This window comes from Thermobia domestica, chromosome 4 (assembly GCF_964235325.1).
Source record: "Thermobia domestica chromosome 4, izTheDome1.hap1.1, whole genome shotgun sequence".
NCBI lineage: Eukaryota > Metazoa > Arthropoda > Insecta > Zygentoma > Lepismatidae > Thermobia > Thermobia domestica.
This window is the reverse complement of record NC_137457.1, coordinates 18,409,925-18,554,103: the sequence shown is the minus strand read 5'-3', so window position 1 is coordinate 18,554,103 and position 144,179 is coordinate 18,409,925. Positions and strand designations below refer to the sequence as shown.

The 144,179-nt window shown below is 34.9% G+C and overlaps 2 protein-coding genes across 10 annotated transcripts; both read left to right on the top strand.

The window, feature by feature from the left end:
* The first annotated feature begins 17,671 nt into the window (after nt 1-17,671).
* Nucleotides 17,672-43,859, top strand: LOC145683754 (uncharacterized). 4 transcript variants are annotated; one of them, XM_081755306.1, is made up of 3 exons: nt 17,672-17,710; nt 32,531-33,051; nt 42,045-43,859. In XM_081755306.1, the coding sequence occupies exons 2-3, from the start codon at nt 32,624-32,626 to the stop codon at nt 43,465-43,467; spliced, it is 1,851 nt and encodes a 616-aa protein (XP_081611432.1). In that variant the 5' UTR covers nt 17,672-17,710; nt 32,531-32,623; the 3' UTR covers nt 43,468-43,859. The 4 variants fall into 4 exon arrangements, with proteins under 4 accessions (XP_081611432.1, XP_081611431.1, XP_081611433.1 ...); XM_081755305.1 differs by lacking the exon at nt 17,672-17,710 and adding an exon at nt 17,720-17,854; XM_081755307.1 differs by lacking the exon at nt 17,672-17,710 and adding an exon at nt 17,896-18,026.
* A 10,247-nt stretch (nt 43,860-54,106) lies between these two features.
* LOC145683753 (uncharacterized) lies at nt 54,107-116,906 on the top strand. Of its 6 annotated transcripts, none has more exons than XM_081755299.1 (3): nt 54,107-54,325; nt 102,024-102,593; nt 115,900-116,906. In XM_081755299.1, the coding sequence occupies exons 2-3, from the start codon at nt 102,103-102,105 to the stop codon at nt 116,831-116,833; spliced, it is 1,425 nt and encodes a 474-aa protein (XP_081611425.1). In that variant the 5' UTR covers nt 54,107-54,325; nt 102,024-102,102; the 3' UTR covers nt 116,834-116,906. The 6 variants fall into 6 exon arrangements, with proteins under 6 accessions (XP_081611425.1, XP_081611424.1, XP_081611429.1 ...); XM_081755298.1 differs by lacking the exon at nt 54,107-54,325 and adding an exon at nt 91,031-91,180; XM_081755303.1 differs by lacking the exon at nt 54,107-54,325 and adding an exon at nt 91,303-91,801.
* Nucleotides 116,907-144,179: the final 27,273 nt, after the last annotated feature.

The following is a 144,179-nucleotide window of genomic DNA, read 5'->3' as shown; positions in this document are numbered from 1 at the left end:
TGCTGCACTAAGAAGTACTAATGATGCACTTACGATTGCACTAAAAGAGATCATTAGTGTTTTTGAATTTGGCGGAAATTTGACGCAATGAAAAATTCAACATACATTTCTTATCTGTGTTTTCTGACATGTAATTGGACATAAATACACTAACAGTGAAGCACTAACGAAATTGTTAGTGTTTCATACAACCACTAAAGATGCAATAAGGAATGGTACTAATATTTTCGTTAGTACTTGAAGTGGGGGCGCCAAGTTCACGCACGGCCTATACTAACGAAACACTAACATTAGGTGTTGGTGCACAAAGAAGAACTAAAAATGCATTAACGATTTCCTTAGAAGAGATTATTAGTGCATATGAATTTGGCGGGAATCAATGCAATGAAAAATTCCCCATACATTTCTTATGTGAATTTCGTGACATGTAATTGGCTATAACTAAACTAATAGTCCAACAATATTGCAACTCTTAGTTTTTTGAAGCACTAACGATGTACTAACGAATGCCCTCATTTTTAGTTAGTACTTGAAGTGGAACAACTAACTTCACCCTAACGTTCAAACTCATTTTATTTGTAGCACCTATACTAATAAAGCATTAACTTAAGTTGTTGGTGCACTACGAAGCACTTACGAAATCACTAACAATTGCACTATTAAAGGTAATTAGTGCTTTCGAATGTGATAGGATTTGGAACAATAAAATATCCCCATGTATTTCATATGGGAGATTCATGACATATAACTCAGCACCTCCAGATAAGCAATAAAGGAAATATTAGTGCGGTTTTAGCAGTTTGTGTAATAGCACTGATTTCGTAAACTATGCCAAAAATTAGTGCTGAATTAGTGCTGACGATACCGCATAGAAAGAAAATTAGTGCTATGTATAGTATGATAAAAATGAGGATCGATTGTTTTCTTTGATGATGCCGCCATATTAGATTTCTGAATATATTTGTCCTACTGATAATGGCACTAATTTTCTTTTTATGCGGTATCGACAGCACTAATTTAACACTAACATTGTGCATAGGTTTCATCTCAATCGGTTGCGTAGGTGGGGCCAGGTTCACCCTAGCCCCACCCACATATTCTTGGTTTTTTGACGTTTGTGTAACAGCACTAATTTTGAGAACTATGCCAAAAATTAGTGCTAAATTAGTGCTGACGATACTGCATAGAAAGAAAATTAGTGCTATGTATAGTATGATAAAAATGAGGGATCTTTTGTTTTCTTTGATGATGCCGACATTGAATATTTTCCAATATGTTTTGGCCTTTTGATAATAGCACTAATTTTCTTTTCATGCGGTATCAACAGCACTAATTTAACTCTAACTTTGGGTATAGGTTTCATCTCGTTCGGTTGAGTGGGTGGGGCTAGCGTGAACCTAGCCTTACCCAGAATCTTTTTTGTTTTTTGAAGTCTGTGTAACTGCACAATTTTTTTAACGTTACAGGTCGTCAGCACTAATTGGGCACTAATTTTTGGCATATGTTTTAAAATTAGTGCTGATGTGGGTGGGGCCAGGTTCATGGACATCCATTTTATCCCCTTTGATGAGGCTGTATTACATTATATGGTTATATGGTCGTATAAACGGGTTCATTTCCTATCATGGGACATGGGTATATTGATGTACCCCTTTAGATTTTTGGGAGAGGTACTTTGGCCTACCTCTTAAATTTTGGAAATTCTCCAATTTATGCATTTGGTATTATAGTACAGGACCTCAATATGTATCATAATAAATTTGGATGGGCCACCTCGTACTCTTTCATGGGTAAAAGATTGTCGAAAATTAGTACGACTATGTGTTAGCTTTTGACCTAAATTATTTCATTTGATGAGATCCTATTATCTTATATGATTATATGGGTATGTACAGGGGTCAATTGTCTTACATAAGGCATAGGTATTCAGTGCACCCTTTTAAAATTTGGGAGGGGACCTTGGCCCATCCCTTAAATTTTGGAAATTCTTTAATATAAGCATTTGGTATTATACTATAGGATATTAATATGTATCATGATAAATTTGGGTGATCCACCACGTTCCCTTTCATGGGTAAAGAAATACCAAAAATCAAATTTCGGAGATTATTGTCCCACTTTATTTCATTTGATGAGGTCTTATTTCATTATATAATTATATGGGCATTTATAGGGGTCTATTCTATTTTTTAAGATATAGATACATTGGTGCATCCGTTGAAAAAATTGACAAGTATATTGCCTCCCCAACTTTGAATTTTGAAAACTGCCAAATGTAAACATTTAATATTGTACTATAGAACCCTAATATGTATTACTATAAATTTGGGTGGTCAATTTTTGTTCCCATCTATGGATAAAAAAATGTTAAAAAATCAAATTTCGGTGGTTTTTTACCCCCTTTGATGCGCTTTTATTACCTTATATAAACATATGAATGTGTTCAGGGGTTTATTCTTCTTTATAAGGCATGAGAACATCAATGCTTTCATCTTAAAATTTTGTAGAGGTACATTGGCTCGCCCTTCAAGTTAGGAAATTGCCCACTGTGGTATAATAATATAGGTTCTTATAAATTTCGTTCCCTTTCATGGGTAAAAATTACCAGAAATTAGTATGACCACGTGTTCGATTATTGTCTCAATTTATTTCCTTTGAAAAAGATTTAGCACGTTATGTGGGTATATACAGAGGTTTATTATATTTACATTTTTATGTTCCCTTTTAAATTTTGTTAGGGTACATAGAACCATTCCTTAAATTTTGGAATTATCAAATAACAAAATTGGGTAAACGTTCTCTAGGACCCTTTGGAAAATGTTGGTGTCCCTCGTATGTCCAAATATTCAAATTTCGAAGGTAATTGACCTATTTTATCTTCTTTGATACGGCTTTATCATTGAATGAGTACAGGATTTATTATTTTTTCATAAGACACCGTTGTATTTGAGTACCAATCTTAAATTTTGGGATGGGTACATTTCTTATTTTTAAATCAATAATTGGTAGTTGTTCTTAGAATTGGGTGGTTTCTCATTCTTTGGGTAAATCATTGTCAAATAATAGTATGGCCACATGGTCAGTTATTGACCTACGATGGGATTAGGAGTCCAGGACATTGGTACATTGAAACTTTGTAGGATAATTTGAGAATTGTCAAAATGAAATTACGTCATTAGTGTTGATTATTCCCACCTAAGGACCAAATATAAACGTAAGCAATATGATGCACCCCGTGATTGACCTTGATGAAGTAAATGCATCACTTTACAATAACTTTGCGAGTGTTAGGTTACATCACCTTGTGACTAAATTTCAGTGCTGTTGCATGTATTGTATTTAGACTAAGAGTCATAAGATTCAATAAGATTAGCTATCAGATTTTTAAAGCTGAAGGGCAAATCAATCACCACCAATGATCTTAGACTATGAGCTGTGTCTAAAGTTCAAAGTATTGTTTCATTTTTCGCGTTATGTTAAAATTCTGTTTATGACAATTCCCGAATATAAAGAATACCTCTCTCGATATACCTGTCTTTAAATTAACCATATCATTATATGTTCAATGAGGTCAATCATGTCCGTCAATTGTTTACCTTAGTAGAACCAACTGCTTTCTAGAAGTGTGTACTCATACTTAAAAAGTACCACAACAAAGGAAATAAATCCCTGTATGATACTTCATCAAGGTCAATCACGGGGTGCATCATATTGCTTACGTTTATATTTGGTCCATAGGTGGGAATAATCAAGTACCACAACAAACGGTTTAGGGTTGTCAATGGCTGGAGTGACTTTTCTCACAGTCCATTCAGTATGGAGCCGAACGGAGAAGTAGGGAGCCGAACCGGGAAGTAGGACTACCTTGACAATGTCTTATCTACGAGAAGAGGGAAAGCGAGCAGCCGCTGATTTGTTAAAAGATGTGTTGCAAGATTCGCCTCCGAGACCTATAAAAATCAGAAGAGCATACAAACAAAGCATGGGTAGTTCAACCAAAGTGACTCAATACACAGATGACCAAGTCCTGGAATTGGTGATGGATGGTAAGTTGTCAAAGCATAGCTACATCACAATACGAAAATCGGCCATAGAACATTATTTGAAAAAATTTTACCCTCCGTTCAACAAAATAGTTGAAGCAAAAAATCGCTGCTATCCGTACGGGGATTGAAGTGAGTCTAGAAGGAGTCAGAAGTCCTATTCAAAAGTTGTTAGATCACACAGCCGCAAGGCTTATAAAAATGACAGACTGGACAACAGTGGAAGAGCTCCCACATTTAGAATTAAAGAAAGGCTTTTTAACTGTAAAATATGGCTGCGACGGTAGCTCAGGACCTCCAGGATACATGTATGTACTTCCAGGAAATGTACATTTTAATGAACTCCCAGACTATAAGGGCGAACCTCTGGCAGCTGACACGATGGGGCAAAAGGAGAAAGAAAAAGGAAGGAGAAAACGACCACATGCAGCAGAAGAAACACTGGAAATCGACGATCAACATGAAGAAAGTGACTCTAAAACTTCAAGTCTGCAAAGTCGAAATCTATTTTTATTTTCTATGGCCCTTTAAAACTTGAGGGTACTTGAAGTAATGAAGAAAAGCAGGTCATCTGGATCAATGATACGCAATCGTCAAGAAAGTTGTGCCGTCCTATAAAATTTATATATGTTAACGAAACTGCCGAAGTGATTAAAAACCAAGTGAATCAAATTAAAGCAGAAGTAAATGATTTGGTTCCTTTTCAAGTCAAGGTAGAGTTCCAAAATAATCCAATTTTTGTTAAATATGAGGTCCTTTTCACTATGATAGACGGAAAAATTATAAATGCATTGAAAAACACTGCGAGTCAAATATGTTATATTTGTAAATGCACACCGAAAGAGATCAATGATTTACAAAATAAAAAAAAAAAAGTTTAATATTAATCCTGAAACCTAAGTATGGTTTATCTCCTCTTCACAGTTGGATTAAACTTTTAGATTTAGCGTTAAAAGTTTCGTATTTAAAAAAAAAAAAACTTAAAAGCTCGGATAATAACAGGAGCTATTGGAACTCAGCGACAGGAAATGAAGATGATCAAAAAAGAAATTCAGACCTGATTCCGCAATGAAGCAGGCCTACACATAGATAAGGTGCTAGCAGGAAAAGTCGGGACTTCTAATACCGGCAAATTTGCTCGACGTTTTTTTCATAATGCATAACAGTCTTCAGATATAACACGATTTGATGAAGACTTGATTAGAAGATTTGGAAACATAATGATTGCTTTTTTTTGATTGATTGATTTTGAGTTTTACGTCCCGTTCAGCAGCGAGGCTATATGAGACGTGGACCTACTGATTAACGTGGAATCCGAACCACATGAGCTCCCGCCGGGAATCGAACCCGGGTCTCCCACGCTAAAGGCGCGTACGCTAACCGCTTAGCCACGGAGGAGCTCCATAATGATTGCAATTTCAAGTGGAGAGGTTATCAATCGATAAGCCTTCGCTAAATACAAAGGAAACTGCAAGGAGATTTGTCAGTCTATATGGGTGGTACAGAATGCCTGTTAGCGTTCACAAGATTTTAATGCACGGAGCAGAAGTTATTAAAAGCGCCATCTTTCCGATAGGTATGTTATCAGAAGAACCTCAGGAATCTTGCAATAAAAAAACAAACAGTTTTGTATGCATCATACTCGAAAAGATTCATGCATGCATACCACGACAGATTTAGTTCATCAGTTACTCGTGGATTCGGATCCAGTAAAAACCACCATTAGGAGAGCAACAAGAAATAAGCGTACAACTCTACCGGAGGACGTAAAACCTCTGCTATTGATCCCGAAATAATCAGAAACGAGAACCGAAGGAGATAGCAGTGAGGGTGAAGAACTACGAACAATCCGAAGATGAAGAAAATATTTTGGACGGCTGAATACACGATGATTTATGTAATATAATTTTTCTTAGTTAAAATTATTTAGTGATCTTTATTATCTCATTTTAGAATAAATTATCTTACTTGAAATTGTTTGTTTACTTTCTGAAACTTATTGATGTAGTTTCCAGTAACATTTACTTATTTTCAGTATCCATAACTCGTATTCAAGGAACCATATAGTTAATTTTACGAATATGTCCGCCATCTTGGATCTGTCATTTTGAATTTTAAACAAAAAACTGTTATCAGATTTAAAATCACCAACCCCGAAAACCCCCGGCACTCACTCTTGAGCGAGAGAAAGAAATGTTTCAATTGTCCGCCATCTTGATTTTTTAACAAAACTTTATCAGATTTGAAATCAGCGACCCTGAAAACCCCTCTGTAGCAATTTATAGCCACCAGCTATTTGAAATGAATTTTGGCCACCTAGAATTTGATTCTTGACCAGTGTGCAGTATTCGGCTGTCTACAATGGAGCTCGAAAGGGAACATTTTCGGGCAATGATCCTTTACGATTTCAAAAGTAGTTTTAACGAGACACAAAGCCTTGACCGTTGTAGGGGGCATTTGGAGACCTTGCTCCCTCCCATGCTACGATTTTTTCGGTGGTTTGGGGAATTCAAAAGAGGCCGGACATCGCTTAAAGATGAAGAGAGAGTTGGACGTACGGCAACAGCTGTGTCAGATGAAAACATTGCCACTGTGAAACAAATGATTCGAGAAAATCGTCGAACAACTTTCAAAGACATTGAATCTACAGTGAACATTGGATCGCCAGCAGTAACAAAAATTCTTCACGATCATCTTCGGCTCAGGAAGGTTTCATCTCGTTGGGTGCCTCACACTTTGACTGAACAGCAGAAGCACATGCGTGTGGAATAGTATAAAGAAATGCTTGCAAGATTTGATGGAGGCAATTCTCGAAGCGTCTCTGACAGTTACTGGCGATGAGACTTTTAACTATTAATTTGACCCGGAAAATAAACGCGAGTCTATAGTTTGGATCTTTCCAGACGAAAATCCACCCACGAAAGTGAAGCGACCACGAAGTGCGGGGAAGAAGATGGTCGCAACTTTCTTCTCCAAATCTGGCCATGTTGCAACTGTTCCACTTGAAGAACAAATGACTGTTACCGCTCAGTGGTACACCACTGTTTGCCTAACAAAAGTGATTCAGAAGCTTTGAGAACGGCGTCCAAGAACTGGATTGCTTGGGATCCTGCTTCATCATGAAAACGCTTTCGCACACACGGCCAACATCAATATTTAGTCTTTAGAATCTACGGAGGTCAAACTTATGACTCATCCGCCGTATAGACTTGACCTGGCCCCGTGTGATTTTTTTCTGTTCCCAGGATCAAAGATCGTATGCATGGGAAGAGATTTAGCAGCCCTGAAGAAGCTGTAGTGGCTTACGAGAATAAATTTTCAATACTTGAAGAAAAAGACTGGCAACATGCTTCCAAAGGTGGTTTTCATGGATGCAAAAGTATGTACAGTGTAATACTTGTATGGTATACGAGTATTCAAAGCTGTATTTTCCATTTGCAAAATGATCATTCAACACATTTGGTATACATTCATTATCAACTACGGTATTTCCTATTTTCAATTGTATACAATCTATATCATTATTTATCTTATTAGTTTATTATTTCTTTAACAACACCCCAAAATTTCCTACTGTCAGACAAAGATTCTTGTATTTTTTTGTGATAATACTCGCTCTTCAGTTGCCGTATTGACTTTGTTACCATATTTCTAATTTTTCTATGCTCATTACATATGTCTATATTATCTGGGATTTTTTTTAACTAAAGAGTAATATTTATCTCTCATTTTTACTAAACTTAACAATTCTTCGTTTATCCAAGGACACTTAGGTTTATATCCTTTTCTACAGACCTTACGCGTACTTTTATATTTAGATATTCCAATCCCTTCTGACATACACTTTATCAATGTACCGTATTGTTAATCAATACAATTAGTAGTTAAAGAAAGTTTTGTATTCCTAAATTTATTATTTAGTTTATTATAATTTATTTTAGGTAAACGTGAATGCTCCATATTGTTTACATAATATTGTACTCGTTTAAATATGATGTTACATATTAATATATTATGGTCATTTATATCAGCTAATACCGGTATATCATCAACAGAAACTCATTCACTTAAATCGTTTACTAATACATGATCTATCGGGGTTCTGCTGTTATCAGTCAGCTTGGTCGGGTATTTAATATTTGCCTGAAAAAGGCCATAATTTTCACAAAATTGTACATATTTCAAAGTTTCAGTTGTATCTCTGTTTAATGTGTCAATATTAAAGTCCACTACCATTAGAATGGATGAATTTTTACAACTAGTTAACACAATCTCCATGTCTAACAGTTCATTAACCATATTTTTGTTTGGATTATATATACTAAAAAGCATTAAATTTTTCGACATAAATTTGATCTGTATTCCTAGTATACTGTACGCTTTATTTATAATATATAATTGTCTACATATTAATTCATTACTGATATAAACACGATTATAGTCCCTACACACATAGGACTTATTATAGTTATTAATATTATAGTATTCAATTTCCCCAGAATACAACCACGTCTCAACAATAATTATAAATTTACAATATGTATTCTATGTAACAGTAGTTCTAATTCATTAATTTTACTTCGTATACTTCTAGCATTTAAATATAAAATTGAAAAGGTTTCCCTATTGTTTGAATCAATACAGTTTTTAGAATACTGTTCTATATTGTCAAAACTATATTCATACAGATTGATACGTAAGTCTATGTGTTCATCCATATTTAACTTTCTTTACGATTACCAGTGTCTGTCTTCCCGAATTTTGCTTTGTTTGTCTTGTTTTCTTAGATGATCTTAATTTGAAGTTTAAAAATTAGTTCTAAGTAATACTTATCCATAGTCAATTCGGGATACTTCTCTTTCATACATTTTGTATGTTAGGCATTCCTTCTCGTTGGAAGCCGTACATTTTTCTTTCTTTTTTGGTAAGGTATAACAACTTTGGGTTTACCTTTTTCCGAACAATCTTTTGTTCATGATTTTTTGTCCACAAATTTTACAAGTTGATTTGTCATCCTTGCAGAACCCATGTCCCAAATCAAGATAACAAGGGCATCTAGGAGCTTATACGAAATCTTTGATTTTTAAGGCTTCGTATAGATGATATACCCTATTTGGATGAAGTAGTTACTTATAGATTTCACTGGGTGCTTTAATTAGCAAATGGCACCTGGTGTCATTCTTTGGGCCTGTTCTGAATTTCAGCTTTAGTTCTTTCTTTGCCAATTCCACATCGTTATCTTCAGGTTTTGTTCAATAATTGTAGACACAATATCTGTCTCTTTCATTTCTGCAATGACTAGTCTAGTCTTAAGTTCCTCGTTTTCGTCCTTTAGTTTTAGATTTTCTTCCTTAATATGATCAATGATTCTCTCCATCCTGGATTGATAGATGAGCAATTTTGTTAGTTCTTCTTTAACTGCATCTATTTTGGATTTACCATTTTTTTTACGTCGATTGTATTATTAATAAACTTGACTGCTTCTTGATAATTACTAATACCTATAGAGCAACTGTGAACCTCACTCTGAAAACCTGAGTTTTCTTGTTCTTGTTCACCTTCTTCTCATGATGTTCGGGGGGGGGGAATTGACACTTCTTCTCTTTTGTTTGCTGCTCGAGGGTGTCGATTTTAGTTGGCCATAATCATCTCTTCATAATTACTAAAACTATTCTTGGGTCTTCTTTCGTCCGACTGACTCATGTTAATCTTGTAGTGGAGACTCCCAAACTATTAGGACGGATTCTAAGAGTTGGGTCACTGGTTGTTACAAGTTAATCAAATATTGATACTAGTTTGTATTTCATAGTTACACTATACCTACTATAATGTTCTTTACGTAATCCCCGCCTTAAGAGAGTTTTTATTAATACCATGCATGTGTTTTTTACTATGATGTTTACTATAGTCTGTTAAAGTGTGCTGATAACAGGATTAGGTTCTACTTACGTGTCTCCAATGACAACGTCTTTATATGTCCAGCTCTTTCACAGACACACAAACAGATAGTTAGCAAGATCATTACACTCACAGTTTCCGCTCTTTTAACTAGTCAGCAGTTTTTACTTTTCAAGAGATTCTTCCTTTCTTCATTCTTTGATTATAAAGTTAAATTTACTGGTTGGAAGTTAGAAGATCCACCCTGAATTCATAAGAATATCATAGCTGTCGTTAACTAGAGCAACATGAAATTCTGAGTAAATAACGCCACCACCCTTACCCGTAATCCGTGAAAGCGGCCAAGTTCAGCACCACAGTAGACCCGGGTTTTACAGGGATTTACACGGAGCGCAATTTCCACACATCCGCACGCAACGGCTCTTCTCTCTCCCGGAACGGCTCATCATAATTAATATTTGATGCTGCACGTAACTTGATATCTTCTAAAGTCATAATAAATTAGGTTTAAAAAGAAAGCCTATATATATATATATATATATATATATATATATATATATATATATATATATATATATATATAAATTCTTACTGCACACAGCAGGTTTTGACCGTATTAATTTGCAAATGTCAGCTTTTGTATTCTTCCATATTACTGATATTAATCTGAAATTTAGATATGTTTCAGATTCCTTCTATGTTTCAAAATGGAATAAAAAGCACTAATTTGTATAGTGAAACTTTTAATGTGTCAACATAAAACTCAAAAGAATAACTGACAAACGAGAAAACATTATGTTTATTTGTAAGGGAAATTTTTACGAAAACATCTTCTGTCTTCATCTTCAATAAATGAACACAGAGCAATCAGATCATCATATTTAAATTTGGTAATCGGTATAGGTTCATGGTAGAGCTTTTTAGACATAGTAGTGGCACAACTGGTAACGGATCGCCTCTGGGGCAGATTTTCTCCGTTATCAGAATGGTGAAGCTTGAACTGAATTTATCCGGAAGGGAGATATAACAGGCTACTGATGTCATTAGCTGTAGAATCTCCGGCTTTACGACCGGGTCTGAGGGAACTCAGGCAGTTTTTCTCTTCATAATTGTTGAAAAAGTCAAACGACAATACTTTTTTGTTGAACTTCCTACTTTCTACTGGAGCCACATGCATTCTTGCAATGTTATCAGATGGGGAGTAAATCGGTGATTTAAAAACTCTTCCTAAGGAAGAATGCACTCTGTCAACTTTCATGTATGTGTGGCCTCTTTCTAGTATTAACTGTTCTGTGATAATGTTCTTCTTTACAGCCAGATTTGAAAGCATGCTCGCCAAGAATCTGTTTCTGTTTTGGTACTACAACCGTCTGAAATGATTACGATGTACTTAAAGTTATCTGGAACTGGTGATATATAATTGTCAGTGCATGAAGTGAAGTCAATGCTCGTTATTACGCCATTTGCTTCATGTCACATATAGAGAGTAACTTCCTTGATGTTGGGCGAATATACTATGAAGTTATGAACTTGCAGTTTTTGTTTGTAATAATGAGAACTAACTTCAATCTTCGGGTTCGAATAGAGTGCTCTGCAAGTCAATTTCAATCACAAGTTTTTCCTTACTCGCAGAAGCTTTGGCGCTGTTTCTAGCATCTTCAGCTTCTTATTTTCTTGCACGGTGTTGATCGTACTCTTCCTCGCTTAAACTCAAACTAGTATAAACTGCACACTTATCACATTAATATTTCCGCGTCTTAAAGATGGAAATATTTCTCTTTTTCAAGTGAGAATGAAATGAACGAATCAACGAATGCAAACGTGAAATCTCTTTGCCCCAATTGAGAAATACACGATACATATGTGCCTCACTGAAGAACATATTTTCCATATAAACTCTACTTGAGGATGCATGCTAATAATGGCTGGGAACTTCGGGCAGTAATCCTAACCAGTCATCTATAACATTTGTCTTTACAGCAGCATTTTTATGTCTCTCTGACCTTTTGCTAACAGCTTTCACCTGCGGTGCAGCCTTTGCCCCTGAAGTTTCTTCACTTTTGATCCCTTCTTCTTCACAATCATTTTCCATCAACTCGTTTTCGACCACATCATATGAGTGTAATCTCTTATTTCGTACCCATCGCATAAAAGAGTCCCTGTTTATCCAGATCGTACAAAGAAAAAACTGGCGACAAACAAGAACTTTTGAACCGGCTGCATTTTTTAGATAACAGTCATGACTTTCATGTTTCGTAATTTCGCTTGGCTTCCCTTGAAGACGTCTAATTGGTTCTCTTGTGTCAGTCATGGACTTTACAAATTCGCGCTTAGATTCCCAGCTGTTCAGCTTCCAGAAATCGGAGAATATTTCTTCTTTTTAAATCAGTTATGGTTGCACAAAGGAAACTACGATCCGATTTTGTCTTCGCCATCTTGCGGTTACCTCGTGGGCCCAACTTTCTGCTTGAATCTTCACATTCCAGCTTATAATTCCGCGATTTTGTTTTACGAAATCCAGTGTACGCTTCCACTTTTTAAACGCTTCTCCTGGTTTCCCCTTTTCATACTGCCCTTCTTCCGCTTTCTTGCAACTTGTGCTTGTGGAGGATGTGAATACCTATTAGAACCTTCAGCACTTAAATCAACAGACGCTATGCATGATAATGAGCTCCGTGAGACATTACCGTCTGGAAATGTCTTCCCTTCTGCTACCTGAATTACTCGTCACGTAGCCCTATATCTTCAACATATCGGCCTAATATGAAAATTTTTAAACTCCTCTGGACACAATTATCTCTCTCTTCACTTGTTTCTTGTATGTTGATAACTGGTAAAGTAATGGTGCAACTTGTAACTCTCCTTCTTCAACAATATTATCGGTTTCATCAAGAAGCTCGGCAAGGATTTCCTGTTCCGTGATTGATTCGAGTAATGACATTCTGAATTAATTAGAATAACGAAACATAAAACACTATCAATATTTTATGCAATAACATGAAACACTTCCTTCTTTGTTTAACAGTAGAAATAAGGCTTCCTCTCTTCGTCACATTTCATCGAGAACTAACACGAAAACTGTGTATTTCCCACCAAAATTGCGCGGTAATTTCAGAAGCAAAAGCTGCCATGTGCAGAAATTTTGTGAATAACAAACTCACACGTGGATTTAAATCTGCTAAGTGACTATGCAGATTTTGAATGCCGACGTTCACATAACAGCAATTGTTTTTCTGCATTTAATCATTCTAGCATTGAAATGTTGCATTAAACAGTTTTTTTTACATCAAAAAGTCTAAAAGCTGCACCAGATAGTACTATTATCTCAAAATGGCCGAAAATGTCACATAGTAGGTTTTGAATTGCCGCCGACGATATATTATAATAGAATATGTCATAATTTCCAGGGTAGGCCCTATTTGCTTGTAGGCATATTATCAATCTGTACCTAATTATTTGTTATTATCAGAAATCAATAACATTACAAAACGTCTTAGTAAAGAAAGAAAGGTCGGATATATTTTTTTATTGGGTGAACTCTTCTTTCATAATCTATACTCAATAAACTTGTATTTTATTTTCTCAAATTAATATTTATTGCTTCCAAATTTAACAATAGTATCGGGCATGCAAATACTCTAATTGCATAATGCATACCTTGAATATCTGATAATTATGAAGAATAATAATAGATAGGTATTTATTCAACAATCACCGCTCAGTCTAACGATACCTTCATAGTTGTTTTGTATTTTCCTGCAATCAACTAGGGCGCAGATTACCTTTTGAATGCTCTTGAGTTAGATAGCTAAGAACAGGACCGAAGTGAAATCTTTTGAATGAACAAACTATTGAATTCATGGCAAAAATGATGCTATTGTAGATGTCTTTTTAATCAAATTCTCTTGCATGCGCTTGACCAAGAGTCTTGTTCAAGCTTTCTTTGATCGTCTATAGTCCTCAATAATTTTTCACGAATCATATATTTCCCTTACATAATTTTTCTTCCCTTCTTTGATGCTTTTCACTTCATCTTATCCCAATATCATCTCCCATCAGTTTTGTTGTTAGCAAAGTAAATTGCCTATAGATCTTGTTAAAGACAGTGATTTACACTAATTAATTTTTTTTAACCCTTAGTTGGTATTATCCGTCTCCCAGGCGGATACACGATATTTTTTTGTTCAGAGTTGGTACGCATATTCACGGTTTGATCTGATAGTTCACCTATGCTTTAGTTGTGGGTTGACTATGATGTTTTGTGCCGGTGGTCGCGTGTCTAGCTCATCGTTGCAAACTTCGAAGTGTATAAAGTTACTCTACGCCCTCTCGCAAGCGGATATTACTGTAAAGGTAATATATTTTGTCCGTCTAAGTGACGGATATTACTTTATACTGACAACTATTAATAATTGTGTTTTTTTTTTTTCGTTTCGAAAATCAATATTTTAAGATGTCAGTTAGAAAAGATATACCAGAAAGGACTAGGGCTTTACTACAAATGGCTATAGAACAATTGCAGATGGCTGTAATCAGAAACTGATTATGATTACAGATCCATGATTCGTATGTTCCTGAACAAGATCATTTATCCACAACAGGTCATGTCAGCAATCCAGAAATAGAATTTAATTACGTCACGCTAAGATTTTTAATTCAGTGCTTGAAAACTTGGTGTCACCTTTTTCAATTGACTGCATTGGACTTCATGCTTTTCGTGCAACTATCTCTGAAAAGATGTAAAGTTTTGCTGGAGGCTCTTAGGTTTGATGGTACAGCTACTCGTGAACGAAGGGAAAGGAAGAATTCTCCAGCAGCAGTGTGTGTGTTTTTAATAAGATCATTTCTAATTGTCAGAAGGCATATTCTATTGAGATACAAATATGTGTTGATAAAGTTCTACAAGATATATGCTTAGAAATAGATTCTCAGAGGTGACGCATGTTGTATTGAACTCATGGGTACATACACAAGTGAGTTAAGACGTGCTTCATTATTCAGTTAATGAATTTTGTTACGTAAAATGAATTTTCTGGGTGTAAATAAACCTTATTGGAAACTGACTTACACCACATTGGCTTCAAACGTCTCAATTGTGTGTGTCCGTCTCTAAGGCGGATATTACTTTTATACAGGGTTGATATGTTTAAAACAAAATGATTAAAACAAGTGTTTAAAACATGTTTAAAACGAGGGCTGTTGTTTTATTCAGTTTGTTTTAAACGTTTTAACAAAATGTTTTAAACGTGTTTTTTTTTTCGATGGTGGTTGAACATGTTTAAAACAACTAAAATATCAGATTGAGTAAGTTAATTTAATTTTCTAACAAACAACCCATCCTCCGCAGGATTTGTGCATGGAGTAAATTACAAGCAGAGTTATATTCTTATTATAACAGCAATCACTGAACGAAATTCTGCACATCAATGTGCGTATAACTAAACCAACAGAAATTCAAATTAAGTATTTCAGCATTTCTTAATTTCCAAGAATAACGGAGGTTAAACACACTATACACTATTCTAAGATCCAAATTCACAAATTCAAAACTTGCGTATTTTTTAACACTATCATTTGCATAATAATGAAGAGTTCTCACATCATATGCTAGAAGAAATGCTCTGACAAATACAATACAACTCATAGAAAAGAGCAGTGACTAGCCTATAAGGAGCAAATGACATATTTTAACTAAACAGTTTTCAAGATACATCTCTATCTGCAGCATGGGTAGCTAATAATGATTAATGTCTACGGCATAACAACACAATTAACTCTAGATACCCGCCAGGGATTTTAACAAAATGGTAGAATCTCACGTTCGGGGCTCTGGTGACCTCCCTAATTATCACAGATTCATGAGTTATACACCATTGGAAAGCTTATAGATCACAAATTCCAACGAGGTAACATTCATGAAATTCCCGCCGTATTCGTAGAAAAATAACAGACATAAAAAATCATTAAAACTATGAAAATATTGACTTTGCGGGGCCCTGGCAACCCTTGCAGCTACCCTACGCTGACAAAACGATGAATGTGTAGACCACATACTTGTGACAATAATGTAAGAAATGGTAGCCATTGCTGCTATTGCGTAATGAATTCGTTTTATGTAGAAAATATTTTTTTAAAAAAAATATGCGCCGAAAACATTCATTGAATTAGACATTCTCTCCCCTCCCCCACTAGTACCACGTCCATAGGCAAATCATTTTTGCTGCATACATCATGTATACGAACAAGAATTATGCTTCTAGACCACTTCAGTGAAATATATCTTGTGTTATATGGGACCGTCCCGAAAAGAAATGTAAATTAACCAAATTTGACCCCCTCTTCCTCTATAAACAACAAGTACACATACAGGTTACTATCATGTAGGGGTCTACCTCAGTGCTTCACATACCAATTTTTATGGATATACCACAAAGGGGAGAGGAATACCCGCCAAAACCTGATAAAAAATATTTGATGAAAAATTAAAAAACGAATTTCATCCTCCCATTCTCGGCCGTACATACGTGCCCCCTATATACATAAAATGCAACTGACGGAAAGCTTCATCCCTCAAAAATACTTTGGTACCAAATCATCTTTCTAGCTTAATTAGAGGCTGAGCTATTGATGTTTGTTGTAAAAATAAATGTAATTTACGTCAAAAAACTTAAACTCCAAAAATTGGCTAACTTTGACCCCTCCCTTTACCCCCATATAAGCAAGAAGTACAAATACACGATATTACCATGTAGTGGCCTACTTCATTGCTTCACGTAACAATTTTTATGAATCTATCCCCCAAGAGGGGAAATGCCCCCCAAAAGAACTTGAAAAAAAAAAACACGATATTTACCCTCCTCCCATATACATAAAATGCACACCAGCAAAGCTGCATCTTTCAGGAATAAATTGGTACCAAAACCATCTTCCAGCCTTAATTTGAGGTTTAAGACTGAGCCATTGAGGTTTAAAGCCCTGATACAGCAGTTGCGTCAATGGGCGTTTAAAGATTAAGAATGCAGACGACCAATAGAACGTAACACAAAGAAACTAAATTTCATATTCCGTGAACGGAGATCGGGAAAATCCCGATTTCTTTCTCCGGAATTGAACATTTGGGCGGATCGAGATTAGGGAAGTTCCCGAAATTTGATCTAGCGGTTGAATATAGATGGCAAGCAATACCTAAGAATGTAAAAATGTAATATATATGCGTATTTAGATTATTGTTTTAAACAAAATAAACATTTTAAACATGTTTTTTTCTGTTTAAAACAAAGCACTTTGTTTTAAACGTTTGAAACGTTTTAAACAAAAAAACATGTTTTAAACATAAAAAACGTTCGTTTTGTTTTTTTTAAAAAACATGTTTTTTTCTCAACCTTGCTTTTATAACTTATTTTTTGGATGTTACCAACTAATGGGGCGTTTACACTTAGTCGATTTGTGTTCGATTCAGTTGAATTGACGTCACTTTCAACTTAATCGACCGTGTAAACAAGACTTCAACTTAATCGCTTGTTGATCGAAGGAGACTAATCGACTGGCAACTGAATTGATAGCTATACGTTCTATTTTCTGTGGTTGAAATAATTGAACACATCCATCGATCTGATTCGGCCTAGTTGCTTCGATTTAGTGGCAAATGCAGCTAGTCGATTTAGTCGTGCGACTAAATCGACCAAATTTAAACGCCCCATAAGGGTTAATATATGTTTGAAGAAGAAGAAGAAGAAGAAAAGTTTTTATCTGGTTTCAACATAATTCTGGTAAGTTACTTACAGTAATCATCATGTTTCATGAACAGCCAAATATAAGTTAATTACGATGGCATTAATATAATTTTAGTAACATCGTTTACTAATGGATATTATCAATGTGGACTTTCCTTTCGAACAGTTCCATTTAATATGGTACAAATTGCAGTTTTATTTTTATTTTTATTTTTTTTTTTTAATTGTTCACTTTCAAATAGTCACATATACTAATGTTTTTCTAATTTAATTTGACATTATATTTTGGCATCTTCATAGAAGTTACGTTAAGTGAAGTTACTCATCAATGAAGGGTTAATTGTTTTCACCGGTACATTGTACAACAAACAAATACTTTCTTATTCTTAATTCGTAGCTTGTGTTTTTCTTCCTTTCTGCTTTACTTTTTGGCGATTTCCCTTGTGTAATGTCTTTAATGAATTGGCAGTGACTTGTATTCTTTTTAAGCATGGATACCAAGTACCGAAGTCTAGTTTACAACGGTTCTATCTTCCTAGGTATTTTCGTGTACATCCGAAGTAAAGCCAAAATCAACTGATGAACCAAAAATTATTAAATTTTTTGGCTGGCCTTGTCTTTTGCAAATAACTTTGTGGCTAAGATAAATCAGGTTTCACATTAATATTAGCAAGTCAAAATATACATCTCAAATAATTTTCTGTAATACTTTCTAAAATGCTTCGCAAGAAGTATCTGGGATTAAGTTTAGAGTTAACTCTCCAGTTTCAAATCTAGAAAACAGCAGTAAAAACGGTAAAACGCGCAGTGTTACTATACGCATCCGTAGTATAAGTAGTAGTAGTAACGGGTTAGAAGCCCCACAATGTTTCGTTCGGTTCTTTTCTCGAAATAAAATGGACATGTTGCTTAATCGTTGAACATACCATTTCATAACATACTCTATTTACTACATGAGTACAAAACTTATTCTTTTCTATAACACTGTTCTACAAAAAAATAAATAAAAAAAATAAAGAAGTTCTATAACTGTGTAACAAAGTAGTGATTCTGAAAGGATTTTCACTCCTGAATTCAAATCTGATTTTAGTTGTCTTAATCAGGGATAGTTTTGGAGTAATCTCCACGTAATGTTTGTGTTTGTAAAGCATTACTATATATTGTTGACACTATATATTACATAGAATTGTAGTTATACGAAACACCTGCCGACCGTATATAATGGTTTACTTTTTTCTTTTGTACTGAGTGTCTCTCTTGTCTCTAATGATACACCAGCATTAGTCTACCAGCATGATGAGCATCCACTTCCCTTCATAGCGTTTTTCAATGGTGGATATATCTTTATGAAATCTTTCTCCATGTTCGTCGAATGTGACAGCAATTACTGAGGAAGTAATCCAGATGTGAGGTCATGATATGCACCTTCCAGGACATTTTGCACCCTAAATCCTGATAAGCTGCAAGCATTTCATCCACAATCCTTGTATTTAGGGTCCCGTCATCTGCCAAGGAAGTTTTGGGTTACTTTCGTCAAACTCATCCATACGCGCTTTTCTTTCTCTGTGAGGCACGCCTTAGAACCTTTATCTTTCTGCAGTTCTCGTATGTTCGGACCTACAAACACGCCTTCTCTTATTTTTCCTTTTGACAGTCGAGGAAATTTGTCACCAAGATATGCAAAAGCTGGCCCATTGAGATCCATTGCCTTCACAAGTCTAAGTTTTATATGTAAGGGTGGAACAAGAACATGTCTAGGATCTACAAGACTGTCCCGTTGCACATTCTTTTCACCAACTGTCAAATTGTGTTTAGGCCATTCCTTTTCCACATAGTGGGAAGTTCTTTCCCTACTATCCCATTCACTCAAAAAGCATGCATACTTCGTGTAATCTTGTTGCATCCCTAATAATAACGCTGTTACCTTGAAGTCACAACACAACTTCCACTTATGTTCACTGTACCTAATTAAGGTCGATATCTTTCTGAAAATTTCATAACTCTTTTTGGTAAAAAGTATATGCAACTGGGATTGAAGGCAGTTTATTCCCGATATGCAGCAATACACCTTTTAAGCTATTCTCGAAGCATCCAAAAATAATCTCCATTCATCTGGTTCGTATGTTATGTGCAAGGCTGGCATTAATCCATGAACATCATTGCAGAATGTCACGGAACTATCACTGGCAAAATAAGGCACGAAAGCACGTTCTCTGTTCCTGAAGGTTATTTTAGTTGTTTTGTGGAGAAGGTAATATTCCTGTATCCTGGAGCCTAACAATTTTGCTTTCTGTTTACTGAACCCTAAACCTCGCACTAAATCATTTAAATCATCCTGCTGTAATGCACGTGGCGTGGGCGTATTCGTGCCATGATACGGGGTATCCCTTCTTTTTTCCAGAGAAGATGCAAGTTCTGTAGTGCTACTTTCTTAACTATCACTTACCTCTTCTATATCTGTGGGCTTTGAAGGAACTGGTAAAGCTTCAGAATGTGGCACAGATCGTCTTGCTGACAGCAGATCCGGATAAACAATATGCTTTTTTGATTTGCTGTTCGTGAATCCCTGAATTTTGGTTAATCAGAAATAGCAGTTGTCAAATGGTACCTTGTTTCCCTCCAAACCATCGGTACAGCAAATAATGAAACATTTTTTCCTTGCCATCACTTAATTAATTTATAATAACATGTAGCACAACACATATTAGGTGACTACTTCTTATCAATATCACCAGCTGCGACGCCAAAGTACTGCTTATATGCTCTCTTGATGATGGGTGTGATTTTCTTCCTGTTCCTCATGAAGGTGAACTCGCCACAAACATAACAGAAGTTTTAGCTGAGTACTTACAACCACGAGTGCGAGGCATTTTTTACTTCACTAGTACACAAAATGAATCCATAGCATTCAGTTTACATACAGTAAGTAGTAATAACGCCGGATAAAATGCCAGATTCACACGCTCAGTTTAACTCACAAACTACTCCAAACATCACATTGCAACAACAAAACACTGTCGGGCAAGTTTTGTCAACCTCTGAAAAATTAAAGCAGTCAATGTTGCAAGGTCATACTTTCCAAATTCCTTTTGTCACCATATACTGTGTTTGGCATGTATATGAATATATGTAGTACATGAATACTTGAATTACTCGTAAACTATCCCTCACGGATCAAATCGGATGTCCCATTTGAACTTCCATGTCACATTCATTTCATAGTACAAAATTTCATTTCAGAAATACAACCCTTGTAAAACAGTGTAATCAAAAATAATGTTGGTATGTCCCTAGTTGTCAGTTATAAAAAATATCTCATTAGCCTATTTGAAACGTAGTCCAAATTTTGATCTGTTATTACAACGAAACATTTTTCAAAATTGAAGATCCACAGACTTTTCCGGCGTTTCAAATTAAAGATTAAAATAATATGTAAATGATGCCTTTCATTTTCACAATTCACTTAATTAAGTTATCATACACGAATATTGCATATATTTACTTCTTTCTGTCGAAATAATCTAATGTAATACTACTTCTGTTAAAAAATCTCTTTAACTTTCCATTCTACTACCGTCATTGAAGAGATTGCTTAAATATTATCACTTTGACCTATTCAGAATAAAGCGTGGGCAACTAAAGTATCTTTTTTCCATCTATTTAAAGGAAATAACTCCATATTGAATTTTTGTTTTGAGCACATGAAACATTCTTTTTTTTTTTTATGAAAAGATGTTGATAGCTTTGGCTAGATCCGCGTGTCTAATTTTTAGTGTGCCGTAATATGTGGCGACCCCAGTTATAGAAAAGTTTTAAAATATTCGGGCAGTTTGTTTATTAGGAGACCAATACACATTAGTTATAATTTCGCTTTACTTTGTTCAGAAGTTATCTCCTACATTAAAATCGCGTACTTCATTATCCGGTTCGCATTTTTGCTTGATGCGACTTCTCCGATGGATTTTCCTTATTATGCAAACCTCAATTAAGAAGTCGAAGAGTGCACATACAGAAAGAAACAGCGAGTTTTATGAGTGATTGTTATGATCCAGTGGTACGTAAAACAGCTAACACTTAACCACTCAGTGATCATCTATTTTGCAGAATTATGTTCCGAAGATTTTTCTTTGATAATAAAAATCAATGCAGATGTGTTTTTTCATTACTAAAATTCTAACCAGTTGTTAAATCAACGCCCTAAAAGAATAAAGTGTGATCTAGTGCAGGGTGGTTCTCCGTGTGACGACTTCTATCATGAAGGAAATCTAATTTCAAAAAAGTCTTTTGTTCTGTATGAGGAGTAGAGAATAAATGCCAATTGCATGTACTGCTGCTTCGCCTCCATTGAGGACGCATAAACCCAGTTGAAGAGGATAGAGGAAAGTAACAGTGGATTCGTAAATTCTGCAACATATAACTTTTGCGTATATCCTTCTTAACATGTTGTGCCCACTGCGATTGGTCGAATTCCACTCCTCATCTCATTAAGTGCAACAAATGACGCTCCAACAAAGTTGGTCTTACTTCTTGAGGTACATTACGCGAAATGATTAAGTTAAGTAATTCATCATTCATTGTAGTTAATCTTTCCTTTGAATCTGGTCCCTAATGTAAGAACAAATCTTTAAGAATCGGAGGACGACGACGGGCAGTACTTCCAACGGATACGTATGAGAAGGATTTTTTAGCATATCGTAATTCAGAAACTAAAACTCTTCGTATATTAGGCTGGTTTCTTGAAAGGTTTAGTAAAGAAAATGTGTCTGAATGTGGAATATATTATCTCCTTAACTGTTTCTATGACAGAGTCGTTATTTCTGGCGATGATATCATCATAAATTAATAATATCACAGCATCTGTTCTGTCTATATAGTTGAGTTTGTATTAAACACTTTTGGTGTTAAAGAATATTGGGTCAGAAGAATGTTGAGGTATATATATAGTAGTAATCGCGTCACTATAGGAAACTTTTTGGCCCCTGGGTCCCTGCCTCAGGACCCATGGTCCCTGGCCTGGGTCAATGACCTAGGGGTACATAGGACCACCCCCTCTAAATTTTGGCAGGGGTACCTTGGCCCACCCCCTAAATTTTGGCAGGGGTACATAGGACCACCCCCCTTAAATTTTGGAAATTGCCAAATCTAAAAATTTGGTATGGTAGCCTAGGACCATAGTATGTACCTCTATTAGTATTGGGTGTCTATGTCGTTCCCTTTCATGAGTAAAAAATTGCCAAAAATTCAAATTTCGGAGGTTTTTGACCTAATTTATCCCCTTTGATGAGGTGTTATTACCCTATATAGTTATATGGGCGTATACAGGGGTCCATTACCTTTCATAAGACATGGGTATATTAATGCACCCCTTTAAATTTTTGGGAGGGGTACCTTGGCCCACCCCTTCAATTTTGGAAATTGCCCAATTTCAACATTGGGTATTATAGTATAGGACCCTAATATGTACTATGATAAATTTGGGTGGTCCACCTCATTCCCTTTTAGGGGTACATAGGACCACCCCCCTTAAATTTTGGAAATTGCCAAATTTAAAAATTTGGTGTGGTAGCCTAGGACCATAGTATGTACCTCTATCAGTATTGGGTGTCTATGTCGTTCCCTTTCATGGGTAAAAAATTGCCAAAAATTTAAATTTCGGGGTTTTTTGACCTAATTTATCCCCTTTGATGAGGTATTATTACCCTATATAGTTATATGGACGTATACAGGGGTCCATTACTTTTCATAACATATGGGTATATTAATGCACCCCTTGAAAAATTTGGGAGGGGTACCTTGGCCCACCCCTTAAATTTTGGAAATTGACCAATTTAAACATTGGGTATAATAGTACAGGACCCTAATATGTATCATGATAAATTTGGGCGGTCCACCTCGTTTCCTTCCAGGGGCACAAAATTGCCAAAATATAAACGTAAGCAATACGTTATACCACGTGTTTGATTTTTGGTCGATTTTATCCCCTTTGATGAGATGTTATTACCTTATATGGTTATATGGTCATGTATAGGGGTCCATTACCTTTCATAAGACATAGGTACATTTGTGCACTCTTTAAATTTTTTTTGGGAGGGGTACTTTGGCCCACCCCTTAAATTTTGGAAATTGCTCATTTTATATATTTGGTATTATAGTACCGGACCTTAACATGTATTATTATGATAAATTTGGGTGTTCCACCTCGTTCTCTTTTAGGGGTACGAAATTGCCAAATTTTAGTACAACCACGTGTTTGGTTTTTTGGCCCAATTTATCCTCTTGGATGAGGTCCTATTACCTTATATGGTTATGTGGTCATGTATAGGGGTCCATTCCCTATCATAAGACATAGGTACATTTGTGCACTCTTTAAATTTTTTTTGGGAGGGGTACTTTGGCCCACCCCTTAAATTTTGGAAATTGCTCATTTTATATATTTGGTATTATAGTACCGGACCTTAACATGTATTATTATGATAAATTTGGGTGTTCCACCTCGTTCTCTTTTAGGGGTACGAAATTGCCAAATTTTAGTACAACCACGTGTTTGGTTTTTTGGCCCAATTTATCCTCTTGGATGAGGTCCTATTACCTTATATGGTTATATGGTCATGTATAGGGGTCCAATACCTATCATAAGACATAGGTACATTTGTGCACTCTTTAAATTTTTTTTGGGAGGGGTACTTTGGCCCACCCCTTAAATTTTGGAAATTGCTCATTTTATATATTTGGTATTATAGTACTGGACCCTAACATGTATTATGATAAATTTGGGTAGTTCACCTTGTTCCCTTTCATGCGTAAAAAAAATTGCCAAATTTTACTACAACCACGTGTTTGGTATTTTGGTTCAATTTATCCCCTTGGATGAGGTCCTATTACCTTATATGATTATATGGTTATGTATATTGGTCCATTCCCTATTATAAGACATGGGTATATTGATGCACCCTTTAAAAAATTTGGGAGGGGTATCTTGACTCATCCACTCAGTTTTAGAAATTGATTAATATAAGCATTTGGTATCTTCGTACAGGTCTTCAATATGTACCACTATAAATTTGGATGGTCCACATCGTTCCCTTTCATGGGTAAAGAACTACCAAAAATCAAATTTCGGATGTTATTGACCCCTATTTAATACGTTATATGGTTTATTACCTCTATATGTTTATGTTCTCTTTTAAATTTGGGAATTATCAAATAACAAAATTCGGTAAACGTTTTCTAGGACCCATTGGTATTCCTCTTATGGCCAAATATTCAAAATTTAAAGGTTATTGACCGGCTTTATTATTGAATAAGTACAGGATTTATTACTTTTTCATAAGACACAGGTGTATTTGTGTACCAATCTTAAATTTTGGGAGGGGTACATTTCTTATTGTCATATCAATAATTGGTAATTGTTCTTTGGGTAAATCATTGTGAAATATGAGTATGATCACGTGATCAGTTATTGACCAATGATGGGATTAGGAGTCCAGGACATTGGTACATTTAAACTTTGTAGGATAATTTGAGAATGCGTCATTGGTATTGATTATTCCCCGCCAAATATAAACGTAAGCAATACGATGTACCACGTGATTGACCTTGATGAGGTAGTGTACAGGGATACATAGCTATCCTTATTGAATCTTATGACTCATAGTCTTAAGGGAATACATGCTACAACACTGGCAAAGTTATTGTTAATGCAATTTCATTGGTTGATCACTATCTTTCGTGCAATCTGATTGGTTGATCACTATCTTTCGTGCAATCTGATTGGTTGCTGATTTTCAAATCTTTGCTGTATTCAGTTTTAAGTTTTGTTTAACATTTAAAAATCTTGGTTTCGTTCAACATTTTGCACTCACTGATAAATATGATCAAAACCGTTTATTTGTTAATCAAATAGTTAAAAACCGGATAAAGTTTGACGGTTAACCGTGAAACGTAAAATTTTTTAGTTTGAAAATTTTTTGTTTGAAAGTTTTTGTTTGAAAACTCTTGTTTCAAATTTGTGTTTGAATTTTTTGTTTCAGAATTTTGTTTGAAATTTATGTTTCAAAATTTTTTGTTTGAAAATTTTTTTGTTTGAAATTTTTTTGTTGCAAAATTTTGTTTGAAAATTTTTTGTTCGAAATTTTTTGTTTTGAAATTTTTCGTGTTCTGACGTGTACTATTGCACCATGTTCTGACGTGTACTATTGCACCACAATGTTGCCAGAGGTTTTTGTTCTAACAGTTCCGGTTCTTTACTAATGAGTGCACAAACTTTTTAAAATGTCAAACCAAACTTTGAAACAAAAAATTTCAAACAAAACTTTCGAAACAAAAAAATTTAAACAAAAAAATTTGGAAACGAAAAATTTCGAAACAAATTTTCAAAGAAAAAAATTCAAACCAAATTTTCTTCTAAGCAGTTCCGGTTCTTCACTAATGAGTGCATTAACTTAAAAATTTGAAACAAAAATTTCGAAACAAAAATGTTCAAACAAAAAATTTTAAACAGAAAAAAATTCGAACATTTTTTAAACTAAAATTTCAAACAAATATTTTTTTAGTTTTGAAACGAAAAAAAATTTCAAACAAAATTTTGAAACAAATTTCAAAACAAAATTCTGAAACAAAAATTTCAAACAAAAATTTTTTTAAACAAAACTAGAAACAAAATTTTCAAACTAAAAATTTCAAACGAAAAAATTTCAAACCAAAGTTTCAAACAAAAAATTTCGAAACAAAAAAAATTCAAACAACAAAACTTAAAACTGAATACAGCAAAGATTTGAAAATCAGCAACCAATCAGATTGCACGAAAGATAGTGATCAACCAATCAGATTGCACGAAAGATAGTGATCAACCAATGAAATTGCATTAACAATAACTTTGCCAGTGTTGTAGCATGTATTCCCTTAAGACTATGAGTCATAAGATTCAATAAGAATAGCTATGTATCCCTGTACACTACCTCATCAAGGTCAATCACGTGGTACATCGTATTGCTTACATTTATATTTGGCGGGGAATAATCAATACCAATGACGCATTCTCAAATTATCCTACAAAGTTTAAATGTACCAATGTCCTGGACTCCTAATCCCATCATTGGTCAATAACTGATCACGTGATCATACTCATATTTCACAATGATTTACTCAAAGAACAATTACCAATTATTGATATGACAATAAGAAATGTACCCCTCCCAAAATTTAAGATTGGTACACAAATACACCTGTGTCTTATGAAAAAGTAATAAATCCTGTACTTATTCAATAATAAAGCCGGTCAATAACCTTTAAATTTTGAATATTTGGCCATAAGAGGAATACCAATGGCTCCTAGAAAACGTTTACCGAATTTTGTTATTTGACAATTCCCAAATTTAAAAGAGAACATAAACATATAGAGGTAATAAACCATATAACGTATTAAATAGGGGTCAACAACATCCGAAATTTGATTTTTGGTAGTTCTTTACCCATGAAAGGGAACGATGTGGACCATCCAAATTTATAGTGGTACATATTGAAGACCTGTACGAAGATACCAAATGCTTATATTAATCAATTTCTAAAACTGAGTGGATGAGTCAAGATACCCCTCCCAAATTTTTTAAAGGGTGCATCAATATACCCATGTCTTATAATAGGGAATGGACCAATATACATAACCATATAATCATATAAGGTAATAGGACCTCATCCAAGGGGATAAATTGAACCAAAATACCAAACACGTGGTTGTAGTAAAATTTGGCAATTTTTTTTACGCATGAAAGGGAACAAGGTGAACTACCCAAATTTATCATAATACATGTTAGGGTCCAGTGCTATAATACCAAATATATAAAATGAGCAATTTCCAAAATTTAAGGGGTGGGCCAAAGTACCCCTCCCAAAAAAAATTTAAAGAGTGCACAAATGTACCTATGTCTTATGATAGGTATTGGACCCCTATACATGACCATATAACCATATAAGGTAATAGGACCTCATCCAAGAGGATAAATTGGGCCAAAAGACCAAACACGTGGTTGTACTAAAATTTGGCAATTTCGTACCCCTAAAAGGGAACGAGGTGGAACACCCAAATTTATCATAATAATACATGTTAAGGTCCGGTACTATAATACCAAATATATAAAATGAGCAATTTCCAAAATTTAAGGGGTGGGCCAAAGTACCCCTCCCAAAAATTTTAAAGGAGTGCACAAATGTACCTATCTCTTATGATAGGGAATAGACCCCTATACATAACCATATAACCATATAAGGTAATAGAATCTCATCCAAGAGGATAAATTGGGCCAAAAGACCAAACACGTGGTACAACGTATTGCTTACGTTTATATTTTGACAATTTTGTACCCCTAAATGGGAACGAGGTGGAACACCCAAATTTATCATAATAATACATGTTAAGGTCCGGTACTATAATACCAAATGTTTAAATTGGGCAATTTCCAAAATTTAAGGGGTGGGCCAAAGTACCCCTCCCAATTTTTTAAAGGAGTGCACAAATGTACCTATGTCTTATGATAGGTAATAGTCCCCTATACATAACTATCTAACCATATAAGGTAATAGAACCTCATTATAGAGGATAAATTGGGCCAAAAGACCAAACACGTGGTACAACGTATTGCTTACGTTTATATTTTGACAATTTTGTACCCCTAAAAGGGAACGAGGTGGAACACCCAAATTTATCATAATACATGTTAAGGTCCGGTACTATAATACCAAATGTTTAAATTGGGCAATTTCCAAAATTTAAGGGGTGGGCCAAAGTACCCCTCCCAAATTTTTAAAGGAGTGTACAAATATACCGATATCTTATGAAAGGTAATGGACCCCTATACATGACCATATAACCATATAAGGTAATAACATCTCATCAAAGGGGATAAAATCGACTAAAAATCAAACACGTGGTATAACGTATTGCTTACGTTTATATTTTGGCAATTTTGTGCCCCTGGAAGGAAACGAGGTGGACCGCCCAAATTTATCATGATACATATTAGGGTCCTGTACTATAATACCCAATGTTTAAATTGGTCAATTTCCAAAATTTAAGAGGTGGGCCAAGGTACCCCTCCCAAATTTTTCAAGGGGTGCATTAATATACCCATATGTTATGAAAAGTAATGGACCCCTGTATACGCCCATATAACTATATAGGGTAATAACACCTCATCAAAGGGGATAAATTAGGTCAAAAACCTCCGAAATTTGAATTTTTGGCAATTTTTTACTCATGAAAGGGAACGACATAGACACCCAATACTAATAGAGGTACATACTATGGTCCTAGGCTACCATACCAAATTTTTAGATTTGGCAATTTCCAAAATTTAAGGGGGGTGGTCCTATGTACCCCTGCCAAAATTTAGGTGGTGGGCCAAGGTACCCCTGCCAAAATTTAGAGGGGGTGGTCCTATGTACCCCTGGGTCATTGACCCCGGCCAGGGACCATGGGTCCTGAGGCAGGGACCCAGGGGCCAAAAAGTTTCCTATAGTGACGCGATTACTACTTATATATATTGTATAACGATGGAGTAATGAACTTCGTGAGGGTAATTCCATTTGCAAACTGCATGACCCAGGTCGTTTTATTTGCACTGATTGTAACGGAACATTGAAGGTGCATAAGGAAATAGTTCCATCCATACTTCTAGGCCGTTGTTCTTTACAATTCGACGGATAACATCATAAAGAGAGGTAGCTACAGATAACCGATCACCTTTTGGGATTCTTTAGTAAAGATACAGAAGGTTTTAAATTGACTGTTAGATTGCAAAACTTGGAATCTGATGTTTTTTGTTCTGAATTTCATATTCAATTCAATTTTTACGAAGAAAAATTATAATCAGAGTTGGTATACAAGAGTTATATTTCTGTGGAAAGTTTGACGACTTTTGCAAATGTGGATTAGAAGCCCTCTTTGGTCCGCCAGTTATCTTTCACAATGTCATTACGATACATATTTTTTACCGTAAGAAAAATTAACTGATTCTTCGTTGTTAATAACTGATACGCTTCCGCCTGTGCCGATCAAGCACCACGTTACACAGAAGCAGTCCTGAATTGTTACATATCCAAATATACAATTCGAAAACGGAATATATACCATCGAATGAAAGAAAATCCCAGAGCAGACATGTACACTCAGAGTTTTCAACTAGCCCGTTGGTATATAATTCGTTGGAGCTACATTTTACTGCTGTATATTATATGAAAATGCAATCTTTTCGAAATATTTTTCGGTGGTTTTCTGAAGTGTTCAATTTTACTGTATTAACATATTTGTATCCTGGGACAAATATGTAAATGTTTTCTTGAATTTATTCTAACATGAACAGTACACTCAGTGCCGAGTTTTTAGGTTCTTGACAACGAAACTAAATACTTGATATATATCTATGAACACAGATACTGGAAGGGATGAAGTTGGTTTTCTACTTTGTAGAAAAATACATATCATTTTAAGTGTATGAAATTGACGACGGAATTGTGTAAATCAAAATATTTCTCGAAGGAACTCTATTTCATTCTAGCAAAGGGTGGATCCAGAGAGACCACAACGCTTTTAGTCGCATTTTTCGTATAGACTCTGCCTCCTGTTTGCAGGTTATCCAACAGATAGAGTGGACACAATTTTGTATGTTTCGTTACCGTTTGGAAGATGTTCCCTCTTAGGAGTTTCTGTCGTGACGTATCCTTCCATGAAAATACCCATTTCTTTTAGTAAGTCATTTCAATGTGCTACTAACTTAGTTTCTTATTTGTTACGTTTGCTTCAATGATTTCTGTGAACAAAAAGCGGTATAGCTGATAATGTGTCATCTTTCTTATAAATGGTTATCTGAAACCAACTAGGTCTCCAAGTTGCTTCATCACCAGTCATAGAATAAATAGTATTTTTTCATGACCACATAATACTCATCGTAACCGTAATTACGGTATTCGTTTCATATGTATTAGCTTTTTCGACGTAGTACCAACCAACTTACATCTTAATAGATATTTGTTAACTGATCTCTGTGGTTAACTTTATAATGTTTCAAACAAATATTCTTCGGAATTTTGTCCCTTGTTATTTTTCATTAAAATTATTTACAACAGAAAATCTTCGGTGTGTCGTCCTATGACACGCACAAACAACTGATATATTTAATAATAATGAAACAGCTGTTAGAATAATAATAAGCTGGGGAAGTGAGCCTTTCCAGACAATACCCACATCTATATTTATATATTTCTTTGAACTAGTTTAGTTGCTATCTAAAACTGTACTTAAGTTCCAATAGCTTAAAATGCTGTTTGAGTATTCATTTCTCTTTGGAATACATCTCCGCTCAACAGCTCTCGTTTAGAAAACTGAATAAATATCCACACCTAGATAAATAACTACAGTTAGTTTCTCTTTATTGTCATTAAGTTAGGCTAGCAACGCTTGAGAGTAAATTTACTCTGATAACTCCAATGCATAGCACCTTCCGTACACATTGTTTGTATAACTAATTGAATACGTAGCTTCAACCACAAATATCAACTTAGCATCCACTGCTCACATCCTGTACAAAACGGATACATTGTACTTGGCTATGTTTCGTGACCCATCATAACAAAAAAGAAGACACTTGTCGGTACTCATATAAATTCTCTTCAGATTGCATTTCAGCAGAAACTTATAAACCACGATTATTTGGTACTATATCTATATCTATATATATCTATCAATATATAGTGTTATTCACGTGGTATTGTATACAAATAATACTTTACGCTTGTGTGTGCAAATACCACCACATGGTTTTACGTAGAGATACTACGCACCGGATGAATTTACTACAACCAGCAGACGACGAACATCAGGCACCTCCTACAAACCACATGATGTCATCGGAGCAGTAGCTCCACCGCCACTAGCACGCGTATACAATAGGACGCAACCAGCAGTTCTAAATCAGTTCTGTGGTCTCCCTCCTACTGTTTGCCACGGAACATTAGGAGTAACCTAACCCCAAGCCTTTAGTTTGCTACAGGGCTCTCTTGAGAATCCTACCCCCAGTTGCTTAGCCTGTTTCGGTGCTCTGTTACTTCTAACGTAGTAACTGCTTGCCACGAAGCATTGGTGATTCTTTCGCCACTCTGCTTAGCCTGCCACTAGGTTCTGTGGACATCCTGTCGTCCGCCTAACGGTCAAGGACTACATAATTTCTGAGGTAACAGATTTAGAAAAGAATAATTATGTAGTATTTCTATAAATACTGTTATTTAGTGAATTTTATAATAAAAACAGGTAAAAGGAGTTGATTCCGGACACTTATTTTATTTACTTTGCTCTACCTAACACCTACATGGGCCAGTTTTGCAATATATATATATATATATATATATATATATATATATATATATATATATATCCAGAGAGAGAAAGAGAGAGAAAGAAATACCTTTGTACTTTTAATAAACGAGGCAAATTTTTAATGCAGTAAGTATGTACTAAAACCGACATCTTGTTACATTTGTTCATTTCCTTTTTGATTTCAAACACTATAGTTTCGCGCTTTACAACTTTTGAACTGCAAATTTCTTAAGCGCTCTGTAACAGAACAGCAGGAACTGTAATCTTTTTAGACTGCTCCTTAATTACAAGATGTGAGAACGGAAGAGATAACTTACATGTGAACAAAAGTACACTAGTGCATATTAGGCAGTTAATTATGCCATCAGCTGGTAACATTGATTTCTTATCTGTATTTTTATACTGGTTTTCTTTAAGTATCTAACATTTCGTAGAATGTAATGAATAAAATATATGTTTTCGTGATTAATATATATATTTTGTACTTTCAGAATAGCTAATTTGTTTCAAACAACCTTCAACGTAAGCCTATGATAAGAAAATAACCCTTGATTGCCTTTAAATTTGCTTCAACCAAAGACGAAATGGAATCAGAATATGAACCTAATGAAGATTGCAATTTTGACTTAAGCAATGTTGATACCAATGAATTGGAACTTAAAGACCCTCTTTTAATATCTTGTAATTTAAGTGTTGAATGTAAGCAAGAAACAGAAAACAGAAGGAACGAAGATGAGGATGATAAGCTACTTATGCAAGGAGAAAATTTGGGTTCTAGGGTGAGAAGTGAACATGGTGGAATAGAAGATTTGAATCTAAATGCAAAACCAGTAACGTTGATCAGAGTTATATCACTGTCTGATTTACTTGTAAATGACAAGAGTAACATGAATCCAGAAAATGAGAATTTTACAAGCACTATAAGTGAATCAAGCAATCATATCCCAATCAGGATGGTGAAACAGAGCAAAGAAAATAATCAGAAAATAAGTAGCAGTACTCAGGAACAGAGGTAGGTTTATATGTGACAATTTCTTCAGAGATACGTTGCATAAACTTTCATCGATATTTTTGGCATCTTTTCGAATCGATATTTTTGGCATTCACTAGCTAGTTAAATCTTAGTTAAATAAGTAAGAGGATACCACCTACTTCAGAGTCCGTTCTACTCGTCGATTGTTGTTAAGTTTTGGGTAAAACATGATACATATTAGAAAAAAAGTAGTTTTTAATAATAAATCTCACACAAATTTAGTTTTTTTTAAAGGACCTCGACTGATATAAATTGGTTCCTCACAAAACGCCAGAAGCACAACTTCTTATTTAAAACGAGAAACATTTTTTTTATTTGTTATATCAGTTTTAAATAAGTATGTATTGTTAAACATTTGTGTTGCTGTGACAAAGTCAGGTAATATGTAAAGGTACTATTTCATTTTCTCTAAGAAACTATGTAATTTCGCCTCAACTCCTAGGGATGAATTAGGGAGAATGCAGGTGCTGTGCTTGAGACATCCATACTTGTAGATTGCGTAGAAATAAAGTAGATTGGAATGATCTTTCAAAGTTAAAGGTAAATTATGGAATCAAAACGTTTGGCTACCACCTATTATAAATTCTTTACATTATGTTTCAAAATATTCGTATAGGACTCTCTGTTCCAACTATATTTTTAGAAAACTAAATTCTTTTTATATGTGTTTAACAAATGGTTTATTTACTCTATCTTAGCACTAGAGTACATCGATCAATAATTTTGAATTTAGTTCCAACAATGCCAGCAATCCGAAAGAGTAAATAGATGGTTTCTTCCGAACCTCTACAGTAACTGTTAATTCTGTTTTCAATTAGTACATGTCGCTGGTTCCTCACAAAATATTTTATTCTTAATTGAGCCTCCACACGATAAGGTACTTCACGTTGTAAATTAATAAATGTCTTTGATCATATAACAATAACATATTTCAATATTACGTAATGTATATAACGCAATATAAAAGCACGAAAGAGAATTTTGTCAATCACGGAAAATATTTTTACCTTCAAGCATATTTACAGTAATATCTAATTTACTCTTTAGTAGTATAGTCTTTGGCGTGGGAGGCCCGGGTTCGATTCCCGGCGGGAGCTCATGTGGTTCGGACTCCACGTTAATCAGTAGGTCCACGTCTCATATAGCCTCGCTGCTGAACGGGACGCTAAACTAAAATCACCTCACCTCACCACTCTTTTACTTGCAAGATCTCCATTTTCGTTTTTAATCTTTTTTTAATGAAACGGACTTACAATTTGGCTTTTGAGATGCAGGCTCTGAAATTTTCAAACCTAATTACTGGAAAAAATATTTTTGAACCACCTGTAATATGTGAAATAATATATAAAAAATTGAAAATAACTATATCTGCGTGTTTATCACGGTAAAATTTCAAAGTCAAATAACATGACTATTAGTATATAGTTAGGTCGCAAACCCAACTGGGAAGTTATCATTCGCGTGTCACTTTCATTATAATACTAAAGGACAGAGTGGCTGTCAGGATTTTAGCGAAAAATTGATTATCTCCCAATCCGTTACACTTAATGAGCTGAAATTGTGTGTGTAAACTCTTACTAAAGTAAACATGTCACCATCTTTTAAAAATTTCTATAGTAGAGTGCTGGAAATACGTCCACCTAAGGAAAAACTGGTCATGACTGAAAAACTATTTGAATGAGAATCTATTGGTTAGAGTACGATATACCTCGATCCCTCATCAGATTACAAGGTTTTACATTTTAAGTATCATATTACATAACATTTTTTTGAAAAGAAAATACAAACGGCGCATCTGCCCCCCTGCATGGGGATAATACGCCCATTAAAAAAATAAATTGTAAAGATATGAGTTGATGTAAGTCTACATATTTCATATTTATTTGTTGTCCGAATTACAAGAAAATATAAAGGTAAGATAATTTTTAAAATAAAAGTAAACTGTAGACCCAAATATCGTCCGCACAGAAACAATGCCGCCCATCTGATAATTCTCAAGTTTTACAGTACCGGAAGAAAAAGATATAAGATGTTCCTTACCAACACGCAGACAACTAAATTTGAAAATAATGTTATATTAATTTTTATTTCTAGTCAACGTTTATTTGTGTGGGTGTTTGTAATAAACACCTAAAAAATCTTTGTCCCGTAAAAATTGAGAATTGAGGAATTTCATATAATAAGGGCATACGCGAGTTAACACACTTTTTGCTTCAAAGGCATAAATGGCTTTTACTATGCTTATGTACCTCACTGTCAACATTTTAACTCAATATCGGAATAAAATGCTGCATATTATATATATATATATATATATATATATATATATATATATTTGTAAGAAAAACCACTTCTTAAATTTTCAACATCGTTTAATCCAATGCATATTTCGAACTTACTCCGTTATTGCATCAAACTCCTCACTTCTCAGCGAGTCAATATTGTTTCTTCACAGACAATATAAAACAAATACATAAAAGTGATCAGTAACGGAAAGTATGTTAGGAAAAATGGCACGCTACAGCAGAACAAAAGCAAGCACCTGTATGTATATCTACATATTGCTTTTAAGATCCAGTACTCCCATACGTTTAACACACAAAGCAAACGCTTCAATTATTACATTCTGCAATAGTCACAACTATGTATCTTTTTCTGCTCCATCAAGCAGAATGAGGCCATTAGTACCACACCATATCTCCAACTTGTTAAATGGTGGTTGTACCACAACAGGCCCTAATCGCATGTGATTCTCAAACTGGTAGAACCCCTATAACTACAAAGAAAAACTCAAGCATGTTAGAATTATAAGATTTGTGATACACTAAGGGAGTTACTTTGGATCTTCTGAAAAAAAAATAATGACACCTAGAGGAAGTATATTTTTGACACAACGAACACGACTTCCTCTGCACTTCTTTTTCTCTGTCACTAAAATTCCTTGTTCTCCGCTACTTGATAGTACTATCCACGTGTTCCTGTCATTCAACGTTTAATCGCTACTAAGTTGGGCGAATTTGACAGACTGGGCGGGAATCCCCCACTCTGCCCTATCTACTGAAAATTGGTAGTGGGTTGATTTGTGAAAATAATCGAAAACGATCGATATTAGTTGAGAAATACATTGAGAAACAAGAACTGCAATACCTCACATTTTACATCTACTGCTCTCTATTATAATAATTGCTGAAGTTTTGTTTAATACATAGAGCGTTCAGAACATAATATAATCAAGCCATAAAGTTATGAGAAAAATATACAAAATTTATATTGTAATCTTAATTACATAAGATTTTTATAAGGGATGCTTAATTATATTTAATATTTTAACTTTTTTCTTTTACCTTGGTCTACTTTACCTTCATTTAAGAGTTTCGTATACGAGATGCTTCATTAGATGGAATATTTTAGCATTTTTTTCACTTTACGTTCTTCTAATTTACCTTGATTTGAGACTTTCAAATTCCATCCTATTTTCTACTGAAAAGTGTCTGTAAGGCAACAGGTTAATAATTTTTTATAAATTCTAAATTCATCATAATTTGCAAGACGACAAACATTTTATCATTGTATATGTTAAGGTCAAATCCACCGAGTTGAAATTGATTTTGACATCCCTTTACGCAGCGAGGCTATATGAGACAACCTACTGATTAACGTGGAATTCAAACCACATTAGCTCCCGCCGGGAATCGAACCAGGGGCACCCACCCTACAAGCGCGTATGCTATATATCTACCGATATTCTAAAAGAGTAGTGCTTCAGCGATTGGACGTAGAAACTCAAACTCCGATGAGTAATAATTTCGGAATCTTATTTTCTTACAAGTGACGTTTTAGTCAGTAGAGATGTGTATGTGGATCACGGGTCAGAGTTGATGACGATGACTTTTGGTTGGTCGGAGTTGGTCACAATGGGTCAGAGTGGGTCACGGTGGGTAGTGAGTCATGGTCGGTCAATGGGTCAAGATAGAGTGGGGTCGGTCAGTGTGTCGTTGATCAACTTTTTATTGACACGCCATCTGCGTTTAAAATTGTAATAAAGAGGAGAGGCCCCGGAGTTGTACGTCGGGATTATGCTCAAATTTTGCACATAGAAAGTACCTGAACAGAAAGCAATAAATATGAAGCACGGTTCTACCTTATAGAACGCGAGATACGGGTGTTTGTCTGATTGCCTAAATTATGACCTCAATGATTTATTATTCTACAAGTGAGGTCTTATTCATCTTTTCCGTCGCGAAATCGAAAAAAAAAGGCCCGTAGTAATTATAAGGTTTATGGTTCAATCCAAACCTTGTGTACATTTTTTTTAGTTTTTCCTAGGTTCTCCTAAATGTAAACAAATCACACATATAGGCGATTTAACATGGAGGATTATTTTTGTGGTTCATTGGGTTTTCGTCTCGTCTCTGTCGCTGGGGGTATAATTTTCAAAACGGAATTAGGGTCACCGTAGACCGTCGCTGCAGGGCCGTCAGGGTTGAGTTTCGAATCGAGTCGAGTTTGATAAAGGCTCGCTCGTTTACTTCGTTTAACTCTCTTGATGTCATGGCCTGACTAGAACTCAAAGCGACACCCATGACAAATGTAAGCAGTAATAATGACAAAGTAATTTAGTGATACACACATAAAATACAAATTGATAAAGCGGCCGAATTTCACCAGAGATTACCACACCACAGAGATACCAAAGATTAAATTAACTGCGTGCCCACAAATAGATTTGCAATTAATTAGTTTCTCGATGCCAAAATCATCAAAGAAACAAGTGATAATTCGTTTGTTTTCTTTTTTGCCACTTCTTGTCCGTAAGGTTAACATTTTGTAATTTTTGCTTAGGTTTTAATTTGCTGTAATGCAGTTTATTTATTTCCTTCCTGTCTACAAAAGATGTTCCATATACGATTAAACACAAATGCTCTGTCTCTTCAGTCAACATCAAGGGAAGTTATTTTCATGTGTTATTACATACTAAATCCTTAAATATATGTCTTTTAAACAAAATCTCACAACAAAATCATACTAACGTTCCATTTCGTAATGGGACATTCCATCACAGCTCAGGTTCATTCAATAGTAAATCTTGTGCTTCCTGATAACTTACGATTCTGTTCACAAATGATTTGATAGTTGGATTAGGAAATTATAAGCAACAACTCTCAGTTTTGGAGTTCCTTTTCCAGCGTTTGAGAAAATATGACTTTAGAGCCAGTCCGGAGAAAATTCAATTATTACATAGCGGGTTAGACGTGGTTCGCTTCAGAATGTTTGAGAAAAGCTGAAATTTCACCGAAAATTCCAAGTAAAATTAGACAGTTTCAGAGACATAGTACAAAAGGACCTTGCAAAGACTTTTGGGCCTATGTTTACAATTGACATCCCGTATTAAATACTTCAAGGAAAATATAAAGCCGTTTATGTTTCTCTTAGAAAACAATTGGAAAGTCAAGGGGTAATCTGAACGTAAACAACTGTTTGATCAAACTCAAATGGGGTATTATCAATTCATTATTGCTTCAACACTTTGACCAAGCTTGGAAATTCACACACATGCACATGCGTCCACCATTGCGATTAGAGGCTTTCTGATCTGTTATAATGCTAAAGTCAAAGAAGAAAATTCTGATTTTAGCTATCGGTTCACTAAGACTGAACGTAAAGCTTCAACTTGGCAGAGTGAGTTATATGTATTTATGTATGTCCTACGAAAATGTCACTATTTTCTCTTAAACAGAAAATTCAAAGTATTCGTAGAAGCAAAATGTTTTACGCCAGTGAACATTCAACTACAAAGCAGAGAGAAATTTACAAGATCCAAAATATGTTTATGCTATTATAGCTTTGAAATTAGCGGCATTAACTCTGTACAACATCCAAGCGATGTCTCCAGCCGTCTTCAAGAGAAAGTGTGCAACAAAAAGCAGCAGACGGAGCAGACAACTTTTGCGATACAGAGAATGCTAAAATATTTGTCTCTATTTATTAGACCGTGCTACACCCCAAATTGAACAATGTACGCCATTACGTAAATTTGCCAGTAAAGCAAATGATTGACGCCTCATTTTCTGGTATTCTTTCTGTTTAGAGGGCAAAAAACCAAATAACATATGACTATTTTCAGCAAGATACTTTCGCTTTGAAGATTGCTTCTTACTACCGTACTCACACGCACCCAAATACATTACCAGTCCCTCTTCTTCGCATACAGAAACCATCCTTACGTCAGTGGTTCGACACCATACATAATCCCTACAGTGCCGCACTTTGGATTCACTAAATGTTATCAATCACCATTATGCAAATATGACTTTCCTAAAATGAAAGCATATTTGGTTCATTAAATTAAGATATACAGCAATTGTCAAAATTTTGGAAATTACTGACAAAACCCCATGGGGAACTACTTCGTCACCCCGGACCACCTATAGTTTCCATATAGTAGTTCAATATAGTGAGGAAATTTTCAGTCAATTGCGGCCAGTTAAAAATGCGTTTGTTGGTGTAGAAATATCAACACGGTGTTAAGTCTGCAAGGTCATCAATTGTATTACTGCCCAAGCTATTGAAAAGTTTCTCCTTGAAGATATTATCTTGCGTAATTATGATTTTTAATATGTATATTTGATACACCCCTTTTCCATAACACAAAGAGACTTCAAAAGTTAGCCAAACTTTAGGATTTCGGACTTAAATTTTGTCCTGCATAGAACCACAGAGATCTTACGATCGTGGAAATCTTCAAATCTATGATATAAAATTTACTTTTATTCTTTGTACAGGACTACCATGCGATATGACCATATTTAGTTCCAAATAAAAAAAAATCAATAAATTCTTTTATTGATATCGGCTCTAAGTATATTATATCCTTTCTTCTTCATGGGTATGAACCCAAAAGTATATCTGATGCAGCGTTTAAGTCAGTACCTAGTTTTCACATCAATAGAGAACATAAATAAAATAGGAGCGATTGTAAAGGGAACTCGTCTAAGATGCACCAAATCTGAAGAATTATTATGATTCCAAACATATGTAAAGTAAGTTTCCTCCCGGAAAAAAAAATGGTTGTCAATCCTTTTCTTAAGATTTCATCACCTGACATGAAATCGTCATCATATATTGCATTATTATTATCAAACTAAATCCCAATTTTTATTAAGTTCGTTTACCAGATACCTTCCGAAGTTCGATTCGAAATGTTTTAGCCGAAAGAATTAAGCCTTATTATGAAGGTTTACATTAAAACTAACATATGGATCTCGCTTTTTCAACCACATGGCAAGAATATTAAATTACTTTTTTAAAAATAATAAATAAAGCGCAAGAGAGCAGAAAAAGAAAGTAGAGTTCAGGATGCAGAATCGGACTTCATCGCCTTTTAGACAGAGCTCATATTTCCACTGTTTATATTCTTTTAATGGCCAGATCGAAAAAGAGTGAGAAAATAAAATTATCGAAATTACTCAAATAATGGATTCTTCCCAGCATCAACAATTTTAATCATTAACACTTTTATATGCTTTAAAATAGACACTTTATTCACCATTAGTAGAAACGTGCAGACACTCTAGAATTGATAAATTGCTTGTCGTTGACAAACTCATACTTCCTACTGTCTGTTCTTTCGTACTCAATATTTTTCATTCACTGAAGGAAAAACGCAAATCTTGCATTTATTGTATCTACAAATGAAAAGGCTAACGATCTGAATAAAAACATCAATAATAATTTTTAATTTCCTTGATGTTTTTTTTTTTTTTAATAGTTCCGTAATTTTCACTGACATTATGCCACTTAAACACTGAATGTTAAGGAAATCACGATCAGCATTACTATAAATAGGATATCTCCAGAAATGAGTCATTAAATGTCAATTAGCATTGGGCACCTTTATTTAAATATGTAATTTGTGCAACTGCTTTGGGCACAGTATATATTATACAAGTTGTGCAAAAAAAGACATCGTTTGGATCACAAACTTTTCCAGTATGGGCATTCTCATAATAGTAGTGACTATCATCACATTTCTAGTGCTTGTCCTTTTTTTTTTTTTTTTTTTTTTTTTACATTATGTGTGCCATATCCTCGCCCTTGCTTGACGCCACGAATCACGAAGGGGCCAATAATCGATAAATTCTAATACACTAGATACTTTTAAGGACAACACTGCTCATGATGGGAGCACCGTACCACTCTCTAAATCACAGCTTACCATCAGTGAGTTGGTGTATGTATAATATTAGTTTTCACCAAAGCTTAAATCAGCGTTTCCCTGAGGGAAATATGTTCTTTACGTATCCTGCTTGTGCAAAAGTATTAAATGTTTAGCTTTTTACCCTATCATTATTCCAGTGCTCCAAGTGTGATTTTTAGCGCTTTTTGCTTTTAGTGCTTTTTCAAATTATATGTTCTTTAGAGTCTCTCGCCATATTTTATAAACTTCCTAGATGTGTAATATCTTGTGTGGTTCTGTTTGCAAACACCCAATATGTGCTTCTATTTACAAAAATCAAATATGTACGTCTTACTAGGAATTACCGTAGTGCAAACGACAGAAGTAACAGCGACATTACTGGTAATATCACGATAAGGGAACAGCAAAGTAGTGCATTTCAGGATATATTGGAATATATCTGCTTTTGGACTTTTAATGTTTACTAAATATCGGTGATTTTTAACAAATACATAGCATCCGTTGTTTAAGTTTAGAAAATGGAATAGCGTTTCTCAAGGAGACATCTACACTGTTTATATACGTTAATGAAAGTAAACTACAGTAAATTGTTTCTTCTAAGTTTGAAAGACAAGTAATGATATCGGTTGATAACTTTCATTGTCTTTAACTTGTAAATTGTTCTTCAAACCAACTGTCTTTTTTCCATCGTACAGGTAACTATTTCTATTCTGTAATATTTGTTTACTACTCTGTATTTCAATATTTAGTTTAATGTTTTATTTATTGGTTGTAGATTTTATATTCGTGCATTTTCCACAAGGAGGAATATTCTTACTTCAGGGAGGCAAATGCTTTATAATTCAGGCAAGCTGTTTTGTACTTCGATAGCGTGTGGCGAAACGTTTATTCGAAGCTCACAAATGCCAAATCACACTCTAACACACAGTAATGAGGAATATTGTACATACGATGTTCATGAAAAGAGAGTGGAAGTTCAGCCTATTTCCACAAACCAAACATTAAAACATACGGATAAGATATCTCACCGGCGTCAAGACTGTGAAATGAAATTTTGTGGAAAATCACGTTTGCAAAGACATGTGCTGAAGCATACACATTATGAAACTCATACTCGTAAAGAGTGTGAGGAAAACGATAATTTAAACACGTCTTTTTTAACGCAGATATTATTAGATGAAGATGAAAAAAGTCAGATAAGTGACAAGCGTGAAAAGGAATTTAGTGAAAGATCAAATTTTGCAGATCACATGCTAGCACATACTGCTGAGAAGTCTCCTAAATGTAGTAAGGGATTATGTGGAAAATCACATCTAACAATGCAAACGGTATTGCATACAGATATGAGACCTTATACATGTGAACACTGTGGTAAAGGTTTTAAACAAATTTCAACCTTGAGAGGTCATATGTTAGTACATACAGGTGAGAGAAATCATTCGTGTAAAGTGTGTGGGAAAGCCTTTGGTCGAAGATCATATTTAGCAGTACATATGTTAGTTCATACGGTTCAGAAAGCTCATACCTGTGAACAGTGTGGTAAAAGATTTAAGCATAATTCAAGCTTGAGAAGTCACATATTAGTACATACAGGTGAGAGAAATCATACGTGTGAAAAGTGTGGGAAAAGATTTAGTCACAATTCAACGTTGAAAAGCCATATGTTAGTACATACAGCAGAAAGAAGTCATTTTTGTGAAATTTGTGGAAAAGGGTTTACAGGAAAATCAAACTTGAAAGAACATATGTTAATACATATTGATGAAAGATCTCATACCTGTAGGATATGTGGTAAAGGATTTAATCGAAGTTATGTCTTGAGGAAGCATATGATAGTTCATACGGGTGAGAAAAGTCATACATGTATGAAATGTGGAAAGAAATTTAGTAAAAGTTCAAATCTGAAAAACCATGTCTTAATACATACAGGTGAAAAACCTTATCCTTGTAAACAGTGTGGTAAAAGATTTCGGGCAAGATGGAGCATGAAAAAGCATATGTTGGTAGTTCATACAGGTGAAAGAAATCATACTTGTGTGAACTGCGGGAAAAAATTTAGTGAAATTTCAAGCTTGAAAACCCATATATTAGTACATACTGGTGAGAAACCTCATGCTTGTAAACAGTGTGATAGACGATTTAGGGCCCGATCAACCTTGAGAAGGCATATGTTAGTACATACACGTGAGAAAAATTAGGTATGTGAGAAGTGTGGAAAACGATTTACTCAGAGTTCAAGCGTAAAACATCATATGTTAGTATGTACAAGAGAGGAAAGCCATACACCTTAGATTTGTATGAAAAGATTTACTGAGGGTTTAATCTTGAGAAGTCAGATGTGGCTAAATACTGCTGAGAATACTCATTCATTTAAGTTTGTAGAAAAGAACTGAGTTATTTTAAGACTTTGAAAAGCCATATGTTCTTACATACTCGTAAGGCACTCATTAATGTGAACAACGCATTTAAGTATGTAATCATATTTCAACCTTGTCATGGCATATATTATTGCATCCAAGTTTAAGACTGCAGATGTGTAAACAATCTGGTAGAGGATTTTGACTTTTTTTTTTTTTTTTTTTTTTTTTTTTGCTTGAAAAAGAATGCGGAGCTTGCTAAACGTTGTAATCAACAGTTATGTTTCGCAAAGCACATGCTAATGTATACAGCTAAGATATACGTTCGACAATATGGGAAAAGATTTTTTCGGTAATTAGCAAGAAGCATTTCAGTACATGCAGCTTAAAAAGATCATCCGTGTAGAAATCTTGTAAAGGATTTAGTGTATTGTCGTTTTGCAAAGCATGTGTTTGAAATTACCTTCTAACAAAGATGATTGTGGTAAGAAATGTAGTCGAAGTTTAGGTATGACAATTGTTATATTAGTAGATAGATGTTGAGGAATTCATGCGCAGGTGACATTACAAAGTTTCTTATAATTATCTACTTCAAAGCACATCCTTAATTCATACTGGTGACAAAAATCACTCGCGTGAAGTACAGTGGAGGATTTGTTCGCCTATCATCATCTACGAAACGTGTACTTGTTTGCTTGCAATAACCATCATATGCGTAACTACTGAGGTAAAATTTAATGTAAAATAATTCTAAGCCAAACGCTACTACAATGTGCTTTTAAATAAATTCGCCACCTTATCTTTTATACAAAACATACTTTAAGCATTCATGTTCTTTACTTTAAATAAACAATTCAACTGCGTGAAAATGTGTATAGCGATATATCCCGTTTAGGAAAGTACATAGTTACAATCTGGGTTTTTGGAATCTTTCACAATACTCATAGGTTAATGTAGGGTTTTATATAGACCACATTTTGAAATAGTTGATACGCTATTAGATTTATTTCTGTGTAAGAATACAAATGGCATACTATGATGTATTAGATGACTTTGCACAATGAAATCAATGAAACGATCAAAAAAAGTTTGTGCCACTAGTACAGTATGTTCAATAACGGTTCGAATTTTGAGTAACCTAGAAAGAATCGGGTAACTGGAACGAAATTTGTAGGACTCATAGCTCTTTCGTGTACGATTGAAACGCAAAAGAAAGTAAGATCTTCTATTCACACGAGAGCCAATGACAGCACGCACTTCAATTGTTTAAATTAGATAAAACCTTCCAAAATTATCTCTCTACCACTCTGGGAACGGAAATAACTTTGAACTTTCTACGTTTGTGTGCAGGAAACTGATAAGACATATTCCGGCATAAATATTATGTGGATCGGTTCTTGTGTCTACAATAGAATTTTAGCGAATGGAGCAAAATTTATAGATTTATAAATATTTGCGCTACGATTAGAACCGAAGATAAATAATATTGTTCTCTTAAGACGCAAAGGAAAGAGGGCCTTATTCCTTAAAAATTGTCCTAGTAGGAGAAATCCCTCTAAATTTAGTCTATCAAATTATGCAATTTGGTATACGGAAAAAAGTAGTCTGAAGTTGCAATAGGAAGTTCTACTGTGTGAGCTTTTACGTTGTGAATTTCCTGGGAAAAGGTTTGGAGACGGCATTATTTTTTTTTCAAAAAAAAAAAAAATCCTTAAAATAAGTGTAGCAATTTACGGTACAAAGAAAGGCCTACGAAAACAAGTTACTTCTGATTACAGTGCAGCAAGGAAGACGGGGTGACTCAGTGGTAGAGAGTTTATCTTCGATGCTTGGGGTCCTTGGTTCGATCCCAGGTCGCGCCGTGTGGACTTTGTGGTGGACAAACACCGTGCTCGTGGGTTTTCTGGGAGTTTTCCCGTCTCTTCCCACTTTCTTCATTCCACCATTTCATTCATCTCTTATCATCACCGTCTCCTTTAGCCTAACCGTCATAATCGTGGGACATAAATCAAATATTTCAGTTCATTTTTTTACAGTGCAGCAAAAGAAGTATTTAGTAGGTAGTGAATTAAAGTATATTATATTATTTTCGTAGAGTAAATAACCTCAAAACCGAGCAGCTAAAATTATGTTTGGCTACCTCGCAATTTTATTGTCTCATAGCATTTACAGAATATTATGAATATTAAAGTTTTGTAGGCATGTAAATTTAATAGACGTTCACTGGACTAATAAATGCAATTAAAACCTCTTTTGCTGACAATGCCGAGGTATATACTACATTTACACGTTCTACATACTAGCTCTGTTCTGGCATAGCCTTAATCATTCACATATAATACAGTGTTGGTGTGATTTTTGCGCTATAAACGCCGTCCTCCTTTGAATTTGCATTTTCAATCCAAATCCGAGAAAATTGTCATTTGCTAAGATAACCCTTTGTTCACCGAAAACACTATGAAATTTCATGCTTGGAAGATCCTACACTCTATATTTTTTGCTTAAATTAAGAAGTGTCAGAGCTTAACAGACTCCTCTCCATAGCGTCTATTACTGTCTATCCTTGATAGACTTCTGTTGTTACTTTATACTTACGTGAAGCAGTGCTGAGTTTTCCAGAATACGAATTTTCATGATCAACAATGTTATCACCTAGAAAAAAACATTTATTGTAAATTTTTAAAGAAATACATGAAGTATAAAACAAGGATATACCCAGAGTGATTATAGTATAGTGGGTACAGATTCTGCACTACAAGGAGTACAAAGATAAATTATATATATTAATTCAAGTCTGCGTTTCTTATTCATATCCAAGTATCTATTTGTTCCTTCAACGGCTGAATGAGTTTAAGAGAATAGGTTAAAATAGCTTAATGAAAATTTCTAATTACATTCTCTGATATCAGGGACAAAGTGTAACCAAAATATTACATGCTGCATTTCTGCCTCAGAAAAATAAATAACGCGTACCAGAAGTATATGAGGTATTATTAAATAACAACCATTGACCTTGGATAAATAATTTATTTATTCCTGACAAACTTGTATCTCTTTGTAAAACGTTTTCTCTAAAATTTAAAATTACATTGGAGTTATGAGAGACAGACGTATCTGGAAGAACGTGATTTCATTAATGTATTTAATTACATATACGTCATTTTCATCCTCATAATAAATGTTCTACCATTATTGGCAGGTCACTTGCCGGGACTGACAAACTTCCAAGCTTCTCGTTCCTCAGCTAAACTCTTCGTCTCCATTAGCGCATTTTCTGTTTTCATAAGGCCCATTAACTGTAGGCTCCTAAGAATCCTCCCTCTCTTTCTGGTCACAAAGGTCTCCAGCAGATCATCCCTAGTGGTAGAGTTCTTTCTTTACCCAATGTCCCAATTAGTTTCTCCTTGTGTTTTATTGATATCTAAAATTGTGCTTTCATCACTCAGCATATCTAACACCCTCGCTTTCACTTTCCGCTCAACCTAGCTAATTTTATCTACTCTTCCTTCATTCCCACATTTACAAAGCTTCCAGTCGTTCTCATTATATTTGCATATTACTCATGTTTATGTACCATACAATACAAGATTCCCCACGAATCATTTTATAAGTCTCTCAATTCTATATTCAAAGTGCTTCGAACTAGACTTCTTTTCTACTAAATTTTTCTTATTTTCCCATGTTTTCTTATTTTCCTTTCATCCTTTGCTTGTGTCTAGGTATTCACAGTATTTACTTCTTCTGTCTGTGTGTGTGAAGTAAATACTTTTTGAGTATTTCCTTTATGTTAGTAGTTGATGTCAAATCTTTAGCTGTTGTCTACCAATGTTTTAATTGCATGGCAAAATCAAACGTAAATAATTGGAGATGAGTTGATATCGCTTCTTCATCTGTGTAGCAACTCGGCAAGCAACTACTTGATTATACCGTATGATAATATTTTCCTGATTCATTGATGAATATTTTCTTTATTTCAATAGGATATTCTTTGTTGTCTGTAATTCGAATATTTTGATATAATAAATATCTTGTATTCCTTTAAATACTATTTCATTTTGAGTACTCTTTACAAAATAAATTTCTTCTCACATATCAATCAAAGTATGCATTCTCTACGCGCCAAACACATTATTCTTAGTGGTTCGGTTAAAGCTATAGATATAATTTACTGACCGTTTGTTGTATTCTTAAATAATGACTCCCTTTTCACGGAATCCTAAAGAACTAGACGAAAGCTTTCAATGCTAATTTGGGTTCATCAATATACAACAGAGACAAAAGAAAAATGAAATGAAATCTTTAAGTTTAACGTCCCACGGATATGCCGGTTAGGCTAAAGGAGACGGTGATAATGAGAAATGAGTGAAATGGTGGAATGAAGAAAGTGGGAGGAAACGGGAGAACCCCGAGAAAACCCACGAGCACGGTGTTTGTCCACCACAAAGTCCACACGGCGCGAGCTGGGATCGAACCAGGGACCCCAAGCACCGGAGGTGAACGCTCTACCACTGAGCCACCGCGCCCCCAGAGACAAAAGAAAAAAGATTTACAAAATTGTTTGATATGTATAAAATAATGTACTATGTAAGTCTGATATAACACATTCACAATTTTCTTATAAGTATACTCTTTGAAATAGAATGGAGGTTGTTTGTTAAAAAAGAAAAATAAACTTCGTCCTGAGCAAGATTCAAATCCATGCTAAAATGTGATTCTGCACCCAACTTCATTATTCTAATTCTACATTACGAAGACTTCCCTCAGAACTTGTCTATCTTTGTGTATAATTTTCTCAGTTATTTGCGCCTCGTATAGGAATGAATTCTATACGATCCAGTAATTCAGATTTTGATTTCATTTCATGGTTATGTTTATGATCCTTTTGTACATGGCAATTACATATTTATTTGACCGCAACATCCAGATACTCAATATCTGTGCTTCAAACGATGATGCTACTCTTTGGCAAAGTGGATCAAAAATATATTTCTCCTATAACTGCAGATCTGATGGACGTAAGGTACTAGGATATTTTATTTTCAACTTCAGTTCTTTTTCGCGACCTATTTTCCAAAGGCAGAATTGTACATATATCATAATAAGATGTCTGGGAAGAAAATTCTTTATTTTCGACCACGAATATATCAATAAGGGTAGTGTCGGACATACTCCTCAAAATCTCCAAATAAGAAAGTATTGAACCAAAAATATTTTTTTTTTAATTTCACTACACAAAACTGTTTAAAGATCTTAGAACCATCATTAAGAAAACATATAAATAGCATATTTTCTTCATTACTACAAATTAAATGTGTTTTTACAGTATCACAAAAGATTAAATTTTGCATGCGTTTACCTCAATAATATTGCAAAGAAAAGTGATGAGACAAACCACGTCCAAATTACCTCTCTGAAGTACTAAAATCGTCTTTTGTCATGTTTAACATAATTAGTGTTTAAATTTGTCAGTATTTGACTTATATAAATTTTGCAAACTTATTGCAAGGAATTTCTTGAACTTTAGGGTGAGTTCGAATGCTTAAAACCGCATGAAAAAGTGTTTGAATTATAAATGGCTCATCCCTGAAACATTAATATGTGTCATTTCCGTGCAAACCTTAGCAGTTGTCTGCTACCATCGTTTGACAGTAGAGGCCTTCTTCTGGATTGTTTGATTGTGAGAGAATATAAAGTGTGTACATTGCTATCATGTGAGACATTAAACCCGTGAATTGTCTCAAATTGTTAGAGGTGAAATTGTAAGGTGTTTAATATGGAAACGTATTTCAAGTCAAGGATATGGAATTCGTGAATATGGTATATACCACTAAAATTCACAAATACAATGGAGATAACGTAGAAATGCGTGAAAGTACGCTGTATAGGAATAGTGAATTTAAAAGACGGACCGTGGAACGTCCAGTATTACAAGATTTTCATCCCAACAGCAACTAACTTTTTTAAGTTAAAGTCAGCAGCTGAACATTTAGAGTCATATTGCTCCGTTCGTCATACATAAGGATATAGAAGATCGTAGTAATCGACAGAAGGCCGAATAGTTTGTGGAGAAAGTAAAAAATACGTAACATGCGACAGCGCGGTGAAGGAAAATGTTTGAAATACTGACAAAAATCAATTTAATTATGAAATATCTTCATTGTTGAGTGAAAGTCATACAGGAGAGAAAACAATAAATGGTGGGTTACAGTCTATTCATAATTCTCTACACATCTATAAAATTGCTGTAACGTTTTCAATAAGTGCTAAACTAGTTAACAAACTCAGTATGTGTTTCCTAGAGCCACATTGCACTTTTTGCCCAAGTGTTTGAAAGACACTTGCATTAACATGTCTACGAAAGATTGGTGTGGAAGCAAGTGAAGGCGGCAAAATGACAAAAGTGCATATGAAAAATTTTCTTTCGCCTTGGTGAACATGTATGTAATGATAAGAGAAGACTATTGGTGTGTGATTCCTGGTCAGGCCATGAAGATCGTACACGTTTCGATGAAAGCTTTACGAAGAAGGTTGATACAAGCAACAAATTCACACCGAAGACTGCAAAATATTACCAACCTGTTGATGTTTACTCTCAACTCTTTAGGCAACATAATATTAATTTCAGTAGACAATTGATTTTGTAAAACAACAAAGTGAATAAACACGTGTTAAGTTACATGATCATTATCGTGGATAACATCGTTCTCTTGGGATTTCTCAGGGCACTCCTGTTTCCTCCCACTTTTCATTCTACCGATTCTTTCATCATCATTCACTTGTTTCAATCATTGTCTCTCTTAGGTTAACAGCCATAATTATGGAACGTTTAACTCAAAGATGTTATTTCAATTCATTGCATCATCAGACTTCATTCTTTGCTTAAAAAAACTCATTTTTTTGCACCGAATTGCAAGACCATGTTACGATATGCATCACAAAATGAAAGGTTGTGATATTGATGACCAATATCTTCGTTCGAAAATATAAGTATGGCGTTTGACATTGGACTGCCTGAATACTGAACTGCTGCCGAACGTAAAGAAATGGCTTTAGATTGATGTCCATTTTGTTCGGTTCCACTTCCTTTGTTAACCCGTTGAAATGTCGCATTTTAAGGACTGTATACCTGGGAAACATATCAAGCCAGTGGAAACATTTGTTGTAATTATGTTTTGTGACGCCGGGTCTAAAAATATGGTTACATTGCTCTTTATTGAAGGAATTGAAAAGGTTATTTTGGATTAATATTAGAGATGCAAGGGATCGAAAAAAAAAACAGCTTTTTTGGAAAAAACTCGGTTTTTTCTGCTTCGCTTTTTTGCTTGGGAAATTTTGGGCTGCTTTGAAAATTTTGCTTTAAACTGATAAAGAAGACTTTGTTTCGCTTCTGTACAACAAAAAACTTATTTAATTAGTGGTTGATGCAGGTAATAATATGGAACCTCTAAAATAAACCATGAATTTCAAAAAGATTTTTTTAAAATTTTTAACATATTTACATTCCAAAGGATTAACCAATGTATGTAATAATATTTTAACCTCTTATATACAATAAATACTTTAAAAAATGACACACAAATAACTAGCAAAATTGTATGTAGTAATTTTACTTCAAAATATCACACACCCTCTTTTTGAAGCAAAATAAAGAAGAACATGAGAGAAATCTGCTCATCAAGAGCCTCGTTTCGGGTGGTTCTGTACATTCTTGAAATTGTTTAGTTAAGTTTTAACTTTCATATACATTGTATGAATATTTCGAACAAACTTTTCACTGATTAATCACATACGTAATAATCTGTTACCACTTATCAGGTGCTTAGGATCTGCAAAATCGGTAAAGCTCCAAATTCCTTAATGCACCAACTGTTCCTTAAGCTTGTTCAAAATCGGGAAAGTATCGAATTTTCTGTTCATGGATCATATACGTAATAGACGGTTCATCTGAGCGTATGGTTTCCTAGGCTGTAGAATATATAACCACTATCACGGTTTACCCAGTCCTGAAGGTTTCTGAATTTTTTAACAAGAAAATTCAACATATCGTTACGAAACTTTTTTTTTTACAAAAAAGAAAAAATATGGAATACATTAAAAAAGAGTGGGAGAATCAATCACTGTTCCAATTCACAACAAAGACGACAAAATTGATTGTAATAATTATCGAGGCATTTCTCTTCACATTCTATTAATAAGATTGATTCCATACGCAGATAAAATTATTGGAGATTATCAGTGTGGATTTAGTCGAAGTCGGGGCCGCGGTGGCTCAGTGGTAGAGCGGTCACCCCTGGTGCTTGGGGACCCTTGTTCGATCCTAGCCCCCGCCAAGTGAACTTTGAGTTTTACGTCCCACGTTATGCCTCTGCCGCAAAGTTTTCATTTTTCATTTCATTTAGTCGAAATCGACCAGATATTAACCATTCGACAAATACTCGAAAAGAAATGGGAATATATTACCCAGTACATCAAGTGTTAATTGATTTTAGAAAGGCTTACAACTCAGTTAGGAGGGAGACATTGTACAACATTCTTACAGAATTTGGAATACCGAAAAAATTAGATTTATTAAGTGTTTAAAAGAATCCCAGAGTAAAGTCCGAGTAGAAAAATGCGAGCTTCCACGTCCAGATTGACCTGAAACAAGGATATGCGTTATCGCCGTTATTATTTATTTTTGTTCCGGAGTACGCTATAAGAAAAATCAAAGATAGGAACCAGCTCCTAGAGTTGAATGGTATTCACCATGTTATTGTGTATGCTGATGATATAAATCTGATAGGAGAAAAATCGAAAGAAATGCAGAGGCCTTATTAAACGCTTGCAGGGACATGAGTAAATGCAGAGAAATCTAAATACAAGGAAGTTCACAAGAATCGTAATACGGCAAAATATGAATGCGTTAAAATATCAATTAATACTTTCGACACAGTTGATACTTTCAAATATCTTGGATCAGTATTACCAGACCAAAATAATATCCAAAAGAAATTAAATGTCGACTAAAATCAGAAAATTCTTGTTATTATTCAGTTCAAAATATTTTGTCGTCGCGAATTCTGTCAAGGAATTTAAAGCTTAAAATATATGAAGTGATGATCAAGCCTGTTATGCTTTATGGTTGTGAAATATGGTCGCTTACGCTGAGCGAAGAACGCAGACTGAAATTATTTGAGAAAATTCTGAGACGAATATTTGGACCCAAGAGGAACGGGAATGGGTAATGGCGGAAACTTCATACGGAAGAAGTGCATAATTTATACGGTTTACCAAACATCGGTAGTCATCAAGTCTAGGAGGCTCAGGTGGGCAGGTCATGTAGCCAGAATGGAAGAAAGTAGGAACGCTTTCAAAGTTTTAACTGGAAATCCAATCGGCAAACGTCCTTAATAGGATAAGGGCAGAAGTCAATGAAGAGCTTTTGTGGTCATAGAGAAAGAGAGAGAGAATACATTTAAGTTAAGCACAACAAACATCAGTGAGTGGTTAGCTTTCGCGCTTCTATCGTGAAGTCCGGGATTCAACACCGCATTCAACCATTTTGACAAAAGTTTTTCTTAATTCCATCTGTAAATATAGAGATAGTGCGTGTACTGTGAGTCCTGGCCGGCTTCCTTTCAAATCGTTTTTAAATCTTTGTTATTACTAATTACCAGCAGTGATGGATTTGCGAAGGAGGTTAGGATGGGGATATCTTTCGGATTGAAGCCTCTACCCCGAAATTTCTAAAACAAATTAAATATTAGTTTTGCCTTTACTCGTAAACTTCAAGATGTTCTCAAATAAAAAAATTAGGAATCTTTAGAAAAACTAAGCATTAATAAGAAAAGCCCCTCCCAAAATACTTTTATAAATCTGCCACTGATTATCAGTATAAAATGGTTTTCAAGGTTGTATCTGAAAGATTATAGCTGAATATACAAACGAAACGAAATATTTGTTATTCCTGTACTCATAAACTTAATTCAGAAAAACCCATCCAAATATTTTTCTAAATCCGATACTGATTATTTCTATCAAATGGTATTCAAAGTTATGTCCGGAAGATTATTGTTAAATTATTGCACAGCTACAGCACAGGTACAGTAGAACGGAAATGTGGAAGTACGCTCTGACAGATATATTGAAAAACGTACGCTCTGATGGATATATTGAAAAACGTAGGTTTAATTATGTGCTAGAAGCTAGAGTACTAACCTCTAAGAAATTAAACACTACAAAGAAATGATCTACAGAAGAAAAAAATGTCGATAATTCAAAAGTTAAATCACTTCTAAAATTGCCCTCAAGTACTACGTACTTTATGTTTACTTTAATTCGTAAACCATATGCTCCATCCATCATGATGGTGAATTCCAGATGGAAACATGGCATTTAGGTCATGCAATCTTATTTAACTTTAGAGTATACTGTAAGAAAGCTATTTAAAAAGAAAAATGATGAAAATGAAAAAAAGCCAAAATTTCCAAAATTCTCGTTTTTTTTACTTTTTACTTTTCACTTTTTATGTTCAAAAAACCATTGTTCACGCCGTCCACGTGTGTACATGTGTGTCATGCCATGTATCCTGGGTGTGGTAGTTGGACCAATCAGAATGCAAAAGAGCAATAGGTTTCCATATTTAGGGATCTTACGCAAAAGGATGAACTGACAGAAGCGTCGTCAAAGTTCCTAAAAGTTACAGGAATACTACTGCAAGGTATGTATGAGCACTTATTGCATCAGTAATTTCAATATTAGAGATGTCATGCAGTACTTTAAAATGTTCTGTCTACCCACAGTAAAACTTTCAAGATAAAGAACTGTCGTCGCATATTTGCATTTTGTCATACGTCTCCAATAACGTAATTACCTGAATATTTTATCTGTTAAATCAATCGATACTAAACTGTCAACTATAGAATACACTATACAATAATATAACTTACTCTTGTTGAATTACTCAAATAATAGGTTGTTGTATATTACCATTCTAAGCATGTAATAAACTTAAATATTTTAGAAATTGTTATTCCTTTAGATTAATCCACTTTTCCCATGAAAATCATGGTGCAATTTACTTATAATTCTTTTGTGACAACCGCTAAATTATAGCGTGAGCAGTTCTCTATATTATGTTTAATTCAACGAGCTAAGTAAACAGAAAGAGACCTGCACCTTCGCCACAAACGGGGGCTCGTCCTTAACGGTGTGGCTCGTCCTACGTCACAAATGCGGGCGCGTCCTTAAAGGTGTGGCTAGTCCTACGTCACAAATGGGGGCTCGTCCTATTCTCTTTTTCCTTTTCGATTTTTCCGGACGAAAAGTTTTTTGGTGCTGCTATGACATCTCTACTTTTTACTTTCATAGTTTCATATTTTATGCTTTATATTTTTGTGTAATGTTCATTGTGCATGTTAATTTAAGTTAATTATTAAGTTGTGAATTTTTATGGCAATTAGTGGTTTAATTATATTGTTCATAGTGAAATACCCCTTCCCCATAATATTTTGATGAGCAAGAACAAAATTTAATGAAGTAATTCGAGATGTCTTTCCATTGGTTCCCATTTTTCAAAGCTAAGAAATCTCCACCAAAGTTTCATGATAGGAATATTGCAAAATCGGGTGAAGCGTGTTGCAAATATTGTAGGAAATCTCTTGCTCAGAAAGTCGCGCTCACGAAGGCTTTGCGCTCTGAATTGTGTCCCATGGCAAAAGAAGCAACAAATTTGCTAGCAACAAACCAGTTTACTAGTAGCCATTTCTCCTACTTCACTTGAACCGCGGATAAACCACTCACAGCAGTATAGTTTACCAGATCCTGTGGATAGGCAACTGATAACGCAAACGCAGCGTTATAAAGAAAATCTACCGAATTTTGATGAAACTTGCAATAAAATGCCATCTTTGACTCCTTTAGATAATACACAGTATAAGCCGCGAAACGTACAATTTTCCTTAAGCCAGAAAAATTGACTCACCCCTCTAATGAAGGTGAAGTTAGTTCCTCCGAATAGTCTCCTAGCCTTTTGACGAGTGATTTTGAGTTTGACCCCAAGTTAGCGTCAACACCTTTAAACAAGGAAGAACAGCAGCATATTATTGATTCAGAAGAGGTCGAGCATGAGCAAGTTTATTTTCCATTCGGTATACATCCTCAAGTGGAAAAACCCTTGGATGGTAAACTCCCAGAAATTTCGCCACCTGAATCAAGTAAATATGATTCTGATGAAGAAATTAAACTATTGGCATAGAAGGACCCCTATCAGGAAAAGACTGCCCGTGAAGTACTAACTCCAAGTTCTCTTTCATATGACTCAGGCGAAGAACTCAAGGTGATTATAAATGAAGAATCTTGTATTGAAAATGTAAGTTTTCCTAATTATTCACAAGTTGCTTCTCACCCTCCTCAAGTGCAATATTCCCCCACTCCTGATAATGCACTTGCACTATTGTTATATAAGAATATTAGACAAAAAATTTTAGATAATCACGAAGTGAAGACTCCCTCAGAGGATTCATTAAATTTGGACGAGAATAAGTTAATAGAAGTTAATTCACCCCCTTCGAAAGAACCTCGGGTAGAAAATAGGTAAAATCTTGATGAATGAAGTGCAAATTAAGAAACTGGAAATCGAGTAGCCAGTGTACCGTTAACGAAATTGCTCAATTTTAAAGGAAATACTAAAGAATCTGTTACTAGATTCCTTGATGAATATCAAATCATAGCTCGTGCTCTCAACTGGCTCGACCAGGAGCAATGTATTTATTTGGCAGCTTGTCACGAAAGTGCGGCTCTTGACTGGTTCTTGTGTTGTAAGGATGCCATTCAACAGTTGCAGTTTCGGGAATTACAGCAAATGATTTCTCAAGCGTTTCCTGACAATTTTTATAAAGCTCCCCTTGAACAAAAACTAAAGATGAAACGACTACCTCCTCGTTTTCCACCTGATAACTTCGCGTATACGTTAACAAGAGATTGGCAATTCGTAAGACCAGAAATTGGAGAGAGAGAGTTGTTACACTTACTATATAAGACGTTGCCTTCAAACTGCGTCCAGGCCTTAGTATTAAAAGAAGTATCAACAATAGATCAAGCTATCTATGTGTTACGACTATTGTATTTAGCTGACATTTATACTGAATCTCGTGGGGAAACTAAGAGAAAAAGTAGAATATCCAAATGACTCCATCATTCAAAACCTTATATGGGCGTTAAAAACGATTTGTTTGTTAAAAGAATGTGGACGTATATACGTGAAATCGGGAGAGATGGTAGGCCAATCGAAGTGAAAAGAGCTCGAACGAATTTATGTGATCAAAGATTACCCACAATTCCCATTCGGATTTTTAGTAGAAAGGTCGATGCATTAGACACTGGTTCGCAGATCTCTGTATTGGCTGAAGAAATGATTCCTCAATATTTTCCAAATGTTAAGCGAATGCGTGCTACAATTCGTTTGCGCACATTAGGGGTAAGTTAACACAATCACTCCCTGTGGTTCGGTTAAGTTTCCAAGTTGGGACCTATGGTCGAAGATCTCGTTGACTATGGTTAAATGTAGCATTAGTCAAACAGTCTCAATTAGACGAGAAAATGGTTCTAGGAATAGATTTCATTCAGCGTTATACGTACGGCATAGGGTTACAGTCTATTATTATTATTAAAGACAATCAAAGACAGCAAAACATGAAGTTTAATGTTCAGTATTTGCCAAGAAGCAAAGAACAAACAGTACTAAATTTGTCACATGTTCAGTTTTACAACAAAAAAGGTAACCCTAGAAAAAATAGAAATGTCAGCTCAACATCGGTACCGTGTACGAAAGCTGAAGTGACTCTAAATAGTTTAGAACTCAATGATTCAGGTTCCTCTTCTGAAGACGCTCTTCGTGATTCACAACCGGAAAATGAATGTCCTATCTTGAAGATCAATTGTATTGAAACTCAATCATCGCGTAATTTAATCAAAACTGCCGAGTGCATGCAAATAGCTGCTGGAAAAGTTGCTTTAGTAAAGGTTAAGTCAAGTTATCCTATAGTTGGAGATTATTATGTGGAACCGAATGACGTTTTACATCGATTTTACTCATGTTTAGTACCACCCACAAGTTATGTGGAAGAAACTGGGTTTGCTAAATTGCTTGTGTTCAATATGAGTAAACGGTATCTGACTATACCAGACTCTCAAATCGTAGGACATCTAGAGGAATGTGTTCCTACACCAGAGGTAAGAGTGAACATGGTTGAAGCCAGCTCACTCTCCGCTGAGAAAGTTGAGGCATCGAACTCTAAACTACAGCATTATATTGCCAGGGAAATCGATATTTCTCAGACCTTTTCCCTGATGATCGTAAAAGGGTAATAGAACTATTAACTGAATTTCAAGATATCATGGCATGGACCATAGAAGATATGACCGTAACACACGAATACGAGCATAAGATAGAATTAATTTCAAATATTCCTGTATCTTCACCTCCCTATAGAGAGACCTAAGAGACTAAGAAAGCCATGAAGAAAGAAATAGAGAGATTGCTCAAACAAAACAACATTTCTCCTTGTAGATCCCCATATGCGTCTCCAGTCCTTTTCGTCAATAAAAAAGATAATTCTAAGAGACTAGTCGTAGATTACAGGAAATTGAATTCTATCATACCTCCTGACTGCTACGCACTTCCATTAATCAACTACTTAATAGATTTGTTCACTAACATTCAATTTGGAAGCTCAATGGACTTCAGATCTGGTGTTCTTCAAATCCCCTTAAGGGAAGACGATAAACTAAAAACTGCATTCACCTGTAGTGCTCGTTTTTTTAATGTCCTACAAGGTCTTTCCACTTCCCCAGCAGCATTTCAAAGAATGATCGATAAAGTGTTTGCCGGGTTGAAATTTGATATTATGGCATACTACATGGATGACTTGATTGTATTTGGAAAATCTATAGATGAAAAGTTAGAGAGACTTAGGAAAGTATTCACTCGCTTTCGGGAAGCCAATCTAAAATTAAATCCATCAAAATCTCATTTCATGTATTCCGAACTACCAGTTCTAGGATTCGTCCTAGGACGCGACGGCGTTAAGATAGATACAAGACGAATCGAGTCTATCACTAACTTTCCCGAACCAAAAACGGTTCGTGATGTACGTAGCTTCGTTGGAATAGCTAGTTATAATCGAACGTTTACTAAGAACTTTTCAGCTATCGCGAAACCTTTAATATATTTTACTAAGTCTGATGTATTCTTTCACTTTGGAGATAAAAAGTGTCAAGCCTTTAATACTTTAAAGGAGAAGCTAGTTGCTGACCTTGTATTAGCCATCTTTGATCCGGAAGCAGATGCTACCGAGTTCTACGTAGATGCATTGAGTACGGAATTGGCGCAGTACTAATGCCGATTAAAAAGGGAGAAAAAGGACCGATTGCTTATTTTAGCAGAAAAAACTCAGACCGTGAAGCTGTCTTTCACGGTCCCAGAAAAAGAGACCATGGCACTAGTACAAACTGTTATTTTTCCATGAATATCTAATAGAAGTGCCGTAGTTCACTGCATTCACGGATAGTTGTTGTCTTTGCTATTTGAGAAACATGAAAAAATTAAAAGGAAAATATCTTCGTTGGTTAATTAGGCTCCAATCTTAACACTTTTCCATTAAAGCGATAAGAGGCAACCATTCTTATCGGTATAGTGATTGCATGTCCATGTGTCGCACGCAGACCCTAAGTGAGGAAGAAAACGCAAATCGAGGACATTGTATGAGTACAATGAAAATTGACGCGACTGATGTAATCAAGGCACAGAAAAAAGACGAATAATTTGGTAGAATACGCGAGTTAGTAAAGTCTGATCCTACTAATAATGAAGCTCGTTCTTACGTATTAGTAGGCGAGGTATTATATCGTAAGTCTAATTACGATTTAAAACAATGTTTTGCAGGATGTATGGTCCCTGAAGTTTTATATGCTACACCTACTTCATGTCTAGAAGTTGGACATCTTGGAGAGCGTAAAGTGTTTTCTCGTTTCAATGAGTGATTTTATTGGCCTCGGATGGGATCTGATATCAAAAAGTATATTAAGACTTGCCGCGAATATCAAGAACTCAAAGACCCAACCACTAAACCATTAGGGTTGCATGAACCAATTAAGCCAATAGTTCCCTTTCATACCTTAAATTTGGACGTGTTCGCCCCACTGCCCTCCTCTAATGGTTATAAGTATGTCATCACCGCTGTCGATATGTTTTCAAACTATGTAGTGGCACGACCGTTAAAAATCATAACAGCCAAGAATGTTGCAAAGTTTTTATTAGACGATATCATTTGTTACTTTGGTCCACCCCGCAATATATTGTCAGACCTCCGTTCTAATTTTTGCGCCCAAGTAACTCGCGAAGTTACGGCCGTACTAGGTATAAATTAAAAGTTTAGTACCGCCTATCATCCTAGGAAAATTCACCAGTGGAGATATACAATCATACGTTGGCAAACTATTTGAGTAAATATGTGTCTACTTCTCAAAAGGACTCGTTTCTATTTATTAAAACTGCTTGTTACGCTTATGATACTGCGTGACACGAACCCCACCCTTATTCTCCTTTTGAATTGGTGTTTGGTAGAAAGGCTGTATCATTTATCGAATTCGAGACATCATGTCGAACCCCGTATGGAAAACTCGTGAAAAAGAATCTTTGTCGAATAAGAAAACTTGCTCAAAACGCCTTAATTAGGCAGCAGCAAAAACAAAAAGTCAAAATTGATAAACATAGGAAGGCCTATACGTTTAAAGAAAACGATTTAGTCCTCATAAGAAATTTGGCAACTAAGCCGGGGTTATCTCCCAAATTAGTAAGAGCTCGATATGTAGGCCCCTATAGAATTGTACGCGTATATCCGAAAAATGTATGTGAAGTGCAGCATGTGAATGGGAAAGATCAGCCAAAGAAAGTTAATGTTGCACGAATGAAGTTGTATTATCGAAGTTCTCTGGTTCTGAACCGGATCGATTTTGTTCAATCATCTCACACCGTAAAGTGTAATTAAAATATTTTATTTAGTAAGTTATCGCGATAGGCGCAAGAACTACTAACGTGAAATTGAATTAGAAAGCAGGCTTTCTGAAAGAAATGAAGTACAAAAAAGTAAGCAAGTAAGTAGTTAAAATTACATATATATATATATAAGAAATAAATAGACAACGTTGTCATGACAAATATAAGTTTAGGTTTTAAAATTCATTAATGGTCGGAAACCGTGCTATAGAAACAATAGGATACTTTAAATACAGTTAAGGAAGTTAATTACTTACCTTACGAAGGTATTGTTATTCCTGGTGTTCACAAACAAACCGATGGCCAGACAGACAGACAAAACATAACATCAAGTAAAAAAAAGGGGGAATAGAGAACAAAAATTTAAAGGGATTATACTCCATCCGTTAGAGAGATTAAAACGATGTTTATGAAATATAAACAACGATAAAAGAATACAATGAAAGAACACACTTAAGATAGCATACGCCTTTCGTATTTTGTAGGTCCAGATAGGGTCAATATTAAGAGCCGGCTACACCAATACGGATGTCAAAGAAGGATTCGTCATTTGTTCGAAGTCCAGTCAGGATGAGAAGTAAATGTGGTAACAAATGTGTAGAAACTCAATTTCCTTCTAGTTCTCCCGTGAAAGAAAACGCAATAAAACAAAAATAGAAACATCCAGAAATGGCAAGTATTACTGTAAATAATAAACTACCTACCATCACAATTCCTCCCTTTTAGGAAAATTAAATGAGGACATATCTCAATTTCTTGACGCGTACAAGACTTGCGCAATTTTATATTCCTGGAGTGACCAAGAGCAACGAAAGTATTTGCCTGCATATTTGCAAGCGAGTGCCGCTGACTGGTATCATATGAAAAAAGAATCATTAGCGTCTTTCGCAAAATTGGAAGATTTAGAAAGTCAGCTAAGATAGGCCTTCGCAGCCTCAACTTAGCTTGGTGAACCCTTCGCATTATTGGTGTTGGGTGAAAAGTGTTAGCTAATACGGGAGTGGCCGGTACGTTGTTAGGGAAGTTTTATGTGAAAATAATATAGATGATTATGTCGTGAGTTTTGAGGTAAGTTTTGGATACGAATGATATTAAGAATTGTAGTATAGTAAACTTGAGATTTAGTTGTGGAATTACGAATATGATTTGTGTTGTTTAAATAGGGACAAAGAAAGATGTGCAATAAGGGACTAGGGGCAAAGAAAGATGTGCAATAATTATAGGAGGAGTCCAAGTTCTGTGGTCTGTCGAGTACAGAGAAAATGTAAACCAGTTAAGTGGAGTGTAACCATATGTAATAAAACATTTTGCTTTTACATATTGGCGCAGTCGGTAGGATATTATTATAACAAACTAGAAAATTTTACGCAGCATAATGGTCATATTGAAACCGGTAACAATTCTTTTACGATGTGAAAACCATGATATTAAATTTTTTCCAGACACCGGAGCGGTTGTTTCTGCGATCAGTAGTACGCAGAAAGAAAAATGGTTTCCATTAAAACCAGTAAGGGAGTTTCCGTTTAAATTAAGAAATGCTGATGCATCCTACATTTCTACTATGGGATGTATAGATATCAGGGTTACGTTTCAGAATCAAGACTATAATCTGTCGTTGGTTATTATTCATTAAGATGGCTATACCTATAATGGCCCGAGATTGGTTAGATATTTTAACGCCGATGTGGAGGCATAAAAATGTGGGTAATATTTTAAATCAGAATATAGTGGCACCTGTGTTGGGAACACAAAAAGAGACAGAATATTTTCAACAAAAATTTGTGAAAGATTTTAATTCGGTATTTTCAGAATGTATTGATAACGCCGTTCAAGGATATCAAGTCACGATACCGATAAAACAGGATGCTATACCCATATTTAGAAAAGCCTATGAAATACCAAATGCTCTCATGGGTGCAGTTAAACAAAAGTAAGACAAGTTATGAAAATTAAACATTTTGCAGAATGTGGAGTTTTCGGATTGGACGACGCAAATGGTAGTAGTGCGAAAAAAGAATGGGGATATACGTTTGTTTTGATTTCAAGCAGACCATTAACAGGTACACGGAAAGGTGTGCTTATCCTATTCCTAAAATTCTAGATATTTTAAATAAGCGGTGGGAGCCAAATACAACGTAGTTTTAGATCTCAGTAATGCGTATCTACAATTAGAAGTGGATGAGAAGTCTACTAAATATTTGGTAATTAGCACTCCTTGGGGTCTTTTCAGCCAGTCAAGATTACCCTTTGGTTTAAATTGTTCGCCGCAAATTTTTCAACGTTTTATGGATCAAATACTGCAAGGATGTGATTGAATTGCAACTTACTTGGATGATATTTTAATTTGGGGTCAACAGTAGAGGAATGCTACGACAGAACTGTAAAAGTTTTAGAAAAATTTAAAGAATTTAATGTGAAGGTACGGAAAGACAAGAATTATTTTTAGTAAAAAATAACTTATTTAGGATATGATTTGGATGGACATAATATTTCACCGACCAAATCAAAATTGGAACATATAGTAAATGCTCTGGCTCCAAAAGGTGTTAGGAGTTACAATCATTTTTAGGAATGGTTAATTTCTATCATCTGCATATTCCCGGTTTATCTGTGAAAATGCCTAACTTGTTGAATTTACTGCATAAAAGTGTGAGATGGAAATGGGAACAAAAACACCAAATGAATTTGAATTAATTAAAAGGAGTATTGCTACGGCTCAAGTTTTACATCCTTTCCAGGAAAATGAGAAAGTTTTCATTATGACACACGCATCGCCCACAGGAGTAGAAGCAGTACTCTTAAACCGTACTAATAAACATTTTCAAACAGTAGAATGTGCGTCGGCAACGCTGTCCCATGCGGAACGAAATTACCCCCAATTTGAAAGAGAAGCATTGGCAGTGGTATTTGCGGTAAAAACATTTCACAAATATATTTATGGAAGACAATTTAAAATTCTCACCGATTCACAACCGGTGAGATGGATATTTGGTGTTAAAACACCGCCATCCACGATTATGCCACGGCTTTTAAGATGGTACTTGCTGTTAAATAATTACAGTTTTGATATTGTCTACCATATAGATGTGAAATTGGCTGATTTTTTTTCACGATTTCCCTTGAATAATTCGACGCAAGATGAAGAGATATCGAAAAATTATATAAGTCAGTTGCAGACATTCCTGTTAACCGAACATGAGATAGCTGGATGAAGACTGTATTCAACTGGACGAAAAATGGTTGGCCTAGCAATCTTGATACCAAAGAACGAAAGAGCTTTTTTTAAACATAGATATGAGTTTGAAGTACAAGGAAATTTGTTATTTTTTCATGGAAATGTGATTGTACCAATGAAACTACGATATATATATATATATATATATATATATATATATATATATATATATATATTTAAGTAGATTACATGCAAATCACTTATGTACTGAAAAAATGTTAAGTATGGCTAAAATGCAAGTGTGGTGGCCAGACTTAATTAATGATATACATGATCTTGTTAGCAGATGTAATTACGGTAATGCATTGTCAAATGCACCTTCCAGAACAAATTATATTTCTTGGCCAGAGGCAAAACGACCTTGGCAAAGGGTACATTTGGATCATTTTTCAATTTTTGGTTTTACATTATTATTGTTAACCAAAGTTTGGTCAAAATAGATAAAAGTATTGGTGGTGTAAAGTACAAAATGTGTGGAAACAATACAGAAATTAGAGGAAGTGTTTCAATGGTGTAGATTTCTTAATACGTTAGTGATAGATAATGGCCCCACTTTTGCCTCAATACAATTCACGAATTTTTGTAAACAGAGAAATATAAATTTAATACGCACACCTCCATATCACCCGGAAAGTAATGGTGTTGCAAAAAGAGCAGTTCAATCAATAAATAAATTATTGAAAGTAAAATTTATGCAGGAAAACTTCAGAGTAACACAAATGATGTTTGACAATTGGATACGTCAGATAAATTATGTATTTTTACATACAAATTCAAAACATGTACAAGAAACGCCGGTGGAAACACTACTTTCATTTAAACCACGAACATGGTTGACGATTCAACGTCATGAGCCGATTTGCAGGCAGAAGAAACCCGAAGATATAAAAACTACAGTGTGGGTTAGAAACCATCAGGAATCCATACCGAAATTTATTAAAGTTGAATTGCTAGGTCAAGTTGGAAAAAATGCGTATAGAGTATTAGTAAACGGATATGCACGTTTATAACATATGCATCAAATGAAATTCGACTTTAAAGAAAATAGATCCAAAAAGATAGAATCAAACAGTTGTCCCAAGGAAGAAAATAAAAAGGATATCAGGATACAAGACGATCATACTCCTCCTAGTCGGTGGAGAAATTATAGTAATACAAACGGGACAAATTACAATCAACGTAATACAGTATTACAGGAGAATCTCCGAAGATCCACACGACAAAGTAGACCGCCTGACAAATGGGGTTATATGTAAGGTTGCAGCTTTACAGGACAACAATGATTACGGAAATGAATCATTACATTCTTATTATTTAGATTTAAACTAGTGGATCATGTAGATATAACTCTACATTTGTAGAGGGGGAGAATTGTTGCGTGAAAAGTGTTAGCTAATAAGGGAGTGGCCGGTACGTCGTTAGGGAAGTTTTATGTGAAAATAATATAGATGATTATGTCGTGAGTTTTGAGTTAAGTTTTGGATACGAATGATATTAAGAATTGCAGTATAGTAAACTTAGATTTAGTTGTGGAATTACGAATATGATTTGTGTTGTTTAAGAATAACTAGGGGCAAAGAAAGATATGCAATAATTGTAGGAGAAGTCCAAGTTCGGTGGTCTGTCGAGTACCGAGAAAATGTAAGCCAGTTAAGTGGAGTGTAACCATATGTAATAAAACATTTTTCTTTTACAATTGGCAAGACGAAATAAAAAAAAACATGAAAGTTTTTCTGAATACATTTATGCAGTTTTAAGATTGTGCAACAAAGTAGATCCTAACATCAGTGAAACAACGCAAACGACACATATTAAAGTGATTGGACCCTCGTGCATTGGAATTTGTCATTACTCGTGAGCCAGATAGTGTGGACGAAGTCGATAGATTCTTTAAATTGCATGAATCTGCTAAGGTTCAAGCAGGTTTACGTGCTCTCTCTGATGCTCCCCTGGAGCTCCCCAATGTAGAAGTTAGTCAAGCGAAGATAGAATCAAATCGACAGGGAGTATCAATAAATCATGGAGGACAACGATTTTATAATAGTAGAGATCGTGGTACAAGAGGCCCTCGCCCTAATCTGATTCGAAGGTTTCAGAATATAAATATTAATGATATACAATGCTACGCATGTGGTAAATATGGGCATTTTGCTTGCGAATACAGAACTCGACAAAATCAAAATCAGTATTGGAATCAATCAAATAGATCCCGCCGCGGTAATCAATACTCAAAGAGAGGTCAGCCGATTAATAGAGGACAATCTTTTGGAAGACGCCCAAAAAGAGGAAGATAAATTAGCAATGATAGAACTCAAAATATAGAAACTTCGAATAACACTCAAAAATAAGCATGTATTGAAAATTCATTTTATTTGTTTTCTTTTCTTCTTTTATCACTTCAATTGTATAATACACAAGTAATTAGAAGAGTTAACTAAAGAGATAAAAGTACACTGATTAGAGATTGAATTGTAGAATAACAAACTATGAAATACTATATGATTCATCCTCGTATACCAGAATTGCGTGCATTTCCGAATTCCATAAAATCGTTAGTCGAGCATTGGGTAAAGGATATCTTAAGGCTATGTTCTGAAAATATCCCTGAAAGGTATGTTAAACTCATAATGCCCCTAGAAATTTCAACAATATTAGCCAGTGAAGTTTATTTAAGATACGCACACTTTCGTCCCGGATATCTATTTAGGTTTTGGCTATATAAATCAAAAGGACGATTAGTTTCCATAATTCGTAAACTTCGGAAAAGGTATGGAATTGCCTTCAAATTAATGTTCAGAGTAGATAGAAAAACTTAGCAAGTAATACAATGCAATACAAGAAGAAAACTCATCATGGCAGTGTGAAGGTGGTTTGAGCTCCGCAGATTTTTGTGTATTAATATGGGAAGAAATATCCAATATTGAATTAGATTTAGTGTGAAGTGAACAGTAAGTACTGTAGATTATAATGGATTATTAACTTTACTAGCTACTTGTTCATTTCAGTAAATTATCAGCAATGAAATATTGAAGTGATCGGTCTAAAGAATGTAAACAAACCAGTGACAGCATTGGAAACTCAGTGTGAGAAAATTATTGTGATGGAAATTCAGTGTTACTAGGTCACATCTCGAAATTTTCATAAGTGAAATTGCCGTGTTATATCAGTGTCATAGATACTTTTTAAAACTACACTACGACTAAATACTTTTATTAAATGTGATTAATATGAGATTTCCCAGTTTTTGTTACTAAAATTACGAATTTGGAGCAAATTTTTGTACTTTTTGTTAAATATCAAAAAATTTATTGTTAAATATGGGAGTTTGCAGTAAATGTTCCAAAGCTGTTCCCAGGCAAGAACTGAATCTGAAAATTCAATGCAAAGCTTGTAAAAACATATATCACGGTACTTATGTTAATCTCGCGGAAGATGATATTAAATTTCTTAGATCGAATGATCAAGCTTGGCGTTGCGACAATTGCGATCGAGCTAGGCGTTCTAGTATGGATAGTGACAAGTTACTGGAGACTACAACACAGTGTCCTTCGTTACTTGAAGTTTATCAGTTACTGTTATCTATTAAAGAAGAAATTAGTGACTTGAAAAAATCGAACAAGGAAGTCGAAGATGAATTAGGAAAGTCGTTAAACTTAGCACACGAAAAATTAGATGAAAATTCGAAGCTTCTCAAAAATCAAAGTGAACTGTTAAAAGCATGCCAGGAAACTATCGATAATTTAAAAAGTGAAAATTTAAGGTTGCAAAAACAAATAGATAAAATGAACTTACAAATTGATGAGTTGGATCAATACGGACGGCGTAACACGTTGGAACTGTGCGGCGTCCCTGAGCTACCAAATGAAAACATATTAACAACTGTAAAAAATATAGGTCGTGCTATAGACGTAGATATTAATGACAACCTGATTGATGCGTGCCACAGAGTAAAAAAACATCCCGGTCAAGATGCTGCTAATATAGTTGTTAAATTTGTAAGGAGAATAGATAAAGATAGGTTCTTACATAGAAGAAAGGTTAAACGTAATTTAAATTGGAAAGATATTGGCTTTACTACAGGAGGACCTATTTACGTAAACCAATGTCTCTCTGTACAAAGAAAAATTGTATTCAGTGAGGCGCGGAAAATTAAAAGAGAAAAAAATTACGAATATTTGTGGGTCGATTGGTCTGGTAACATTAAGTTGAGAAAAAGAGCAGATGACTCTGTAATTTATACGCTTCGTACGATAGAGGATATTCGACAATTAACATAATTTATGAGTAATAATGATAGAGTGATTTCAATATGTTACCAGAATGTGCGAGGAATTAATACTAAATTAAATGAAATATATACAAGTATTTTAACAGAAAACTATGATTTCATTGTATTGACAGAAACATGGTTGAATAATAGTGAATTTGATAGTGAATTTATTGATGACAGATATATAGTTTTTCGACAAGATAGAACAAATAAAATAGGAGGAGGTTCACTTATAGCAGTATTAAAAAAGTTTCAAGTACAAGAAATTAGGATAAATATTGAACATGTTCAAATTGTCTGTATTAAGATGATAACAGGAGGTAGTACTTATATTATTGTATCAGTATACTTTCCACCTAACTCAAAAATTGAATCATATTATGATTTTTTTAGAAAATTTGAGGAGATCACTAATTTTCAGTTCTATAATATTATTATCGTAGGTGACTTTAACATACCCTCAATTACTGATTCCAGTTTTAATCTTATAACTGGAGGTCATATTTGTGTTGCGCTTCTAAACTTTTTGTCTTTGTTTAATCTTCAATCATACAATAATATAAGGAATAATAATGGAAGAACATTAGATTTATTATTAACAAACTTAAAAGATATTAATATTACTAGGAATAATTGTCCTTTAGTAACTGAGGACTTACATCATCCTCCTTTATTAATTGAATTCTCTATTACATCTAAATATTTAAAAACAAAGTTTAGTCCAACTATTATCTTTAACTATTGTAAAGCTGACTTTTACAATTTGTATAAGGATCTTCATAAAATTGATTGGGGTCAGATATATCAATATGGTAATCCGAATGATTCATTAAATTATTTTTATAAGAAACTTGATGATGTAATTAATAAGAAAGTTCCTAAACGAAAAATAAATAAAAGAAGATCTTATCCATGTTGGTTTACAGCTGAGATAATAAATCTTATAAAACAGAAAGAATATTTTAGAAGAAAAAGGAATCATTCCAATTTTAATTTCATCAAATTTGTTGAATTACGCAAAAAGTTGAAAGGTATGATAAGTAGATCTTACAAATTATACATTAGTAAGCTAGAAAATAATATAATTGAGAATCCAAAAACATTTTGGAGTTTCATAAATAATAAAAAGAGGGATAACAGGAAACAGAATCAGATGACTTGTGAAGGTAAATTGCTTAATTCCAGTAAAGAAATTGTGGATTCTTTTGCAGATTATTTTAAGTGTGTTTATTCCTCGGATTGCTCTTCTTATACAATTTCTGAGCCGAGTTATCAAGAAACAACCCACTGTTTAAATATTTCTACTATCACTGTAAAAGATTACGAGATATCTGTAAAAAAATTAAAATCAAGTAAAGTGAGTGGTTATGATGAAATACCTACTTATATATTTAAAGCATGTGGGGAAGTTCTTCGTGTTCCACTTTTATATATATACAATAGCATCTTGAAATCTCAAATATTTCCAGATATTTGGAAAATTAGTAAAATTGTACCCATTTTCAAGTCGGGCAATCCATATGAAGTAAAAAATTATAGGCCGATTTCACTTATATCTGTTCCTTCGAAAATATTTGAGCAAATTTTGTACCAGAAAATTTTTGAGCATGTTAAATCTTATATATCAACTTATCAACATGGCTTTTATCCGAAAAGATGTACTGTTACTAACTTGGTCACATTTACTCAATTTATATCTGATTCTTTCAATGATGGCTACTCTGTGGACGCAATATACACTGATTTTGCTAAAGCATTTGATAAATTGGATCATACCATTTTGCTTCAGAAGTTGTCTAATTTTGGTTTTTCTTATGGATTACTAAAATTAATCTCTTCTTACTTAAGCAACCGGAAGCAGTTCGTAGTATATAAGCAATTACACTCTTTTATATTCAATGTAAATTCAGGTGTACCACAGGGATCCAATTTGGGACCATTGTTTTTCTTATTATTTATAAATGACTTACCACGTGTTATTAACTTCTCAAAATGTCTTTTATTTGCTGACGACCTTAAAATTTATAAGAAGATAACTAATCAACTCGATTGTATTGAGCTACAACACGATATAGATAGTTGTTACATATGGTCGCTGCAAAATAAACTTAATTTTAATATAAAGAAATGCTTAGTCTGTACATTTTCAAGACAATGTACTCCATACATCCATGAATATGTTATGAATCGTGAAACATTAACCAGAGTAAATTTTACTAAAGATCTGGGTGTATGGCTAAACAGCAAACTTACATACGAATTACACATTGAAAAAGTAGTTAATGAATCTTATAAGGCACTTGGTTTTGTGCTACGAAATTCTAAACTTTTAAATAATATTCAAACGGCATTCAAGCTATTTAATAGCTATGTAAGAAGCAGATTTGAGTACGCAAGCGTGGTATGGAATCCTTTTTATCACTGTTATATTAAGAAAATTCAAAGAATTCAAATTAAATTTTTGCGACATATGTATTACAAGAAATATAGAAGATCTTCATATGAAGAAAATATTTCTTATGATAATTTAGTTAATGAATTTACTTGTGACACATTAGAATTAAGGAGAGAAATAACAGATCATTTATTTTTGTATAAAATTGTAAATGGCCTTCTGGAATGTGATGAGTGTTTACAACTATTGAGCTTCAATGTTAAAATGAAGGCGTTACGTAATCGGCAACCATTCTATTGTAAGAAATCTAATTCAGTGTCTCATCAAAACTCACCACTTATAAGACTCTCCAGGAAACATAATAATGCCATTAAAGGAAAAAATGAAATTGATTTTGCAATGACAATGAAAGTATTTATGGCGAATTTAAGGGAGAATTTAAGTACATGAAATAATAGTACTTGTAATTATGAATAACGTCAAGTATTACTAAATTTAGAAATTATTTTGAAATATTGAATTTATATTGCCTTAAAGAGATTATAGTTGTGTATTTTCATGTATATATGTTTTTGCTTTGCTTCGATTTATTGTGTTATTTTATTCCTTAAGTCTTTTTTTTCTTATTTTTGTTTTTGGTATATTCTTCACAGTATGATGTGGTTGTAATGTTGTGCAATGGTTAAGAATTATCATGTAATTGCAAATATTTATATTATATTAATTATTTGTACAATGTAATTTCGAATATGTATATTATATTGATTATTTGTACAATGTGATAGCTTATGTATATTGTGATGTATGTTCGTAAATCTGCATATTACTAATTACATAGTTACAATGCCTATTGTAATTGGAGCTTAAGCTCTGTTATAGGTGATAGATAATAAAATAAATAAATAAATATTGTTAGTAGTGTCACTAAAAATAACATGGCATGAATTTTTAATTAGTAACTAACTCTGGTCTTTGCAGATGGGATTTCTTGTAATAGGGTCTATACTGATCATGTTAGGGTTTTTAATTGGTGTTTCATCACCATCATCAGGTAACCAATTTATTGTCTTCATTACAACTGTGCATATTGGAATAGATTGTCAAAAATAATTCCCTACAGTTCCCTTAATTTACCATCAGCAGGTAACCACTATACCCACTGATGAAGGTCAATTATCTCTAATACATAGGTTAACTCAGGAAGTATGTTCCCAACCAGAAAATGTAACATTCTCCTATTGTTCTGTAGTTCTGCACATAAATGAACTTGCTATGCTAATTAATGAACATGATGTCACGCATCTTGATTACAATCTTTTACAACAAAGAATGAAACGAGGTATTGATTTTATAGGATCTGCTCTTTCATGGTATTGTTTAGTAGCTACAGTGTCATTGGTAGACAAAGTGGCTATTCGTACCACGGAAATGGAACGAGTTATTGAAGGAATTAAGGGGATCGGGATATATCAAGAACATAGAAACATAGTACAGTTTGTAAAAGCGGGTCAAAATTTCAATTCGCAGTTAAAGGCTACAATATCTAAATTGGAAACCCAAATTAAGTTTACACAAAGAGCATTAAACCGTGAGTTAGAAGAAGGTATTCCAGAAAAACAACTGTTGTTAACCTTGCAATTCGCTAGCTTACATAGATTATTAATACGATCCATTAAGGGAAATGAAGATCAAGCAATATTAGCTCATTGTATGTCACAAAGAATACCCCCTACTATGATCACCCCTGATCAACTAAAAGCAAATTTGACAAAATTGCAAGGTAAATTAAGACGCTACTCGTACATATTAGCTGTACCATTAACAGATTTGATGAAATACTATACATTACCTATTGCATTTTGCCACTATGAGAATAATGATTTAAGTGTAATAATTAAGGTGCCTATTACTCGGAATCCAGGCAAAGTCGAAGTATACGAATTGATAACAGTACCTTAGAAGTTCGGGAATACTACTTGCTTAATCTCGCATCAACCGTCAATCGTTGTAAAACGAGCTAATGATATTTCAGTGTTGGCCACAGATCGATTATCTGCTTGTGATCGTAAGAGTAGTGAATTATGTTATATTCCGAGTTATCCCGCGGATAATTTGCGTTCACCATGTTGTGTTAGAACACTATTTCATACTGCCTCAGTAGCAGAGATCAGTAAATATTTTGCCTTTCGATGTGAAGAGACAAACGGTTTATTGATCACTGAAGTAAGACCTGGATTATTTGCTTTAACCAACCTCCTACTGAAATTTATATAGAGTGCCCCAAATTCAAACGAACAATGCAACTCGATTCTACTATGCCTGGAGCTTATCAATTGTCATTACCTTGTGAATGTAAAGCAATTATTACGGAGACCCATGTAATATCTTCATCCTTTCCTTGTCCAGAAATTAATGATAAGGATTTGGAAATGAAAATCATTATACCTGCTTCTCGGACTCAAGTTTCAACCTTAAAATTGAAAGGATCAACTTTTGAAAATCTTGAATCCACGCATCTCAATCAGTGTCTGGACGTACATTGGACTACAAGGGTGCCACATTTCAAAATTTCAACATTACGTTCAGTTAAGCCCCTGAAGACTCAAATCATACCCTTTGAAAAAATTCAATCTACTAGACCATACTTCACAATATTGTATGTGTGAAATGTCACTATTTCTTTAATTATTTTTTGGATTAGGTATAAATTAAGGAATCATTTGGGTATAGCCATCCTTATTTTAGTATCAAACCCCGCAAAAGCAACATTGCTACACGATATAGCAGAAGTAGTTTCATATACTCTTGTCAGTTGTTATATTAGTTTTATGCCTTTAGGTACTGTATGTTGTTGTAAACATCTGTGTCCTCCCCTTGCTCAAACGAAGTCGGAAAATGATAAAGAATTAGAGAACGTAGGAGATAGATTTTCAGTAAGATCATTAGCTACCCCTGTAGCTACCCCTAGAACTGCGAGGCGAGGAATTAATCCGTCAACCAGTATGGTGGCAACACTGATATGACTAGTAATGGTGCTTTGTGTTCTTAATCATCCTATACAAAAATTATCTATTCCTATGTTAGCGCATGGCGGATTGTCTATTGCTCCATTTGATTCACCTATTCTCTATGAATCAGTGGTAGTAATTCTCACGAAATTTACTTATCCACCAACCATCACGGAGCAATATGAATTTGAAAATTTCGATCAAAATATCTTATATGAAACCATATATGGCGATGACCCCTCTATGGGATCATTCTTTTGCACACCAAGTGACTGCTGTTGACAAAGGACAAATTGGATAATATTTATAAAAGGATATTCCAATATTCGGATGAACCATGTTTTTTTCAATTACCCAATCGGCAGTTGAAATCTGAAAATGAATTTGAGAAATTATTGACTGGCTGTCAGCGAAGAATGATCCATCCGCAATTAATTAAGGTAACCGAATTGTCTTATGTAGTAGAGGATATTCAATTCCGTTTAAAACAAAAAGAAAAAACTCTAAAAATAATACAATCAGACCCCGCTTCTATTACCCACTGGCTGAATGTCTTATATCGCCTCAGTATGCTATGTTAGGAATAAAGCTCCCGGTTACTGATTTATCTGCTAACGACATTGCATACATCATTTCCCCCTTACTTTCAGGCGACAATATTAAATTTATCAAAGATAGAAATAACGTATATAATGTTATTGATTTATGGAAAACGTTAATAGCTAAATTTTTGTACGCTGATGAAGAGTTGGAAAAGTTACGTCCAATAATTACCTTAAAGGAGTTGTTCTCAAATTATAGCTTTAAACCATTAGAATGCAGTAATTGTGGTAGTAAGTCATTAACAAAAGGTATGAGTAGCTACATTTGTAATGATTGTTCTGTAGAGAGTTGTTGGGTTTACAGTACTAATGAAGAAATGAAAGCTGGTTGTGCAAGAAAACCATGGTATGATACTACAAAAAAATTTAAGCTACAGTTATCTCCTTTACAAGCTTTACAGGATAGGATTATTTCCGAATATGTGTTCAAGGTGTTAAATGATGAATTTAGAGATAAAACAAAATATTTAATATCAACAAAAGATGTTTTAGAAGTACTAAAGAAAAACAAATACACAAAATATTATGATGATGTCTATTTAATACACTATCACGTTACCGATCAAAAACCATTAAAATACGACATATGGAAAAACACTTATAAACGAGTTCGAAAACTTACACGAGGTGTTTAAAAAACTGTATTCGAAAAGAGCATTGTTTATTAACTTAAAATGTGTATTGTACTATCTGTTGAAAAAGCATGATGTTCATGTTGATATTGATTTTAAACACACACCTAAACACATAGAGATGCTAAAGAAATGTTTTGAAAAATTAGGATGTACATTTTCTGTATAATAAATGAGCATGGATATATTTGGTAATGTTAAAGATAGAAAGGATGTTTCAAATGTTAATATTAGTGAAGAGCAGCTGGAGCTGTTAAGGAATTTAGATAACGTTGTTAAGAAAGAAGAACTTGAAAAATATAAAAGAGAAAATTATTACACACATCAAAATTTAATGAGTCGTGCAAGTTTTAAATTCGAAATAAAAAAAGTTTTCACAACAAATTATAGATCATGGATTGATTTTACAAACAAAAGAATAGTTAATGTAGTCAATGGTGTTGATCAGCGAGATGCTGTTACCTTAATTGAGCTTGAATCAATGAAAAGCGATATCCATAAACAATTAGAACCGCAATTAGAGAACATTGTTAAAAAGAATGATATAGATAAATTTGTTACAAAAGAAGATTTCCAAACATCAAACAAAGAAGCAAATATGTTCATTATGAAGAAAGAAACTATAAATCTAGTATGTCGATTGAGAACTAAAAATGTTAAGGACTTAATCTTTAAAATATTTAATCTATCTAATGGCTACAAATTTCTCTATAATAGTAAAATAATGCATATGGAATTGAGTTTGGATAAACACTATCTGCATATATTTTTGAACGATACTGTAGTTGAAACATTTCCTTTAGACGTTAAAAATGGCGATACAATTACGTTTCAAGCAGATAAGAACTCAGCTTTCGAAGAAGGGCAGTTATTATTTTTTATTATGTATGTAGAAAGAGAACTTAAATGATTTTCTATATAATAAACAGGATGTATTGTGTTAAATGTAAGAAATCAACAGATACGAAGAAAGATACCATTAGAATTGAACAAACAAAGAACGGAAGATATCTAAAGAAAGGTATATGTAGTATATGTAAAATTAATAAAACTCAATTCGTTAAAAAGAAAGATTGACTATATGATGGTAAAGGTGTTAGAGATCATTATAGAAGAAATTCACAAACCATCTAGAAAAAAACTTTGACAGACTAAGAGTGGTTATAAAAGGTATCAATGATCTTTGGCAAGCTGATCTTGTGGAAATGGATAGCGGAGTATTAAAAGGTGTTTCCAAATTAAATAAAGACTATAAGTATCTCCTAACGATTTTAGATGTGTTTTCAAAATATGCGTTTGCTGTTCCTGTTAAAGATAAGAGTGGTAAGAATGTTACAGAAGCATTTGAATCCATACTAAGGGTGAGAAAACCTAGTAACTTACAAACTGATCAAGGTAAAGAGTTTTACAATAAAGAATTTAAGAAGTTGATGGAGGAAAATAAGATTAAACATTACTCAACCTATAGTGGTAAGAAAGCTTCTGTTGTTGAGAGATTTAATAGAACACTTAAACAAAACATGTGGAAAAGGTTCACAACACAAGGGAATCACAAATGGATAGAGATATTACCAACATTGGTTAGTGAGTATAATAATCGTGTGCATAAAAGAATTGGTTTAAAGCCTATAGAAGTTAACAAGAAAAATGAGCGAACAATATTGGAGAAAGTGTATAAGAAAGAATATAAGCGTGTTAAACCCAAATACAAATTAGGTGATCATGCTCGTATAAGTAAATCGAAAGGATTATTTGAGAAAGGATATACACCTAATTGGTCAACAGAAGTATTTGTTATTATCGAAGTTATTCCATCTAATCCACCTACGTATAGAATTAAAGATTTACAAGAGGAAGATGTGCAAGGTAGATTTTACGAACAAGAATTATTAAAGACGAACCATAATGATGAATACTTGTAGGAAAAGGTGTTAAGAAAGAAAGGTGACAAAGTATACGTTAAATGGTTAGGATTTGAAGATTCACATAATAGCCTGATAGATAAAAATAATGTTGTAATAAATAATATAAATGTTGTCTTTTATGGAATAATAACCATAAGAGGTTAGTTTGAATGAGGTATGTTACAAGCAGGAGAAAATTAGCTTCCTACAATTAGAGGAAGCTAAATTTAACGTATTATATAGACCTAAAAAGGTACAAACGTATCAATTATTACAACGAAAAACTCAACTCCTCTAATAATAGGAACTGTATTAAAACAACTTAAAAAGAAGCTTGCAGATAGCGAGGAAAATACAGTTAAAATGATTTTCTATATAATAGATATTAGTACTATGGATAGTTCTCTTAGTTGAAACGATATTTGCTACGAACAGATTAAAGACAATTCTTGGTATGGTATTTTTGGTGATTTTAAACTGATTATAGATAAGAGTACAGGATACTTTAACGCTACCAAGTTATGTAAAGATGGTGGAAAAGAATTTAAACATTGGATGGAAAACAAGCAAACTAAAGAACTCATAGCATATATTTCCAGAACCGGAATTCCGGCCGATAAAATTATTAAGAAAGTAACAGGTGGTAAAGGAGAAATATGAAATGAAATAAGAGGAACGTATGTTTGTAAAGAATTGATTCTAGATATATTTGGCATGAAAACGTTTCGGAACACAACAAAAGAAACGCAGAAGTTATACTCCCAATTTCTCAATGCATGACACCACAAAAGAAACATACACATTCAACGGTAGGGGCCCCAAGTAGTAGTATGCGTGTGACCAATTGACAAAGGCGATTACCCGAAAAACTCAGGAATAATGATTTTTTATGCGACGAGACTATAATATCAATTCTAAAGTAGTTAATAGGGAACATGTATCTAAGTTAGATGAAAATCTAAGCATCAAAGAGATAACAAATTCTCCACTCATCGACTAGATACCTCTTCTAGGTCAGTATGCTATTAATCAAAGCAATGTAATAAAGTTGAACTAAAGGTATTACATCAGAATATACAATCCATTAGAAATAAAATAGATGAACTACACATAATAATTACAAACGACAGTGAGCTGATGAACCCAGATGTAATTTGTATTACCGAACACTGGTTGAGGGAAGGTGAAATAGAGTATACAGTCCTACCAAATTATTTCTGTGTTGGTGTATTTTGCCATACCTTCAGAAGTTGCGGTGGTGCTTTAATGTTTGTGAGAAAAATATTAAAGTATAAAGTAAAAAACAACAGTATGTATCTAAATGAGAAACAGACATTTGAGCATGCAGTTATAGAAATCGAAAAATCAGGACATAGGTTCATTATAATAGTGAAGTATAGAACACCTGATAGCTCCTTTCCCCGTTTTATTGAAAAATTAGAACAAATGTTAACTCTAGTTAAGAAAGAAAGTAAACCAATCGTATTATGTGGCGTCCTAAACATTGATTTCCTGACACCATCAAATCACCTAACATTATTATCAAACACTTTGCAATCCTTCGGCCTACAACACACTATAAACACCCCAACCCGCATTACAGAAAACTCAGAATCTTGTATAGATCAAATTATAATAGATAATGAAACTAAGCAAATAATCTTAACACATCACTCTCCGATCATAATGCAGTTCAAATAAACGTAACACTTCAACCCCAAGATCGGAAAATTGATAGAAAAGAATGTAAGTGGGCAAGAAACTTTCATGAAATGAACGTTAATTACTTTCAATATCTTCTTAGCAAGGAAGACTGGACAGACACATTACTAGAAAATGACGTAAACAATAAATACAGACATTTCATTAATACCGTTAGGCACTATTTCGAAATAGCCTTTTTCCACTTAAGAAGATGAAGGTATATTCACACAAAACTAGATGCAACTGGATAGCACGAGGCATAATTAATTCCTGCATGTGAAAGAAACAACTACATACAATTGTGAAAAGGATGAATAATAGGAAACTAAAAGAATATTTTAATAAATATTGAAGTATTCTTAAAGGAGTAATAAAGGAAGCAAAGAAAATGCATACATCAAATTGGATATCTAAATCTGATAACAAGAACAGAACACTACAGTGGCGGAGCCAGGGGAGGGCCAAGGGGGGCCAGGCCCCCTTGCTCAAATTCTTGGCCCCCTTAGTGGCCCCCACACACAGACTGATACTGCTATAGATCGACAAACGGAGTCGCCACAAGTCGCCTAGTTGATAGTCTCCACAAATGAAACTACTACCGAAACAGCAAAGTTACCAACTGCAGAATACCGTATGTTGCAGTAGTCTGCGTTCTGAGTAAAAAGCTTCAGGCAGCTCTTTTGTTTGTAGTACAGCAAGATCTAATTCATCGAAATCTGTATCGTACATGCATTGACCTCACCATCTGAACGTTCATTTTAACCTCTGTCCCTTATCTGGTTATCTTCTTTGTTTTCAACAAAGAACCAGAAAAAAGCAAAATCAGTCAGCATTCTCATTCACTTGAATGTTGAAAGTCACATAGATGCTTGCTTACAAATAGCATACACTACAGCAAAACATGACATTTGCGTTGAACGAAAGAAGTCTTCGTACGCTACTTATTATAATTCGTACACTAAGTAATTAATTTCCATTGATTATGGCGACAGAAAAAAATGCATAGCATCCATTAAATAATTTGGTATTATTATTATTATTTTCAAAGCATCTTAATATCGAGCCGTCTTGTTTAATATACAGTAAAAGAAGAGAACAAAAGTTTTTATCAGGTCCTATTTCTGCAATAGTCATTCTCTCTGTTGTTCGTATCTAGATCGTTTGAGAAAAATTAGATACTGAATACTACCTACACCTAGTACTTGCTACCGATAATGATTCTCCCTCTAGACTACCTTCTGTATTTGTCTCTAGTATGTTTTCTTCCTAACGCTCTTAGCCGTTGGTAACTCTGTAGAAACCTTCTGCTATGACTTAACTAGCGATACTAGCGAATTCCAAGGAAAAGGATGTCAGCGTTTGGTGGACCTATATTACTAACTAAAGCCTGGGTAAATGTAGTAAAAATCAGTGATTTTTAAAAATAAATCGTTCAAAACTATTTTGTTTTAACGATTTTAACTGTACCCTAATCCAAAAAATACTACTACTAGAGAAATTCCAAAGCTTATCAATGCCAGTGCTACAATCTCCTGATTACTAACCATCAGGTAAGATACCGAGATGATACAACTTGGTCGCGGCAGTAATGCTATTTTATGTAAAAGTGGTAGTTAGTCCCGTGACCAGATTGTTTCATCCCGTTTTCTAATGCTTAGTAATCAGAGAGATATGAGGAGTTTGTGAGACTGGTCCACAGATATTCCATACAGTGAATTCAGTCAGTGAATACCCAATTTTATCGCAGATTTATATTTGTTCTTTGTCAAAATATGAATTTCTAAGAAAAGCATTCAGCATTTCTGAGAAAGTTACATTGTAGGAATTATGCAGAACAGTAAATCAGTGGTGACGAATTTTTAACAGGATATTCTAACTAATAGCCCTCCTTCAAATTTAATCTGAAAACTAACAATATTAATTTAGTATCGACTACAGGATAATAGCAGAATTTTCTAAAGATAATGTACTAAGAGGCATTTTTCTGCCTACTATTGATAAGGCAATCACTGAGACGGAAAAACGCTTTGGATCATCAATCACCGCTCCACGTCCAAAAAGTGAAAACTTCTTAAATTACAACATTGTCAAGCCTATGGACCAGCATTATGGAAGTGATCTGGAAATATTCAAATGTGAACACAAAATCCCCCCAAAACAATTAAGTTGTATGAAGACGAGAGAAACCCAAAGTTGATTTCTTGATGAATTTAAATCGTTAGATCTTATTGAAGTTGTTGATAAGTTTGCTGCTGCCCACAAGAATAGAAAGATCCTCTTTTAAGTAGAAGCATGAACCTATAAGTTATTTTCTTTACCTGTAAAAGTGTATTTCTCCGTTTCCACTTAAATCAACAAGCCACACTTGTTTTAAACGCCGTGATTAAATAACTACTTACTTATATTAGAAATCAATTGTATTAAATGTACCCTAGTTGTTTGAGGTAGTAAATTCTTACATTTTCACTGTAAAAGAGTAAAATTATGAACACACACACACACACACACACACACACACACACATATATATATATATATATATATATATATATATATATATATATATATATATTAATGTGAATACAATTTTTTCATTCATTGGAGATGGCCCCCTCAAAGTTTTCTTGGGCCCTTCATTGGCCCCTCCTGGAAAAAAATTCTAGCTACGCTACTGGAACACTATGACAAGTAGTAAACGAACAATCAACCGCATCAAAACCGCAAAAAATAGGAATTAAAAAAATAATACACCATGGCCAAGAAATAACCAATAAACATCATACTGCAAACCTACTTAACGATTTTTTTTGCCAACGTTGCAAAAACACTCAAATTCTGAGTCTCAAAAGACTAACAACATAAAATTATCTAGTAATTCTGTATTAATATACAGGGTTTTCATAAAGTCTGGACAGATTTAATTTGCTTATAATTTTTATAAAAATGCTCATAACGAAATCAAATAAAGTGCAAACGGTAGCGGATAGATTAAATTTTTAGTTGGCAACACTGTTAGATAAGCGGCAACTCTGAACACGTTGAGAGAGGGAGAGGGAGGGCAAGGGTCAGTTTCTTACCAAATTCCATCGATTGTTGTTTTCATTGTTGTTTCAATATTGACTGTTAAAAGTAAGTTGTAAGCTGTATAAGTGTGTGTGTCTTTTAAAGAAATAAATAAATGAAAAACTCCTCTGAGAAGACTATTTTTTACCGTATCAAAGATGGCGTCGGTGAAAGAGAAAACGCAATGTGTTCTGTGGTACGCAGAACTAAAATCACCAATTCTGGTGTGTCGAAAGTTCACCAAAGAGTTCAAAATCCGGCACCGACTGAGAGTGCAATCCGAAAGTGGCATGCTAAGTTCTTGGAGACAGGAAGCGTCCTGGACCGTCCTCGAAGTGGGAGGCCGCCAACATCGCCTGCAACAGTGAGCATGGTGTGGATTCCAGCGCCGCCTACGCGAATGTGTGGACGTAAATGGCGCCCAGTTGGAGGAGTGGTGGTGAATGAACTGAGCTGGTGCAGATTACAGGTAAAAATTTAATCCTTCCGCTACCGTTTGCACTTTATTTGATTTCAATATGAGCATTTTTATGTAAAATATAAGAGAATTAAATCCGTCCAGACTTTATGAAAACCCTGTACTTAATACCTACCACAGAACTAGAAATAAGATCGATTATTAAAAAAATGAAGACGAAAGATCTTCTGGGCGCGACTATATTCCTTATTATTTGCTTAAAATGTGTACCGAATATTTTCTTATACCGTTGACTCATATACAGGGTGTTTAATAAGTAATGGTCATAAATTAAACCGTAGATAGTACACACCAAAACTAACAAAAAAGTCTTAGTAAACATGTGTCCGCAAACGCTTCGTAACGGAGATAGGGGCTGTCGAAAGTGTGGGAAAATGAAGTTTAGAGACGAATATCTCAAAAAGTATGAATCGGACAGAGGGCGATCCAGTGAATGATTACCGAAGTCAGACCTGCGCTATGCAGAAATGCATGGTTGATAACTGCAATGCGCGTTCAAGGGATTCCCCAAAGAAACAGAGGAATTCCCGGAAAATTGTCCAAGGAAAGGGGGCTCAAGATGAACATCGTGGGCGAGTCTATCCACCAGTAATTCATAAGTCGTGGTACCAGTCGAAAGCTCGAAAAGATACAAAATGGTGGACAATCTGTACGTGCCGTGTGTGGTTGCATAACCAGCAGGAAATGAGAGATGCAATCAAAGAGAGTTGGTGGTGAATGGTGTGAACTACTTCAGAGCACATTCTTAAGACGAATGCACATGTACAGAGTAGTCCTTTACTGTACTAATACCAAGGTAAAACAAACGATGAGCGAAAATGAATGGAATGGCCGAAAGGAACACTGGTTGACCATGTAAGCCAGCTGAAAATACTGAATCGGGGTTGCAACAGACGTTGAGCTCACCTTGGGTGCATGATGTTGCGGGTTCAAATCCGCTGAAGTGCCCACTGAATGCAGTGGTTCTGATCCCAGATATTCCAAATCGTAGGTCCCGTCCTTCGAAGCTCCTAAGCTCGTTTAAAGCAACAATAGCTCAATCAATCAAGCGCCTGTAGATTGCTTATTATTTGGTTCATCCCCTGTACGTATACGTAAAGAAAAAACTGTGCACGTAGTTCTTGTCAATCAATTGGTAAGCCAGGAAATATGAAATGGAAGAACAATACATTGTTTCGATTACATACGTGAATTGGAAACACGCTTGCCTTTCCACGTTTGTTTCTTATGTTGCGCCTGAAGAGTTCTGCTACAGGTCTACATGCTTTCGTCGTACCCGAGTAATCGCTTGGGAGAATGATTCAGAGTGTAGAGTTTCATTGTCTTCACTTGTCTTTCTCGCCTACAGTGAATGTAGTAGTTCTGTGTGTTGAAGAGGTGTCAAATGCGTGTGCCTTTACAGTGTTGTGAATGTACTTACTTCACCGTATTGCGGGGAACAGTGCAATAGTTTTAGTAGTGTTGCAAAGAAACGGGGATACTATTGTGCAGTGTTAATTAGTGCTATTAGTGTGTTGCTAAATTATTGTTTACCTTGCCATTGATACAATGTACAGTAATATTGAGTATGCTGACATCCACTTTATGTACGGCAAAGCAAACGGGAATGCGGTAGAGGCCGCTAGGTTATATCGCGAGACTTTCCGTACGAGACAGCAACCAGACCGAAGAACATTCATCAAAATACATCAAAGGCTACGAGAACATGGGAGCTTTACTCATTGTTCCAGGCAGTGGACGAAAACCCAGGAACGAGCATAAGACGTGTGGGACTTGCCGAACGCGTATCCAATGCTCTCGTATGGCACATTCTCCATGAACAACAGTTGTACCCATACCATCTGCAACGTGTCCAACCTCTGACCCCCACAGACATTCCGGCGAGAATGCAGTTTTATCAGTGGCTTCGCAGACAAATTATTGGCAATCTTTATTTCACTGTTGACGTCCTATTTACTGATGAAGCACAATTCACGCGGGATGGCATTGTAAATTTTCATAATTCTCATGTATGGGCCCCTGAGAATCCACATGCAAAAGTGGAGGTAGCACATCAGCGTAGGTTTTCCTTGTGAAACGTGTGGGTAGGACTCTTAGGTGATCAGCTCGTAGGGCCATTCTTTCTTCCTAATGCATTAACTGAGATTTCATATTTGCGATTTCTTCAACACAATTTGCCGCTTCTACTCGAAGATATACCTCAGCGACTCTGGTTTATGCATGATGGAGCGCCAGCATATTTCTGTAACCGTGTCAGAGAACATTTACACGCCCGATTCGGACGAAAGTGGATAGGACGTGGGGGTCCTATTGCTTGGCCACCGCGCTCCCCGGATTTAAATCCTTTAGATTTCTTTCTTTGGGGGCCATGTGAAATCGCAAGTTTATTCTACCCCTGTTGCAACATTACAAGACCTTCGAGAAAGGGTGGAACAATGTTGTGGACATATTCAACAGGATGCCGGCATGTTATCACGAGTACGTGGATCTTTGCGAAGACTGGTCCGAGCATGCATTCGCATGAATTGACGACACTTCCAACATTTACTTTAATGTTAAAGGTAAGTTAATTTCTCATGCATCTCTTCTGTACTTACATATTTGGGTATTTACTGTTTACCTTATGATTAATACTGTACACATTACCAACATGACGATTTCTGTTTGTTGATATGGACAAACACGACATGTCCATCATTTTTTGTTTGTTGTAATACGCTTACGCGTTCAACATGCGGAATGTTTCAGATTCGCCTCCCACATACTCGAATGTTGTCATGCTTTTACCATTGCAATCCAGTTTGCGAATATTCATTACGTTAACTGCTTAGCATGACAATTTTCCGGGAATCCCTCCGTTTCTTTGGGGAATCCCTTGCACGCGCATTGCAGTTATCAACCATGCATTTCTGCATAGCGCAGGTCTGACTTCGATAATCATTCACTGGATCGCCCTCTGTCCGATTCATACTTTTTGAAATATTCGTCTCTAAACTTCATTTTCCCACACTTTCGACAGCCCCTATCTCCGTTACGAAGCGTTTGCGGACACATGTTTACTAAGACTTTTTTGTTAGTTTTGGTGTGTACTATCTACGGTTTAATTTATGACCATTACTTATTAAACACCCTGTATACAATTCCTCCCTTGAAACGGGAACATTTCTAGAAGCTCTTAAACTTGCAAAAATAAGACCTATACCCAAAAAGGATCAACTACTGACCCAGAAAATTATCGTCCTATCTCTATTCTATCTGTTTTCTCCAAAATTTTAGAAAAAGTTATGTATAACAGATTGGTGCCCTTTTTGGAAAAGAATAATATCTTTACGAAGTGCCAATTCGGGTTTAGGAAGTGCAAATCAATTGACAATGCTGTAGTTGTTTTTCTAAGTGATATATATATAAAGCGAGAAAGTGAAGAAATAAAATATAGCTATGGAGTTTTTTGGACCTTACAAAAGCCTTTGACCTTGTTAATCACAAAACTTTATTGAATAAATTGCGTAGTTATGGTATTAGAGGTCGTGCTAATTTATGCTTCCAATCCTATTTAAGTAACCGCATGCATTATGTAGAAATAGGTCTTACCAAGTCAGAGGTAAGACCCAGACCGCCTTATGCAGAGTCGTTTCGACGTATGATTAGCATCATACTAAAACACAGACTACTGCAGGAGACTTATGTTAGTCGAACTCTTTAGTATGGCACTAATAGCGCTTCAAAACGACTCTGCATAAGGCGCAGAGAGTAGTTGGTGAAACTCTAACATGTTGAATTTTAATGAAAATATATAATTTGCTCACAGCTAATAAATAGTTTGTATTTTATCATATTCTAGTTAAATTACCTGAATACTCAGATCTCAGAGAATGTCACGGTCTGCCATGTATGCTTACCAGTGTGTTGGGAGATGGATGCAATATTTGCGTGTGCAATATAATGACAAATAAAATTTTGATACCTCAGCCTTACAACATCCTCACTTGAGGACACGTCTTTTGTTGCTATTACCTCGTTTTATATAATACCTTTGTTCAAGAAACAACAGAATCTCATGAAATTACACCAAAGGAACAAACTAAGAAAATATTTATCTGAAAAAATTGTTCCAATCGCTGAAAAAATATAATTTCGAGCATATGCTCAACACGCATTCAATCACGTTTTCATATGTTCCATCAACTGCATCACCAGAACGAGAGGTGCTGCTGCCTTGTGACTTCTCACAGATACTTTCCTGTTCTTCTACAAGACACCCGTGGATTTACAGAAAATTACGCGTTGAATTACATAAGGAAGGATCTGTTAAATATTAGTCTTCATATGAGTAGTGATGGGCAGTGGGAATATTCCCGGTGTGAAGGAAAATAAAAATTGGGAATATTCCCTCTTTTTCTCTCGCATATAAATTACCGGGAAGTGATATATTTCCATTTCTTTACTTTATCTTTCAAATTATAAGAACCATGTAACTAATTATTTTATTTTCATTTACTATTATTTACTTCTAAATCTTAAATAATTTGGAGGTTTAAAAAAATAAAATTCGTTGGCAGTACTTTATATAGGTACCTAATAATATGATATTTTAAGTTCCATTTCCATTTGCTCTAAAAAGTAGCAAAGTACTAATTTATAAATGATGAAAAGGAACCAGTTTATAAAGTAAGTGGAAATTATGTGGAAATAGAGATGAAACATTATCAATACACCCCGAATTACCCTTAATAATAGATGTCGGTCTGTCTCCTGTCTCTGACTAGAAATTTGTGAAAAATTGCTCGGACATCCCTTACATGTAAATTGACGCATGAAATTTCGAAAAATAGGTAGGAAGGAAGGTCGTGTGTGGCAATATTACGTGTAAAATTATAAAAGTAAGTTAGTATCTTGCAAGTATTGTGAACATAAATCAGGGGCGTCATTTAGGGGGTAGGAGGGGGCAATTGCTCCCCCCCAAGAGATTGAGGAGTACATATACTTTAATAGATTGCCTACTAATATACTAGAACGAAACGTGAAAGTCTTATGTTGGTGGTGCTCTTGCCCCCTCCCAAGCGAAGTCTGAAATGACGCCCCTGACATAAATATGTATGGGCAATGTGTCTTCTGAGATATGATGAGACATGTGTCTTCTGAAAGTTACCAAACCTAATTTGTTTATAACATTTAAAAATTTAATATGTTTGTAATATAAGTAGTAGATACAAGTTTAGAATGTCCATTTACATACAAATTTCAACTGGTTAGCGGTGTAAATGTATGTGGACTTACAATACCAATTTTTCCACACATTTACTTGCATAGAACATATTGTAAGTAAATATTCATTTATGCGTCCTCTCTAAATATAATGAAATATTAATAAAATAACATGATACCGTCCAGAATATACACTTTAAAAATCCTTTGGACATAAAAGTAATAATATACGGCGATAAGAAGCGAATTTGCCTTTGAAATCATAAGATAGTAATACAGGCCCGTAGCCAGCCTGATTGCTTAGGGCGGGCAATGATGAATACTGAGGGGGCAATGGCAGGGACCTTGAGGAACACAAAAACTCTTTCTCTCTAATATATACATACAGTTTTTGTTCCTTGAGGCGCTTGTCGTTGTCAATGTCTATGTTCATTTATATATTTATTTATTATTTATGGAATCTTTAAGAAATTGAAACACTTTATTATGCTGATAAACATTATCAGTACCAAATCCACGACTATCAAATATCATCATTAACATTTTTTTTGTTAAATTAATGATGGTATATTTATTTTAATACACTAAGTAGTACTAAAAGTAATATATATATATATATATATATATATATATATATATATATATATATATATATATATATATATATATATATATATATATATATATATTTTAGGAACATTTATTAACTGTTATCTAAATTATACTATTTTGGAGCTACAATACTTTTATTACAAGTAGATAATGGAATATTTTTATGTATAAAAATTAAGAAACAACCCTGACATAAGTAAAATAAATATTTTTTTACAGTCCTTATGTAAGTAATTACATCAAAAGGAATTAATGTGAGCACTTCGCAAATTCAATTACAAGCTGGTCTAGATCTAGTGCACGCAGAATATCTTTGTTGTAAGCCAGGAGAACGAGGTCCTATTTTTTTCTTTCATGTCCCATAGACAAACGTTGAGGTGGAAGGAAAGCTGTCAGATGTGAGAAGCAGTTTTCGACCGTGGACGTAGAAGACGGAATAATTAGAGCAGCTTCTGTAAGCTTCTTTAGGCCCGAGAAACCCTCGCCATATTTTCCAATTTGTTTTGTGAGCTCTTCCAGAGATGTCTTGTTGATCAGTCGATTTGCTAGATTTGTTTCCTGCTTCAAATTCTGAAGCACTTTGCAATGCAGGTCTTTGTACTTTACATCACACAGAGGTTTCAAATTTTCTTCACTTCTTTTCTCGCTCAGTAAGTGGTGAATGGCACCAATCACAGCTGTCCCTGTCTCACTGAATCTGCTCCGAATTTCTTCGACGGAGATATCGAGAACTTCGCAGAATAATCTTTTCAGCTCCTCCTCGTCTTCCTTTCCCTTCTCCAAATGTATGCCTTCCAAATCAACAACCGAATCAGCTAAGCGACTACGGAGTTGCATTTGCGTTTCAATGGTTGCTGAATCGAAGTGTTTAAGGCATATGCCTTCATTGCATCGTGAAGGATATTTTCAAATGTTCCTTCGTCTTGCCGGCAAGACCTGAGCTGTTCCGTTACTGATCCTATTAACTTCACAGCGGCATCAATGTCCAAATCTCTTCTTGGTAGCAGTGCGTTTGTCGGTTATAGATATCCAAGAATCCTGAACATGAGCTCAGTAAGGAAACAGAAAGTCTTATTGGAGATCTGATGTAGTAAACCGGTAGCCAAGAATTGAATAACTTCCATCACACTTTTCACATAGTACCTATTATTCATAATTACATCACTACACACCTTCTTCACGACCGTTTCGCCCGAGTCCTCACGTTTCCGTTGCTCCAAGTAGCAAGCCACAGCGTGCATATGAGTTTCAGAATCGGCGTGATGAGAAAATCCCTTATTTTTTCTCGGTTGCATGCTTCCAGTCTCTGAAACCATTCTGCACAAATGAGGGATCACTTTCTTGACGGATATTTTCGGCATGGGAAGCAAAAGACAGCATCTAACATAACAGAATACTTGAGCCAATCCCACGTTTTGTACCATATTGGACGTAATCGTCGAATTGAACCAGAAATGCTGGAACCTGGAAAATTTGCAAGATACGGCTGAGCGGGTTTTGTATCGCCAAGGTCTGATGCATGGTGGAAATCAACACCAACATGGTGGAAATCAGGTGTTTGACGTTTAGTTTCTTCTTGACCTTCTACACATGTTGATACAGATGACCCTGCTTCTGAATTAGTTTCATTTACGATAACTTTTGCACCAAAAAATGACTTGATGGATGTCTGCTTCATATTTATGGCGTTATAATAGTCAGTAGAGTAATTGGAAATGTCTGGCGAGGTACATTTGCCTGTAGTTCATTTTCTACTGTTTTTGTTTCCTTCTGGAAATTTGCTAAGCACTCTGCTCCTCATTATTGCGCGCAATTATAATGGTGTGTGACAAAATCATTTTAAAATAATAGGTTCGGTGTTCTGCTGCCGTCTTGATTTTTTCCTCTCTCTGAGTGCATATAAGGAATTAACGTTCTTTTCATTCCGTATATTTGTAAACAAATCTTGAAACAAATGGTTCGGGGCCACTCAGAAAACACAAAGTGAGCCGATGCAAACTGCTATTTAGAAACATTTTACAATCATTGATTTATTTTCGTGGGTGTTCCCCGCAAAGACTCAAATCAAGTGATAAACAGCATTGTTGCTGCTTTTACAATAAACAAAACTTCCGAATTTCCCACTGATTTTTTGTATCTGACTATTCTAGAGGCACATGTACGTTTTCTCCAGACATGACAGTTTCGGTACCAGTTTCATATATGAGACATGCGTTTTCCTTGCACTGTAAGGAACATGGACATGTTGCATGTTTTAAACGTTAATTACAGGCACAAGTGGGACATGTACTGTTAAGTCGGCAAAACAAATGTATTTTACCTGCAATGTTACACATGCACAAGCCAGGCACTCACATTCATGTAACATAGCCTTTTTTGGGTTAATTTTCATATGGGTATTCTTTGGAAGGGCATCTTAAGTATATCTAGCAATAACTGTTGTTATATCTAGCAATAACTGTTGTTTTTCGTAGAAATATACGCCACGTTCAATTTCATTTGTTAGTAGTAGTAAATGCGCGCTAAGTTCAATTTTATTTAGTAAATAAAATCACAAGATTTTCCTATTTGGGATTTGCTGAAACAATTTGAAACTTCTGGACAACGTCCTTTTTAGAGCGGAAAAAAATATTTTAGAGCGGGCAAAAAATATTTTAGAGCGGGCACTGCCCGCTCTAGCCCCTCCCTGGCTACGGGCCTGTAGTAATAGAATTCTGTTTTCTTTGTGTTGGTACATAAATTCCTTGAATATTCCCATTTTTGGGAATCTTTCCGGGAATTTTCCCAGGGAATATTCCCGAAAAATATCTTGCCGGGAATTTACCCATCATTACATATGAGGCCAGTATGCATGAGAGGGTCAAAGGAAACAAATAGAATATCCAATTATCTTGCAAACTCCCAAGGTAATCTTGATGATTAATGTGGGTGTACGTAGAAAGAAGAAGTGTTCGGAAGGACTATGACCTGCCGAAAGAAGTAGGCCTACTACTGAAAATTGAGACAACACAGTGGCTCCCAAAGTACACCTAATACTTAATCCAACAATGGCGCATCCCGTTCCTCGTCTCGGCTAGGTTCAAGGTCATTTAACCTATTTCAATTCTACTGATAGTATGGATTTGACTTTTAAAAAAAACAGATGAAATTTTGATGGATTTTATTGTAAATCTTCAGCGAATAAAATTCAACATTTCAAATTTTACTAGCACTCACCTATAACCATACACACTAAAAAAATGGGTTGAAAATCTACAATGTGGGTTAAAGGAAAGCAGTTCAAAATCTAGTCATTTTTTGCGTAAGAAAGATTATTTCTAAAGAACGACTAGCCTATCTTATTCAGTGGATGTTGGCAACACTTGTTAGAAAAAGAAGAATATATTTTTTTAGTTTCAAACACTATTCAGGGTACTTATTTATATTGAGCTTATTCTTTATAAATAGTCAAATACAAATTAAGCTTTTCAACATTTTTTTTTTTTTTTTTTTTTTTTAATCTGATGAGTTTTGATTTAATGTGTATTGTTTCGTTTTGGATAACTTTTGGGCAGTTCCACGATAATGACCCGCACATTCATTTTTTTCTATATTCAAATACAAATACTCACATAAACTAATGTTTTCTAATTTAGGCTTCCATTATGTGTTTGAACCTTCATACAAGTTATGTTAAGTGAATTTACTCTAGAGTCAAGGATTAATACTTTTCATTCGTAAATTATAATACAAACAAATGAATAGTTGCTTATTGTTAATCTGCAGCTTAAGTATTGTTTTGTTATTTCTTTCTGCTTTAAATTTTGCGGATTTCCCTTGTAAAGTGTCTTTAAAGCATTGCTTGTAAATGTATATTAAATATGCGTGGATACCAAGTACCGAAGTGTACGTAATTACGGTTCTATATCCATATAGGTCCGAAGTTATGCCAAAATCATTTGATGCACCATAAATTATTATAACTATTTGTATACTCTTATATCTTCCGAATAATGTTCTGGCTAAGATAGGGGAAGTTTCAGATGAACATTAGTAAGTCAAAACATAAATCTTTTAAAATTAATTCTGTAACTCTTTTTAAAAGAAAACCGCGCAAAAAGTATCGTTAATCCTGGCCTTTAGAATCGTCAATTAAAATCAAGTGATCTCTGAGTTGCCACACGTCGTAACATACTAATAACGTGAGTCGCGGATCTGGCCCATCCTATCAACATATTTGCGTGAAATGGTTTGGCCAGCGCTCAAGTCTAGATATTCAATGCACCTTGACAATGTTCGATTAAGTGTCTCTTACGTATTGGGAATTCGCTTTGTTCGTACTGTATACGACAGACAGAACGACTCTAAGATAACAATGGGTAAAGATTGTTAGTTTGCATCACGCTAAAATAATTAAAATATACGTTTTAGGGAATGGTGAGAGAATGAGAAATTAATTATATTTCTAAAAGAATGTCCAAAATAGTAATATAAAAAGAAGCAAACTATTTCCAAATATTCAAATGCTAAAGGGAGGTTAATTCTAATGGAGGGGCCAAAACCATTTAAGAAAGAGAAAGTTTACAGGATAAAATAGTTGTTGGTATTCTATTCGAAAGAAGGATACAATACACGGACGGGTATTTAGCTGAATTCGTTTTCAGATTAACAGCGAAACAGGAGAAAAAGTAAGCCTACACCTTGTTGAAAGCCAATGCCGATCTATACAAATTATTAAGATAAGTGGATCGTAACCTTACGAAAATTGGGCTATAACTATCATGAAAAGTGTGAATTTTTGGTGAAATTATGGTCCCCAGTAAGTACAATTTATCCTGCTAAAAGTTGTAACACGCTAATGACGTAATCTTTCTGTATTAATTTTCCCAGGTCTTCTTCCAAAATACAACTAAAATACCACTATTTAAATATTATTATAATCAATTGCAGCGTATGGGAATTGCGAATTTAAAAAAAAAAAAAAAAAAAAAAAACGTGAATAAATGATTCTCAATACTATAATATCCACCTCTAATCAACACTTAAAGAAACACCATTTGCTAACCGTATTTCATGGTCGAGTATCTCTCACAGCCACCACACAGGCAACATGTCAGGCACATCGCATTACAACATTACAACCTCAGACTATCACTATCCTTACAACGATAAGTCATAGCCATGGTGGAAAGACTACAAGGTGGATGCAATGCAGTGCTGCATTCTTGTCACTCTGGCGCATGACGTCATATTGGTCGCAGAAGTGTCCAACTAGAGGCAGATAAACTTTTAACAAGCTCTTGTTCGCTGGTATATCACACGCAAACTTCTCTTGTATTTGTAGTGAATTTCAACGAAGTGAAAATTTTAGAACAAATAGTAGTTGTATAAACGTAATGTAATCAACGATTAAGCTAAGTGAATTCAAAGAAACATTTTTACAATAGCAAAAGAAACAGCAATATCAGTTCATATTAAACAACTTTGAAGCTTGAACAACCCAATATTTCTCACTACATTTTCTGCTTATTCTTTCTTTCTTTTCTTTTTTTTACATCTGAAATAACACACTTGAGTATGTATAGGCCTGAATAGTCTTAACACAGTGTGTCGGTAATGCATTTCATTATTATATATTTATGTATGCTCAAGTATATTTTCGTAACACAGTGATCGGTTTAGATGTATTATTATTATTGTTATTATTATTATTATTATTATTTTGCTTGAAAGAAATTTTTTTACTGATGAACCCACGTAAATTTTGAGAATATCTCATGGGCGAATTCATGGTTGTCGTAAACAGAGATGGAAGAACGTGTATTTTCGTTATGCTTGGAAAGTTTTTCTTTCTTTCTTTTTTTTTAAGAGTTTGCTCCCGCGTAAGTTTCATCAGAATCTCAGGGGAGGTTAGAAACTTTATTGAGCAGGGACGCACGTATTTAATACTTTACACATCGTTTTTATTTTTGATTTATATTTTTTAAAAAAAATCATCTTATTTGAAATCGCTGATGGTTTACTTATAGAATTTTATTTGAACAAAAGGTTTGGTTAAATTTACAGTTCTCTGAATATTAGTGTCAACATTTACGCCACAACAAATTGTATTGTTAAATATTTGTACGAAATAGAACGTTACATATACTATCATGTTATAAAAATATATAGAAATAAATATGTATATACAAAGCACCTCAAAGAAATTGCAACAACATGACTGTTTCAAGCAAGAAACATAGTAGTAGGCGTAGGTGAAGACGATATAGGGGTGATACAGTTAGACTAGAAACGATGTAAACCATAAAATTACATAATTTTCTCATTTTCTAGATAAGTTTTCTCTTTTCTGTCCCGCGGAATAAAGAGACAAACGATAAATGCAAGTGAATGATTATGTGGAATTTGGTGGAATGAGAATGCGGGAGTACCCCGAAAAACTCACGGACATGATGATGTCCATCACAAACTCATTTGACCGAGAAGTGACCAGTACCCCTTACACCAAAGGCGAGCCTTCTCTCACTGAGCCACCATGCTTCCTTGATTCGAAATTCTACCGTATTTCTATATTTACTGCAGTCATTCTTAATTTGGCAATTCTGAAGGGGCCACCTAAATATATACAAACAATTATCCAAAGTTGTGATTAAAATGAACAAAAATGTCCCTACACCCTGACATGGTACGTGGGTCCTTTATTCTCTTGATGTAATACATTGTTATATATATTTGTAACCGTTAATCGTTGTTACGAAGCTTCCATTCGTTAGTTAATTTGAAGTGCAACGTTCCGTTTCAGCACCGAGGCTACAAGGAATGCAGACCTCCAGAATGAAATGGGATTTGAACTACTTTAACGTGTTCAATGCTCTCCATATGCTTAACTCGAGGGAGGTAATGCACCCTAGAACATCGTGCCTCCCTTCTCAAGTTACATGCCTGCCTCTGTGGAGAAAATTTTGTCTCAATATCTTATGTAGACGGAAATGGTTATAGAAATGATCACCTCTGTCACTCCCCCTCCGTCATGATTTCGAATCCGGGTCTTACTTCGAAGTTCGTCTTTTTAAATCGTATATTGGATTTTAGTGAATATTTCTGAACAAGTGCTTTTTTTGTTGATTTTAGAAAGGCGTACGACTCGGTTAAGAGAGAAACATTATACAACGTTCTTACAGGACTTGGAATACCGAGAAAGCTAATTAGATTAATTAAGATATGTTTAAATGAATCCCAAAGTAAAGTCCGGGTAGGAAAATTTTTGTCCACGAGCTTTCACGTCGAAAATGGCCTGAAGCAAGGAGATGCGTTGTCGCCATTATTATTTAACTTCGTTCTGGAATACGCTATAAGGAAAATCAAAGATAGCAACCAGGGCCTAGAGTTGAACGGTATTCACCAGGTTATGGCATATGCTGATGATGTAAATTTAATAGGCGATGATAGGAGAACAATAGAAAGAAATGCAGAGATCTTATTAAACGCTTGCAGGGACATGGGTTTAGAAGTAAATGAAGATAAAACTAAATACATGGAAGTGCGTCGGAAACGTAATACGGCAAGTTATGGATGCGTTAAAATATTAAATAATACTTTTGATAAAGTGGATAGTTTCAAGTATCTAGGATCAGTATTAACAGAGGAAAATCATATTCACGGAGAAATTAAATGTCGACTAAAAGCAGGGAATTCGTGTTACTATTCGGTTCAAAATCTCTTGTCGTCGCGAATTCTGTCGAGGAATTTAAAGCTTAAAATATACAAAACGGTAATCATGCCTGTTGTTCTGTATGGTCGCGGAACATGGCCACTTACTCTGAGAGATGAACATAGACTGAAAGTATTTGAGAACAAGATCCTGAGACGAATATTCGGACCCAAGAGAAACGGGAATTGGGAATGGCGGAAACTTCATAACGAGGAGCTACATAATTTATATGGTTTACCCAACATTGTTAGGGTCGTGAAGTCTAGGAGGCTTAGATGGGCGGGTCATGTAGCTAGAATGGAAGAAGGTAGAAACGCTTTCAAAGTCTTGACTGGAAGACCAATCGGAAAACGACCATTAGGAAGACCTAGGCGCAGATGGGAGGACAATATTAAGATAGATCTCGCAGAGATTGGAATACAAAGTAGAAACTGGATGCAGTTAGCTAAGGATAGAAGTCAGTGGAGAGCTTTTGTGAACGCGGCATTGAACCTCCGGGTTCCATAGTCCATAGAGTTAGTTAGTTAGTTATATTGGATTTTAGTACGCAGAATTACCCACAAGCTACTGTAGCTCTATATACTACTATTACATACTGTTAATACTAAAAAGAAAAGTGTTTCATACAAAACAAATGCAATATTTTAAATTATACTGACATGATTATAAACTTCATCAGTAGATAACACTGTAGAAGATTTAACGAAGATGTTATCTAATATAACTTTGGCACAAATATCCGGATACGGTAGTGCCATGCAGGTAGCCAATAACAAATGTTATTTCGGGGAGGCGGTAGAGTTGTATAAGGGACTGACCCAAGTAACGGACAGTTTTCATGGGAGAAAAAATAGCGGAAATTAAAAGAATGAGCAGATGTAGTTCTTGCGATCAAAAATACGAAAAGAACTCAGCACAATCAAAGATGTGGTATGGAAGTGATCACAAAGTGGCAATAAAGTCAAGCTTTTGTGTGTATTATGTTACCTATATGAAGGAACTAAAAGAACTCTAAAGGAATTAAAAGGAACTAAAAGGAATTAAAAAGAATAACATATAGACCATAGTTCTGTTCTGTTTTGATGTGGATTTAGAGAGATTGATAAGGGTTTTTTTTTTTGTGCTTTAATGACAAAACTTTATTACAGCATAACATTACATTTAAGAACACTAGTTACAACGAAAACACTAAACTTCGTTCCTCCGATTAATCACATATGTTAAGTAGAACATATTCTATCATTAACACAACATATAAAATTAGTCTAGTATCATTTATCACCTCGAGAAATCGAGCGTCCCTTATTTCTTTTTTAATTTTAGTCAACAATGGAACGTACCAGCACCCTAACACATTGATTTGTTTCTTGAAGCTGATGTATATATATATATATAAAAATGCTGTTTCCATTACGATGGTGGTACATGACATGTAACGAATGAAACCAATTTTTTTTTTTTAGAAGTTTTTCTGTAACTGCACAGTTTCGGAATATCGTCTTTACGTTCACCGGATATGCGTTTACGTATTTATTTAATTTTGGGGAGTACCTTAAAAGAGAATATATACAAACATTCTGGAAATACTAAAGAAAACCTAACTACGAATATTATGACGGAGTTTTAAAACGGTAGTACATATATTGCACAAAGCAAACTCAAAAAGTCAAATGAAAAACTCAAATATATACTCCTGAACAGGGAAGACATTCCCGACATATATATTACAAAGACATTGTTCGATTTTCTATTTCTGCGTGTAATCGACGATTAGAAACATTAGAATGTGCATGTCTACTTTCTTGTGAATACAGTAAAAAAAAAAAAATGTATGTCATTATATGTTCGGCTTCTAGTGTGCACTATACAATTCGAGTTATTTAAAAATCTCTACTCTGGTTTCGTCTTAGAAATTATAACTAATACAATATTTTAAAATATTAAAAAAAATGTCATTAATCGCTTCTTGAATTAACAGTACAGTTTGTCCGGCGTGGAATAGAGGGGTAAGCGACCATATTAAAAACAAACCGGTATTACAATATAAATCAAGGATCTCTGTTCCGCAGCTGATGATATAATTAACTATATAATGTCCAATAGACGGTGCATTCATGTAATTGAAGAAACGAGGGTAGTCGATCAAAAACTTATAGTGTACTCCTATATCTGGAGTAGCTTTCTAACGTGTATGCTAGTTAATAGTATATATGGTACACTGCAAAACAAGAAAGTAAAAATTTGGAGAACAGATTTAAAAAATAAATAAAAAAAATCATTTCAAAGGGATGCACATCTAGAACATTTATTTATGAGAGCGAGGCAATTATAATCTCAGTAATAAGAGAAACAAAAATATTTGAAATTTTATGCTTTTTATGTACTTAAACGCAAACTATTTGCTGAGCAAAACAATATATTTACATTTACAAAACTACATGCGTGCTAGTTGCGGAACTGTAACACGTATTTAGATTTTAATGTGGATATATTGTTTTGCTCACCAAATAATTTCTTTGTCTTAAAGTTAACACGTATGCCTACCTAAAGAAACCCTACATATAGTACAAACGTTCTAGAAATTACGTAAAATGTGCCAAGGCTTTACAGCCAGTTAGGCCGAAATATTACGTTCTGAGATACGTGCAAATGTATCAAACCGAATTATTCCAGGCGTTATTGATTCTTACGTTCAGACCTTGACCCTACCTAAATAATTCTTCGTGATAAGTATCGTCATACAGAACATCATCAACAGGTTGATATATTCTAACTTGTAGAATGTTGATTGTTAACAGGTGGGAATGTTAGTCATTGAAAGCCGAATCTAAAATAAATTTATGAGAAAAACATTCTTAGCCACATTGTTCTCCACAAAATAAACAATTGAATAGATAAGTGCCAGCAACTGTATGTATCACTGGATTTTAACCCTTTTAAATTTTTGGGCCTGTATACAGGCCATGGCGTCGACCTTTGGAATTTGCTTTATAAATCTCGTAAAGCTTTCCACATCGTTTTTTTTTTTTCATTTATTTAAGTATGGAAGCATCAAAGAACATGTTTTGTGGACATTTTGCAGTCATGTGTGTGATGCCTGGTGGCCCTGACGTCACAAACAACGAAGGCGGCTTTTAAAAAAGGATAAATTTTAGAGCTTTTTTTTAAAAAAAATTGTGACGCATCCCTAATAATCTTAGAAACATAGTTTGTACCTCGTAGGTTTCGCTATAAAGCGGAGTTTCCAAATGTAGCACTCAAATTTCTCTATTATGTACCAGAAGCGGCAAAATCCCGCCCAAACCGAAAAAAGGGATTTTTCAGGAGAAAATTTCCCTTTTTTCTAAATTTCTCCCCTCAGGGACATATAGACATATTAGAAGTGATACCCTTGGAAACCCACTCTTATTTGGAACAAAGCGAGGTACAAATCATAATCCTAGAGTAAATAGAAATGTGCCAGGAAACTTTCCAATGTATGAATTCTTGCTTCATTTACACGTTTTTAGTCAATTTGTTTAGTAGAGTATCTACAGTAGTGTCACTATTTTTCCTAAAATCATGAATCGTACCTCGTTGTCTTCGGCGTGAAACGACCTTTCGAACGGTATAACCTCCTTACACGTATCGTGCACCTGACGAGAGAAAATTCCTCCACAAAGGAATTTTTTGTAAAAAAAAAAAAAAAAATTCAATTTTGAGCCGCTCTGTATGCCCCGGGTGGTAACATTTATGCAAGTTATACCGTTCGAAAGGGCGATTCATGACGAACATGACGAGATACGATTCGTGTTTCTACAATGATTAGTCTTTATGCTGAAGCGGATCTGATTGAAATTGACTGAAAATGTATTTTCGAGAAAAATTGGTAAATCGACTATAGCGTCAAGACTATTTTTCCCCTTACATTCTTCGTTCATCATTATTTCCACAATGAAGAACGTTTTTTTGGGTACCATTCGTATCTGCGTTCATATAACTGAGCGGAGAAATTCGCGATAAAAGAGGATTTTAAGAAATCCTTTTTCCCGGGAATTTCTCGCATTTGGTACGTAATATGGAAATTCGACTGATGCAGTTGGAAACTCTGCTTCATTACAAAAAAAAAAAAAAAAAATAAATAAATAAAGATACGGACCATGATCCTAGCGTCAATGGTGTTTGTACTGTAGCTGCTTGACTGAAAGCCAAGAAATTTAAAAGGGTTAATAATCACTAATCTTCTTTGCTTCTTTCCTAGACTTATATCTGGTTTCTTGTATACGAGTACGTCCAGGAACAGGAATCTTTCTTCAATTTGTTTCGATTGAGAAGTGAATGTATACAAGAAACTAGATTGAAGTCTACACCACTCAATCTACAGGAATCCCACGCACACTGATCTCTATCTCGATGAGACCAATTTTCATCATCCTGTACAGAAGATGCGGGTGTTAAATATTCTAATACACAGAGCATACCAAATAGCAGATACAGATAATATAAGCATAGAACTATCTCAGCTTTAAACGGTGTTCAAATTAAACGTCTATTCGTCGACACAGATCAAGACAGCCATGAGAAAATACAGTAGCAAAAATTGCACCACAAAAGAGGAGAGACAAGAAAAAAACTTTGTAGTTATTCTATACACGGGGAAAAAATCCAACCAACTAGCAAGACTACTGAAGAAATTCAACATCAAAACAGCACACTGCCACCCCCTAAAGATCAAGAGTTTACTACCAACCGCAAAAGACCCGTTAAGCTTAAGGACACCGAGCACCTATGGGACCAGATGTGAATGTAATGTCACTTACATAGGTGAAGCGGGAAGGAATATTAAAGGCAGAATGAAAGAACACCAGCGATACACCAGACTGAAACAACCTGAAAAATCTGCAATAGCCGAACACTGCATACAATACAACCATATGGCTATGTGGGACCAAATTGAATTTCTACACAAAATCAAACAATTCTGGGGCAAGAAAATACATTAAACTCTATTCCTTCGTACAGACAAGCCCTCCATAAACAGAGACGAAGATTATCATCTACCTGACATGTGGCTCCTGCTTCTCAGTACGAAAAGAACCATCAGCCAATCAGAGAAGTTTCCACCGGCAAAATCAAAGCGCGCCATTGGCCAATAACAACAAAACATACAAACACAGCAATTCCTAAAGACTACAATATAAATTGTACGACCAGCACATTCCAACACATAGCTCTGAAATGTTACCGCTGTATGGTAACGAAAGCTCAGCACAGCAACATTGACTCTGGCAGAATCTCGAGAATATTGGATTAATAGTAGATGCCAGCAAAACTTCAAGATCATCGTTACAATCAAATATTTTTTATAATAGTGCTGCTAATGTAATACATTCTAACTTTGGATAGAAAGGTTACTTTATTTCTAAATTAGCTAAACTACTTACTATATACTATTTTTTTTTTTTACCTTGTCTCCGGTTTTACTTGCTCTTTCTATTTTGCGAGAAGCTTTTGTTTTTTAGTGGTTGCATATTTCGCGAGAGTAACATTTACTAGCTTGCACTTTGTCAACTCGTTCGTGTTAAAAGAAATTCAAAATAAAGGTTATTTTTTTATTCATTGAATTGTAAGATTTCCGTCACTCTGCAGAACACATTTTGATCTAATATAATAGGTACGTCGATTTTTTTTTTAAGTAGAGTGGCTTTTTACAAAGTTTTGTTATGACCATGGTGGAAAGACTACAAGGTGGTTATATGCGCATGTCGCTTGGAGCGCTCTCGTGGCTCTGACGTCATCTGGGTTGCAAGGGAGAACGGAAAAGAGGCGTGGATAGAATTGACAAGTGGAAATTCTTTGTTACTTTGTTCTGTGAAATGTCGAGAATGTCTAACTGTGTAGTGTACAGCTGTAGTAATTACTACAGAAAAACTAAAGAAACTAATATAAAATAATTTAGATATCCCCAAGAAGAGGGGGAATGTCTCCAGAAATGGATTTTAACTTGCAGGTAACACGACAAATAAACCTAAATTTGATTTTACATAAAATAATATATAAATGCAATGTTAAAGGAAATTCTATAAACACGACTTCGTTATAAACACACTGCTGAACAAGACTGCACTTATTTAATATAAAAAACATTTACACGTGACGTTTCGATCTTCTAGCCAAGATCCTCATCATACGTCAAAGTGTAAGTCTGATGAGGATGTTGGCTAGAAGATCGAAACATCACGTGTAAATGTTTTTTTATATTAAATAAGTGCAGTCTTGTTCAGCAGTGTGTTTATTTTTCTGATTTTATTTGCAAGACGTATGACTATGATTGTGTGTCTGATTTCGTTCCTTTAGGTATTTTAAACTAAATCTTATTTGCTTTAATATATACTATTATGTGTCGTTTGTCTCCAGAATGTGAGTTTAGTATCCGTTTCAAAACACAGCTTCATTTGCTAAATAACGTAATATTTTATGCAATCGAAAGTATCTTAAACGAAGTATCTCAATTTCGTTTGTAGTAATTCTTGTTTCGTTGAACAAAATGTTGTTCATTAACAAATTTATTTACTTTTCTTTCAGAATTATTCGTTTATTTTGAAGACTGAGTGCTAGAGACTGAAAGCTTTGAACCTTCAAGACTTAATCCTTTGCTAACTAAATGGCTCTTGATTGCTTCAAATTCGCTTCAATTAAAGACGAAATGAAAAAAGAGAATGAACCTAATGAAGATTGTAACTTTAAACTATATAGTTCTGAGACCAACGAATTGGAACATAAGGACCCTCTTTTAATATCTTCTAAGATAATTGTTGAAAGTAAACAAGAATATTCAAAGGTAACGAAGGAGGATGCTGATATTGAGCTGTCTATTCTAGAAGATTCTTTAGCGCCAAAGTTTGTGGTCGTGAAAGAGAATGAACGTGATCCAATAGAAAGTTGGAAATCAACTTCAACACAGACATGTATGGTCAAGCATTCATCAATATCTAATTTATATGACAGCAGTAATTTGGATTCAAGATTACATAATTTTACTAGTACTACTGATAATTCAGACAACTCTATCAGTCAGAGTATCCGGAATCCGTGCAAAGAAAAACTTCAAAAAAGTGATTGTCAAGCAATAAGTAGCAATGCTCAGGATGTCAGGTATTTTAGCATATGATTAATTCTTCGGAATCTCGTTGCTTATACTTCCAACATTTCTAAATATTTGTTTGTTTCCTCTATTATTTAATTTAATTAGCTAACTAAATCGGAGAAGTAGGAAGATACAACGTAGCTACTGTTTCCAAATACTCGATTTGACCAACTGACGGACTGCTTTCAAAATCAGACAAATCACGAAATTTTGCAAACTTACCTTTAAATACACCATTCACACCAAGTACATTTTTTTTTCAAATTGAACTTCAGCTAACAAGAAACTTCGAATAATAGGGCGAAAAATACTTATTTATTAAAAGGGGGAAAACGATTTCTTCCTTATTTTTGAATTTATAAATGAGTGTTTGTTGCGAAATATTGCGTTGCTCTGTCAGAAACTCACAGTATGCAAAGACATTATTTCTTTTTTTTCTTCTTTTGTAAAATGATATTTAGGTTGCATTTTGCTCTTAAAAATGAAGTACGAGGAATGTAAATGAAGTACTAGAGACATACATACATGCGTAGATTGCAAATTGACATAAGTAGTAGAACAAGAAACCGTTTTAGAAATCAGAGGTTAATAATTGAATCAAAATATTTGGCCTCTATCGTATTAAATTTTTCAGATAATAGAGTTTTCTTAAATGCATAATGCTGTTCAATTGTATATTAATCAGGAACCCATAACATGATTTCCTGTCACCACGGCATGGCGCGTCCTTAGGTTGCGGATCGAGGAGAAGGCCTCTAGATATAGAGGTTAGCTGCGAATATACTGAATAAGCAGTCGCGGACAGCCGACTAGAAGTGGTCCTCCAGCTTGGGGGTTTTAGTAGGGCTAACAACCTCATCCTGTAAAAAAATAAGCACTTGTTCAGAAAAGCCTCAGACAAGGACTGGTAACTTGGCACGACCTCAGCAAAAGAAGATGGACATGAGATTTGGAACATGGAATATTATGAGTCTTTATAGGGCAGCCGCGTTAAAATCCGTAACGGGTGAGTAAGAGAAATATAGGATGGACGTAATAGGAGTTCAGGAAGTTAGGTGGGAAGGAAAGGGATCTGTGAATTCCGGAAATTTTATGTTCTTTTACGGGGAAGGAAATAAAAATCACCAGTTAGGAACAGGGTTTTTCGTTCATAAACGTATATTATCAGCAATTAAACGGGTTGAATTTGTTACTGACAGACTTTCTTTTATTACTCTTAAGAAACGGTGGTGTGATATTATTGTTTTAAATGTACACGTCCCAACTGAAGATAAGGATGACGATATAAAAGACAATTTTTACGAAGAAGTGGAACGGACATTTGACCAACTCCTGCGATACCATATGAAAATTCTATTTGGGGGATTTCAGTGCGAAGGTAGGACGAGAGGATATTTTCAAACCGATTATAGGAAACGAAAGTCCGCATAAGGAAAGTAATGACAACGGTGTTAGACTCGTGAGCTTTGCAACATCCAAAAACCAAATCGTGAAGAGTACAAAATTCCCACATCGCGACGTTCATAAATACACTTGGACATCACCAGACGGGAAACCACATACTCAAATTGATTACGTTGTAGTAGATGGAAGAAGCCAATCTAGCATAATTGATGTCAGGTCGTTTAGAGGGGCTGATTGTGACACTGACCACTACCTGGTAGCAGCGATAATACGAGAGAGGTTATCGTTGAATAAAGGTAATATTCATTGTCCGAAAACGGAGAGATTCAATTTTAAAAAATTAGAAGAGAGCCAGATAAGAGAGAAACACCAGATTGAAATTTCGAATAGATTCTCGGCTTTAGAAGATTTGGAGTGCATTAGTGTTGAGGATGCCTGGATTGAAGTTAGAGATAGCATTAAAAAATCAGCAAAAGAAAAATTGGGACACGCGGAAATACGTAGGAACAAACCATGGTTCGAACAGGAATGCACAAAACTAGCAGAGAAAAGAAAACAGGCAAAATTACGCTGGCTACAAAATTCGAATGAAATAACTACACAAAATTTCACAGATATCAGGCGGGAAACTTACAAAACATCTAGAACAAAGAAACGCGGTTTTCTGAAAGCTAAAATTAAGGAACTTGAAGATAATAGTAAAAATAAAAACTTCCGGGATATGTATAAGGGAATCAACGAATTTAAGAAAGTCTATCAACCTCGTGCTTATATATTAAAGAAATTTTACGGTACAGTTCTCACTGACACGGATAGCATCTTAAATAGATGGAAAGATTTTATTGCAGAACCCAACCGAATAGAAGTAGAAACCGCTATAAAGAAATTAAAGAAACACAAATCTCCGGGTGTAGATGAAATTCCGGCTGAGTTAATTTTAGCTGGAGGCGGAAAATTGCGGAACAAGGTACACAAACTCATTTTCCTTATCTGGAACAAGGAAGAATTGCCACAAGAGTGGAAAGAATCGATCATTGATCCAATTGACAAGAAACGGGACAAAACTGACTGTAATAATTATTGAGGCATTTCTCTTCTGTCAACATCCTATAATATCCTTTCAAATATTCTATTAGCAAGATTGACTCCATACGCAGATGAAATTATTGGATATTATCAGTGGGGATTCAGACGAAATCAATCAGCTATCGACCAAATATTTACCATTCGCTAAATACTCGAAAAAAGTGGGAATACAATACCCCGGTATGTCAACTATTTATTGACTTTAGAAAGGCATACGACTCGGTTAGGAGAGAAACACTATACAACGTTCTTACAGAACTTAGAATACGGAGAAATCTAATTAGATTAATTAAGATATGTTTAAATGAATCCCAAAGTAATGTCCGGGTAGGAAAATTTTTGTCCACGAGCTTTCACGTCGAAAATGGCCTGAAACAAGGAGATGCGTTGTCGCCATTATTATTTAACTTCAATAATTCAATAATACTTTTGATAAAGTGGATAGTTTCAAATATCTAGGATCAAAATTAACAGAGGAAAATCATATTGACGGAGAAATTAAATGTCAACTAAAAGCAGGAAATTCGTGTTACTATTGGTTTAAAATCTCTTGTCGTCGCGAATTCTGTCGAGGAATTTGAAGCTTAAACGATAATCATGCCTGTTGTTTTATATGGCTGCGAAACATGGTCACTTACTCTGAGGGAAGAACATAGACTGAAAGTATTTGAGAACAAGATCCTGAGACGAATATTCGGACCCAAGAGGAACAGGAATGGGGAATGTCGGAAACTTGATAACGAGGAACTACATAATTTATATGGTTTACCCAACATGGATGGGTCGTCCAGTCTAGGAGGCTTAGGTGGGCGGATCATGTAGCTAGAATGGAAGAAAGTAGAAACGATTTCAAAGTCTTGACTGGAAGACCAATCGGAAAACGACCATTAGGAAGACCTAGGTGCAGATGGGAGGACAATATTAAGATGGATCTCGCAGAGATTGAAATACAAAGTAGAAACTGGATGCAGTTAGTTAAGGATAGAAGTCAGTGGAGAGCTTTTGTGAACGCGGCATTTAACCTCCGGGTTCCATAGGCCATAGAGTTAATTAGATAGCATGATGTTGTGTTATGCAATTTTAGAGTAAATATAATATTCCGCATCGAATTACTCACCCCATGCGTTACCATGAATAAAAAGGCTTTTTACATGCGAAATATAGTTTATAATTTCACATAAGATTCCGAAAATAAAATTTCTTTCGATTCAACTTCCATACACTTTCAAGAATTGCCATCTTTGCGTCGGAGCCGACAGTATTTAAGAGGCAGGAAATGGAGTTCTATGTTCTTGTACGAATTGAATTGCTGCTCGTGCTGCACTTATTGTGTCGAGTTACACTGAGGAGTCTTGGCGATATTACTGGAAGTCACATCTATCTTCTCTGTTCTGAAGATAGCCCCAGAAATGTGGAAAATGTAATCTAATATTTCATTTTCATTTTTTTTTCGCATAAGTTTGGGGAGATTAGTGTGTAGCTGTAATATCGGCATCTACCCTGTTCATTCATTATCCTAGAAATTATTTATTAAATTCTTTTTCCCATTCTTTGTTATTCTCTTTAGCAATCGTGGGTCAACCTTAAGGTCATCATCGTGAGAGTTAACCAGACACGCTAGCTAATTTCTTTCGTGGTACTAGCATTTTAAATTTGGCCTTCTAATCAATTTGATTTTAATGAACGTTATGGATAAATTCATGTGTTGCCTCGAAATGGTTATCGAAGACTTTGAAGGATAGAAAGATTCTCTTTATTACTTTTTTGCTTATATGCAGAATCGATGTATTAACATCATAATATACTTTCTTGTTTGAAACGATTATTTTATTGTATGAGAATACTACTAGCATATATGCTTGAGATCATAACAACAACCTTAGAGAATAGGACCGGTAGGCATGACTTCTATCGATCTCGTTAACATAATTCCGGCTAACGCACCGCAATATTGAATGTTGCGTGGATTTTGCCACTGATAAGAGGTCCTTATCCCTCGACGTAAAATGCGGAGTTGCATACACTATCCCCGGCAGAGGACGTGATAACAGAAGTTATTAATTCAATCACCGAAGTATAAGTTAAGACGTTTCCTTATACGAATTATTGGCTAATAGAACCTTCACGGAGGGCCAACTGGGGGACCTACCCTCCTCCGATCTTAGCAATTTTCGTACTAGCTCCAAGGTATCTAGTGGTAAGTAAAAGTATACATTAAGAATGTGGAGCACCTCTTAACCGGATGTCTGATTCCGTGCTACTGTTTTTGATTGATGAGTCAGTTTCTATACACAGAAAGAAGGGAGGATGTAATTGTCTTTCACAGTTCTCTGAGAATTGTAATTGATACCCAACGCTCACTTTTGTGAACTTAGTCTCTGCTTAAGTTTTCTAGTTTTTATCCCATTAACGACGCCCCTGCATATATAATGTATGATAACAAGTAATAATAATAACAATAATAGTTATGGTGAATCATTATGTATACAGACTATTCTATCATAGAACTATTTGACTGAAGTTACTTTTGATAATGTAATGGAGTAGCAACATACTTTTTAACCGAGAACTAAAACAAATTAAAAGCTTAATGTCTCATACTTCTTAACAAAAATAACCGAGTAAATAGCTGAATATATTTTGCCAATTTTCTCGGTAAAAAGCGACGTATGCTTTAACCCACTATTGCTCTGTTATTAGTATACCGTAAGATTTATTCAAAAGACTTGCCCTTACCAAGAATTTTGCTACATTAACCTTTATTCGGAAAGCAAAACTTGTCCGTGTTTATTACTTTTTGTTTCATTGAAATATTTTTTGTTCTTTCTCTCTCCGACCTTCATTTTAAGAAAAAAAAAACATCAAGTTAAGATACTTCGTTGACTGTGGAAAAATACCGGCGGTGTTATAGGCGCTGGTCTAGTAACCCAGTGTTCTCCAAATTAGATCCACACTAGAGAAATAAAAGTTTTAGATATTATTTCTTCTTATATAGTGAATGATAAATTCTCTTTGATCAAAGTTCTCCATCTAGAGATGAGGTGCGATAGTCACTCACGTATTAGCGAATAGAAAGAGAGAGTAGCAATAGATGTTATTGAAATATTATCAGGAACATTCATATATTTAGGTTTTAGTTTATTTTGTTTACTCCTGTTTACGAATTTACAGTTCTTTCTTACAGTGTAGAATAAGATGTCAAAGGTACACATTTTTACCATTTCTCATATTTGAAACATACTATATTTTCTATTCGTGCAATGGTTTTCACAAATTTAACTTCACACACTGCACAGCTTATTTTTACGTTTTTAGATTGTCCTTTTTTCCTTTGCGTTTTCAAAACACACTGGAAGTTAATAAACACACCAGGGAATATTCTTGTTAGCACATTATAATAATACATGTTTAAATCAATATTACATGGTTTTTGATGAGAGTCAAACCATCCCGCACGACTTTATATTTTATCATAAAATTTCAGGAGATGCATCAAGATTTAAAACTAATAGAAATACAGGTAACGTTGAAACGAATAGTGTAAAATAGATTTTACAAAATGTAACCTGTTAAATAAAATGAATGTTTCACGGACAGTGATTTTTCCTTGGTATGTGTAAAGTTAAATAATATCTTTTTGTGACCTTCTCGTGATATGAAATGCCTACTTAGTGTGTGAAAAGGGTAGTTGTTTCCAGGGCCACGCAGCCTATGAAAAAAGTAAGGAAATATATTTTTATACAACCGCCAAGAGAAAGGTAAGCGATCTCATGCAGTTTGACATTGAGACTTTAGGAGCACCAGTTTTTATTCTTGATGTGCGGGATTCTTCGTTTATGTTCTTTGCTTTTGCTGTTGTTTTTGACTTACTTATACGTCGGAATCGTTTAATTTCTTCTTCATGAATTAAGTTCTTTCCCGCTACAATCACCAAATACATGGTTATAATGTTTCAGTATAGGAATATTATATTCATATTTGTCATTAAGAGATATTTGGCCATACACATATGATATTTGCCTTCATTGGAATATGTGTTCGTAATTTCCATCCAGACCTATTTATCTTTTTGATACTTCAAAAATATTTAACATTATTTTCCATAGTTTATACAACTACAAAATTTGCTGTTTCTATGTTCAGGTATGAAGTCCGTAGTCACTTTCCCCATTACATTCTCCTTACTCCTCTCGTAACTCTACAACAAAATAATGCTCAAAATATTGATTTAGGTAAATGATGAATATACTTATGACTTTTTAAAAAGTGTTTGTGAACCTTAGACCACGTGTTTCAATTTCCGCTTTACACTTTCATATGTAGTTTTGGCTCAATTCCTACTCTAGCTCTGCTCTTGCAGTTTTTGATGATACAGTGAAAATAAGATGTAACTGCTTTCCGGATCTGCCCCCACTGTCACACCATCGAGTACTGTAAGACATTAGAGAACATTTCCTAATATTGATTACAGAACTTTTTCCGGATGGACCTCAGGTCTCAACCACGAGATGAGAATCAAGGACCGAGAAGTTCGGATATCTCGTCTCGAAATACTCCCGGACATGCTATGATCGTTCAGACCACGGCACACAAATCTACCATTCATACACGCAAAAAAAAAAAAAAAAAAAAAACATTAAATAAGATATTACTATGTTTAATTATTAAATGCACTATAAAAATATATAATAGAAGAACAATCACAACACTAAAAACAGATATGGGTGTACACACTTAACCGTTTTCAGAATCATAAAATTACACTTTTCATTTTACGACGTTATAGCCCTTGGAAATATTATCAAATATATATATATGAACGAAATATTATATTTGTGGTTCACCACAAACAGCTTTCTCACACTACTGACTAGTACACATGGTGAATTAGCACTCGGTTAACGCTAAGAGTAATCCCATGACGCAAATTCCTGACTGTTGCGAAAAGAATCCGTAAAGATTTGACAGTAGTATCCAGTAGAATTAACGCAGCTAGTAGCACTGTAATTAGAACATTGGTAGGACCCGTTTACTAATTGTACGCACAAGCGGACCCGGGACTTCTGGGGTCTAGCCGATGTTAAACTCGAACGCACTTGTAGCGATGTACACACCAATTGGCAACACAATAGAACCGTACACTTACCTGGTTTATACCGTAACTTTCTCTTATCATAATAATAAAATTTGCGTTTGATATCGTACATATACCGTGGTGTCATGCCTATGTATCTTTTAAAGTTATAGGTGAAAATATCTGATATTTTGAACAGGCAATAATCGGCATTTGCCATGTTCCGACATACCCCAAAAAATCTCTAAATTAACCATGTATCAAACAAAACATGATTATTTTTTCTTTTAAGTCTCACTACGTCAAATTATATATATATATATATATATATATATATATATATATATATATATATATATATATATAGAAGACTTGACCTACTACAAAAATCATGCAATACCATCTTTTCAGTACTGCAAAATAAATATACTTCTATAGTATCAGGTAAATTTGAATTTTAGAGGTGTCGACCACAATAATCTAGCAAGCGAAATGACGGGACCCACCTATTGTTGGGTAAATTCCCAGGAAGATATTTTTTGGGAATATTCCCTGGGAAGATTTCCAAAATGGGAATTTATGTACAATCAGAAAGAAAATTGCATTCTATTACTATATAATGATTTGAAAGTTAAATTAATTTTTATTTCACAGCATATTATTACTGTTATCCCAAGAGGATTCTTTAAAATGTATATTATGAACGGTACTATGTTACTTCATTAACACTTTATTATATTTAGAGAGTAGGCATAAATGTATATTTATTTACAATATGTTCTATCAATTAAACATGTGTGAAAAATATATATAGTAAGTCCTAATACTTTTAAACAGTTTAGATTTATATGTAAGTGGGTTTGCTAAACTTGACTCTACTACTGGTATTATAAACACGTTAAATTTATACACGTTATAAACCAACTAGATTGGGTAAATGCTAGAAGATACATGTCTTACCAATTTATCAATATTTGCGCATACATATTTATGTTCACAAAATTTTCAAGATACTTACTTATCTTTATATTTTAGTACGTAACATTAACATACACGACATTTCATTCTACCTATTTCTCGAAATTCCATACGTTAATTCACATGTAAGAGAAGTCCGAGTACCTCTTCTGAAATTCGAGTTAGAGATAGTGATTGGTAAATTCCCGGGAAGGTATTTTTCGGGAATATTCCCGGAAAGATTCCCAAAAATGTACAATCACAAAGAAAATTGCATTCTGTTGTTATATTATGATTTCAAAGATAAATTCGTTTTTATATCACAGTGTGTTACTATTGTCTCCACAGAAGTCTTTAAAATGTATATTCTGAGCGATTTTATGTTATTTTGTTAATATTCTATTATATTTAGAGAGTACGCATAAATGGATATGTATTTACAATAGGGTCCTATGAAAGTAAAAATGTCTCAAAAATGGTATAGTAAGTCCACATACTTTTAAACCGCTAAACAGATTAAATTTACATGTAAGTGGCTTTTCTAAACTTGACTCTAGTACTGACATTATGAACATATTAAATTTTTAAATGTTATAAACAATTTTGTCAACATTTGCTCATAAATATGTATGTTCACAATTTTTGCAAGATACTTTCTTATCTTTATAATTTTGCATGTAACATACCCACACACAACCTTTCTTCCTGCCCATTTCTCGAAATTTCATGCCTTAATTCGCATGTAAAGGAAGTCCGAGTACCTCTTCAGAAATTCGAGTCAGAGGAGACAGACCGACGTCTATTACTAACGGTGGTTCAGGGTTTATTAACAGTACTTCATCTCTATTTCTACATAATTCTAAATTACTTTACACAATGGTTCCTTTTCATCATTTGTAAATTAGTACTTTGCTAATTTTGGCTGTTCTTTAGCATTGGGGGCCAGCTTTTGTACCTACTCTTTTTGCGCTATTCTATTCGGATGCGGTTGTTTTATGGTTAAATACGTTAAATTAGGTTATCAACATTAAATTCAGACAGCATTGCAGAGCGAGCGTTAGCGAGTAAAGGCGTGTTGGAACCCCGCATGTCACGTTGTTTTCTATCTTCGTTACCAACAATTCACTTTCTTTTCTCACATAAATCACTTCCAATTACCTTTCCGTTTTGTATAAATCCCCTACTACCCTAAAAAAAAAAAAAATGTGCTCGATACTTTCTTGACTACTTGAACATCACCATCAACTCATTTCTTCCGTATGTCATTCTACTTTTTGCTAGTTTTGGCTTCCCAATACTAGATAATTACCTTACTTTTTAGTTCAAATGGAAATGGAAATTAAAAAATCATATTATTAGTTATATAAAGTACCGTCAAATAATTTTAAATTTTTAAACCTCCAATTTTTTTAAAATCTTGAATTAAATCATAATATATTAAAACAAAGTAATTAGTCATATGATTCTTATAATTTAGAAGATAAAGTAAAAAGATAGAAATAAATTCCTTCCCGGGAATTTATAGACCAGGGAAAAAACCCGGGAATATTCCCATTTTTTAAATTCCTTCCCACCGGGAATATCCCCACTGCCCATCACTAGTGCAATCATGATATGAGGTGTTTATAATAATTAGCTATGATGATACAGAGAATTCAGTATTTGACATTCTTAAATTTCATATACCTTTGGTTCCTATTCCATGTGAATCAATAGGCCCACGTCTCATATAACTTCGATTTTGAATGGGACTCTAAACTCAAAACCATCTAATCTCATCTTGTGAAGTTTGTTCATGACCGAATCGCGTGAGAATGGTATTAGATTATAAATCGCTTATCCAAAAATAGTTGTGTCATTCCCATGGGAATCGGGAGTTTTTTTCTGCCATGTTATCGTGTTTTACTTGCATAAACAAATACAGGACAGTGAAAAATACCCAGAATTTTGCTGAATCTCTTTATTCCCACAATATCTATTTTTACTTAATTGCCTTCGAAGCGGGGTACGCGGTGGCTTAGTGGTAGAGCGTTCACCTCCGGTGCTTGGGGTTCCTTGTTCGATCCTAGCTCTCGCCGTGTGGACTTTGTGGTGGACAACCACAAAGTTGGACAAACCGTGGTCGTGAGTTTTCTCGGGGTTCTCCCGTTTTCTCCAAATTTCTTTATTCCACCGTTTTATTCATTTCTTATAATCACCGTCTCCTTTATCCTAACCGGCATACACGTGGGACGTAAAACTACTAAAGATTTCATTTCATTTTTGCCTTCGAAGCTTGCTTCTTCGAAACACACAGTGTTGCTGAATTGCTACTGCCTTTGCTGGAAACTCAAACAAAAGTCCTCTTTTCGAGCCGTACCTTTCCCAGTTCAGTCGTGACGCTGGTTTTGATCGTCTTTTCCAATGGTGAAACGGGCACCTTTCACGTTAATATTTCCTTAAATTATTTCATCCTAAAATTTTTAAAGAATTTCACTCTCTGAAGACGATTTCCCGAATTAGCACATAAACTTGAGCCATGCGCGTTGCTTGAACTGCGACAATGTGCCAACTGTGTACTTCGCATTCCACCTTCCAGCTACACTATTCGTATACTACATGTTATAACCTGTTGACGCTTTTCAAACTTAGACGTAGACAACCAAAGGACTGTGCTCTAGAAGTTCATTGTAATTGCATCGAAAATGCTAACAGTACAAAAATATCCTGGAAACCTTCAGATGTTGCTGGTACTTACTCTAGTTGTGTAAATGGTATGACTGCAATAAGACGCTTTCCATTGTTGTATTTCGTTGAGGATTAGAATGTAGGGAAGTGTACATCCACATTATGAGGCAAATTTGTCCATTGTTAAATTGTTAGAGGCAAACTTGCCAGTGCTGAATGCGGAAACGTAGTGGGAAGCAAGGATATGGATTTCATGATTATGTTATCTAGGATAGTAATTTACTCTTACAATGAAAATGACGCAAAAATGCATGAAAATACGCTGAGTTGTTATAGTGATTTTCAAGGAAAGGCAGATCTCGTTCCTCAAGTTGGCCCATCCACTACTACATTACTTCCATCTATAGGGCATTAGGATTCTTCAAGTGAAATTGAGTAGGAGGCATCTCTGCCCAAAATAATCAGTGCCAGTATATTATAAGATATTAATAACATCTCTGAAGACGATTGAAATTGTGGCTTTAAACACTAAAGGAAGTTTACGATTCGCTACAAGTGCGTTGGAATTAAATGAAACTGCAAACTAATAGTAGATTATATGCCTAGCAAAAGCAGAGATCGAGCTCGCTTCAAGTGTAAGGATCTGTCTCAATTAAATCGATTACGGCTATGTGAAGTCACTATTTCTAGTGAAGAGATTGTGTATATCTGTTGTTCACTTTTGCCATCTGGCACGAAAAACGTCTAGAAAGCTTCCCTTAGGGAATATTACATATTCTATTATTTTTATGAAAATCCTAAAAGTTGAATATGGCATTTGTTGCTGGCATATTACTACTTTCCTCAAACGTAAGAACAAGAAAACCATAGTACTGATGTATTCTGCCTTATTATATTGATATCACTTTCGTAGGACGTAAAGTTTTGAAAACTCATACAACTATTTTTTTTTTTTTTTTTTTTTTTTGATATATGATTTATATTCTAAACCCATTTCTGTACAGTTTGAACGTTGAAGGGTTAACCACATCCCTTGTTAGATAAAAACAATATTTAATTAGGTATGTTTTGATAGCCATAAAGTTCTCTATGTTTCTTAATATTTAATAGAATAGTTCTCTCCGGAGATAAGATAAACACTATTAAAGGTTTTTGTAGTGCTTAAAATAGCGTATTTGTATGTAAATTGTTAAAATGATTCTTCCTTTAGTTTCACTCTTTAACGTTAGATTAAAAGTATTTGGATCATTTTTTAACTTCTCGAGTTGATATTCTTTCAATCAATGCAATAGTTTTAACACCATTTAATTTATTTCAGCTACGGTTTGAAATATGAATTTCTGTGGACAGCAATATAATCTTCACGTGTTAACTTCCCCGAAATAACTTAACGAAAACAAAAATGATCAAATGTAATTCGTAATTGAAATCTCTTCAATCATGCTCATAGTAGTTAGTACTGAGGTGTTTTGAAGGTGTATCCACTCGTCAATTTCAAGACTGTTATTACTTTTGCCAAGAACTCAAAAACATTACTGTCTTTCAATATTTTTCATATTTCAGCTTCCTGGCTTTAACATTCTCAGTAGTTGTGGTGTTTGTATTTTCATTTACAGTGTTGATTTCAAATATTTCAGAACTAACGCAGGTCGTTTCGAAGTGCAAGTTGTTTTCTAGATTCGACAAATGTGTTAGTTTAGGAGTACTTCAAGATTTGCGAAACAATTTATCGTTTCTGATATTCAAATGTTATCGAATTTCAGCTTTAGTAAATAGTTTAAAAGGGATAAGAGTGTTTCCAGAGTAGCGATCAGCACTGTATACGTACCTCGACAAGTTCCAAAGTATGGAATAGGACATTCTTTCTTTAAGCTATGAAAGTAGATAATGGCATTGGTTGTTAACTGTCGTTGTCGAATTAGTATGTTTTATGCAATAAGTTATAATACGTTCTTTGCATTTCTAAATTCACAAGGTATCTGTGAGCTATTGGGACTGACAGTAATGTTTTCTACTGAATCTTAAGGTCGTTTCTATCTTTTTGCAAAGTTTGGTACATAGAATTTTTTCCTCCTGTAGTGTTTCCTTACTGCTGTTTATTTTATATTTTACTCATTTGATTTCAGCTTTCCTAAATATAGATTTTCCAGAAGAGTGAATGTACTTTCTTCAGGGACGGAAACATTTTGTAGTCTAGGTGAGCGACGTTGTCCTAGGGATGCATGGGACAAAAGATTTACTTGTAACGCATACCACATTTTAACTGGTGAGGAACATTATACTAGTAGAAAAGTTCTTACATGTGATGAATGTGGTAAAAGATGTACTCAAAAATCATCTTTGGCGACTCACATGCTAGTACATACGGGTGAGAGACCTCATACATGTGAAGAGTGTGGTGCAAGATTTAGTCAAAAGTCAAACTTGTCAACACATATGTTAATTCATACAAGGGTTAAATCTCATGTATGTGAGAGATGCGGGAAAAGGTTTACTCACATGTCATCAATTGCAAATCACATGTTACTACATACAAGAGAAAAATCTCTAATATGTGAAGAGTGTGGTAAAGGGTTTACTCACAAATCAAGCTTGGCAACGCACATATTAATGCATGCGCGTAAACGACTTCAAACATTTGCCAAGTACAGTGGAGGACTTACTCTAAGGTCATCCGTGGATATATCTATATTACCACATACTAGAAGAAAAGTTCTTACATGTGGGGAATGTGGTAAAACATTTACTCAGAAATCATCTTTGGCAACTCACATGCTAATACATACGTGTGAGAGACCTCATACATGTGTGGAGTGTCGTAAAAGTTTTAGTCAAAAATCAAACTTGTCAACACACATGTTAATCCATACAGCTGATAAACCTCATGCGTGTGAGAACTGTGGTAGAAGATTTTCACAGGCATCATCTTTGGTAAAACACACGTTAATACATACAGGTGATAAACCATACACGTGTGGGGAGTGCAGTAAAAAGTTCAACCAAAAGTCAAACTTAGTAAAACACATGTTAATACATGCACGTAAAAAACATTCTCTTTAGATAAAAACCACAATCCTGACATTTGAAATTTCAACATACTATGCGAGAAATATGTAGCGAAGCAACAAGATCATTTAATAACAAATTATCTGTTGAAACAAATGTAAAATCTACTACTTTGTCTCATACCGTATTCTGTATGGCTCACTGCAGTAGAATAGATGGAACATTTAATAAGAACTTTTATTAATATTTCATAATGCATTTTATATATAAATATTGTATTTATTTATTTTCAATTATTCATTATCTATCAAAGGAAAATTAATTAATAAATATAAAAAGTACAAGAAAATGTGTCCAGGGATTTTATTTCCAGAACTCCAACAGTAATAGAGAAATATAGTTTTCTTTTAATTATTGTCAAAACTATTTGTAGAGAATGCTTAAACAAATCATTAAGACGAAAACTACTTATTATTACTGTGTATAATGAAGACTGCAAACTGTTTATTCGGATTCTCGTCAGTTATGCTTTGTAACTTCTTCAACCAACGTTGGTAGCAAATGTTTTATGGGTAACAAAGCACAACCAGATGGGGATTCGAACAGAGATTTTCCGTGTGGAAGTTAGCAGGGTACCAATACGCCACTGGTTACGCGAAACGAATCATATTTAAGAAAAGGCATAGTGTCTCTTTCTAAAAACAATAACAAAATGTGGACACTACACACTAACTAAGTCTTTCAAATCGTCCTAGTAACCCTCATAGTTATTATTTGCCCTTTCCCAAAAAAACATTTTAAATTTTCTCTATCATGATAGAGGTGTTTCCTTCCTCATTCTTGCGCATTTCTCGTTTAGTATGAGAAGTCACTCTTCGATTCTTCACGATCACCTTGTGCAAAAAACCTTTGTCTTGACAAGGGTTTGAATCTACGTTTTAAATCTATACTACTCGTAAATCCAGGACGTTACCACCACACTACGCTGCCACCTGACACTAACTCACATCTAACTAAGTTCTGTTGTACTCTTTGGAACGCATAGCTTCTTTCTGTAAGGTTATTTACACCAAAGTGCACGCTGAAACTAATTTATTCGGCGACCTAGAGACAAATTAGTGCCCACTAATAAACGAAATAACATACAGTTAAGGAAAAATTACATAAATAATAACATATTATGCAGTAATTACGCCGTGTAAGTTCAAAATTATGCTAATAATAATAAAAATAATAATAATAAAAATAAATGTTCAGCTTCACTGTACAATTTTCACTTCAACGAATATTAATATGCGGAGTCAATCTAACGAATATTCTTTGTAGATAAGGCAGTTGTTCCATTCACTTTTCCGTTTCCAAAAAATCCATTCACGTGGTGCTTATCCTTCATGAAGTCCGTATGGCATAAGATGGGATCCATCTTATCTATCATCATCCGCAGAAAAATTCACATATACTGTAACTTTCAAATTAACACCAATAACGCCGTTTTCCTAATACATTTCCGCTTCTTTGTGCTTTCCTGAGCAAGCAATGTAGTAATGAACAATTATTTAAAATTTTGGAAAAAATAAAGCAATATAAGAATATTGTAAGCAAAAAACTTTTATTGATATTAAACCTTAGTGTGACAAATAATTACGCGAAAAAATCCTGTACTAAATTAGAGGGAAAATGACTGATCATGGCATAAGTATTGGGAACACTCATTAACATTTGAAGTTACTGAACAAAAACATGGACTGATTAGACAACTACGTGTTTCTGCGTCGAATATGGAGTTCACGGCAGAATCAATCCATATCTTCAGTTTAAATTACTGTAGTGAGAAAACTACTTCTTGAAAGTTCAAATGTGAACCTGCCCTTGGATCAATATATTACTAATATTTCAACGTACTTTCTCATAAGTTGTCGCCATGGTCAAGCGCGTTTAGTGTTGCTCTTGAAATTCTAGCATCGAAGGCATAGTTCGAATCTGCGTCGAAGTTCTTCTGTTTCAATATATGGAAACATTTCTGTAAATGTAAAATATTGTTTTGGGTTGCTTGAAGAAACAAAATCAGATGAACTGTCACGTTTCAACGCTTAGTCACATTTATTACCCTTTCATCATTACATACAAAGACGCTAAAATGAGAAACGTTAACATTGTTATAATCTGAACAAGTTTCTGATTAGAATACCAAAATTAAACCCCACGTCCAAAATGAAAAGTTTTCATGTTCCTGAAACCTATTGCAATATGCAGGAGTATATGTAAAAGAGAAGAAAAGAAAAAAAAGTGTGACAGACAAAAACAATATAAGCGTGTATTTTTAATTAGAACGTAAAAGAGGTACTGTAATTTATAATCTGAATTTTTATAAAGTGATTTGAATGCTTGAAGCAGTAGTAAATAGTCTGATACGTTGTAATATGTGCAAGATAAATAAATAAATGTTTTTGGCAGGATAGTATTTTAAACTTCTTGCGCCTATTGATTGTATAAAAATAATGTTGATTTGATTTTTTTGAGTTTAACGTCTATTTCTGCAGTGAGGCTATATGAGACGTTTACTTGCTGATTAGCGTGGAATCCGAACCAAATGAGGTCACACCGGGGATCTAACCGACACTCTTATGTCAAAGGTGCGTACGCTAACCGCTTAGGCACGAAGAAACTCGATATAATAATAGAATACGAAGCATTATACCTATTCAGCGACATATTTCTGTTATGATGAGCTAAAAATAGTATTCCTGGACACTGAAGCGCAAAATGTAATTCCTATTTCGTGCTCTGTGGGAAAAGTACGAAGAATAAACACAATAAAAACGAAACGAAAAAAACCATTTAATGCAAAGTTCTTCGTCACTTGAGAATGAATTACTCAATATATTACAAGTGGATATCTCGAGCATTTCTAGTGGAACTAGTAAAACGAGCTGATTTTATAACTTGCCATTGTGGTCTATCGACTAGCATGTGCCTCTGGTGGAGGAAGTCTCGGGTTCAATTCCGGATGTGAGAACTTTTGGAATTTTAAATATTTGCAGTGTCTTAGTTTGTGTCCCTGTCATTACTAGAAATAACTAAAACGAGTAGGAAATATACACAAGTTACTAACAAGGGGAAAGCAGACTTTGGTAAATGAACATCGGGGCCACCTTTTTTGAGGTAATAGTGCACCTTTAAGGTGTCAGTATTACAAACTTCAATATGCACAAAGCTGTCTTAAAGTTTCTGACTCTTGGCATATATGATAGAAAGAAATAAACTATCAACTGGCAGAGTGAGGAGTATGTACACCTCATACGCAAAAGGTCCCGCATTCGTTTCCCGCTCGAGTAATTTTTCTTGTTTTAACCAATAATTTTGCAATTTGTAATCACAAGTTCCATATTAATTCACCATATGTTAGTAATGAATACAGCAATAAAAATGTTCAAATCAGTTTTATCCGTAAACATATTGATACGCGTATATATTGACAGGCGTCCGTAAATACATATTGGAGTATTTAGGCGGTGGCTATCGCGATCTAGCTCCCGGAAGTAAATTTCGTATATGCACAATTTCTTTAAAATTTGTCAGCACCCAAAAGGAAAATTGTGTTTATTCATGTGTTGTGCATAACCCCCGCGAAACAAAATCCTAAATACGCCACTGCATATTGATATAACTAGATATATTATGGTTACCATAGTCGTGCAAAAATGTTATTGACGCTTCGTTTCCATATCTGTGAGCAATGTTCATTACAAGGGATATGAGGGGGATATTCCTTTTGTATGGATACTACAACCAGGGGCATCATTTGAGACTTCGCTTGAGGGAGGAAGAGTACCAGTGACATAAGACATTCACGTTTTGTACTACTGTAATAATAAGCAGTCGATTAAAGCATATGTATTCCTCAAACTCTTGGGGGTAATTACCCCCCTTGGTCCCCTAAATGGCGCCCTTGACTACGACTGTTATAGGTTCCCATTCTATTGTAATCCGAAATGACGACTCTGGTTATAGCATACATCCATTATTACCAAAGGGGATTTCCCCTCTTCTCTTTTGTAATTCGCACATTGTCCACAGATATAGACACGAAGTGCCAAGAACTTTTTTAACACAACGACTGTGATAACCATAATATAACTTGTAATATCAATATATTTGCGGAATAGATTACATTTGTTTTAGTTAACATGGAATATTGCAAGTTTTGTAACTGATTTGAACATTTCTATTTTTTGTACATTATAAACATATGGGGTATTAATATTTCATTTATACTTACAGTGACTACATTGTTGGTTAAGGGAAAAAAGTGACTCGAGCGGGAACAAGGTCTAGAACTCTTTGCACGTGAGTTGTAGATGCTCTTTACTTCGCCGTCATTTCATAATTTAACGAGTGCTATCATATATGAGGGGAGTGGGAAATTTATGACTCCTTTTCTTCGCTTTTTCTGCCTGTTGTACTCTCGCAGTTTGTACTATTAAAACTTTAAATATGCACTACTACCTCGCAAAACATCACCCCAAAGTCATTTACCATGGTCTGTTTTCCCGTTATCAGGTAGGTTCGGTGAATCAGTTAGATTAAAAAGAAAATAAACGGGGTTAGCAAGGCGTTTGAAATTACTGTTATGGTGAGCGACAGTTCGGTCAACACTCCACAATTTTTCCAATATAAGGATAATTCATTTTTTCTAAATATAAAGTTACATTTTGAATATTGAATATTTGAAGTCGTTATAAAAATCAAAATCCGATAATATGTCAGCGTTTTAACTTCTGTCACTTTTATACGAGGACAATGATATTAGAATGCCAGCGCTACTAAAGTGCTAACAGACTTCTAAGTTATTATCAAAGTGAAACCACACGTCCAAAATGATAATTCATGTTTGCACTTTATATGTATGGTCATTATTTGGTTTTCGATGAACATTTATTGTAATTCAGAATATAGTTCTTTCATGTAAAACAGTACGAGCAATTATATAGAAAAGGTACTGCCTAATACGAAATTAAATCAAAATCCTAACAAAAATGAAATGAATATTTTTCTTACTTTTTCTTTAGGATATTTACTTATATATAACATGTGTACTGTATGATACATAATATGAAACTATCTATAAACTGAATTTAATTAGAAAAAATTCTATTTACCTTGCAAACAGAAGGAGCGTACGAAACGAATGGTTGTATTTGAAAAAGATTTTCCGTAGTGGTAGAAATATTTATTCTTCCCCTAAGAGGAAAGTATAAAAGGATGATATTACGAGAAACCCTAGTATTATTAAAGAGAGAATACAGTGTTGAGATGAATATCAACGTGAAACCAACTTTCTATATTATAGATAAACATATGAGTGGATCCACGAACGTATAGGAGTATCAGTTTCTACCCCAGAGTCCGGAAAAATTTTCGAACGCTCAAATATGTCGCGAAATATATAGTTTAGCAAAACAGAAACAACATGCGTTAAATAGTTTTGAAAAATCTATTAAAGGATCCTAAACGCAACACTATCCCCATCCCTTCAAACATACGGGTGGTAACTTTAAAATTTTAAACTAGAACTCCGATTTCTTATTGCACATTTGGATTTTCCACATGGATATAGTACACACTGTTTGTACACATATGTCTCTTCATAATTCTTATATTAAAGTAGTGTTTACTCATCAGCCCGATTTAGCACGATTTTTTAAACTTTCAAATCAATTTTCCCAAAAAGGTATTTTTTGACTTAACACCCTCTGCACAAACACCCGAGAAATTTTGGTTGGGAAATGCAACGGAATTACACCAAACTGAAAATCTCGGTTCGAATCCCAATCAGGAAGAATGTTCTGTTACCCATAAATCATTTGCTACTAACGTTGGTTGGAGAAGTTACAAGGCATAACTGGCGAGAATCGAAATAAACAGCTTGCGGGCTTCATCATACACAGTAATGATAAGTAACTTCCGTATTTATATTTGTGTGTCTTTTTCTCTCTGTGTCCATTTTTCTTCATGTTTCCTTATCATCTCTTGCATATTTCTCTTTTCTCTATCTCTCTCTCTCACACACGCACAAACACACAATTTATGTAAAGGAAATAAGTAAACCTATTTTTCCTGTGGGTTACGGAGTCTCTATCGAAACATTGTATCACTGCGATGACCCGTTTTAGCTTTATAAATATGACGTTATGAAATCCGAAATATGTAAGATTTGCTATATTTATAAGGAACAAACATCCAGTTTTCCTTTTAAACATTTATAACTTTTCTTTGTGATAGAATTTTGACCTTTAATGCAGGCTCTTTCTCATTCAAATTTAGAAGTGAATTAGCACTATTTCAATTTTCTTTTTTTCTTTCTTTTTTGTTTTTCTCTTTTTCAGTTTGCATTAGTAGTCTGCAACGAAGGTATGGCCTGCGCTACCTACTCGGTTTATTATAATGCATTTCAGATTAGTACGCTTAAATGAACAGTTCCGAGTTTGCAACCGAAACATCGGAAAGACAGGATGTGTTAAACTTTTGGCATCATCAGAGATGTCTCTCGCAGCTTTTCAGTTTAACTGGAAATTGAGTATTTCATTTGACCACTATGTTCAGTATTCATTTTGAAAGTGACTTAATGAATTTTTCAAGCATTCTCTACGTGTTCATTCAAATAGTTCTGATAAAAATTGAAGAAAAGTTATTTCTGTATTGTCGTTGGATTTTTGGAAACGGATACTTATAATATTTGGATCTTTTCTTACTTCATTTAAATCGAATATTTTTATTTGTGCTCCCTAGCTTCTTTTCTCTCTGTCTCACTTCCCTACCTCTAACAAATACCTATTGGTTTCAATTTTTCATTCAGATATGGTTAAGTTTCTCCCTACATCAACTTATGAATTTCGTTTCGTCTCATTTTTGTTCTTTCACTTTATTGACAATAATACATGTATATCTTAAAATTAGACCTGTGCTCATGTTGTTACTTATTTTAGTATGGGAGAAGGAAAGAAGGAGAGTGAGGGGGTCTCTCTAACAAACAAGATTATGGGATAAGAAGGTCTATAGAGGATGGCCGAGCTGCAAGTTATTAGGTAATACTTTTTTATGCGGAGTGTATAAGTTTAGTAATTCACCATGAATAGAGTCAATCAGGTGTTTCTGTAATTAAGGATTGACATCCTGAAATTTGAAATCTCTTTTAACAAACTATGGAGATCTGAGAATCGACAAACTTTACACTTTCGGGTACTGATTAGCTTGAAACTCCGATAGCCAGAATTTGCCTCGGATAGGGGACATATTTAAAAAATATATAATCTCAGGAAATGCAGAAGTCTTTTGGTCTGAGAGAAAAAAAGAATTAAATAATCATTTCTAGTTTAATTAGTCTTGCAGTTCTGAGTCTGTCAAAATTACTGACAGAAATAAGGGCAATGAATTGTTATTGTTTTTTGAACATTCCACTTTAATATCACAGGAATTTCATCTTAAAATTTGATTAGTTGTGAAAAATTACAAAGCGTATTGCCATGTTATGTAAAGTATGTGTACTGTCGCTGATTTGTGTTGACAATCAGAAACAGGCTTAAAAGATAAATAGTAATAGTTTTATATTAAAGAGAAAGAATAACTAATTTTATCAGGCACGTAGCCATGATTTCGCGAAAGGGGGAATCGTGACATGAAATACTGTGATTATCACACCAGTGACTCGATCATTCTAAACTATTTTACTGGAATTTATACTGGTTCCTTTAGCCAGGATTTCGTAATGGAAGGGGGGGGGAGACGTGACTTGAAACTCTGAAGGTCCAATCAGTCTAAACTAATTTACTATCAACATATATTGGTTTATTAGGGCAATAAAATGAGGATACGTTGGTAAGTATTTTAATAACAAATTATAAAGAAATCTCAGTAAAATAATAAAAACACGCATTCAAAATGATTTTACAATATTTACGTTCTTCCTCTGTTCATTCAAATATAACAATTTTCCTTTCATTACGACCTCAACTATTATAAAAACTACACTTATGTCCAAAATGATTTTCGCATATGTCTATGACTGTCTTCTTGTAAGAATATAATTTGATAATGATTTTGCAGTCTACTTTAATTACTGATACCATGTGTATAATCGGGAAATGTATAGACCCTATTTGTGGTTAATTTCATAGGAAAAGAATTAGAAATACGAAAATTAGAGTGAGTAAAACGAAATGTTGCTAAATGGGCAATAACATATTTTTTTGTTTTATTGTTCTTATTTACTGCTCATTTTGACAAAATTTGCCACTTACATGTCTTTGCCGGTTTCACACATACCAACATTGTAAGAAATACCGGGCGGATTCATTATCAAGTTATACTCCTACAACAACACATTTATAGACATGCGACAATAATTTTGGACATGAGTGTACAAACTCAATAATGTCTTGAAAATATTTTACAATATCTGCGTTCCTTTCTCTGTTGAATCAAATGCTAACAGAACTTCCTTTCAACATGATTTTTTGTTTTTATTATTCCTTCAACTACTGTCGGTTCCAAATTACAGGTTAAAGGAGTATTAGAAAATTGTTCTTGGAATAATATGTTTGATACTGCAAGGATGCGATGACGAAAAATTATTATTAAAAATGTCCACGCTGTTACACCACTGGCATTATGCTTTCAGAAGCTTGAAATCTCCCTGACTAGTAGCAGAAATTCTAAGAATTGCGTAACTTCCGGAAATTTCAAATTCCCGGACTCTTCCAGGATATCCTACTCACTTCGCCACCATGTATTGCAAGTAATACAAATCTCCTCATAAGGAAGAGTAACCAAAATCTTTCTGCAGTTTTTTTCTTTTAATTTTTAACGCCGCTTCTTCTTTTCTCATTTCATTTCGTTTCTTATTCCTTAATTTTTTCATTTCTGGTCTCGAAGGGGGGGGGCGGACCCCCCTTGGCTACGTGCGTGCTGATATTCTAACGAACTTTTTTCGCTAACATTTTTTGTTCTGGTTCATCTCCCTTCCCCTTAATCTTGGATACGAAAATGCAAAATTGTATTTAGATTTTGATTATTGATTTCAGTGTATTTCAAGCATGATTTCTCGGATCTAAAGCTGTGTGATCTGTCGATATGTCGATATCGATATTGACAACATATCAACATTTGATATCGTAAATATACCAACAGTGATATATCCATATCCTGAATTTTTGATATCGATCTTGGGGGAGGGGAAAGGCTTAGGGGCCCGTAAGACCTGCGATGGATGAAGAAACACAACCTAATTTTTACAATAATGTCTTTCAATGACAATTTCTTTATTACCCTAAATTCCAATGTAAATATATCCGCTAGCAATATATCCGCTTCTCGGACTTTGCTTCATTTATTATTTAACGACATTCAGAAACTCAGGATAAAAACAATGCTGTAAGCATATAATGCGAAATATTTGCACTGTAAGGTATTGCGATCGCCAATTCATGGTCGGATTAAGGGAGGGGCTTAGGGAGATGCTGCCCCGGGCCTCCAGTTGGACAGGGGCCTCCACACTGATCAAAATCTCAAGTGGCTATCTAAAAAAATCGTGAAAATACAATCATCATTATCAAATAAGATATGGCCAAAATATGTAACATATTTAACTACTGTACTTTCATAGAAAAGTATTGGAGGAAGTCAGCAGGGGCTACATATTTTTCTAGTTTCGGGGCTCCAGATGCATTAACCTGGTCCTGCGCCAAGTATATAGAGAAGTTAAGTAAGGCTAATGCATAATCTAATGCTAGGAGTTCATCGCTTCCGTATACAAGCTACATTATTTAATAGTATTTTCTGCCTTTTTTGTTTTTGTTGTTTAGGGAAAGGACATTTACCTAAGCAAAAAGAACTTTCCATAATTGAACATAAGTTAATGCCATTTCACTTTCGATCAATTATGTGGGCAAGTTTATTACCATATTTGACTTGAATGCTTTTCCACATATTCATGTAATAACTATTCGCTCTGTTAACGTTACAAATGTCATAGAGTGCAGAAATAAATAAAAGTAAACTCCCGCTCTCTCCTTAAACTTTGTCTACCTAGGCAACTAACTAGTTCGCCTATATGGATGAGTAGCCCCTGTTTTTGATATTTTAACTCACTGGTGCATTTGGGGAATGAGTTGTAATCTCCGATTCTGTTTATTGGCTAGGGCATTGTGCGTTACCTTAAAGTTACCATTGTGCTTTTTAGAAATTTATTTTTCTTTTATTTGCATTTTAGGATGGCGAAATTACACATTTTTCTTAAAACTAACTTAAAAAAGTAATCGTGGTTTCCTTTTCTATTTCTTCTCGAGGGTGGTATATAATATTTGTAGCGAGGAATTTTATGTGCTGCATCTTACTTTCTTAACTATTAAGTTGCCCAAATTGCTTGTGTTCCAAGTAGAAAATGAAATAAACACCTCAACCTGTGTTTTGGTAGCACTTATTTTTCAATGCAAACACCTTTTTGCAAGTTTACTCAATGTCATAATCTGTTTTAACCTTTCCAATTTTGTTACTGCTTTTCCGCATTTTGTTCCTATAATAATTGAACAAGGAAGATTGAGCGTGTACGACAGTGGCGTACGCAGAATTTTGTTAAAGAACCGGGTTCAAGCACTCAATTGCATTTCGTTTTCTGCTTTTGTATATCTACAGGGTGTCTCAAAAGACCCTTGACAGTGCAACTGTGTTTTTATCAGAGTTACAATAAAATGTAAGAGGGGAAACCATCTCCAAATATTTTCAATCTAAAGTGAAGATTTTTTTTAAAAAAAATCTGACGAGCCATTGAACTGTATATTTTTATGCGCCCAGTGTTAAGTGAAAATGTAACGTTTCGATTTACCCAAAACGCAAGTGGATAAAGTTGCTGTCTTTTACGTTATCATGTAGATGGCAATCATCCATTTCAAACAAAAACTTCACTTATGGTAATGTAGCATTTTCGTTTAACATCGGGCGCATAAAGAGTGTACAGCTCAAATGACTCGTCCGATTTTAAAAATTCGTTCATTTTAGATTGAATATATCGTATTTGGAGACGGTTTCCCCTCTTATATTTTATTGTAACTCTGATAATAACAGAGTTACCCTATATCAGGGACTTTGGAGACACCATATATAAAACATATATACTAACAAAGTAATGTTTATTTTCCACAAAATCTTGTTCCAGGAGAGGAGTTACATACCATAACTCACCCTTGCGTACGCCATTAATGTGTAGCATATTATTTCACTTCACTGTAGTCTAGTTAGGCGAAAGCTATTATATAGAATGTAAAGGGAGGTGACTACATGAAACCGACCAAACAAGTCTTTCACCAATCGATATTATTGAACGTTTTATATATATATATATATATATATATATATATATATATATATATATATATATATATATATATATATATATATATATATTCGTTCGTTTGTTGATTTGTACTTTAGCTCCCCACTTATAGCACGCTATTAGTTCACCACAAAGCCCAATTTGAACTAGCTAAGATCGAATCAGGTGAACACTACCACTGAGCTTTCATGACCTCTTCTTAGTTCGTACCAATACGCTTTTAAGTCGGCTCAAATTATTAAACTTATAAAATCTTTCAGCTAGAATATAGCTAAATGGATGGTATGAACGGTCTTGGTGTGCGGAATTGTTCTGTCTAAGATAAAGTCTTTACTAAATGAAAAGCGATAATTTTAATCCCAATTCGAAGGATGCCTTTCATGTCCCAGAATACTTTAGCAACACGCTTCCCACTTGTTCGAAATTTCTTTTGTGCTTGTAACGGAACTACTACCTAACTACGTAGCCTTCGGTATCGCCACTGGGAGAGGGGATATAAAATTCTCCCTCCATTTTATTTAGTACAACAAAGGTACGTTTTATTGGTTTTATTGATGGCAAATTTCATTTCAAAAGAGCAGTAAATAAAAACAATAAAACGAACGTAAAACATAAAAGTTCCGATATTACCTTAGTAGTAGGCTCGAACCAAATTTTCTACAATAAACAAATATGATGGCTCTTATCTTCATATTCATCTATATGTAAAATATAGTTATATCTTAGGATTAAGAAGTGAAACTCAATAATTATAATGAAATAATGATTTAGGAAAAATCTTAACTGCTTCAAAATTATGAACAAGAAACAATTAACCAACTGAATATCTGCATTGAACCTTACAAACTGCCATAAGGGCTTTAGACTGCATTGATTAATCATAAGCAAATGGTCCAATAACGAACAAAATAATTAATCCAACTCACCAGTTTGAAGATTCTGCAACACAGACATCAAATGTAGCAGGATACGAGAATGCATATCACACCAATATATTGATAGCACATTAACAACTCACTTTTCCATCAACTTTAATTTTCAGACTACTTTAACTATATATCTTGGAAAATTTAAACCACTTCACCTTTAAAAAAACTATTTAAAAATACACTTATCTTTTCCAACTTCCGTTAATATTTTAATATTCCAGACTAAACCATTAGTATCAATCGGAATTATAACGACGTACATTAGGTAAGTAACTTATAAAATTGACGTATTAGATGAACTATTCCTATAGCTTCCAGTAGACTTTTTCCCAGTTTGGATATCAGAATGATTATGACGCTATCGCCTGTAAAGCGCTATATGTACAAAATAATTGTACCGGTCGCCGATAATGGCGCTACTAGTAACTGATACTTATCAGTTGACAAAAGTTTCCATTCTTTTTTTTTTTGTGATCCTCAATTAATGAAACTCATTACATGGTGGACTGTCATTATGTTTTTACTGCATCAATTATTGACTGTTCTGCTTCGCTGTCGTTTCACGGTAATGGAGTTGGGTCCCACCGCCAATCAGAAGCCTATAGACATGGAATCTTCGAGATCAAGATCATTGCGTTGTTAACGTTCCCTGCACTCGTCCACGCAACATTTTTGCTCCGCAGACAAGAGCTCTGGTACCTATCTTGCACTGACATTCCCCAACAATTTAGTATCTGTACACGATGCGTTGCTAAGTGTCTCTCGTTAATCATGTAGCAGCCCCTATTTCAGAGAATGTGATACATTCTAACTTTCTACCTACCTGTATACTGTTTCCGCCACGGTTCATGTTCCCCATATTGCCACATATCGTCTACGGATTTTAGCAGCGGCCAGACCCTCTTTTCACAGGAAACGCGACATCCAACGCTGTCTTTCATAATAACTTTTCATGTTCTCCGTTAGTAACACTCAGAGGGAGTTAACAAACGAGCTCTACAGGGTGCTACTGTCCCCATTGCTAGTGACGCTCAGAATTAGTAGTCTCGGTTTAGACGAGCAGAAAAGTCTGCTGCGGGCCTCCAGGAGAAAACTCTGTTGCGGACCCGCGCGAGCGGGAAATACATTTCTTCTTATCATTTATGCCACACGAGTAGACTTCCCCGCGCGACTCTGCTGCGGAGCTGCAGCGGGCAAAAATTGTGTTGCTGGAAATGCTGGCTCGCAGCGAGTCCGCACAATTGCAGCAGGTCAGCAAACCATTGCTAGCAATGAGTCAAGCTACAACAATATCGTTGTATCAAAGCATTGGTGCATTGGATAACTTCCATTTTTATATTTTGATTTTACGATAACGGTGCATAAAAATACACTATCTGCCGTGTAGAAGAAGAAGAAGAAAAGAAATTATATGTTGTTGATTTTAAAATAAAAAGAAATAAGATTTAAATTTTTATCAGCTCAAAATATATATGTTGAATTCTTGGTTTCCATAACAAGAACATGGTTGTTTATATTATATATAATTAGTTGTGATGACGATATGAGAAAAAAGTTTACTATTAATGGATTTGTAAGCGGAGTAAACAAAAAAGTAGCACTAAAAAGTGAGGTGTTGCTTTTGTGGAAGTCTGTGTTCCATTGGCTCTCATACCGAAAGATGAATGCAAATGGAGATAAGAAGAAGGTCAGTTGTTGGTTGTGGGTATCTCAAACATACTACCTAGTTGTGGCAGTTCAGTTACACTCATGTCCAAAATTATTGTCGCATGTCTATAAATATGTTGTTGTAGGAATATAATTTGATAAGGAATTTACCGGTATTTCTTATTATGTTAGTATGTGTAAAATTGGCAAAGACATGTATGTGGAAAATTTCATGTCAAAAGACCAATAAATAAGAACAATAAAACGAAAATAAATCTTTCTTGTTCAATTAGTAACATTTCGTTTTACTCAATCTAATTTTCCTATTTATAATTCTTTTCCTATGAAATTAACTAGAAATATACATTTCCCTGTTATACACATAGTATTAGTATTAAAAGTACTCTGCAAAATATTATCAAATTATACTCTTACAAGAAGACAGTTATAGATATGCGACAATCATTTTGGACATGAGTGTACACCATGAACTTGCATCAGGACAGAGCGATAACCATCACTGCACCAGAAGGTGTGTGTTTGGTGGACCGCTCGCGGCATTGTTCATCGGGAACTGATACGAGTTGATCAGAGTATCAATGCAGCTTTGTGCTGTCAGCGGTTGAGTTATGTTCAAGAAAAACTCAAAGCTCTGGAGCCAGCACTTCTGAACCACAAAAGGGTCCTCCTGTTACAGACAACGCTAAGACCTACGTGGCTAAGATGACTCGGGACTCTATTCTATGCCTTGGATAAGAAACACTATTGCATCCTCCATACCCCTTGGACATTGCACCGTCATTGTTCCATTATTTGCACAATCACCTCAGAGGACGCAAGTTGAAATCCCTTGTAGAAGTGCAAAGTTCACTTGATACCTTCTTCGGTTCTCGCCCCACCAAGTCCTAACGCGATGGAATCCATTTACTTCCAGAACGTTGGCAGCAGATCGTCGACGCTGATGGGAACTCTTTTTGATCTTCTAGGTACGTCTTAAGTGACATATCGATAGTCGAAGGTGGTGGGTGAAAAAGCGTCAGAACTTTTATGGTTCCTTTTTTTTTTTTTTTTTTACTTTGCTCAGCGCAATCTATAATAAGTTCTCAAGTTTGAACACTTTGCTTTGCACGAAATGGACTAGTTTTAGAAAGGTGAAACGTCATACTATAATTCTTAATTGGATGTTCTCCGTATATCTGTTAACGTTATAGTAATCTTCTGTAGTCTAGGCCAAGAGGAATAGCATGAGCTATGGCCTTGAGGTCCACTATCAACATGGATTAATGATACTGGCGTTACCAAAAGTGTTGCTAACTGGTACAATTGCAAAACTAGAATTTTGCAATGTCTAGAATTAATGGGGAGAGGTGATAAACATGCTTTGAGTTCATCCTCAGGTTTACTTTTCTCTCCTTCATTTGAAACGTTGTGATTACTTGTATTGATCTGTCCTAGAATTTAACATTTATTTAGTTAAATGTTCAAAAGCACTAGGTTGATTTATGGTTCACTTTTACTATTTTTAATGTATAGTAGCACAGAAAACAAAATTTTTTGAGTCGTAAGAGTAACAAAGATTTGTTTTCACCAATATCCAAAAAGTAAACATCTGATAATAATGCATCGTCATCTTCCGAAAACGTAAGGATTGATTGATTTGTGATACTTATTTCTTTCAGAAAAGACATGTGGAAAACCATAGCTTTCTAATTTGCTCAAAGCCAATAAAGCTCATTACGGATATTTCAATATATTTGCTACTAACTGAGCATGGATATTTAGTACTTCACTTGCTGTCGTATCATTCATATCTAAATTCGATAGAATTCATTTGATCTGCAGTGAAATAATACAAAGCAGTAAGAAACACAACTACTTCCCGATGTAATAGTGAATAGTCTGTGAAGAGTGTGAGACGACGGTGAATAGTCTGTGATGAGCATAAGGATGGCCGGCTTTGGCATGAGTCAAGGAGTTCGTGGGAGCAAGAATGAAGTGGGAGTATGCAAGTGGGCTTTTTAGAAGTACTGTCAAGAATATTATTTAGTAGCATGGGGATAAAAATTAGTAAAGTACTTTTGAAGTTTCTGTGCATGTACCCGTGTCCGTAAATAAAGAGTACCTTAGTTTGGGAGTAGTTATTTTAATAGTAAAAGTAATAGCAGTATTGCAAGTATAAGTTTCAGCAGTATAGCAGTGGCGACGAGGTTAAAGGATTTACAATATGGCAGGTTCCAAACTTTTTGAAGCATTTGAGGTGGAAGACCAGGAAATAAGTGATTATTTGGACAGGTTTGATCAATTCTGCATGCCCATGGAGTTACCGGCCGCAAAGAAAGTGCCTACATTGATTGCGTCTATCGGTGCAAAAACATACAAACTATTGAGAGACATTTGTGAACCGGAAAAGATACAAGATCTGACCTACGCAAAAATCAAAGACAAGTTAGTGTTACACTTCCGACCAAAACTCAACACAATTTCAGAACGGTACAAATTCAGATTTATTCAACAGTCACAAGGTCAGTCCGTTACCGAATTTGTAGCCACGTTGCGACAGCAAGCAGCATTGTGTAAATTCGGCACATTTTTAGAAGAAGCATTACGGGATCAGTTTATATATGGCATCAACGACGATAATGCGCGTAAGAGATTGTTAGCAGAAGACAATATGACCTTCACAGTAGCTGTTCAAATGGCAGTGCAAGCGGAAACGATTGGTAACGACATGGCAATGAGAAAGAAAGAATTCGAAGAGGTCGGTCAGGTGAATGTGTTGAGTCATTGTCAAGGTAAGCCAAGTAAGCAAAATCAAACACAGGTAAGGTACAGTAGTAACAGTGGAAATAGTAATAAAGCAGGACGATTCAAGGGTAAATTTGTGTGTGGTAAGTGCGGGAAACAACATAACAAATACTCCTGTCCTGCGAAATATGTGAAGTGTAATTTTTGTGGTGTACAAGGCCATTTTCAGAAAATGTGTTTTAAAAGACACGAAGTACAAGGGACTATTGACGCAGAGGAAGTAACAGAAAAAGTTAAAGAAATTAAAGTGACTACCCCAGAAACGTCAGTAATGCAGGAAGAAAACTTAGATAAGATCGTTGCATTATTGGCAATGGACGTACCAGACGGTAAACGCAAGGACTTATGTAATATACCGCTAAAATGTGACGGTAAGACAGTGTTTTTTGAACTAGATACCGGTGCCGCAGTGTCAGTAATCAGTAGAGATGCATGCAACGAACATTTCCCCAACAAACAAGTAGTATCGGATACCATTAAATTATGCAATGCCGATGGTCGACCGTTGGACACTAAAGGTAAAATAATGATGGAAGTTCAGTGGAAAAGTAGTAAGTGGCAGTTACCATTATATGTACTGGATGCTAAACTAAACCAACCAATTGTGGGACGTTCATGGATCAATATACTTTGGCCTTGTTGGAAAGAACAGTTTCGTAATAATATTGCTTCGATAGGAACAGATGACGTAACTGTAGCTGACAACTTAGCAAGTAAAATCAAAGATGAGTTCAAAGAAGTGTTTGAGGGAGACTTAAACACACCAGTTAAAGGGTACAAAGTGGTATTACCAGTGAAAGAAGAAGCGATACCAATTTTCAAGAAGGCATACGAAATACCGGTAAGTTTGAAACCACAAGTGAAAGATGAGTTAGATAAGTTGGTGCAACAAGGAATTTTGACGCAAGTGGATTATTCCGATTGGGCGACGCCACTGGTATTAGCGAGAAAAAAAGATGGAAGCATCAGATTATGCTGGGACTTTCGCGTGACGGTAAACAAAGTTCTGGAAAAAGTATCGTACCCACTACCACGCATTGAAGACTTAATGAACAAGTTGAAGGGTGCCCATTGTTTCGTATTGTGTGATTTAAAGCAGGCGTACCAACAATTGTTGCTCCATGAAAATTCATTAAAATACATGACGCTGAACACACCTTGGGGTTTGTACCAACACAAAAGACTAGCATTTGGGTTGAGCTGTGCAGCACAAATTTTTCAAAAGTTTATGAAGTCAGTGTTACAAGATTTACCGTGGGCTGCATGTTTCTTGGATGATGTGATAATATGGGGAAAAGATACGTATGATTGTTACGAAAAGACACGGATACTAGTACAAAAGTTCAAGGATCTGAATATCAGACTGCGGGGAGACAAGTGTGTTTTCTTCAAACAGGAAATAGAGTATTTGGGACATCATATTAGTCCAGAAGGAATTAAACCAATGGAAGATAAGGTGGAAGCGATCATGATATGCCCCGAACCGACGAATGTAACGCAACTGAAGGCCTTCCTAGGCATGCTTTCATTTTACCATAGACAACTACCTGGCTTAGCGTCAAAAATTCCGTCGTTGTATGCATTACTAAGAAAAGGAGCCATATGGTGTTGGGATGAACGACATGCACAAGAATTTACACAAGCGAAAGAACTGCTGAAGAAGGCGGAAATACTACACCCATTTGATGAGAAGGAAGAGGTGGTACTCTTTGCGGATGCATCACAGGATGGAATCGGCGCTATGTTGTGTAACAAAGTGAATAACAAATTGAATACGGTAGCGTGTACGTCAGCAACATTGAGCAATGCAGAACGTAACTATGCCCAGTTCGAAAGAGAAGCATTAGCGATAATACACGGAGTAAAGAAATTTCATAAATATTTGTTCGGTAGATGTTTTACAATTATTACAGATTCTATGCCAGTCAAGATCATATTCGGAGAAAAGGCTATTCCAGACGCAGCTTCACCAAGACTCCAACAATGGATGCTGTTCTTGTCTTCGTATGACTTCAAAATCCTTTATAGTAAGCAAGTGGAAGTAGCAGATTTCCTATCCAGACTACCGATTAATGAGGCACCAGTGGATGTTAAAATAGACGAAAAAGAGTTCATAAGCCAAATAATGTTGGCACCATTAACGGTCCAAGAAGTCATGGAGGCATCGGAAGCAGACCGACTATTATGTCAGGTGAGATAATGGATAATAAAAGGCTAGCCCAGGAAGTTGAAGGAAGAACATAATACTACAGAGTTAAGAACATTCTTTAACAACAAGCAAAGACTTTCAGTTGTGAACAAATGTGTGATTATGGAAGGCAAAATTGTACTCCCACATAAGTTAAGGAAGAAATATCTGGAACAGCTACACAGGAATCACCTAGGTGCTTGGAGAATGCTGGCTGTAGCTAAGGAAGCAGTTTGGTGGCCAGGTTTAGACCGTGATAAAAAAAAAATGAGCGAATTTTTGAAACGTGTAATAGCATGCATAGTAATAACCCTAAGAATCAATATAGTAGTTGGAAAGCAGAAGCACAACCGATGGGAAGAGTGCATGTAGATCACTTTGATTGTGTGGGATCTAAATTTTTGCTGTTAGTGGACAGTTATTCAAAATGGATCCAAGTGTGGAATGTAAATTCAACGACAGCATCTGAAACTAATCAAAAGTTAGACGAATTTTTTCAAATTTTCGGGTATCCAAAGACTTTAGTATCAGATAACGGACCTCCTTTCACATCATTTGAGTTCACGACATACCTAAAGGAAAGAGACATCAAGGCAGTGCTAACCCCACCATACAACCCAGAAAGCAATGGAATCGCTGAAAAAGCCGTGCAGACAGTAAAGCAGCTTTTAAGAAAACAGTTTTTAGACAATAAATATGCATGGAACCGTAGATTAGGAGAGCATAAGCTGAAAGAAATATTATACATGCTTCGATTCACACCGAGTAAGGCAACAGGGAAACCACCAGCGGAATTGATGTTAAATTTCCAACCACGCACAATGTTTAATATGGTACAGAAGGGAGTGTTTGAACGCGGCAAGAAAGACAGGAAAGAAGTGGAGCAACAAGAAAAGAATGAAGTGGTCTCGGTGAAGACCTATCGCGATCGTTTTCCTAAATTTATCAAAGGCGAACTGGTCAGGCAGATGAGCCCAGTCGTATTTTTGGTAAGCATACAAGGAAAAATACGGAAGTGCCATCGACATCAAATAATTTTTCCGCAAGCAAAGGAAGACCGAGAAGATAACATGCCAAGAAAATGTCAGGAGGATATATGGTTTCTTTGCCGAAAGAACCCGCTCGCAGACGCAGCAGTGGAAGATGTACAACTGCCTAGAAGTCCAAACATGAATTCAGAAAGTGACAGGACATCAGTCAGAGAGCAAGATCAACACCTACCAAGACAACAGCCAGAAGATGGCAGAACACCAGTACGAGACCCAGATAGGCAGCTACCAACAAGATATCCAGGAGATGGCAGAACATCAGCAGAGCAGCAAGATTGGCAGCTACCAAGAAGATCCGGAAGGATCAGGAGACCACCTAATAGATTGTCATTGTAAAACAAAAAAAAACACCCGGGGGGAGAGTGTAATAGTGAATAGTCTGTGAAGAGTGTGAGACGACGGTGAATAGTCTGTGATGAGCATGAGGATGGCCGGCTTTGGCATGAGTCAAGGAGTTCGTGGGAGCAAGAATGAAGTGGGAGTATGCAAGTGGGCTTGTTAGAAGTACTGTGAAGAATATTATTTAGTAGCATTGGGATAAAAATTAGTAAAGTACTTTTGAAGTTTCTGTGCATGTACCCGTGTCCGTAAATAAAGAGTATCTTAGTTTGGGAGTAGTTATTTTAATAGTAAAAGTAATAGCAGTATTGCAAGTATAAGTTTCAGCAGTATAGCACCTGAGATGATGCGCTCTCCAAAATGAAGTTCACAATGGTAACAGCAATAAAGTATGGAAAAAGGTGTGATCATGTCAACATGCATATTTTAAAACAGGACCTCAACAAGATGTTACTACAGAAGATATAACAATAAGCTTAGTCGAGGAATGTGATTGTGATTTATCACAAGAAAGCAAAGAAGAAACAAAAGATAGAAATGATGAAGTAGAGAATGCGGACGGCATTGAGCCTTTATAAACATTTCAAGCTACACATTAATTACGTTTGGTATTTATCACCCATTGTTACAATATGCTTTTCTTAAAGTTAGTATCCGAGTGGGTTAGAAACGTTAGTAAAGCGTCCCCGTCTCGCTCCCCTATCATCTCCCTAACCATTAACGTTTTTACTAGCCCCTATATCCATACCTCGTGCTATAACTAGAGTACAATATTCACACAATTGAAGTTAGACGGACAAAACATTTTTTTAAAAGATGTTAGATGCCATATTTAAACACGGTTGTAACGCGTAAGTGCGGCATTAATCCAAATCATTTGAACTGTACATTATCTCTAATTCACCAATAAAACAAAACTTTTATTATAATTTTATTCCAATATCAATTCTAGCTCCTACTAAAATGAATAAAGATTTATGGAAATGACTGATTATGGACTTTTGTACCATATAAGTCAGAAAGATGGACTTTAACTGAAAATGATGGAAAGCGACTCGAAGGTTTCGAAATGTTGGTGTAGAGACGAGCGAAAAGAATTTGCTGGTCGAGTGAAAAACGAATGAGGTCTGAGAAATGGTGGGGTAGAAAAGAACAACTTTACATATTACTAGCATTAATTACCCGCTTTGCTAGATTAAATTTTAAAATATATTAATATGTTCCATCAGTCGGTTATTTTTTGCTATTACTAAAGCGCTCTCTCATATCGGTAATTTTCGATTATTTTTATATTTCTCTCCCCTCCTCCACACCATGTTAAGTGGTTGAATTTAGATTTACCCTTTGGGGATCCTATGGTACAATTTGTACCATACGGGTGTTTCATGGTACATTGCGTTATAACTCTCCTATTTGAGCTTCTTCGTTCGTTTCTTTTTTTTTTCAAATCCAGAGGCATCGTAGACCTTACGTATGGTTTCACACCTTCCTGCGTCGAGACGTAGGAGGTGATGACGTCATAATTCTAAAATACATATTTTCTTTTATTAAGCCTATGTTCATTACTTTTTGGCAGGCTTATTTTTGCACGTAGAAGATTGCAGGGCCGCGGTGGCTCAGTGGTAGAGCGTTCACCTCTGGTGCTTGGGGTCCCGGGTTCGATCCAAGCCCCCGCCAAGTGAACTTTGTGGCGGACAAACACTGTGTGCGTGGGTTTTCTCGGGGTTCTCCCGTTCCCTCCCACTTTCTTCATTCCACCATTTCATTCATTACTCATGATCACCGTCTCCTTTAGCCTAACCGGCACAATCGTGGGACGTAAAACTAAAAGAAGATTGCATTTTTGCACAAACATTCAGTTCACCGAGGAGTATTTACTGATTTCTTTTTTAGATATCTGCGTTGAAACAGAGGGGGGATCCAGAGGGGCAAAAAGTAAAAAAAGGGATATTTTTACCCCTAAATCCCTTTCATCGGGATTTCTTCGCCTTAGATACATGATGAAGACACGTGAATCATACCGTCTGAAAGGCAGTTCTATTCTGAAGAGAATGATTGGCGGATTATAGTCCTAGGGTATTTAGGGATATCTCAGGGAATTTTTACAAAATATATTTCCGTATACGGGAATATGGTACATTGTCGGTATATATATATTTTTAGCGGGCTTACTTTTGCACCTATAAGATTGAAATTGTGTATAAACATTCAGCCTACTTGGTAGTATTTATCAGCTTTTTGTCAGATTTCTACGTTAAAACAGGGGGAATCCAGAGGGGATAACATTTGAAGAAAGGGATATTTAGACCAAAAAGTCCCTTTTTTCGGGATTTTTCCGCCTTAGATACATGATGGAGACGAGCGCTCTCTGATATTGGTAATTTTCGATTATTTTTATATTTCTCTCCTCTTCTCCACGCCATATTATGTGGTTCAATTTAGATTTAAAAGGCATCAGAAGTGTAATTGTTCATCTCAGCGACCCAGAAAGCTACATATTCGACAATAATATCCATCATTTTCGATCATTTATAAATGTCTCTCCGTTTTGCCCTAGCCCTAAGTTGCACCGTCTAAGTGATATAACAAAAACCATCTCAGGTCCGAACCTCATCTAAGTAGAAAATGTTATCGAGATCGTACGCGTGGTTCAAGAGTGATGAAGTCACAAAGACAGTTATGTTCCTTTATATATATCCCCATCCCCTGAGTTGCACCGTCAAAGTAAAACGATAAAAATCGTTCCAATCAATCTCATCTATGTTTAAAATTTGATCGAGATCGGTCGGATGGTTCAGTTCTATCTGTCAAAATGAAAATATGAAACAACTTTCAAGAACAGAACCTCATCTATGTTGGAAATTTGATCGAAATCGGTCGGAAGGTTCAAGAGTTATTAAGTTTTTCTTATTTTTGTATATCTTCCCTCTCCCTTCACCCAAATCCTACGTTTTACCGTCAAAAAGATATGATAAAAACCATCCCAGGTTTGAACCTCATCAATGTTGAAAGAGATCGGCCGGGTGCTTTAAGACTGATGAAGGCAAAAAGTCACTTTTGTTTTTAATTTTTATTTATATATCTCCCATTCGCTAATCTGTACCGTCAAAGTAAAACGACAAAAATCGTACCAGGTCCGAACCTCATCCATGTTGAAAATATGACCGAGATCAATTGGGTGGTTCGTTTTATGTATTTTTATTTATATCTCCTACTCCCCTCGGATTAGCGTCAAGGTTAAATTATTAAAAAAACGTGCCAACGACAAACCTCACCTATGTTGAAAATTTGATTGAGATCGGGTGGAAGGTTCATGAGTTATTGTCACAAATCTAGTCAATTTAATTTTTGTTTATATTGATTTTTGAATATCTCTCCCTACTTCTCCTCCACTACGTTGCTTCAGAGTAAAATGATAAAAAAAAACATCCCTGACCCAAACACCATCCATTAAAAATTTGATCGAGATTGGTTGTTTGGTTCAAGAGCTACTAAGTTCTATTTATTTTTATAATTTCGCCTCCCTTAAGGTCTACCGTCAAAGAGAAATTACAAAAGCACTCCAAGGCACGAACCTCATCTATGTTAAAAATTTTATTGAGATCGGTCAGGTGGTTCAAGAGATTAAGAGCCACAAAGATACTCACTTTCAATTTTATAATAAAGATTAAGAAGAGGAAAAGAAACTGGTAAGGATCTTGGCTAAGAAGGAATTGTATCATGATGGACATGCTAGGGAAATGGTGGCAGGAAAAAGAAGTAGACTATGAAGAAGACTACAATTAATGGATGATATTGTAATGTCCTACGTGATGTGTATAAACAATCTCACACGTCAGTGTTTACAAACACCAACACGTGGATTCGCAAGAAGATTTCACAGCAGATGGATCTACAATCACTTGCATATGACGACTTCTAGTCCCTCTCACAAAGCAGAAGACAACATCAGAGCAGTAGCGCCTCCGGCACCCAAGGAACGCTATAAATTGGATGGATCACGGCAATTCTGTACCAGTTTTCTGGTGTCCCTCCTACTGTTTGCCACGGAACATTAGGAGTAACCTAACCCCAGACCTCTAGCCTGCCACGGGACTACGCCTATTCTATCTCCTGGCTTAGCCTGCTATGGGGCTCTGTAGAGATCCTGTGTGCGACCTAACGGTCAAAGACTACCTATAACTAACCTTATATCTTAGAGAGATTATTTGTACAGTATTTTGTAAAAATACTTTTATAGTGAAATATTTTATAATAAAAAATCGGTAGTATGAGTGGATTCCAGACACTCTTTTTATTAACGCTCTACCTAAACCTATATGGGACAAAGTTTTACAATATAAAAACTGAAACATCGTAAGTTAAGAGAAAGACTTTAGCAGAAGACTGTGGTGCATAGAAACTTCTCAGCTGCGGAAAGTGACCTGACAATAATGGCAGAATACCTATGATGATGATGATGATGATGATGATGATGATGATGATGATGATGATGATGATGATGTTACCAAATAGTATTTACGGAAGGTTTTCAGGAGTTTCTTGTCGCCCGAGAGAATGCATTAAAACACATATTAGTTTTCAAAAGCTTTTATGTCTTTAGCTGGACTTCTTTCTTTTTATTACTTTTTTCGGCGAAATGAAAATTCTCAATATTCAACACCTGGTGCTTCACAAAATGGACTAATTCACTTAGATTTCGGGGGTGCGGTGGCTCAGTGGTAGAGCGTTCACCTCTGGTGCTTGGGGTCCCGGGTTCAATCCCAACTCCCGCCAAGTGAACTTTGTGGTGGACAAACACCGTGCTCGTGGGTTTTCTGGGGGTTCTCCCGTTTCCTCCCACTTTCTTCATTCCACCATTTCACTCATCTCTCATAATCACCGTCTCCTTTAGCCTAACCGGCATAACCGTGGGACGTAAAACTCAAAGATTTCATTTCATTTTCACTTAGATTTCATGATACGTAAATAATATTGGTATCGTTAGACTATACACTATTACGTTTACTTCGAGAATTATCCTTTTATATCTCACGGTTTCATAATGATCTACTATGAAGCAAATTTAATAAATCATGGAAAACTATTTAAATATGGTACGACTTACAACAAATATATTAATTTAAATAATTTCAATAATATATTGTTCTTTATTTAACATCAGGATGAAGATTGCATGTCAGTTTTGTGACGAAGTACTATCATTTAAGTATGAAATAGGCATGAACACTTGGCCACAATGTTGAAGACGCTATTCATGGTGGTTGTCCAATTACTATTTAAATCGATTTTCCACAGAATTCTAGGGTGGAGATCCCAAGAAAGTTTTGAAATAAAATTATCTTTCTGCATTGTTTTTTTTCGTCTTGAGTTATTTAAACGCTTATTTTTCTTTTAATAAATGAAAATTTGAAAATTATTATAATGAAAAACCGCTATAAACCTTAAGGGGTACTATGACTTAATGGTAGAGTGCTCACCGCTGCTAATAGGGGCCACTTTCCATTACAGGCCATGTGAGTCTCACGTGGAGAATATAATATCTTTGTATTTTCTCAAAGTTCTCTTCCTTGCTCCACATTACCATTCTATCAATTCTTTCCATTCTACCAACTCTTTAGGGACCGCGGTAGATCAGTGGTAGAGCGCTTAGTGATGGGCAGTGGGAATATTCCCGGTGGGAAGGAATTTAAAAAATGGGAATATTCCCGGGTTTTTTCCCTGGCCTATAAATTCCCGGGAAGGAATTTATTTTCATTTCTTTACTTTATCTTCCAAATTAAAAGAACCATATGACTAATTACTTTATTTTAATATGTTATGATTTACTTCTAGGTTTTAAAGAATTTGGAGGTTAAAAAGTTTAAAATTATTTGACTGTACTTTATATTACTAATAATATGATTTTTAAAGTTCCATTTCCATTTGCACTAAAAAGTAAGGCAATTTTTTAGTATTAGTGGGGCAAAACTAGCAAACAGTAGGATGATTTACGGAAGAAATGAGTTGATAGTGATGTTAAAGTAATCAAGAAAGTATCGAACACATTTTTTAGGGCACTAGGGGATTTATACAAAACGGAAAGGTAAGTGGAAGTGATTTGTGTAAGAAAATAAAGTGAATTGTTGGTTTCAAAGATAGAAAAGAACGTGCCATGGCCTTCATACGCTAACACTCGCTCTGCAATGCTGTCTGAATTTAATGTTGGTAACGTAATTTAACGTATGAAACCATAAAACAACCACATCGGAATAGAATATAGCAAAAAAGTAGGTGCAAAAGCTGGCCCCAAATGCTAAAGAACAGCCAAAATTAGCAAAGTACTAATTTACAAATGATGAAAAGGAAACATTTTGTAAAGTAATGTAGAATTATATAGAAATAGAGATGAAGTGCTATTAGTAAACCCTGAACCACCATTAGTAATAGAAGTCGGTCTGTCGACCCTCTCTGACTCGAATTTCTGAAGAGGTACTCGGACTTCTTTTACATGTGAATTAATGTATAAAATTTCGAGAAATAGGTAGAATGAAAGGCCCTGTATGGCAATGTTACGTGCTAAAATATAAAGATAAGTAAGTATCTTGCAAATTTTGTGAACATTAATATGTATTCGCAAATGTTGATAAATTGGTGAGACATGTATCTTCTAGCATTTACGTAATCTAATTGGTTTATAACATTTATAAATTTAATGTGTTTATAATATCAGTAATAGAGTCAAGTTGAGCAAATCCACTTACATATAAATTTTAATTGTACTATATATTTTTCACACATATTTAATTGATAGAACATGTTGTAAATAAATATACATTTATGTGTACTCTCTAAATATAATAAAGTTTTAATAAAGTAACATAGTACCGTTCAGAATATACATTTTAAAGAATCCTCTGTAGACAACAGTAATAATATGCTGTGATATAAAAATTAATTCCACTTTGAAATCATAATATAGTAATAGAATGCAATTTTCTTTCTGATTGTACATAAATTCCCGGATAAATTCCCATTTTGGGAATCTTCCCGGGAATATTCCCAGGGAATATTCCCG

Bases quoted from the DNA above. Each gene is read 5' to 3' on its own strand.
- LOC145683754 (XM_081755306.1), top strand. From the start codon at position 32,624: ATGGAATCAGAATATGAACCTAATGAAGATTGCAATTTTGACTTAAGC. The intron at 33,052-42,044 runs GTAGGTTTATAT...TATTGGTTGTAG, and splicing joins AGCAGTACTCAGGAACAGAG to ATTTTATATTCGTGCATTTT.
- LOC145683753 (XM_081755299.1), top strand. From the start codon at position 102,103: ATGGCTCTTGATTGCTTCAAATTCGCTTCAATTAAAGACGAAATGAAA. The intron at 102,594-115,899 runs GTATTTTAGCAT...ATTTGATTTCAG, and splicing joins AGCAATGCTCAGGATGTCAG to CTTTCCTAAATATAGATTTT.